The sequence below is a fragment of the Pseudonaja textilis genome, chromosome 3, assembly GCF_049901715.1.
Source record: "Pseudonaja textilis isolate UNSWEBS1 chromosome 3, rPseTex1.2, whole genome shotgun sequence".
NCBI classification, from domain to species: domain Eukaryota; kingdom Metazoa; phylum Chordata; class Lepidosauria; order Squamata; family Elapidae; genus Pseudonaja; species Pseudonaja textilis.
In genome coordinates this window covers 42824080-42968258 of record NC_141992.1, presented here as the reverse complement: position 1 = coordinate 42968258, position 144179 = coordinate 42824080, and the positions used below count along the sequence as shown (strand labels likewise).

The 144179-nt window shown below is 36.9% G+C and overlaps 2 protein-coding genes across 7 annotated transcripts; both read right to left on the bottom strand.

Annotated features, from left to right (window-relative positions):
• Positions 1-63817: 63817 nt before the first annotated feature.
• PIGR (polymeric immunoglobulin receptor) lies at positions 63818-96722 on the bottom strand. 4 transcript variants are annotated; one of them, XM_087929372.1, is made up of 12 exons: positions 96567-96695; positions 88907-89044; positions 81405-81492; positions 79151-79489; positions 76959-77288; positions 76522-76845; positions 73947-74261; positions 69077-69215; positions 67337-67455; positions 66670-66798; positions 66447-66505; positions 63818-65469 (listed from the first exon to the last, which is right to left on the bottom strand). In XM_087929372.1, the coding sequence occupies exons 3-12, from the start codon at positions 81460-81462 to the stop codon at positions 65371-65373; spliced, it is 1911 nt and encodes a 636-aa protein (XP_087785498.1). In that variant the 5' UTR covers positions 81463-81492; positions 88907-89044; positions 96567-96695; the 3' UTR covers positions 63818-65370. The 4 variants fall into 4 exon arrangements, with proteins under 4 accessions (XP_087785498.1, XP_026571338.2, XP_087785500.1 ...); XM_026715553.2 differs by lacking the exon at positions 88907-89044 and having other exon boundaries at positions 96567-96722; XM_087929374.1 differs by lacking the exon at positions 88907-89044 and having other exon boundaries at positions 81405-81833; positions 96567-96701.
• An 8862-nt stretch (positions 96723-105584) lies between these two features.
• Positions 105585-125675, bottom strand: FCAMR (Fc alpha and mu receptor). Of its 3 annotated transcripts, none has more exons than XM_087929369.1 (9): positions 125414-125612; positions 122366-122488; positions 121067-121402; positions 118482-118814; positions 115005-115110; positions 112620-112670; positions 109630-109745; positions 107394-107528; positions 105585-106304 (listed from the first exon to the last, which is right to left on the bottom strand). In XM_087929369.1, exons 2-9 carry the CDS (start codon positions 122400-122402, stop codon positions 106243-106245), a joined length of 1176 nt encoding a protein of 391 aa, XP_087785495.1. In that variant the 5' UTR covers positions 122403-122488; positions 125414-125612; the 3' UTR covers positions 105585-106242. The 3 variants fall into 3 exon arrangements, with proteins under 3 accessions (XP_087785495.1, XP_087785497.1, XP_087785496.1); XM_087929370.1 differs by having other exon boundaries at positions 105628-106304; positions 125437-125572; XM_087929371.1 differs by lacking the exon at positions 112620-112670 and having other exon boundaries at positions 105588-106304; positions 125414-125675.
• Between the last annotated feature and the right edge of the window lie 18504 nt (positions 125676-144179).

The following is a 144179-nucleotide window of genomic DNA, read 5'->3' as shown; positions in this document are numbered from 1 at the left end:
ATAATTTCACTCCAGAGTGTTTATATATCATAATTGAGGAAGCCACTCTTCAAATATTGGTATCCAAAGTCCTTTATTTGACTATCAGTATAGCTGAATGGCCTTGACTATACTGGGGCTGTTTAAAGCTGCCAAGAGTTGAAAAACTGTTTCCTTGAAACTATTCTTGGTTCCGAAGTCTACAGAAGAAAATATTCTTTATATTTTATTATTTATTTATTTGCATTCCACTTGTATTATTTTTACAGACAACTCAATGCGGTGAACATATCCAACACAGCTTTCCTGTCCTATTTTTCCCACAACCTTGTGAGGTGGGTTGGGCTAAGAGAAAGTGACTGGCCCAAAGTCACCCATCTAGCTCTCATGGCTAAACCACAACATGAACTCATGGTCTGCTGCTTTCTAGCCTGGTGCCTGAACCACTATCAAGAACACGTGAATGAGTAAGAGCAGCTTCCAGATTAGCTTGATTCCACATATGTATTCAAATTAAACACTGTCAACCAGTTGAAGGGATCGCCAGCATTTCCAGTAGCCAAATTACTAAGTGAAAACACATTTATCATGTGAAACTGATTTAGGACTTCTTCATATATTTGATTGACTTCATTCCTGCAAAGACATGTTTTGACGGTATCCTGGAGAGAAATAATGCATTAAGTAAATGATATTCAGAAATATTTTTTACAAGTTCCCATGAGAAGTTAAAAGTACTATCCTCATGTAATGCTCAAATGAATTAACAAAGCAAATGTTATTAGCAGCTTTGGTTGGGGTACTTCTAGAAGCTTCTAATTGCATAAATACCAATGGGGCATGGCAACACCTATTCAATTAAGCAAGAAAAAGCAGGAATGGAGAAGTAAATTAATATTTATTATAATTTATGTCCTGTAATTTATTATTATTATCTCATTAAATTATTGTGGACTCCTGCAAGTAGCTTATGAGAAAACTATGCCATTCAGAAGAGGAGGATGATAAAGTGGTAATGAGAACAAATATTAAAAGCCTACATATTGACCAGGAACAGAATTATAAAATTGTTGGACTCAGTTTTATATCACATGTCAGCATTCTAGTTTATTGAATTCTGTATGTATGTATGTATGGATGTATGTATGGATGGATGGATGGATGGATGTGCTGCCCATCTCTGGGTGGCTTACAAATAAAACCATTAAACATTAAAATGGATAAATTAATGAATAACAATAATAATCCCAAAACAACTAGAGCATGACTTGAACACTACCAATATTGACAAAAATCACTACCAGTCAATTACAAAAGGCAGCTTTGTTCAGAACAGCCTACATCTTACGATGATACCTTTAAGACCATAAACATCCACATCTGCCTATCCTAGGTCTTTGGGAAGGACTCAATAGGTGGATAAAAATGCCAAATCTAGTTTTAACCTCTAATTGTGCAGTGGACCATAATATATCATTAAAAGATAGGGACCAGAAAGGATCAAGAAGAGCAAGGGGTCTTCTCCTAATCTTATAGTCACCTCCAGAGTGATATCCCACCCCTGGCCAACTGACAGAGCCAGGTCTTAGGTCCTTGTGGAAGGTAAGGAGGTGGATCTTATCTTGTGGGGTATGATTTTCCAAAGGGCAGGAACCATACCCCCCAAAAGCTCTTCTCCTTAACTCTGGAAGTTGAAATTCCTTGATTGAAGGGGTTCATAGCATGCCCTTTCTGCTGGCATGAGTGGTGCAGGCCAAACCCATTGGGGTGAAATGGTTCCTGGACCCATGCCATGAAGGGATTTAAAGGTGACAATGGTGAATTGTACCTGGAAGCAAATGAGCTCACAGAAAAGGGTATAATGTGAGCCATCTAGGGACCTCAAAAACTGCTTGCACCACCGCATTCTGCACTAGTTATAGTTCTGAATACTCTTCAAGGATAGCTCCCATGTAGAGTGCATTGCAATAGTCCAGATATGAGATGACTAGGGCTTGAGTGACTGTGTGCAGGGACTCCTGATCTAGGAAGTTGGGATTTTATTTTCATACACAGTACTTTCAGACCATTATATTTTAATGAGATTATTCTAATATAATATATATTTTTATAGAAATTTGAGAAAAATTTACATTTTAGGTATAGTGTTATCCAACTCAAATTATAGGTCCTATATCAATTATAGGTCCTATATCCTATATCAGGGTACAAAAAAACTGGATGACCACTAGTCAATAGTTAGGGATTTTTGAAGATTTGAGAGCTTCATTCAACTTGATAGTATACTAGGCTGGCTAAAGATGTTGGACATACAAATGTCCAACATCTTTCACAGTAAGTCTGAACAAGAACTGATCACTGAGACTCTATTATTGTATATTATAGTTCTATTATATATGATACAATTATAGTTCTATTATATACAATAATAGACTTTCAGGACCACTGAAACTCTATTGCATATTATACTAGCAGAATCTTGGAAGTGACCAAACTTTTCCTTTACCCTTTCCTAAACTAAACAGAATTAAGTCAGGGTAAGTCAGTTTTTTTTCTCACGCTCTTTTTCTACCCAGGGCTAAGAAGGTATTTGCTTAATCATTTTTGCATTCCTTTTTCAAGATTGGTTCCATATTCTTCTACTTACCCCATCAGAATCTGTCTCCTCTCCCTCACACAAAGAAGACACTGGCAAGTTGCTTTGGGAATCAACCACAGACCACAACTACAATAAACTTCCTCCACCCTTGTTTGGAAGCTCTCCAAGATCACTAGACAAGTCTTGCCATGCAGAGTCAGATAGAACTGGAAAATCTCCCCTCCCTTCTTATATCACAGCAACCTGTGCTGGAGAGTCTATTGTGATCAGAAGCATAGAGTCCTCTTTAGCTTGGGATTCACTAGCTATTGATAGTGGTGACAGCAGTGGCAAATCAAAAGCAGTGGTCTTGTATGGGAATTTCATACGATATTGGCATACGCAGCATGAGATATGGACAACTGTTGTACTTTTCCATGACCTCTCAGATTCCAGTGAGTCAAATATTTGAAATATTACCTCCTGCATCTACAGCCAAGAATTTATTCCACTTCATATTCTCCTTCCTTGTCCACCAGTATGGGGAGTGTGTGGGGGGAACACTTTTAGAGTATAAGGGGCATGATGGCTCACCCCAGACTAGCAGTGTCCAATGGAACACTGGATGATTCTTCACAGAAACAAATGAATGGCCACTGGATTTTTATGATGATGATGCGGAAGCGGCTAACAAATCTTAAATCCAGATTTTAAGATGAGTAGGCAGAAAAAAAAAAAAACAGAAAGCCACACCATTTTTACCATAACAATCTTCACATTCTTTAGCTATGAACATCTGCAGACTACTTGTATGCTCTTCCTTAAGAAATGCAAGAAACCTGTCTCTTAGGTAGAAAATCCAAGATGTGAGGAACAGTGAATGGTCGAATAGCTTGTTTCCCAGAGTTGTGATACTCCGTTGCTGGAGGTCTTCACGAAAAGATTGGACAACCATTTGTCTGGGATACAATAAGCTCTCCTACCTTGAACAGGGGGATGTATTGGTAACATATTTTAAGTTTTAAAATCTTCTTGTTTTTACAGCCTTATAGCCATTCATTGAGTAACTATTCAAAATTACAACGGTGCTGAAAAAAAGTGACTTGTGACTATATTTCACATTTATGACCGTTGCAGCACCCCCGTGGTCACATGATCAAAATTTGACACATGACTAATTGATGACGCTCACATTGATGATGGTTGCAGTGTACTGAGGTCACATGATCACCTTTTGTGACCTTCTGACACGCCAAGTCCATGGGCAAGCTAGATTGTCTTAACAACCATTTAACTAACTTAACCACTACAGTGATTCACTTAACCATTGTGGCAAGAAAGGTTACAAAATAGGGCAAAATTCATTTGACAACTATCTAGTTAGCAACTAAATTTTGGGCACAATTGTGATCATAAGTATCACAATTGTATATGTACTTCCAGAAACAATGTGATGCTATTTATGTATCTGTTCAAAATGCCCCCTTTTTGCAGTGGGAAGGGAAATGCAGCCAATGATCAGAAAAGCCTGCTTGTATACACATTCCATCTATCTAGATTTATCTGTGAAAAATCTGTCAGTGACCTGGATGGCACAACAATGTGGGCTCCTGCTCCCCGACCTCCACTTCCAGCCTTGAGACCAGTGTGCTGCAAGGAACAGGTGACTGCGTTCTCAGCAATGGCTGTTCAAAAGTTATCACAATAATAATATCAACAACCATGAGAATAAATGCTAATTCATTTCAGAAACTTTATCTTACACAGTTAACAGATAACAGATAACCAGAGTTGGAAGATCATCTAGTCCAACCCCACCACCTAAGTGGGAGACCCTACACCATTTCTGACAAATGGCATTCCAATCTTGAAAGTCTCAAGTGATGTGGGGAAAATATGGTGTGTTGGAAATATTCAGCACTCTGAGTTATTTGTTAAAATAATAAAGGTGGGATGCAAATAAATAAATAAAATAAATGAAACAAATGGTTTTGTTATAAATTGCCAATTGTTACCCTAGGTTGACTGACAAAATAGGAAATATGTTGGGTTATCCTGCCATCTGGTGGTTAACACTCACAATGGCAGAAATATTTTTCATTGAATGTGGATCTTTGTTTTGTTTTTTTGTGGTATTATTTAGCAGGCTATCTAATGATACAATTCATACATACAGAATACAGATCTTGTACATTGAACTGAAAGCAATTGAACTATTTTCCCATTAATTTCAGAAGAATAATAAGTGTGGTTGTTTTTCTGCAGTCAAATGTAAATAATGCTTCTTAAACCTTTTCTTTCTTCTAAATCAAAATTACTAACTACAATTTGATTACAGCCAATATTTTTCTTAAGCAAATTTATAAAGTTCTTTTAGAAGTAAATGGTGAAAAAGTGTGATATTTGTTTCTATGCAAGTTTGGATAATCTCCTTCAATATCTTAACTTTTCAGACTCTGCTCTCTCCTCCTGAAGGACAGATAGATACCGTATTTATTGAATCCATGATCCCAACAAAAAAAAAAAGAGTCGGGCAACAAAATTGCATTTCAATAATGTAGCATAAGTAAAGTGATAGAAACCATAAGTAAAATTCTAATAACAAAACATGTGACATAATTTACCTTGAGGTATAGTATTTATTATTTGTTACCCCGGATCCAATTCTCTGGTCATTTTTTCACAGACTTTAATAGCCATAACACAAAATTTAGCTACCTTATAGGTAATGTTGGGTTTGATATCTAAAAAGAGGAAAGGAAGATTGTGGCATATGTTCCAACAAGGAACAGAGGAGACATTAATGTCTACCTTGATAATATGAGCAATACAACAAGATTCGTTGGGTGGTCAGGGACAGATTTACATGGAGAAAAGATTTTTGGCTGTTCTATCATTGAGAAGTGATTTTTGGTTGTAAAACTGGATTGCCTCTGAATAGGGAATGTAAGTATAAATTGTAAGTGTCCATATGATGTTGCAAATGCTTGTTACTAAAGCCCTAACCAGCTCCAAAAACTAAGAAGAATACATGGTTCTAAACACACTTCTAAGCAGATGTGTTTATTGCTTCTCACCTACAGACAGACATCTTGTCAAGCTAAAACAGACTACTTGTGCCATAAAACATATACTGTAGGAACTATTTGGGAGGAGCAGTCTTCACCCCTTTTTTCTCACAAAAACTGTGCTCTCTCTTGCTTCTCTGGAATGCACTCCCTCCTCCCTGGGGGAGGGAACAACATTCCATCACAAATAGATTCTGTATGTGAAATGTTCTCTTGTGAACACCTCTTCAGGGTGACATCATAATCTCAATGGTTTCACACCTCCATCTGGGCAATGTGATATTCATTTAGCAATGTGGTATTCATTTCCAACCTTGGAAAGCCCAAAGAACCCTCATATCCCAGACATAAACTGTTTCAACTCCTTCCCTCAAAACGACGCTATAGAGCACTGCACACCAGAACAACTAGACACAAGGACAGTTTTTCCCCAAATGCCATCACTCTGATAAACAAATAATTCCCTCAACACTGTCCAGCTACTATTACTATTAATCTTTTCATCACTCCTTATCACTCATCCCCTCCCACTTGTGACTGTATGACTGTAACTTTGTCACTTGTATCCTTACGATTTATATTGACTGTTTCCTAGTATGATTTGATTGTTTATTGTACCCTATGACTATTATTAAGCGTTGTACCTGATGATTCTTGACTCTTGCTGAATATCTTTTTTATATACACTGAGAGCATTTGCACCAAGACAAAGTCCTTGTGTGTCCAATCACATTTGGCCAATAAAGAATTCTATCTATAAAAAAATGGGAGGGGTTACTGGTTTTGCTTATATTAATCTTTAATCATTTCTCTCATGGTCAGGGAACAGACTCAAAGGCCTAGGAAGAATTTTCAGGCTTGTTAATGGATTCTTTTGGGCTGGAAACTCAGAAAGTGCCCAGACATGCTGATCAGGGATACTGGCCTTACCATTAGCTGTGAACAAGTGACAATATTGCCTGTATTCACTCTTTGATCCCTTTATTTACAAACTACACTGGCACATCACAATGAAAGTTTGCAGTATGTATATAAATTATTAAAAGACCTATTATAAAGTGGGTAATATGGATTGATTAAACCAGTGACACATATATTAGTGTTCTAGAAGGAATTGTTGAAAATGAGGACCTGTTAAAATGTAGAAAAATAAAGTGCAAGTTTAGATGGCATAAAGGAAGAAATAGAATGAAATAGAATGCTATGACTTGTTCAATAATTGTGTGAAGTCTGTATCACTCATTGTGACTAGAATTATACCTTTTATCTGCAAAAATCTGTTTGCAAAATTGTTTGGCTTAATTTTTGGCTGAAAGGGCACAAGAAGTGACTGTGAACAAAATCTGAGAAGTGCAGAGTGACTTTATATCCGCTAGGGGGCATGCAGACCAGATTTCTGTTCTTCAGCAATGAATGAATGCAAGAAACAATGAATTGAAGATTGGTTGCCAAATAAGATACGATCAGTGTATGATGGAAGTAAAATCTGCATATGAATAAACAGAATGCATAGCTCAGTATGGAACTGGGATTAAGGCAAGGATGTGTGGCATCCGTTTGGTTATTTATTGTATTATGAAGTACATTATGAAATACAAGGAGTGCTTATGGAGTTGTTAAGAGAAGGAGGGAGGAAGGAAAGATTTCTGATCCTCCTTGCCAGCTTCTCAATGAGGAAGTCAGAAATCATTCCTTCCCCCACTACGTTTTTGCCTACTTGTGTCATTTGATTTCTCTGTTTGTTTATTTATTATATTTTTATCCTATCTTTATTATTATAAATAACTCAAGGAGACAAACATACATAATACTCCTATTTTCCCTTCAACAACAATCCTGTGAGGTGAGTTTGAAGAACATATGAAGAACAGTTACAGGAACTGGGCATGGCTAGTCTGGTGAAGAGAAGGACCAGGGGAGACATGATAGCAATCTTCCAGTATTTGAGGGGCTGCCACACAGAGGAAGGGGTCAAACTATTTTCTAAAGCAACTGTAGGCCAGACAAGGAATAATGGATGGAAACTGAACAAGGAGAGATTCAACCTGGAAATAAGGAGAAACTTTCTGACAGTGAGAACAATCAACCAATGGAACACCCTTTGGGAGCGCCATCACTTGAGACGTTCAACAAGAGATTTGACTGCCATTTGTCAGAAATGGTGTAGGGGGTTGGAATAGATGACATACAAGGTCCCTTCCAACTCTGATTATCTGTTATCTGAGTTGGGTTTAGGGAGAGTGATTAGTCCAAAGTCACCCAGCTGGCTTTTCATGCCAAGGTAGGATTAGAACTCATCATCTTCTGATTTCTAGACAGCTGCCTTAACCACTAGACTCAACCAGCTCTCCTAGACCAATGTTGATGACCCAATGGGGCATGGGCTGTCTAATGTTTACTAGAAGTGAAAAGTGGGTGGAGCAATTTCCAGAGATAAAAATGCTGGTAAAACAAATAGTTGGATAGTTTGTTCAGTTGCAATGAATGAAAATTTGCCAGAAGAAGATAAAACATTTGAGTTTAAGAGAATGCTTTCTCCTGTTTTGTTATAGTAAAGGGTGAGTTCCTGGTAAATAATAAAAGCTGAATACATTGGGAATGGGTTATTTACTATAAGAAGTGTATGGATGGTGAAGAAGAAACAGGTTGAAAATTGAATGGGTACTGAATGAATGTGGCTAGAATGAAAAAGTACTGAGAATTAATGTGGTATGAATTCCAAAGCAAACCCATGAAGGGAGAGGAAATGGGTAGAGAGGATGAAGAAGAGCAAGAATATTATCACTGCCAGGAGTTGATTATATACTCAGAATGAAATAGGCCAAAGTTTAAGTAATAAAACAGTAACTGGATGTGATTGAAATGGGGGAGTGGGGATACGGGGAAATATAATGAATAGTGTTGGAATAAACTACTTTTAATAGTTTTTCTTGTCATTCTTATCTCTTGCTTTAATTTCTTTGACTATTTTTCACTCCTTTACTGTACTCTGATAAAGTTGCTTATCCTAACAGGAAATAATCAGTGAAGACCTGGTTGGATGAAGCAAAGCTGAAACTCCAGGCCTGCCTTGATTGCACTGATTGGAATGTTTTTGAAGATGCCTCTGCAGTCCTAGATGAGCTCACAGATACTGTAACATCGTATGTCAGCTTCTGCGAAGACTTATGTGTACCAGGCAGGAACCTGCAAATATATAGTAACAATAAACCTTGGTTCACAGCTAAACTTAAGCACCTATGTCATTCCAAAGAGGAAGCCTACAGAAAAGCTGATAGAATGCTATACAACCAGGCCAGAAATATATTAACAAGAGAGATCAGAGCAGCAAAAAGAAGCTACTCTGAAAAGTTAAAGAATCAATTCTCAACAAATGAACCAGCAAATATGTGGAAAACTCTTAAAAACATCACTGGCTTCAGCAAACCTCCTTCCCAGGCATAAGGAAATAAAAAACTAGCAGATGACCTGAATGTGTTTTACTGCAGGTTTGAAAAAAAACTACAGCCACCTATCTCCACAACTCACATCTCAAATACACCAACAACAGCCAAGCCTCCTACAATTGGCCCCAATCCATTGGGCTCACAACCTCTGGTGATCACAGAAAAAGAAGTGCAACATCTATTACATAGACAGAAGTCAAGAAAAGCACCAGGGCCAGACAAGATAACTCCTACTTGCTTAAAAGTCTGTGCTGACCAATTGGCCCCCATCTTCACCTGAATCTTCAATAGATCACCAGAGATGTGCTATTTTCCTTCCTGCTTCGAATGTTCTATCATCATCCCAGTGCCAAAGAAGCCGTCCATCAAGGAACCAAATGACTACAGACCACTTGCTCTAACATCTGTAGTTATGAAAATCTTTGAAAGGCTTGTGCTATCCCACCTGAAAACCATCACGGATCCACTGTTAGATCCCATGCAGTTTGCATACTGAGCAAATAGATCGACAGATGATGCTGTTAACATGGCTCTGCATTACATCCTACAACACCTTGAATCTCCAAATACCTATGTAAGGGTCCTCTTTCTAAACTTCAGTTCAGCATTAAATACCATCATTCCAGACACTCTTCTAAGTAAATTAAACCAACTAGCGGTACCTGAACACACTTGTAAGTGGATCATAAGCTTCCTAACAGACAGGAAGTAGCAGGTAAAGCTAGGTGGAATCACATCCAATACCTGTACAATCAGCACAAGGGCCCCCCAAGGCTGTGTGCTATCTCCACTTCTCTTCTCCCTATATACCAATGACTGCATCTCAAACGATCCATCTGTTAAAATACTGAAGTTTGCTGATGACACAACAGTGATTGGTCTCATTCGAGACAATGATGAATCTGCATACAGACAGGAGGTTATACAACTTGCCTCGTGGTATAACCGGAACAATCTGGAACTGAACACACTCAAAACTGTAGAAATGGTGGTAGACTTTAGAAGAAACCCTCCCATACTACCACCTCTTACAATACTAGACAACACAGTATCAACAGTAGAGACCTTCAAATTTCTAGGTTCTACTATATCACATGACCTAAAATGGACACCTAACATCAAAAACATCATCAAAAAAGCACAACAAAGAATGTTCTTTCTGCACTAACTCAGAAAGCTCAAACTGCCCAAGAAGATGCTGATACAGTTCTACAGAGGAATTATTGAGTCTATCATCTGCACCTCTATAACTGTCTGATTTGGTTCTGCAACCCAACAGGACAGACACAGACTTCAGAGGATAATTTGGACTGCAGAAAAAACAATTACTACCCACCTGCCTTCAATTGAGGACCTGTATACTGCACGAGTCAAAAAGAGGGCTGTGAAAATATTTACAGACCCCTCACCTCCCAAACATAAATTGTTTCAACTCCTTCCGTCAAAACGACGCCATAGAGCACTGCACACCAGAACAACTAGACACAAGAACATTTTTTCCCCGAAAGCCATCACTCTGCTAAACAAATAATTCCCTCAACACTGTTCAACTATTTACAAAGTCTACACTACTATTACTGTTAATCTTCTCATCACTCCTTATCACCCATCCCTTCCCACTTGTGATTGTAGGACTGTAACTTTGTTGCTTGTATCCTTACGATTTATATTGACTGTTTCCTAGTATGATTTGATTGTTGATTGTTCCCTATGACTATCATTAAGTGTTGTACGTTATGATTCTTGATTCTTAATGAATGTACCTTTTCTTTATGTATACTGAGAGTATTTACACCAAGACAAATTCCTTGTGTGTCCAATCACACTTGGCCAATAAAGTATTCTCCATTCTCCATTCTAGAGTGGTATGAAATGAGAAGACATACCTCTTTCTATTTCCAATTCAATATTCCTTTTTCACATTTTTGTCAAAACTTGAAGGTATGCACTTTCTAGCATTCCATGCTTTTCTTTTAGAAGGAATGCTTGTACTTGTTAGTGTCTTGGAATATGCAAAAAGGATCATGTCTATAAATTATGTCATCATGACTTTATCAGGAACAAGACAAGAGGGAAAAACCAAATGAAGAAAAGCAAAGAAATATCAGTGTTCAAATACAGGAAACATATGTTGTATGAAGCAGTTTCTTCTCATAAACACTGGTAATAATTTTGAATAATTTAAGTATTTGAAAACAAAACGTGAAAATATTGGAAAAATTCATAATATGCCATTAGAAAAAGAATTAATGCATTAGTGTGCTGGAAGCAGCTAGGCTAAAAATTGTACAAATTTACAGATGGAATAGGAAATGGAAAAGGAATGAGAAGAGATGAGCAATCTGAAGTTAACAGAGTTATGAATTATTTTACAAAAAGAGGAAATGAGAATCTCCATGTACTGAAATGATTTGGTAGTAATTATTGAGAAATCTATCACAGCCAAGATAAATTATATTAGCACTTATGAATAATTGTGTTGTATGAAACTGGGTAATATTTAATATTGAAACTGCTTTTTGCCTTTTGTGTTGATTATATCCTCGATAGCAAAATAACTTTTTTGCATTAAAAATATTGTTATCATGTTGGCAGTCTTCTGAGACAGTCCTCAATAGCCTTCACTAAAGATGGAGGAGCAGGATTATAGCCACTTGCTATGGTCTCCTATGACTGAGTATGGTCTCTTATGACTGATTCAGGGCAGAGAAGTCCATATATCAGATGGAGTTTCATCAGCATTTAGAAGATCTCTCCTTATATAATTAATAGGTGTGTACGAATCTTTGTCATATGTGCTAAACATTCAGATTATCTGGATAACAGCCATGTGCCCCTCAGGTAGAATGATATTTTAATGGATATAAAAAATTGTCTACAATTCTTTTGAATTATATCTAATCAGTGGCGGGATTCAAAGACTTTTACTGCCAATTATGTGGGCGTGGCTTGGTGGGCGTTGCAGGAAAAGGATACTCTAAAATCTCCAGTCAGAGGTGGTATTTGCTGGTTCTCCAAACTACTCAAAATTTCCACTACCAATTCTCCAGAACTGGTCAGAACTTGCTGAATACCACCTCTGCATCTAATGCTATACACCAATTCATAGATATGCTAGGTTCTTCCCATAGTCAAAATTATGGGAGCAAAATAACCTTAACTGTCCTTTATTATGGAGAGTCATGTAAAAATAAAGATATGCTGGAAGAAGATAAAGCAAAGCATATAAAGATAAAGCAAAACATACTGGTAGAAGGATACAAACTATTCAAAAAAAACCAAACCCCATAAAAGAGGAGGTGGAGTTGCACTGTATGTAAAGCACCACTATATTGCTACAGAAATGCATGAAACCAAAGATGAAAACCTCCTAGAATGCATATGAGTCAATATAAAAGAAAAAAAGAATGACTTGGCCATTATAGGCCACCCAATCAAGCAGAAAAAATAGATGTCCTTTTTGCCAGCCAACTAACAAACACATGCAGGAAACACACAACAATAGTAACGGGAGACTTCAATTATCCTGATATCAATTGGAAAAGTAATTCTGCACCAAGTGAGAATCAAATTCCTAACCAACATAGCTGACAACTTTGTTGTCCAAAAGGTAGAGGGTGAAACTAGAGGGACAGCCATACTGGACTTAATTCTTACAAACAGAGAAGAAGTGATAGAGGGAGTTGAAACTGCAGGAACCTTGGGTGAGAATAACTATGTCATACTAGAATTCAACATAACACAAACACAAGCAACAGAACATAATGACACCAGAGTCTTGGATTTTAAAAGAGCTGATTTCAATAAACTCAGAGAGAACTTGAGAAAGATTCCATGGATGAAAATCCTAAAGGGGAAAACAGCTCAAGAATCTTGGGAAACTCTAAACAGTATGATCATAGAAGACCAGACCAGCACAATACCAATGAGAAAGAAAAGCAAGAAATCCAAGAAGAAACCAGCATGGTTGCACAAAGATCTCTTTGGCAAATTGAAAGAAAAAAAGGACAAGTACAAAAAACGGAAAGAAGGACATACAACTAAGGCAGAATATCAGCAGATAGCCAGAATCTGCAAAGACGAAGTCAAGATAGCAAAGGTTCAGAACGAACAAACACTTGCAACAAAAGTCAAAGATAATAAAAAAAAGTTTCTTCCAACATATAAATAACAAGAAAAAAATCAAGGAAACAGTCCGCTAAAGAGAGAAGGCGGCAAGGAAGTAACAGGCAACAGAGAGAAAGCAGAACTGCTTAACTCATTCTTTGCATCGGTCTTCACGCAAAAAGAAACTATAGCTCAACCCACCAAAAACATAACTGTAAAAGACAGACCAGAAATAACAGTTAAAATAAGCAAAAAGAAAGAAAGAAAGAAAGAGAACAGTCTTGATGAAAACAAATCACCGGGGCCTGATGGATAACATCCCAGAGTTTTAAAGGAGCTGGCAGAGGTCATCTCAGAACCACTGCACCATATCTTTCAAAAATCCTGGAGCACTGGGGAACTACCAGAGGACTGGAAAAGAGCTGATATGATTCCCATCTTTAAAAAAAAAAAAAAAAACAGACCCAGGAAACTATACACCAATCAGTCTAACATCAATACCTGGGAAGATACTGGAAAAGATAATAAAAAAACAGATCTGCCAACATCTAGAAACAAGTAAAGTAATAACTAGCAGTCAGCACGGGTTTGTTAAGAACAGATCATGCCAAACCAATCTTATTTCATTCTTCAACACAGTGACTAAATTAGTAGACCAGCAAAATACTGAGGACATAATATATTTAGATTTCAGCAAGGCATTTGACAAAGTAGACCACAACCTACTTCTTAGTAAGCTAAAAAAAAGTGGAATAGATAGCACCACCACTAGATGGATTCGCAACTGGCTGGCAAACCATACTCAATGAGTAGACCTTAATGGGTCTAAGTCTACATGGAGGGAAGTAAGCAGTGGGGTGCCACAAGATTCTGTCTTAGGCCCAGTACTCTTCAATATCTTTATTAGCAACTTAGATGAGGGAATAGAAGGGGAACTTACCAAATTTGCAGATGATACTAAGCTGGCAGGAATAGCTAACACCCAAGAAGATAGGCTCAAGATCTAGATGAATCTTGACAGACTAGAACACTGGGCCATATCTAACAAAATGAAATTCAATATAGTAAAAAGTAAAGTCCTACACTTAGGCAAGAAAAACCAAAAGTACACATATAGACTGGGTGAAGCCAGGTTCAATAGCAGTAACTGTGAGAATGATCTGGTAGTCTTAGTGGAGAACCAGCTAAATATGAGCCAGCAGTGTGCAGCAGCCGCCAAAAAAGCTAATGCAATCCTAAGTTGTATTAACAGAGGGATACAATCAAAATCAAGGGAGGTACTAATACCACTCTATAAAGCCTTAGTAAGACCACACCTAGAGTACTGCATCCAGTTTTGGTCACCACATTGTAAAAAAAGATGTTGAGCCTCTAGAAAAAGTACAGAGAAGACCAACCAGAATGATTAGGGGACTGGAGGCTAAAACATACGATGAACTGTTTCAGGAACTTGGCTTGGCTAGTCTAGTAAAGAGAAGGACCAGGGAGACATGATAACAGTCTTCCAATATTTGAGGGGCCTGTAGGCCAGACAAGGAATAATGGATGGAAAGTGAACAAGGAGAGATTTAATCTGGAAATAAGGAGAAACTTTCTGACTGTGAGAACAATCAACCAATGGAACAGCTTGCCCTCGGAAGTTATGGAAGCACCATCACGTGAGACTTTCAAGATGAAATTGACTGCCATTTGTCAGAAATGGTGTAGGATTTTCCGCTTGAGCGGGGGTTGGACTATATGACCTACAAGGTCCCTTCCAACAATGATTATCTGTTATCTGTTATATATTAGGGGCATATACCATAATTGCACGGGTTTTAAAATGCACCGTTTAGTTTAGTTTACTTTATTGTCATTGCACTTCATACAACGAAATCAAACACCATCTTCAGTGCACATCATGACCATGAAAATAAACACAAACACACATCCTTCACCCTCCACACACTGAACCAAACCCCCCTGACACCGCACCAACACTGCACTATACAGCAGAATTCAAAAGAGCTACTACCCTGGGATAGAAGCTGTTTTTCAGCCTATTTGTCCTTGTTTTTATTATTCTGTACCATCTGCCAGATGGTAATAGTTCAAAAAAAGGGTTCCCAGGTTGAGATGGATCTTTGAGAATGTTTTGAACTTTCTTAAGGCAACGGGAGCAATAAAGCTCTTCCAAAGAGGGGAAAGGGAAACCAATGATCTTCTGGGCAATGATGTTAACCCTCTGGAGGGCTTTCCTATTTGCCACTGTGAAATTGGCAAACCATACAGAGGTGCAGTAAGTTAAGATACTCTCTATGGTGCAGCAGTAGAAAGTCACCAGCAGTTTTTCATTCAGTTGTTTTTTTTCTGAGAAGTCTCAGGTAGTATAATCTCTGCTGGGCCCTTTTGACCAGTGCTGCAGTGTGAGCACCCCAGATCAGTCCTCTTTTATGGTAACACCCAGAAACTTAAAACTGGCCACTTGCTCCACTCGATCTCCATTGATAAGAAAGGACTGGATATCTGATCTGTTCATCTATAAGCTCCTTGGTCTTATTGGTATTGAGGACCAAATTATTGTCTCCACACCACGAAAGCAACCAGTCCACCTCATCTCGGTAGGCAGACTCCCCCCGAGATGAGTCCCACCACTGTTTAGCAATAGTTTTACTAGCGTGAGTGGGAATGCAGCCATGCATATAAAGAGTATAGAGTAAGGGACTCAACATGCAACCCTGTGGTGTACCAGTGTTAAGAATAAGGGCTGAAGAGGTATGATTACCTAATCTGACCCTTTGTGAGTGGCCAGACAGGAAATCCATAATCCAAAAACAGATTGAATTGAAAAGTCTAAGGTTCAGAAGTTTAGACACTAGTCTATGTGGAAGAATTGTGTTACACTCAGAACTAAAATCCACAAAAAGAATCCTCATATAGCCCCCCCCCTCCATTCTAGATGAGTCAGAGCAGTGTGAAGAGTGATGGCTATAGCGTCCTCTGTAGATCTATCTTTTCTGTATGCAAACTGGTATTTATCAAATGTATATGGAAGACCAGAAATGATGTGCTGGCAGACCAATTTCTCAAAGCACTTCATGATGATCGGAATGAGTGCCACTGGTCTGTAATCACTGAGGTTATTGATAGGGAACTTCTTTGGCAGCAGAACAATGGTGGAAGCCTTCAGAAAAGATGGAATAGTGGACTGGGATAAAGACCGAATGAAGATCCTGGTAAAGACTCCAGCCAACTGATCAGCACAGTCTTTAAGCACTCAGCCAAAGATACCATCAGGACTGGCAGCCTTTCTTGGGTTCACAGCCCTCAGAATACTCCTCACCTCCTGTTCCTCCACAATAAGGTGGGGGCTACAATTGACTGGTTGTTGTATTTTACCTATCTCTGATGTCTCCACTTCAAAGTGAGCAAAGAAATGATTCAGTTCCTCGGCCAATGAAGCATCCCCCACAGCAGGGATGACATTGATTAGTTGATGGTTTGTAATTTGTTGAATCCCTTGCCACACCTGCCTCATGTTATTGCTATAAACATTATCCTCAATCTTCCTCTTATAATCAGTCTTCTGAATACCTTTCTTCAGATTAGCTCTGACAACACTGTATCTTGCCCCATCTCTGGATCTAAAGGCCTTGTTCCTGTCATGCAGGAGGTGCTGGACTTCCTTGGTCATCCAGGGTTTCTGATTGGGAGAGATCCTAATATGTTTATCCACAGTGATAGTATCTGTGCAGTGTTTGACACAGAACAGTTGCAGTGTGCTCCTCTAGATCAGGGTGGTAAAAGATGTTCCAATTAGTGCTCTCAAAACAATCCTGAAGTTGTTGGGAAGCATCTTCTGGCCAAGATTTCACTGTCTTTATTATAGGCAGAGCCCATCTCCCAAGGGGGATATACGCTGGTGTTAAAAACAGTGAAATATGGTCTGATTGTCCCAAATGTGGTAATTTTATAACCTTATAGCCATGTTCGATGTTGGTATATACTTTGTCCGATATGTTTGCTCCTCTAGTAGCACACTTAACATGCTGATAGAATTTAGGGAGCACTGCTTTTAAATCAGCTTGATTAAAGTCCCCTGCTATGATATGCACAGCATCAGGTTATTTATTCTGCTGATTCCTAACAATGTTATACAAGAATCCCAAAGCTATGGTAGTATTGGCATGAGGTGGGATATAGATTGCAGTAATCAAAACCATGCTGAATTCCTGTGGAAGATATATGGGTCTACATTTAAGAGTCATATATCCCAGATCCATGGAGCAGTGGCTGTCTACAGTCTTTGCATTGATACACCAGCTTTTGTTCACATAAAGGCTTAAGCCTCCCCCTTTGCTCTTGCTAGAATCTCTACTCCTGTCCTGCTGGTGAGCTATGTAGACTTCCAGCTCAAAAGCTGCATCTGGAATAAGTGAATGAAGCCAAGTTTCTGTGATTAGCAAAACACAGCAGTTCCTGATGAATTTAGTCTTTGCAATCTGTAGCCTTAATTCATCAATTTTGTTAGTCAGAGATCTTGCATTGGTAAGAAATATACTTGGAATTGAAGGCTTACTGAACCTAAAATGGAAACTTATTGAACCTAAAGAAAATCCCAGCACGGCATCCTTTCTTCCTCTTCCTGTTCCTTTTTCTCCGCCTCTTCCTCCTTCCTACAGGGATAGTGATCCATGGCTCCCCCAGGAGCCTAGCTGCCTCCTTCGGTATGTTATGAGAATGCATAAAATAATCCGTAATAGCCTTTTCACATTTCAGTCCAATTTGTAACAAGGCTTGCCGACTATAGATGCTCCTTGCCCCACAGGATTCAATCAAGGAAAGGATCCAAAACACACACAAAATCATACACACCATACACTGAAAGAAGGAGCGGTCAGCCGCAGCATCCATATGCGCAGCCATCCTGAAAACCGTTTGTTTTCAAAAACAGAAAGATTGATAGAATGAATTATCATTTAAATATAGGAGAGGAGTTGATTTAGTTTGGTTTTCATAACCATAGAAAGGTTTATTGATCTTTTCTAAGTAGGGCTATCACACTGGAAGAGACATTGTAGATCCATACAGATTGGAAGAATTCTTAAGATAGGTCTCATTTGGTTCTATGTAACACTGTTTTTTTTTATTTTGTACCTTCAGATTCTTATTAGGACTCTGTTCCAATTCAACAAGTATTTGAATCTGCCCAATTATCCAAGCTATTTAAAACCCTTTTTTTCCAAATTGATTAAGTTAACTTATTATTGCATTTTCTTCATTACAGCTATTTTGTTTTTATGTTGCATTATACACTATGTTTATGTCACAGCATCTTTACAGGATTAAATAATATGTTTTTAGTTCCTGGAAGTGATGTTGGGAGCTTTCTTGTGAGGGTAAAAGTGAGCTGAAGATATCCACACCTTAATGGACTGCTGAGTCAGCCTATAACTCCAGACTTCAACTAGTGCCAGAGGGGAAGTCAGGTGAAACAAAAGCATCAATTAAGTGGCCAAGGCAGGAACACATCAAGCATCTTGCACTGAATCAACAATGAGTCAAAAAGTTTCTGATTCCCTAAGTTGATCATGATGTCAGACATATTGGTTTAACAAAAGTATTTGAAAGAATCAATTAGTTAAACATTCTTTTAATCTCTGCCCATAGATTTTGTGGGATCAGTCCAAAGCACTTGGCTTGGGGCTGCCTTTGTTTAACAAGCTTCAACTGGTACAGAATGTAACTGTGTAAACAATTCTACGTGCTCCCGGGATGGCACTTGTTACACCTCTGTTCTGTGAGTTGTTTGACTGCTGCTAAATTTAAGCTGCTCGTTTTTATCTTTAAAGCCCAACATGGTATGGGGCCAGGCTATTTAAGGGGCCACCTCCTGCTGATCATATCTATCCCCATCAGGTACAGCAAGAGGATTGTGTTCCATGTCTGCCACAAAGTATTATCTGATCGGTCCAAATGGGCCTGCCTTTTCTACAGTGGCTCCCATTCTCCGTAACATCATCTCACTTAAGATGAGGTTAGCTGAGCCTTTTGGAAAGCCCTGAAAAGTGTTTTTTTAAAGCAACCTTGAGGATCCCAAAGGGAGCCAACATGATGGTCATATTGTGTACTCAAATTCAGCATTGTAAATGAATCTGCTCATTAGACTTGAACATTGGGCGCTATCTAACAAAATGAAATTCAATGGTGAAAAAAGTAAGGTTCTACATTTAGGCAAGAAAAACAAAATGCGCAGGTAGAATATATGTAGTACCTTGCTCAATATTAATAACTGTGAAAGGGATCTTGGAGTCCTAGTGGACGACCATTTAAATATGAGCCAGCAGTATGCAGCAGCTACCAAAAAAGCCAACACAGTTCTAGGCTGCATGAACAGAGGGATAGAGTCAGTGGTGGAATTCAAACATTTTTACTACTGGTTCTATGGGTGTGACTTGGTGGGCATGGTGTGGCTTGGTGGGCATGGCTTGGTGGCAGGGGTGGGATTTAAATTTGTAACAACCGGTTCTGTGGGCATGGCTTAGGTGGTGGGCGTGGCTTGGTGGTCATGTGACTGGGTGGACATGGCTTAGTGGTCATGTTATTGGCTGGGCATGGCCAACTCCTTGTTCTCTGATTTCAAATGTCAATTTGCTCATTTCAGCACAATCCAATATTTTCTTAATAATTTCTTCTTCTGATGGAATTTTCTCACTCTTCCAGTTCTTAGCAAATACAATCCTAGCCGCTGTTAATATATTTACAATCAGATACTTCAAATTTTTGGCATGGCCAACTCAATGTCACTCACATCGAGGCATGCATCTCCTCGCCTGGCCTTTCATGATTGTGGGGATGCTGCAACAGTTGTAAGTGTGAAAATTGGTCATAAGTCACTTTTTTCAGTGCCATTGTAACTTTGAATGGTCATTCCACACAAGCAAAGTACCAGCAAAAGAGGGGGGAAAAGCTCCAGAGAAGTTCCTGAGACAGGAAGTCTAATCCTGCCAAGAACGTAATAAGGGTTAACGGAGAGGCAGTTTCTGTAAGCAACACCAGAATGTTTCCTTCCTGTCTTCCTTACAGGATTAGGCCAGTAATTTCTTCTAACAACCGGTTCTCCGAACTGCTTAGAATGTTAACAACCAGTTCTAGCGAATAGGTGCGAACTGGTAGAATCCCACCCCTGCTTGGTGGGCATGGCAGAGGAAGGATACTGCAAAATCTCCATTCCCTCCCCATCCCACTAGCCTGCTTTCCAGCTATGTTCTCCTTTTCAGGGCAACAAAAGAAGACTCAACTGATCAGCTAGGACTCAGGAGGTAGAGAATAGATGGGGGCGGGGCCAGTCAGAGGTGGTATTCTGAACTACTCAAAATTTCTGCTAATGGTTCTCCAGAACTGGTCAGAACCTGCTAAATGCCACCTCTGAATAGAATCAAGATCATATGAAGTGTTAATACCACTTTCTATTGCCTTGGTAAGGCCACACTTGGAATACTGTATTCAGTTTTTGTTGCCACGGTGTAAAAAAGATGTTGAGACTCTAGAAAAAGTGCAGAGAAGAGCAATAAAGTTGATTAGGGGACTGAAGGCTAAAACATATGAAGAATGATTGAGGGACAGGGGGCTAAAACATATGAAAAACTAGGGGAGACATGAGAGCAGAGTTCTAATATCTCAGGGGCTGCCACAAAGAAGGGGGAAGAGGATAGAAAGAGAAAGTGTGCCGGTTTGGTGAGAAGTTTTTCTTTACTTTAACATTTAAAAGGACACCCTAAGGAAAAGAAAGAATCTGTAAAATTTCAGACAGAAGTAATTAAGCAGCGATTTTAAATGGGAAGTCAAATTAATTTTTTCTTTTTTTTGCTGGACTCTTTGTATATGATTTTTTACTTTGAACTGGACTGGTCTTTTTTTCTATCTTATTTTTCATTTTTGTTTCTTTTCCTTTTTGTCTTTACAATATTTTAGGCTAGAGATCTCCTTTTAGCCTTTTTTTTTTTCCCCTAAACCCTTTTTCCTTTTTAATTAATTTTTTTATAATAATCTGTTTGGAAAAGGAGGGGGAAAGTGAAAAGAGAGGAAACTTTGTAACACTGCCAACTAAAGGCTTAGAAATATTGTTTTTCTTTTTTTCTCTTTGGACCAGACAAAGCTGAAAAAAAATTCAGACTTCTTTTCAAGGACTTTGAGCCTGTCTGATAAGATAGAGGGAAGAGCATGGGACAGTGTTATTGGAGCTGCTCTTCTGGGTTTCTATCAGTAGCTGAAGTCTGGTGTTGAAGTATACAGAAAAAAGATAAGATTCTAGAGAAGAGAGCTATAACAATTAACAAAAGCTTGGATAACTAAGTAGGTGCAGTGTGTTCTCTTTCTCTTTTTTAAGTTGGGCTATTCCTCACACACCCCTCCTCCTATCAGCTTATTATTTGTAATAGTTATTTGGATCTCTGGACTTTTGGAACCTGCTTTTGTCTTTCTTTTTGCTTTTGTAGCCTAATTTTTACTTTTGCATTTTATTTTAAAGGAAAAATCTTAGTATTAATGTTTTCCTTCTTTTTTTTTAAGGGAGTAGGCTTTTTCTTTTTTTCTCTCTCCCTCCCCTGCATTTTTTATCTACCCTCCATATTTTTTTTTTTTGTGGCTTCTATTTTTTTGTATACTTTTTCATACCTGAGACTTTTTAATTGGATTAAGGTGCTGAAGAACCTGAAGAAATTCCTTCTTCTTTTTAGTTTTTTACTTTTTATTTTTCTGTCTTCCACAAGATTTAACAATTTTTTTCCTTTCTCTGTTTATGTTTTTTTCCCTTCCTTTTTTGAGCTTTTACTGCTATTTAACTAATTGGTTGGATTAAGGTATATAAGAACCTGAAGAAATCTTTTTTTAAATTATTTTTATCTTGCTTCTTTTTTTCCACTATTTTTACTTGGATTTACAATTGGCTATTTCACGAGTGGATTAGGAGAGAAGCAACGTAGAGCTAAGAAGAAATTTCCTGACAGTTAGAACAATCAATTGGTGGAACAATTTGCCTCCAGAAGTTGTGAATGCTCCAACACTGGAAGTTTTTAAGAAGAGATTGGATAACCATTTGTCTGAAGTGGTGTAGGGTTTCCTGCCTAAGCAGGGGTTGGACTAGAAGACCGCTCTTCCAACTCTGTTATTCTATTCTATTCCAATTAGAGTTATAAATCAGGATAGTCGTAAAGTGGACAATTATGTGACCAATGTTATGACTTTTTGCCAGCTGTCTTTAAGTGGTCATTAAGTGAATCCATTTGTTATGGGGCATTTTTGCCATAAATCGAAAGTAAACAGAAGTTTTTGGCAAAAAAAGTTGTAACTCATAGTCATGTTACTGCAGGATGCTGTAAATGGCCAGTTGGCCAGTTGCCAAATACCCAAAATACATCTGCTATCAGGACACTAACATGCACCCCCATTGAAATCATAAGTCTCTAGCTGCATCTCTCAGAGGAAAAAATAATGATTTATTAGGAGTTGACATGTTGGTGTTTCCCAGTTGCAGCCAACTCTGACACATCATTCATTTTCACCCTTGACCCTGATAATGGTAGCATGAGCAGTGTTGGAAAAACTTTTATTAATAGTACAAGATTCAATAGTTTAGGACCCCACTGGACTGAAATTACAGGAGGAAAATGTTTTGCTCTGTATCTGTGGAATTTAGTTCTTTACACTGATTCTTCCTTGACTCATTATCCTGTTTTGTTCTCATACATAAAAATGCTTAATGTCCTGTATGCTCAAGGTAAGAATGAATGGGACAAAGGACATGCCTGTTCATGTGTACAGTTGCTGGAAGTGACTGGTTGTGGTGCAATGGGAAAAGGTGTGTCCATGGAAAGTGTCTTAGAGGGACAGGAAGGTCAAAGTGGATCCTCTGGAATTTCCTGAAAGGTGGGAAAGAAAGAGAGACAGACAGATCTATTTCAGAAGTGATAGTCTTCTAAATGTGTCTATGTGTGTTTCTGTGTGTGTGCGCATGCAAATCCCTCTGGGTCAGTATTTGGGCTTCTGACAGCTATAGTTCCTGCAATTTTCTTGGGAAGGTTTTTCTAAAATGATTTGCTATTGCCTCCTTCCTAGGGCTGAGAGTGAGTCATCCAATTGACTTTGTGCCTAAGGCTGGCTTAGAACTCACTGTCTCCTGGTTTCTAACTGGTGCCTTAACCAACTGTAATGAAGTTATAATTCTACAAAAATAAAGATAGATGTTTTGAAATGACAGGTTTTTTAAAAAAGCAATTGCATTTTAAATTATAATTTTTAGATGTTTTTCCCAGAGGGAAATTTGCAACCTAGGATAAAATTCAATACAAACTCTGTTATTGTACGGTTTCTAGGACATGGTCCACACAGTTGGGTAGATTAATACCATCAGGATGAGCCATTTCTCCAATAGCCTGCATCCATTCCACAAAGGGCTTTAAAAGTGATACCTTGAATTGGATCTGGAAGCAAACTGGCAGCCAGTGCAGCTCACAGTAGAGTGGTATAATGTGGAGCACCCTAGAAGCCCCAAGAACTGTCCATGCAGCTGCATTTTGCACCAGCCGAAGCTTCTGGATACTTCTTTTTTTTAAAAAAAATATAGTTTATTAGTTTTTACAATTAAAACCAACCAACAATACATACACAAATAAACAAAAGAAAGGAAAAGGAGAAAGGAAAGAAAGGAAGGAAAAATTTAGAGGAAAGAAAGAAAAAGAAAAAAGGAAAAAAAGGGGGAAAAAAGAGAAGGTTAAAAGCATTCTTATTTTTACAGTTTGCAAGATCTTTTTTCATAACCTTAATTTATGTCATGTACACACCTGTTCTTTACTTATATTGCTACCTCATTATTATAGATTAATACTTTCCTCTTATGCCTTATGATATATAATTTATCTTTGGTCAATCCAATTATACCAACAATTCCAGCTATCATAATATAGTGAAGTGTCTTTGTTTTTTAGCGCCAAAGTCAGTTTGTCCATTTCTGCACATTTTGAAATTTTTTTGATAATCATTTCATCTGATGGAATTTGATGTTGTTTCCAGTGTTGAGCGAAAGCTAATCTGGCCACTGTTAGAATGTGTATTGTTATATATTTAGCTTTTTTGGAAATTTGTTTATCAAAAATCCCTAACAGGAAGGACTCTGGTTTGTATTCAATCTGCTCTTTTGTAATTTCTTCCAACCAAGTTTTGATTTTCTTCCAGTACTTTTGTGTTTCTGTACAAGACCACCACATATGGAAAAAGATTCCTTCTTTTTTCCTACACTTCCAGCAATACTGGATACTTCTTAAAGGTAGTCCCATGTAGAGCACATTGCAGTAGTCCAAGAATGAAATGACCAGGCTTGAGTGACTGAGTGCAAGCACTTCTGATTCAGAAAAAGACACAACTAGTGCACAACATGAAGTTGTACAAAAACTTTCCTAGTCACAACTGCTACCTGCTTATCAAACAGGAATCATGGGTCCAGGAGAACCCTCAGATTGTGCACAGTGCAACCTCCTCCAGAACTAAAAGTGTTAAAGTCCTGGAGCTGGAAACTCCATGCACTGTGTACATGTTAAAAAAGAAGTGTAGGAAGTTCTGAGCCCTGTGGAGTGGGCATGGATTGGACCTTTCACTCCCTAATAACACCAGTTGGGGCCTGCCTTAGAGAAGGGAGTGTAACCAATGCAAGATTGTGCTGCTCAGCCCCAAACCCCACAGCTGGTCCAAAAAGATACAATGGTTCATACAATGGTTCATCATTGAAAGCCACTGAGAGGATGGATGCACTACGCCCATCCCACTTTTGCTACAAGTGCACCAATGCTGTTTCCCTCTCATAATAAGCTAAAACAAGCTAAAATAATTGCAACAAGTTGCAGTTACATACTTCTTAAATAATTATTGCTTTCTCCATGCATCATTGTAAGAGATTTCTTCAAAGGAAGCCAGAACTGCAATTCATGGCATAGCTATAACCAAAATTGCTTGGATAAGCCACTCAACAAGACTATGGTGAATTGCTAAAAAGGCCAATATTATTTTGAGGTGTATTAAGCCAGAATCACCAAAAATAACTGTCTCACTCTAATGCCACAGCTGAAATATTGGGTTCAGTCTTGGCCACCACATTCACAAATTGGTATGAGTTCAAACAAAGGTTATTAAACTGGGGAAGAGATTGGAAATCAAACTCTGAAACAACATGAGATATTCACCTGGATTTTATATAGCAACACTTACAGAGTTAAGATATAAAGGAATGAGTAGACTTATTCTTTCTTGCCCCAGTGGAAAAGATCAGAGCCTTGTATAATCTGAAACTACTGTACACAAAAATAGATTCTGATTAGATATTAGGATAAGGCTGTCAGCCATAGGAATCTGCTCCCTTATGAAGTTGTTTCCATTCCCCAAGCAGCTTCAAACAGGCTGAATAATTGTTAGCCCAAATGTTTTAATAGAACTCACATTAAATAGACGTTTAAGCCATATGAACCTTCTGAATCTCTGATCTTATAATCAAGATGATTAGATCAACTATATAACATGACAAAGTAGCAGTAATGGTGTATCGGAATATTGCAAGAAATACTACGTGCCTGTAATCAAGAAGTAGCAGGACCATAATACAAACAAACAATAGGAAATTAAGAAGCTTGGTGTTGTGGAATTTTAGAATTCAAACAAACATCTGCCACATAACATTCTAAATTTAACAATTGTTGATAAGAAAGACAAAAAAAGTCTGGGTTGTTTTTTAAAAGCATTAAACCAGTTTCATTCAGCATCTCCACATCATTTGCTGAAGTGCCACTTGCCCCTTCAGTGTGGCTCGCCTCAAGCTTTGGGAAGCTGCAACAACAAACATGATTTTTCTGCCTTCTCTGACATATTATTATCAAAGAATCAGCATAGAGCTGGAAGGGACCTTGGAGGTTTCCTAGTCCAGCCCTCTGCTCAAGCAGGAGATCCTATTCCATTTCAGACAAGTGGCTGTCCAGTCTCTTCTTAGAAACCTCCAGTGATGAAGCACCTACAACCTTTGAAGACAAACTTATATTTAAAATATTTATTTACACAACAGTGCTTTCAAGGTATTTGGTATCTGAAAAAGAATTTTCAAACCCTCATTCTGTTTTTTCATAGTGGCATGTGCAACAAAAGCCATGCAACTAGAATCAGGTCAGGTGTCCTGGATCCAAAGCCTACCTGGTCATGAAGTGATGTAAGTTTAAAGAAACTAAAACAACGTTATTTTTCCTGAATCATTTTACTTTTTTCTTTTTATTTAATGTTTGGTTAAAATTGATTAGTTTATAATTTTTTGATTTTTTTTTAAAAAAATCTAAATTGTAAAGTGGGTGGGAAAGCTTAGCATTCTAAAAAATCATAAATTAAATTCAAAACCTACACCAATTTTTATAGGAGTCTGTCTCCAAACCACAGAAGAGAATTGTTCTCAATTACTTGTTTGTGTATTTCTTTTACGTTCCATTTGCACCCTTCCAAATTGCTGTTTAAGATAGGATATATGTATTTCCGAACCACCACATTTAACCTCACAATCCTGTATGGTAGATTAGATATTGAAGAAGAACAACATGGCTGATTTGAAGCTGAGTCCAGCCAGTTTTAATTGAATCATTATGTGATAGTGGCTCTCTACCGAAATTGAAATATTCCAGCATTGCATCAGAGAATACTTTTTTCCTGAAGCATTTTGTGCTTCCCATCATATCAGAATTATGATGTAAATGAAAGCTGGAAAATTCAGTGATGAAGGGAATTTTTGATACTAGAACTAAACATCCTTCCTCAAAGAACAAATCCACCTTAACTGTCTCTGAACGGAGGTAGGATGAAATGTGATGTAATATGCAAGGAAAAACTAATGCAACACTTAATCTCAAACTACATTGGCTAAGGAGGCAGAGATTGCACAGAACATTGTTCTTACATCATCCTTTGCATTTGATGGACTTTCACTGATAGGACAATATAAGTGTCAAGCCTAGGAAGGAAGCTGTGTAATAAATTGAATATTCTTATCCTTCCTCACTTAGGAAAACAGGATGTAGAAATCAAGTATCATGCTGATTCAGCAGAAATGGCAACTACACAATAGCAGAATCAAATTCATGTACTGTATGCTTTGTGTACATTTCAGAATCACATTTAGATCAGGGCTGTCAAACTGGCGGCCCATGGGCCGGATGTGTCACCTACTGCCCATGCCCATGCCCAGTTTAGCAAAGGGGGAAATAGTCATGATACGTCATGTGACAACACCATGACAACGTGAGTTTGACAGCACTGCCTAGATGGATGCTCTACCTTCTATATCAATTGTTACATTCATCAATCAGCATGTTAGTAGGCTGTCTGTTTAAATGTTTCATTCTGAACTGAGTTCTTCTCAAATATGAACATAAATACATGAATACCACCAAATCTGTCAATACTAAACATCTTTTTGCAGGGTTCTTATACATGAAGCCAAATGGTTTGGGGTTATTTTAAAATGATTGTTGTTGGAATTGAATAAATTTAACTGGTGGCAGGAAAGTGGCAGGTAAAGTGGTAGTGTTGAATGACCACAATATCCCAGGGTATATTGGCCAACCTTGGAATATGCTGGCTGGGTTGAGAGAGGTTCCAAAGCAGACCAAAACAAATCAAACCAGGGCCTCTATTTCTTCATAAAATTGCTTCAGAAGGATACAATCATCCCAAGAGAAAAATCTTCCAGATGCCCCAAACTATACGGCCTCCCAAAAATACACAAAGAAGGCATACCTCTCAGACCCATAGTCAGCTCCAGAGGAGCACCACTACAAAACCTAGCTAAACACTTAGCAAAGCAGCTACATCCCCATGCTGAAGCAGCAGCTTCACATATACAGAACTCATACCACTTCTTGGAAATGATCAAAGATCTACACGTGGAACAAGAAGACCTGCTTATAAGTTTTGACTTAGTTTCACTATTCACTCAAGTCCCAATAAAAGAAATTCTTGAAATCATCAAAAATAAATACCAACCAGCTAGACATCTCATGGAACTAGCAGAACACTGCTTAACCAACACATATTTCATATACAAAGGACAAAGATACAAGCAAATTGAAGGAGCCCCTATGGGATCATCACTGTCACCCGTCATTGCAAACCTGTTCATGGAAGAATTCGAATCCAGAGCCCTAGCTAATGCCACCCACAAACCCAAACTATGGTTAAGATACGTCGATGACACATTTGTGATTTGGCCCCATGGAAAAGAAAAGAAAACTTAAACAATTTCCTAACACACCTAAACAGCACACACCCCAAAATCAAGTTCGCCATTGTAACGGAAACAAACAAACAACTACCATTCCTAGATGTACTAATCTACAAAACAACTGATGGCACACTAGGATACACCATATACCAGAAGAACACACACACCAACCGCTACCTCAATGCCCAATCCCACCATCACCCAGCACAGATAAACTCCATGGCCAAAACACTAATCACCAGAACCAAATGCCTGGCAGACAAGACACACATAAAGACTGAACTATGAACCCTGACTAAAGTACTGACAGCTAACGGCTTCCACAAAAGCAAAATCACTGGCTTGATCCACAAAAACACATTGAGACATAATGGAGACCTAGAAGATGAACAGACCTATGGAACAGCTGTCCTGCCCTACATAAGAGGCACTACAGACAAAATCAGTAAGATACTACACAGGCATCACAGCGTCACATCAAGACTGCCTTCAAAACAGACAGAAAAATAGCAGCCATCCTAAGAAACTCCAAAGGTAAAATTGACCTGAAAAACCAAGGCATACATGAAGTCCCCTGTGCATCATGTCCTGTCACATACACTGGACAGACCAATAGAAGAATAAGTACCTGCCTGGATGAACACAAAAATGCAGTAAAAAAGCTGGAACACACTTCCTCACTAGTCCAACACATGAAAGCCACTGGTCATAGCATCGACTTCAATGGCACCAAAACCCTAGCCACTATAGAAAACCCCAGCCACAGAATTATCAGAGAAGCCATAGAGATTGAAAAAAGACCTGAAAGCATGAATAGAAGAGATGATTCCACCAGACTGTCAATTATTTGGAAGCCTGCACTCACAAACAAAAAAATTTCCACACCACAAGCCAGGCAAACACCTGGGCACAAACAGATCTGCCTGATACCTCCAGCTCAAACACACCCCAACCAGGCACCCAGATGAAACCTAGCTTCCTAACAAACGATAGCCGTCCATTTACTTGGAGCCAAGCTGCACTAAAAGCCTCCAATACAGGAACACAATGTTGCCAGCCAATCAAGACAAAAAAAGCCACAAAACAGACAGAAGATATTAGAAACACCAATCAAGCAGAATACAGCAAATTCCAAGACCAATAAACACAGACCAAGACTCCCAACCAATCAGGATGAAGAAAAAACCATTCTGGCACAGTAGTAGGCTAACCCCAAATTTAAAACTGAAATGGCTGTGAAAGTCTGACTCACAGACGAACACAATACAGAAGCCTGATGATGGCAGATGAGATTCTGCCGAAATGTTGCTACAACTTTAAAAGCACAACTATCAAGGGGAAAATGGATAAAGATAAAATGGCAATGTCTTACAACTGTAACACTAAAAAAAAGAAATTGAAAACTTAATTTTGTTTGTGGAAGAATAACCTATTTGAACTAATTCACAAGATCAAAATTGAAAAATCAATTATTCAAACTGCTGATTGTGTAAAGAAACAGAAGAAATAATAATAGAGCATTAGCTCATGCAAAAATATAGCACAAACTGATTATAAACAGTGACATAAGTCACAAAAAGGATTCATTGGAATATCTATAAAAATTACTACATGCCACTAATGAAAAAGTGGTGGGAACATAGAATCGGGAAAAAAAACATTTTAAAATGAGCAAGTTAAAATATTGTCGAATTTTTGAAAACAGACTGATAACACACCTTCTACAACTATCATTAAAGAGTAAAATGTGAATAATTTTTCTGGACAATAAATTGAAGAAGATCACAAAGTATCAGGATCTGAAAATCTAAACTGAAGGATTTGGGTTAGGGTTAGAGTCAAACATGCCATGGTGGTTCCAGTGGTTATCAGCACACTGGGTGCCATACCAAAGTATCTTGGATAGCACTTATAAAATCTGCATAGTGACAAAATTACCAGTTGTCAATTCCAAAATTAACTACTAGGATTCACACATATATTGTACCAATACATTACAAGTTCCTAAATTCTTGGGGAAAGTTTGATGCATATGAAGGTCACTACCAGCTAAAGAACTAGCAGCTGTGAGTTCACATTGTTAGAAATAGAATTATTAATAATATATTATGACACCCTGGGAAAATCTCAGTGTGTATGAAGATCAGGTGTGTTTGAAAACGTGTAGGAAGCTATGTAGGAAGATCAGAAAAATAATAGCAATGAATCATGCCCTTCATCCACACAGCAATACTGACAGACTCCATTTACCAAGGAAATTAGATGGGTATGAAATCCTGTAAGTACACCAGACAGTTGAAAAAGCAAAAGGACATTGGAAAAATATCTGAAACACAGTGAAGAAGTTGCACTAAAGTTGGTACACCAAATAAACCAAGCTAGCTTACAATGCCAACTGAAGAATATAAAAGAGACCTGGCAGGGCAAAGTATTACATGGCCTGCACCTAAAAAAAATAGCAATATCTGAAAAGAAGCCGAAGAAACATTGGACCATATAGCTAGCTGATGAGATGACAAGACTGATTACATGCAATGGCACGACACAGTAGCAACTAAGGTGCATTGGAATATTGCAAGAAATGCCACTTACTTGCCAAGCAAAAAATGGTGGGACCACAAAATAGATTAAGCGTTAGAAAATGAAGGAGCTAAAGGGCTTTGGGACTTTAGAATTCATATTGAGAAGCACCTGCCACATAACATTCCAGACTTAACAATTGTTAATAAGAAAAACAAAAAAGTCTGGATAGTGGATGCTGCAATAAATAGAGATAGTAGAATAGAAGAAAAAGAGTTTAACAAAAATACAAAATATAAAGGTCTACAAATAGAAGTAGAATCACTGTGGTAAAAGAAAGCGAAGATAGTGCCAATACTAATAGGTGCCACATTTTTTGGCATTGACAAAAAATCATCATCAATCAATTGCAAAAGACAGCTTTCTTTGAAATAGTTTAGATTGTATGATGATACCTTTAACACCATCAAACAACAATATCTGCCTATCCCAGACCCTTGGGAAGAACTTAAGAGGTGGACAAAAATCCATCTCCAGTTTAAACATCTGGATAACTAGGCAACCAATCATAATCATTGTAATAGTATTCTGATGTCTGAAGGGATCTAAAAATAACCATCGCATTTGTCTGCTGGATCAGTCCTATATATGTTAAACCTGATTCAGAAGGATTATGAAATTGAAAGCCTGGTTATTTGGAAGTGCTCTAGGGTCTTTTGGAGCAGGTGACCTTAATAGATTTCATAAAATGATATAATAATGATGAGGCTTTCATAATACACTATTCTGAAATATGTGCTGAGGCAAATATTTAATAGGAGAGTGCTTCAAATATATAAGGGTTATTTTAAAATGTAAACCAAATCTCCTGAGTACACAATTAACAAACCTTTAGATACTGGGGATTTAAAATAGCTAAGTTTCTTCACTTTTAGTGATGAGAAAGATAAGAGGAGTTGTTTTGACAAATTAGAAGTTAGGAAAGAAAAGTGATGAAACAGTTTCAGTGAATCATATCACCAATGGTCAGATATATATATATATTTGTTTTCTGAGGTTCTCATGGGGTATTTGTATGTGGATCTTTGGTTGTTCGGGTTTTCTCCGCGTAAGATTCAAGTATCTAGGCAACGTTTCGATGAAGTCTCATTCATCATCTTCAGGCTTCTGTCTCCGGCTCTGTGCTTCTCAGAGTAATGTGAGATTGCAGCTGCTTCCTCCTTTTAACTGCCAGTGGGGTGGGACTTGATTGGGTGGGGGCTTGGCTGTGTTCTGATTGGGTGGGGTGTGTTCTCATTGGTAGAGGGTTTGGCTGTGTTCTGATTGGTTGGGGGTTAGCCGTGTTCTGATTGGTTGGAGGCGTGTTCTGTTCAGGTGGGGCTTGGTTGTGCTCAGGTTAGTCTTAGTTGCTGGGGATTTGAGCTGGTGAGTTGTGATCTTGCTGTTTGGCTTCTAGTACGTGGTCCTGCTGCATCTTCATAGTGGGTGTCGGTTTGCTCTGAGCCATACATGAAGCAAACCGAACAACCAAAGATCCATATATATGTGTGTGTGTGTGTGTGTGTGTGTGTGTGTGTGTGTGTGTATGTATATTTGGTTATTCGGGTTTTCTCCCACGTAAAATTGGAAGTAACTTGGTGATATTTTGACGAAGTCTCATTCGTCAACTTCAGGCTTGTGTCTTCGGCTTTGTGCTTCTCAGAGTAGCAGAAAAGTAGGAGAAAACCTGAATAACCAAAGATCCACATACAAATACCCACAAAAACCTCAGAAAATATTTAAATATTTATATTTGTTTATACACACACACACACACACACACACACATATATATATATATATATATACATATATATACATATATACATACATACATACATACATACATACATACATACAGATATACAGATACAGATATATATGGTATTCAGCTTTGTTCGGGTATTTTCTGGCATTGTTGTAGTTTCCTGAGTTTGTTGGTGTGTGTGTCTGTCTTGAGGGTGGTCTGTGTTTCGGCTCTCCAGACAGCGAGTTGTTTGGATTTGTCCCAAAGTAGAGGGTGAATCTTGTTGCTGAGTCTGAGGTGGAGTGTGAGGAGATCTTTGTTGATTTGGTCTAGGAGAAACCTTTTCATGTGAAGTTCATTTCTAATTAGGGCCAGTTCTGTTCTTTTAAGGATGCGTTTGGTGGCTGCTGCCAAGCCCCCACCCAATCAAGTCCCACCCCCACTGGCAGTTAAAAGGAAGAAGCAGCTGCAATCTCACATTACTCTGAGAAGCACAGAGCCGGAGACAGAAGCCTGAAGATGATGAATGAGACTTCATCGAAACGTTGCCTAGATACTTCGAATCTTACGCGGGAGAAAACCCGAACAACCAAAGATCCATATATATATGGATTCACCCTCTACTTTGGGACAAATCCAAACAACTTGCTGTCTGGAGAGCCGAAACACAGACCACCCTCAAGACAGATACTCACACCAACAAACTCAGGAAACTACAACAATGCCAGAAACCAACTCCCCCTCCCCACAGCCACACATGAAACAAACATTGCACAACATCTCAGACAAGATCCTCACTGAAGCTGAAACCAAGGTCCTTTCAAAAGGATTCAACTTTGCTGTCGCTCCCAAACACATCCCCACAGAAACCATCATATGTGGAGTTGAAACCAGCCTGACCAAAACCAACCCTGATGATGCTAACAAAATCAGACTCGAAATCACCAACATCCTCTGCACTAGCAAACCACCCAAAAGCAACTTATCCAAAGAAGAACAAACTGCACTACTTAACCTGAAAGAAGACACCAGCATAATAATCCTACCAGCAGACAAGGGCAATGCGACAGTGGTTATGAACACATCTGACTACCAAACCAAGCTAACCAACCTACTCCAAGACCCCACATACAAACCCCTAAAGACAGACCCACCACCTACCTAGAAAAAACTACCAAATCCAAAATAAAAGCCTCCCCATCAGTGAAGAAATCCAGCAACGAATCATACCCAGAGAAAAATCATCCAGATGCCCCAAGCTTTATGGTCTCCCCAAAATACACAAAGAAGGAACCCCACTCAGACCAATAGTCAGCTCCATAGGCTCACCTCTACAAAACCTAGCCAAATTTCTTGCCAAACAACTACAACCTTATGCAGAATCCATCAACTCACACGTGAAGAAACTCATTCCAGTTCATCGAGATCATAAAGAAACAAAACTTACAACCCAGCGACCTACTAGTAAGCTTCGATGTCATATCCCTCTTCACCCAAGTGCCAATAAAAGAAGCCTTGACAGCCATCCAAAACAAATACAACCCCCAAGCACATCCTAGATCTAACCAACCACTGCCTATCCAATACATACTTCACCTACAATGGACAAAAATACAAACAAATAGAAGGAGCACCCATGGGATCACCCCTCTCACCTGTCATCGCTAACCTCTACATGGAACACTTTGAAACACAAGCTCTAGAAAAATACGACCACAAACCCAAACTCTGGCTCAGATACGTAGATGACACCTTCATAATCTGGCCACATGGGAAAGAAAAACTGAACAACTTCCTCACACACCTCAACAGCCTACACCCCAAAATACAATTCACCATGGAAACAGAAGCCAACAACCAACTTCCCTTCCTAGATGTCTTGGTATACAAAAGATCCAATGGCTCCCTAGGACACACCATCTACCAGAAGAAAACACACACTAACCGCTATCTACATGCACTCTCACACCACCACCCAGCACAGATCAATTCCGTAGCCAAGACACTCATCTCCAGAACAAAATGCTTAGCGATGAACAACACCAAAAAACCGAACTACACACTCTCACCAATGTACTTACAGCCAATGGATTCCAAAGAAAGAAGATTACCCACCTAATCCAAAAAGAAACCCCAACCAAAATCCAAGACAGAGAACAAGAAAACGGCAAAGCCCTCCTCCCATATATAAAGGCACTACAGACAAAATCAGCAAGATCCTCCAAAAACACAACATCAAAACAGCATTCTGCACAAACAGAAAAATATCCACCATCCTAAGAAACCCCAAAGACAAAATCGATTAGAAAACCAAGGAGTATACGAAATCCCTGCACTGCCTGCCCTACCACATACATTGGACAAACTAACAGAAGAATAAATGCACGCATTGAAGAACATAAGAACTCAATCAAAAAGAAGAAACGCGACCTCTTCCCTGGTCCAACACCTCAAAGCCACAGGACATGAAATTGATTTTAAAAACACCAGAACTATCGCAAAACCGAACACTTCAACAGCAGAATAATCAGAGAAGCCATAGAGATAGAAAAACGCCCACACAGCATGAACAAACGAGATGACACTTCCCGCCTTCCAGCCATTTGGAAACCTGCCCTCATGAACAGACGAGTACCTAACATGAAGAAGGACACCAGACCCACACCCATGAGAGCCACACAAGATGCCACCACCACACTTCCATGTAGAAAACAGACTCTCACCCACTCAGAAGATGAGACACGACCATGGATCAGAAGCTGCACTACAGCTGCATCACTACCCACTTCAAACCCCTCCGAGCCATACATGAAAGCAAACCGACACCCACTATGAAGATGCAACAGGACCACGAACTAGAAGCCAAACAGCAAGATCACAACTCACCAGCTCAAATCCCCCAGCAACTAAGACTAACCGAGCACAGCCAAGCCCCACCTGAACAGAACACGCCTCCAACCAATCAGAACACGGCTAACCCCCAACCAATCAGAACACAACCAAACCCCTACCAATGAGAACACACCCCCACCCAATCAGAACACAGCCAAGCCCCCACCCAATCAAGTCCCACCCCCACTGGCAGTTAAAAGGAGGAAGCAGCTGCAATCTCACATTACTCTGAAAAGCACAGAGCCGGAGACAGAAGCCTGAAGATGATGAATGAGACTTCATCGAAACGTTGCCTAGATACTTGGAATCTTACGCGGGAGAAAACCCGAACAACCAAAGATCCACATATAAATACCATGAGAACCTCAGAAATATATATATATATATATATATATATATATATATATATATATGTGTGTGTGTGTGTGTGTGTGTGTGTGTGTGTGTGATGTATATATATGTGTGTATATGTGTATATGTGTATATGTATATGTATGGTATTCAGCTTTGTTCGGGTATTTCCCCACGTCATTATAGTTGTGCTTTTAAAGTTGTAGCAACGTTTTGGCAGAATCTCATCTGCCATCATCAGGCTTCTGTATTGTGTTCGTCTTCAGAATAGAACTGTATTGTGTTCGTCTTCAGAATAGAATTGTATTGTGTTCGTCTTCAATACAGAAGCCTGATGACGGCAGATGAGATTCTGCTGAAACGTTGCTACAACTTTAAAAGCACAACTATAATGACGTGGGAAAATACCCGAACAAAGCTGAATACCATACATGTAAGTACCCACGAAAACTTAAGAATATATATATATAGATAGATAGATATAGATATAGATACATACATACATACACATACATACATACATACATACATACATATATTTGTTTTCTTAAGTTTTCACGGGTACTTACATGTATGGTATTCAGCTTTGTTCGGGTATTTTCCCATGTCATTATAGTTGTGCTTTTAAAGTTGTAGCAACGTTTATAAGTACCTGCCTGGATGAACACAAAAATGCAGTAAAAAAGCTGGAACACACTTCCTTTCCTGTGTTGGACTACAACACATGAAAGCAACAGGTCAAAAATCCCCTTGATCTTTTGTAGAAATTGATTAGGCAATGCTTTTCCTTGCCAACATTCTGTTAGGGTTTTTATTACATTATTTTGATATTCACTTTTTATTTCCTATACATTTAGTAAGTTCCAATTACACCAAGGCTTGTTCCTTGCTGTCTTTTACATAATCAGCCAATGCACACAACAATTAGTTTGACTTGAAGTAAACCTTTGCCTCTATTTCTGTGAAGCAGGTGTAATATATTAATATCATTCTCTTTTTATGACCCTGTAATCCCTTAATTTAGTTATAATGCATATTAAATAGCAATCAGTTTTTTTGATTTTCAGTCTTGTATCCAGTTGATAATTCCAACAATGTCACAGGTATGTCCAGGAATTTATAGCTTTGATGGTGTTCCTACTGTATCTTTAATGTCTTCACTTTTGGAGTGTATTCTTTACTAATCATATTTTAACTTGTCCATGCTTGATACTACCAACCATAAAATGTCCTTTAGGCTATATTCTGATAGTTCCTGATGGTTTGGCAATTCTGCAATTCAACATCACTGACTTTGCAATACATTTAAAATTAATTACAAGTACAAGCTGGTTATGACATCATGTGATACAAGGGGCCACACATAAGTATCAGATTGTTCATTTTGCTAAAAATCTTGATCTTATCATCTGGATATATATGAGTTTGTATCATGGTTTAATAATTCTTCGTAGATCAAACCCTAAAACCCCCCACAATTCTTCCAGAAATGAACTAGAGAAGTGAAAATATGAAGATATGAGAACATATGTTATTGCAAGATCCAATCTGGGTCAGACACTGGTACCAGAGGTTTAGTCCTCTTTGGACTCATACTGAAGCCCATCCTCAGGGAACTTCTCTCTAGAAGTTCCCTGAGGATGGCTCCAGCATGAATCCGAAAGCTTTGAAAATTAAACCTCTGGTCCCAGTGACTGACCCAGATTGGATATTACAACATTATCCTGCGTCACATATTTTTACCTTCATTTGTGACATTTGTTATTTTTTTAAAATATGTATAAATTATTATAAAAGAGAACAACTGAAGTGTTCTTATAAAACTACACTGGAAACTTTAAGAAAATGCTGAAAGTGGCCATGTTTTGCTATTTTTATTTATTCTCTACTTTGAATAGTTCAAATCTATTCAAATTTTGTTCCCCATAGATGTTTATAACATCACTACTCAGTGCTGACTGGCACCTAAGGTTTTTCAAGATGAGTACATTTCAACTTCAAATTTTGAAGTACACCAAATTCAGAAATATATTATAAAAAATAAATCTTCTGTGAATATTTTACCTAATTTGTCTCCCATGTGTTCATTTAAAAAACAAAATTTAAAGCAGTCCAAATCATAAAATCAAATGGTAATTTAGCTCTAAAAGAATCCAGCATAAAACAGTAACAAAATAAATGTTAAAAATCCATCCATAACGTAAATATTTTCAGATATTCTATCAAAAGGAAATGATGGCTTGACAGATTTGTACATCAAGAAGAATATTTGTAATCAATGGTTGAAATGAAGAATCTTTGGTGCTCTCTGAGATTGGTTGCTTCCTTGAAAACATTTAATTACCCAAACTAGGTAACATAATCAGTTTCCAGACGGTACCAAGGACTTCTCAGATCTATGCATATTTTTCTCAATCCTCATAGCAGCCTTAAGAATATAAGTAGCCAAGAGGAGAAAAGCCTTGCCTTATTACTACCACTGATATATTCTCTTCACCTTAAATGACCATAAACTGTTTTTGATGTATGTGTTGTTTAGAAATACTATCAGGAAACAGGATGAAAATGTATGTCAGAAACAAGATCCCCTTAAATCCTCTTCTGCATACATGAAGATTAACTTGATCATAGTCTTCATTCAACTACAGAAATAGTTACTTATTTTCTAATTGATGCAGAGCTTCCCTGGAGTTTGTGGTTTAGCACAACAGAATTGCAGCTACAAGGGGAAAAGAGACGTAGGCTCTCGGATAAAGAACAGGACCAGGAATGTTAGCCACCTCATGAGTTGTACATTTGAGCCAGACTGCAAGATTACATGCTAAACTAATTCAGATTCCAGGCTACATAAGATTAATTAGTTTCTGTTTAAATCAATGTCTCTACCTTTAATGGGGTTCCCATAGTAGAGTAGTGGTAGAAACTCAGTAGATCGTAAGATGACAGCGCACTACTTGATTTTCATGATGTAAATTGATGTCACAATCTTACAACCTACCTTTAGAAAGGGAGGTATTGTAATAATTTTAATATATGTAATAGGAACTTTACATATATTAAAGGAAGGAGGAAGTTCCTAGAATTCAAATTATTAAATGAAATGAAACAATGGGGTGGGTCTGGGATCTAAAAGATGTTCAGGCCAGATTTATTAATTTCACGTGTCAAGGAAGTCTAGGAAATGGATATTTATCGGAAAGCTGCTTTAAACTTCCATAGTCAAAATTTATTTTTTCTTCATTTCATGTGGTTAAATTTTAACATGGAAATAACAGGAATTCTGCAAATAAAATATTCAAAAGAACAGAACAGAACAGAATAGAATAGAATAGTTGGAAGGGACCTTGGAGGTCTTCTAGTCCAACCCCCTGCCTAGGCAGGAAACCCTACACCACTTCAGACAAATGGTTATCCAACTGCTTTTTAAAAACTTCCAGTGTTGGAGCATTCACAATTTCTGGAGGCAAGTTGTTCCACTGATTAATTGTTCTAACTCTCTGGAAATTTCTCCTTAGTTTTCCTTAGAACAGGGAACAAGTTTTGATTCTGAGAAAACAAACACAAATATAACTTCCATAAGTACTAAATGGCTAAGATAAAACCCAATAAAGATATAGGGATAAATCCCACTAACTGAACCGCTCTCAATGCCAGCTATCCATGAACATAAATCAACTAAGCAGAACCGCATTCCACTGATAAGGATCACATTTAATAAGAAATCTTGGCATATAATATATGTAATGTTATTTTTAAAAGTTTAGTTATTCTGTTAATAGATAGAATAGTTGTCAGGAAGCAAACCAAATAGGATTCTGTGGGTTTTGCAACTAGGCTGTCAATCATATCAGAAAGGATGTGCATCCTTTCATTTGTATGATGTCATATATGTTTTTCCATAAGGAAGCTCTAGGATACAGCAGCTGTTTAGAGATATACTAAGATATATATTTTTCTTTATTATGAATTGCTCTTCTTTTCTTTACATAAATTTTTACAGATATCTTTATTATCTATTTTCTAATTAACTATAAAGATCTAATAATGTGACAGACCTATCAGACGTGTTTATATCATGAAAGTTTCTAATATATTTTCTAACAGAGTTCTCAACCATTCCCTTATAATTAGTTGTATGGGTGGGGGTGGGGACAATTATGCTGTACTATTAGTAAAATTCCCTGGCTTCTGATATGTTTTAATCTTATATCTATCAATAAAAAGCCTCTCATTTTTTGTTTCCACTTTGATATATACTATATACCATTAATCATGTGAGAAATACACCAAAGACACGGTTCAAATTGATTTAATTAATTTTTAGTTTTACTATTGGCTTTATATTATTTTTTTATCTCCACATTTTTGCTATATTCTGATAGTCCATCAGGTCCATATTTTAGCATCTTTTTGAAACAAAGATGCAATTAAAAGGTTTTTCTTTGACTGTACCAGATTTTTATAGTGATTACATGAGATGTTAATTAATTTCAATAATCTTTAAATAAAAACTTAGTTATCAGATGGGGTAGATATATGTAGTTTTATGTGATGACAAATATGTATAATGGCTCCCACTGTTTATTTGCAGATATAAATATTTTAAAATGGAAGGTATTCCTTCTTTTTATTCTTAATAACTTTCTTAATATTTTTTTAAATATAAGAAGACAAATTATTTAAAGGAGAATGAGTTGTTCCCCGCATGCCTAATGTACAATGTTTAGATTATGGTACATATTTTTAAAATCCTTAATACACTTCAATACAAATTTTGAGAAGCAAAAGAGTAAAAGAAAAAAAATAGAAACAAAGAAAAAGAAACACCAGTACCACTTTCATCACCATAATTTACCTTATGATGTCATCTGCTACTTACTCATGACTAGCATTTTTTTGGATTTTGCTTTAGGGAAACACTTTTGGAAATATGCAAATGAAACACCACAGAGAAATTGAGCATAGAGCTTTAAACTCCACCCACAGTCAGGTAAAGAAAATTTCCTGTAAAGCCTTTCATATATATATAAAGGACTAAGACAGATAGATAGAATTATACATCACTGCAAGTCAGAGCAAATAGGTCCCTAAGGTAAGCATTACAATTAAGGTCTTAAATTATTATAAAATATACAGAAATTATATTTCATAGTATTGATATTATTAATCATAAACTGAGTAACTGAGTTTTGAGAGGCAAATAAATAGTCATTTATATGTATTTTTGTAAAAGGAATAAATCAAGAAAGGAAGAAATGTATATTCATATTAACTGGACAAAATGCGCAACTCACTGCATCAAGGTGGAAATGATACCCTAACCTAACCTGATGGGAGATCAAGGATGTATAGAAATAAATGTATATGTATCTTAAAGTACAAGCAAAGCATTCTGATATTAAATACTGCTCTTGAATTAACAGAATGGGGAAATTTATGAAATTCCACAAGTTAAAAAAAAATAGAAAATAAATTTTGTTTAGGATATGCTGTAATTCTCTCTCTCTATAAATTTATCTTCAAATTCCATCAAGTTTAATGGATCAATTTATATGAATGCATTGTAAACGCATTAGAGAATATTTCTAATTTTTCAGAGTAGCATTTGGGTAGCAGATATTGGGGATAAATTATACAATTCCTTCTAAGGTTTTTTTTTGTGTGTAGAATTGTTAAAAATTACACTAAGTACACTACTTATACTTAGACCATTGAACAACTTGTGTCTTTTTTACAGCATCATTTGCAATTGTCAAACAAGGATGGATGTCAGGCCATTAGTCTGTCTTGTTCTTTCATTTCTTTTTGTTGAGCCCATGACCCCAGAAGGCAGAACCCTCAGCTTTGGCCAATGTGAAGTAAATGGGGTATCTTTCCGGGAATTAAGAGACCACTTTGGTGCAATTAAAGATGATGTTGTAAGTATCATTCTAAATTAGTATTTTGTTGATGTAATTTTTTTCTTGTATTTTTGTTATGCTAATCAATGAAAAAATGATGGGAAGAAAAACTGCAGGAGCACTATTGTTTAACTGAAGTGAGGGATATTCAACCTTTTTGAAGTTGAAGGCCATATTGCTTAGATAGAATATAGTTGACACTAGAATATAGTGTTTCCTGAAGAAGTAAATCCAAGAGGTGGATGAAAACATTTTTCTTCACTTTTCCAAATTCATCACTCATTTTCTGCCTTTCTTATACATCAACTTCACATGCATAGTATCCATAGTAAGCATAAACAGCCAATGATTTTTTCTTTGATTTTTCTCTATCACAAATGTAAACCTATCCATTCATATACACATAAACCCTATATTCCCATATCTCCTCTAATACCTCCAGTGTCCCTCAGCTTCTCACTACCATTTAGAAGATCCTGCTTGACTAAATTCCTAAGTTCAGGCTCTCATATTAGCAGGAAAAATAATATCTAATAGAGGAAAGTCTTCTTTTTTGATAAATTTGAACCTGCAGGTAGTGTTTTGACTATATTTTCAGCCAATCATCTTAGAGTCATTTTCTTTTCAGTTGCAATGTACTTTCTGCCAGTTCTTTATCACATCAAAGTATCCAATAAATGCTAAGGAACATTGCTATCCTGGCCTTATGTGTCTTTAACTTTATTTATTACTACAGTTAATGAAGTGGTTTGTTTCAATAATCCAATTAACCACATTTCCAAGTTCAGTTATTTCTTCAATGATTTATCCACCCCCCAACCTAGTTTATTGACTAATATTATTGGTCAGAAAAGGAGTGGGATACTTAAAGAGGCCAAATCATAAAGAATAGGACTTTGAATCTTTCTCTATAAAAATCTTCACTTTAGAGTTTACTTCTCATAAAATCATATCAGAAAATCCATTGACCATGTTTGTTTAGATAATCCAGAATGTACAAGGTTGACGACATACTTTGGGAAAGGCTACCTTATTGACTTCTGATAAAAACTACTTATAATCATTCAAGGGCATGGAACACTTTGCAAGGATACTTGCAAGAATATAAACTAGACATAAAAGAAAGTACCTCTACAATGTATGGGTTATCATCACTTAAATCAATGTTACTAATCAATCACCTACTAAATGCTTTCTTTGTTGTTGTCATTTTACTACTATTCAACACCTCCTGAAATGTAGTACTTTTTATGGTAGTAAAACTTCTGTAATAAAACAGTCAGCTTCTATTATAACATTAAAATGAATTGTCATGAATTTTAATGAATTGTCTTGATTTTTTTTTTTTGCTATCCCCTTCCTCTCCATCTTTATTGCTATCTCAATCATAATACAAAGAACTGCAGACTAAGGCTCTATAAATCATGGACTGAGGGTGACTCAAGTGATAACCCTACTGACTTGGGATAAAAAAAATGCCAGGTCAATCCAAAGCATTATAAGTATCAAATATTTTAGGTCATCTGAGCAGCAACAATCCTAAACTTGACCATAGTAGAACCAGGAGGAAGTATGTGAGGATTCTATGGTTCATTTCCTCCCCAAAATAATAAGACTTGTATTTCATACTTCTGTTTCCATTCATACTGATTTATTTTCTAAATGATTTTTTCATTTATTCACCTAATTTATCTTCTTTCAATTGTAGCAATCCCAAGATAAGAGAACAGATATTAAATTGCTGAAGGAAAGTGTCCTGCTGAATGTCTCGGTAAGAATACCTTTTTTAGAATGCAAGAGTACTCTTGATTGTTTTAATGAAAGTCAAGAATACATGACAAGGCCAGTGTAGCTAATGCAATGTACAAGTGTAGAAGGTGACTAGCTAATTGCATTTCTCTCATTTAGCTATCCTTTTATTTTAGATAATTTCATACAATAGGCATTTGTCCAGATATGTCTTTCATTTCTTCAGTTTTCGCATGCATCATTAGTAAGAATAGGCAGTCCTGTTTAGCAATAACCTTCTTCCATACGTAGCTCATGATGCTTGCGATGTTATAGTCTAAACTGTCCGTTTATTAAAGATTAAAAGATAGAAAAAAATTGGTATTAGCTTTTATATTCTGTTGCATATGAATCTATGTCAGCTCAATAGCTGCTATAGAATCTATACTAAGGATATGTGGTCGACTTACCAAACAGCAAATATAGTTAGTAGCTGATATAGATATACAGGTAGATTAATGAAAGCAGTTGGTGGCCTGCCTCAATTCATAACTCAGTACCCTTATGCAAGTCATAATGTAGACTGCTGGACTTCACGCAACTGAATAAACTGAAGGTTTATAAAGAATTATACCTTTGTTAATGGAGACAGCTGACCACATCAGCAGAAAGATACCAGTGGTTAGTGCTGTACATTTCCATGGGAGTTTGAATCAGTGAAGGGCCTAAACTTTGTTGTAAACTTACCCTTGGGGGGAAAAGTAAATGGCTCTAATGGAATTCTAATTGCTTTTATTCTTGTTTTAGACTTCAGAAAGTTGCTGCTTGGTCCGCCATCTGCTGAGGTTTTATGTTGAAAACATATTCAAGAACTACAATGCAACAAGTAACACACTTAGAAGGAAAAGCAGCATTTTAGCTAATGCTTTCCTCAGCATTAAGACAAAGCTGAAACAATGTGTAAGTATGACATAAAACTCTGGTTTTCTGTGCTATTGGGAGCCATGCAAATGATTTATGCAAATACATATTTAATAGTTATACAAATACATATACACACATACATATATATATATATATACATATACATAGTTTTTGTCTAATCATTGCTTCTTTTCTCTTTATATTTTTCTAAAATCAGCATGATCAAAACAGATGTTCCTGTGGGCAAGAATCACATAAGAGATACAAGTTATTATTGGAGGAATATGGCAAGGTAAATGGGGTGGGTTTTTCTTTTCCTTAAAGATCCTGTTACTATTTTAGAAAAGGACATGGATAGCAAGATTAAGGAATTTCAGCTCACTGTTTTATGTGCATTCGATCCTGCTTACTTAGAATTTGAGCTCTTTCTGATCTCTGATCCATCTGGATTGCAGATGGTTGTACAGAAGAAAAGAATCTAGATAATTTAGAGTAAATCAACAAGAAATTGCAGCTTTGATATTTAAACAACAGAGACCACAAAATGTCCTTCCCAAAATCAACTAATAAACTACACCCCCCAAAAACCAAACAGAACAAAAGATAGACCCCAAATAAAATAAAAATAAAATCATGAAAAAGAATATTAGATTTGTGGTGTGTGTGTGTATATATATATACCGTGTTTCTCATATAATAAGGCCGGGTCTCATTTTTTTTGAGCCCCGAAAAAATGGCTAGGCTGTCTTTTCGGGGGTGACTTAATTCCCCCCCATCTTTGGGTGGGCGGGCAGTGGCGGCTTGGATGTTGACCTTGGTGTTGGTGGGGCACTTCGTATTGGGGTCAATGCAGGCAGCACCATATCTGGGTGTGCAACAAAAGTACTTCCTAATGGCAAGCCCCCCCCTCCACCATTCCCTCCCATTTCACATGTTTTAATATAGGCCTTAATTTGGGGGGAGGGGCTTAATTTCATTTCATGCCTATAAAACACGCTGGGACTTCCTATTGGGGGAGGCCATATTGTTGGAGAAACAGGGTAGGTAGTCCTTGACTTATGCCTAGTTTTTTTTTTACTATGTTTTAGAAATGTGAATGGGTGCTCTACACTTTGTAAAGCAGTTCTGGATCTTGCAAATGTTGCTCTCCCTTTCTGCCCCCCCCCTTGGTCACAGGACCATTTAGGGTGCCTGGCAACCAGCTTGCATTTATTACTGGTTCCAATGTCCCATGTTACATGACTGTGATTTGTGATATCTTTTGCTGGTTTCAGGCAAAAAAAAATGTCCATTCAGAATAACGGGTTAGTTTATGATCATGGTGATTTGCTCAACAACCACTGTGAATGGTGGAAACCACTTTTCCTACAATGGTTCAAATGTAGGAAAAATGAGTCCAGTCACATGGTTGCCTCAACTTTTAATTGCAATGACTTATAACTGCATTTCTGAGTTTAACTGTGATTGTTAGCCAAGACCTACCTGTAGCTGTAATGAGTAGAAATGACTGGTTTAAAGAAATTACCTCATAGATGATTTAGTACATAATTTTAGTACTTAATTTTTTATTGTCCCATTGAATATAGAGTGTTAAAAAATTATAGAAAAAAAACCATTAAGTCCTGGCAACCCCTGTCCACCTTTTATATGTACACTAAGCAAAAGTTTCTTGCTGTATCATTAATCATCATTTGAACATTTCCTCCCTGCAGCTTGATAGGAATGAAGCAACATGCAAAGCTCTGGGAGAAATGGACCTTCTCTTTGCCTGGATGGAGCGCTTTTAAACCTGACCACAGACAGAGAAAGAAAGAGTCTTCAAACTTTCATTAGAGAAAACTATTTTCAATTTCAATAATTTAAAATATTTATAATTATTTATAGTTATTTATTTTGCATTATTTTATAATAAAGATGTCCAAATCCTTCACTGATGAAGCACTAAGGCTACAAGGTCAAGGTTAGTTTGTCAGATTTATGGCAAACAAGAACCTGATACTTGGCTATATAGTATTTCCTATTCAGGGACTCTTGGAAATGCATTTGTTTTTGACATGTCCAATCAGAGAGCATGAGTCATGAGCTCAGCTGATTGCTGAAAGCAATAATTGGATATTTCAGAGGCTTCTGCAATTCTGAGCAACAATTTTGTACTTGCTTTATTGCTTGGAATTCAGTAACTTTAAAATTTCTTAAAGTGTTAATCTTTCAAAATGAAGAGAGCATTTTGATCTATTTTGATCTATTTATTAATTGACCATAAAATTAAATATTTGAAAAATGTAATGCTATTTATAAATAATTATATATTATCATGTTATTTAATCTATTTAAATATATTTAATTCATTGAAATTTTTAAACTGTATTGTATTTATTGTTAATAGGATTATTTTAATTTAAATTATTTTAATTTAAAAGACATTTTAGTTCATGTATGACAAACTCTGAATGCCTTATTTTATATAATGTCAACATTTTTATTTTACCTTAATAAAAATAGAATATTTTTACAACATTTTAGAGATCTTGCTCTGTCTCACACACAACATACACATTTTATTTAAGATACATTTTTTCTGCTTAGCTTTTTATCACGTAAAAGATAAGGAGAGAAATACAACAGTAATTAATACAGTAATGTTTTGATCTAATACTTTGCTCAGTCAAACATAATAATTTGCAATAAATATACAGCAGTCTAAAGCTCTGTAAATTTATGACAAAATCCTAAACCTTATTTTTGATGGGTGGAATAAATTGGAAATGGAATGGAAGTAGACTTGTTAAACCCAAGCAATATCAAAATTAGGATGAGCGACCGCAATAAATTAAATGGGAGGTTATATCTTTCTTCCAAGAAAGAACAAACTTTTCAGCTAGGACTAAGTGGGCCAAAAATCTTTCTATGGGGCTAATTTTAGATGGTACTTTAATGAACTTTTTGTAGAAGGAGGGCCAGATTCCAAATATAAGAAACATATGACATATTTGATGCTTGGCCTATTATAGTTCTATGTCTTCCAAGCTGTACTGTAGATGATAGAAGAAAACACCTATATATTTAAAATATGTTACTTGTTTAATACTGATACTGCGTATATGCTAATTGTGAAATCAGCTATCATACAAAGAAAATAGCTGTTATTTTGGAATTATTGATGGTCAGTGATAAAATATCATCAGCTCAGAGGAAATATATTGGGTAAAATTCACTTTGAGATAGAAGTTGAATAGCAGAATTGATAAGGACAATTTAAAAAGCTAGATAATGGAATTGATGTAAAGTTCAGTGGGTTGAGATTCTGATCTTAAGATTTTACTTCATTAGCAGATATAACAGAGAAAAAAGGGGGATGGGTGCCAGAAAAGCAAGAAAAGAGATTGCTTTTATATATGCATATTGCCATTACAAAATATCTCAAAGCAGCATTGACTTGCAGTAGGTAGCAAAATATCTCACATCAGCATTGAGCTATACCTCCCTAAGATGGCTGTGCTATAACTTGTGTCCTTTTTAGTAAGGTTTTCTTATCCTTATCTGATACACATAACAGCAAAAATCATAGATAGTGGTGTCAGAAATGGAGCAAAGTGCTTTAGCAGAAGTCTCCAGAAAGTAAAATTCCTGAGATCTGACATCATTTAAAGTTAATTTAAATTCATCTCACTTTTTTTAGAGTTGTTGATCATAGAAATGAATAGGGCATTTAGGTTGCTGAATCCAACCCACTGCTTAGTGCAGGAGGAAGAAAAAAAATGCAGAATTCCTAAAAGAGAGCACAACTAACGAAAGGGAGTCTACCTCTCTAGTTGTGTCTAGTAGTACCACTCTTACTATCTGGAAGTTTCTTCTAACATTCAATTGTAATCTACTTTTGGCTAATCTACATTCATAATTGTGCATCTTGTACTCTGGAGTTAGACAGTTCAGCTCTTTCATGCCATATGAGATCTATTCAGAAATTTGAAGAGGGATATTGTGTCATATTCCCATTTAGTCTTTTCTCAAGGCTAAATATACCCACCTCCTTCAATCTTTTTTTTTTTTTTGGCAGGGCTTAGTTCTAGTCCTATGGTAATCCTCATTGTCAGTTTTTGTATCTGATCCAATTTTTCTGAATTCTACAAGTGAACATTGTACCCATGCTGTGCACTGATCAATGGAACAATAAATTATTGTGATGTTCAAATTGTTTTTGAATACTATTCAGAAATTGCATCTGGTCCAAAATACATTAGGCAACTGTATGCAGGCCAGATCTAATTCAGCAGAATATATCTAACCAAACAATAATGTTCATTATTTGTACATCCATTTATCGGGTCCTTAATTTCTATGGGACAAGCTCCTCCAATTAACATATTTTAGTATATAAGATTGATTTAGGAAAATATGCTGTGATTCCCTCTGCCTGAGTGTTCTGGGGGAATGAGAAAAAGGAAGTTGCCTTTTTTCTCATGGCTCTTCCCAGCCCTTTGGAATATTTATTTATTTATTTGGTTTGTCAGTTGCTTACAAGATAATAGGTATAAGTAAAAACATGGTTATGAATACATGGATACATATAAGAAAAATTAAAAAAAAGAAAAGAAACAACAGGACAGGGACAGTAGGCACGTTGGTGCGCTTATGCATGCCCCCTACAGACCTCTTAGGAAAGGGGTGAGGTCAATAGTAGATAGTCTAAGGTTGAAGTATTTGGGGTTTGGGGAGGAAACCACAGAGTCAGGTAGAGTATTCCAGACATTGATCACTCTGTTGCTGAGGTCGTATTTCCTGCAATCAAGTTTGGTGCGATTAACCTTGAGTTTGTATCTATTGTTTGCTCTTGTATTGTTATGGTTGAAGCTGAAGTATTCATTGATAGATAGGACATTGCAATGTATGATTTTATAAATTATATTTAGATCGGACCGAAGGTGGTGTAGTTCTAGTTTTCTAGGTCTAGAATTTCAAGTCTGGTGGCGTAAGGTATTTTGCAACGAGTAGAGGAGTGGAGAACTCTTCTTGTGAAATATTTCTGGACTTTCTCAACTGTGTTAATATCAGATACGTAATGTGGGTTCCAGATTGATGAGCTGTATTTGAGTATTGGTCTAGCAAATGTTTTGTATGTTCTAGTTAGTAGTGTAATATTACCAGAGAAAAAGCGACATAAGATTAGGTTAACAAGTCTTAACACATTTTTGGCTATGTAGTTACAGTGGGCTCTAGCACTTAGATCATTAGAGATGAGTACTCCAAGATCTTTGATGGAGTTTGGATCATCAACAAGGTCTTGACTATTCAGCCTGTATTTTATTTTCTGATTTGTTTTTGCCAATATGTAAGACAGAGCATTTATTTGTTGAGATTTGACAATTCTGATACATAGTCGAGGTCTTTTTGAAGGGTAGCAGTATTGTCTGTGATGTTGAATAGCTTTACATCATCAGCAAAGAGAACGCAGTTGCTCTTAATATGATCACAGAGGTCATTTATGTAGAGTATTGAAAGAGTTGGTCCTAGAACACTGCCTTGGGGGACACCACTGTTGACAGATACAGAATTTGATAGGACGCTTCCAATTTTGACCATTTGTTATCTGTTTGACAGGAAGGCTTCTATCCAGTTATGCAGGTGTCCAGAGATACCGTAAGATTTTAGTTTTAGGAGTAGTTTGTTGTGTATCACTGAATCAAAGGCTTTACAGAAGTATATGTAGATTGCGTCTATTGCTTTGCCCTGATCGAGTTGTGTAGTCCATATGTTTTTGCAGTGTAAGAGTTGCAGATTACATGATAGTTTTTTTCTGAAACCAAATTGTTTATTAGAGAGTAGGTTGTTTGTCTCTAAGTGGAGGATGATGGATTGGTTAATAAGGTGACTCAGCATAAAGAGATTGGTCTGCAATTTTCAACTAGGCTGGGGTGTCCCTTTTTGAAGATGGGGATGACCATGGCTTGTGACCATAGTTTTGGCAAGGGGATGGTCCTGAAATATTTTTCAAAGATTATGCTTAGAGGTTCGGCTATGGCAGTGGGTATCTTTTTTAAGAAGTAGGCACATATTCTGTCTGGTCCAATAGACAGAGATGGTTTTATATTGCGTAGTGCTTTTTCAATATTGTCTTCTGCAAAATCAATATGTATTAGATCATTGTAGTTGTTTGTGGTTTGACTAGGAAATACTGGGCATGACCCATTGCTGTTTACAAATACTGAGCCAAAGAATGTGTTAAAGAGGTGTCGTCATTGCAGTCTTTACCATTAGGTTCTTTCAGGGGTGGGATGGACCTTGAGTCTTTTAGTTTGTTGTTTACAAAATTATAGAAAGTGCGGGTGGAATTGGTGCGTGGAAGGTTTTCCTCTTCTTTAATGTGATAATTGGTGCATTCAGTCTTTATCTGGTGGCATAAATTTTTGTATCGGCTTTTGAAGTTGGCAACATGACCAGATTTGTTTTTCCCCCAAAGTGATTTATTTTTGGATTGAAGCTTCCTTATTGTTATGGGTAATTTATTTTATCTTGTTTTATATGTTTTCACTAAAGTCATGCTAACTCCCTCATTGCTTCAGTTTGGAAACCCCCCTCCCCCCATTGTTGGATGGGTTTTCATAGTATAGGGCTATAGGAATGTTAGACCATGTTTGGTGGTTATTTTAATGTTGATTGACACATTATTTTATTTTTAATATTGTTTAATTCATGATATTTGTAATATTTCATGTTTTACTATTATGAATTGTGAAGGGTTTTGCAAAGTAGACAGCATACTAATATTGAGATGATAGAGATAGAGGTAGAGATGATAGATAGAGGTAGAGGTAGGGAGGGAGGGAGAGAGAGAGATGATAGAGAGAGAGATAGGTAGAGAGAGAGATGGGATAGATAGATGTTTAGTAGATGCAGTCTAAAACTACATATGTCTTTTAGGCAGCAGCACTGCTGATTCACATTGAGCACAATTAATAACTATTCCAAGATCTTTTGCACAAGATCTGAACATTATGTAGTTGTCTATTCTATACCTATACAATTACATCTGTAATTGTACTAATAGAAGTACTTTGAATCTATTTTTGTTAAATTAAAATCATTTTAATTACCCATCATGGAGAATTATCTATGTTCCTGAATATTACTCATCTGCCCCAATTTGTGTCATCTGTATGTTTGATAAGGAATCAATACACTTGTTCAACTAAACAATAAAACATTGACAAGTAGAGGACTCAACTTTGGGACATCCATTTCATTACCTGTTTCCAGTTTGATTAGAAAACATTTTTGAGTATCCTCTGACTGTGGGTGATAATTAAAATGTCACAGGATATGTCATAAAAATTGTTAATTACAATGTCATAGGATTCCCCCACTTTTCTTGCAATTTCTCATAGTCCCTTTTCCATGAATGTTGATATGGCAAGTCTTCAATAATGCTGCTTTGACCAACATGACCTTTACAATTACTCCTGCAAAAGTTATTATGATTTCTACCAAAGTGACTTTTTCATTTTCCCTATGGATAGTACTAAGATAATTTTACATTTTACTATTTTAATTATTTTATTGTGCTGGGGGCTGGGGATAGTGTGTTTCATTGCTTTTCTGTTTCTGCAACTACCAATTTTCTGTTTTATTACTAGATTGTTGTAATTTCATAATTCATCCTTTTAGCCTATTATGTTTTGTTATAATAGCCAAAGGGCGGTGGGGGGGTGGGGGTGAAATCACCTGGCAGAGACTCAAGTTTAATGTGCAGAGAGATTTTGGGCATGTCTTTTAAAAATATTTCTTTCTGCATATGGTTCAGAAGTACTGATAGTTAAATACATGAGTCACATCATAGATGATGTTCCTTGTAATGCCTGAAGCAATTTTAACATACCTCTATATCTTTGACTGTGTCTTAATGTAGGATGGTTCAAAATAGCACTACTATAAACCAAAATAATCTTAGATTAGGTAACACCTATGCTAGAGGGAATTTATAACCAGAATGCAGGTCTTAAAAAGTTGAGCAGAGTCGTTCCAAGTTTCCAATAATTGATTTATTGCTTTGCAAATTTTATCAAGGCTGAATGCTTTGTGCACGTAGAGGTTTTTTAAAGTGTGATATTCAATCTAAGTTGACACTCATTACAGATATCTGTATGAAGCTTATATAACTTATATTATAAGTGCTTGGAGGCCACGGTGGCTCCCATGGTAAGACTCTGGGCTTGCTCACCACCAAGGCTGGCAGTTTGTCAGCTTGATTCCCATGAGTGAACAAACTGCGGAGGACAAGAAAGGAGCCTCCTCTGACTGCCTACCAGTCAGGCATCCCGCGGATAAAAATAAAACTGCCTGTAAAAATTCCTTTCACAGAGGCACCCAGCCAACTCAGTGATGCCTGGCTGACATGTGCCATGTGCTAAATAAATAAATAAATTATAGGTGCTACCTTGTATGTTTCTAGTATTTTAGTAGTTAAAACTGAACGTGGCATGGCTGTTAAATACTTGAGGAAGTGGCACCAATCGATCAAATGTATCTGCTCAATGTATAAACTTGGAGATGCTGATGTCTCTCAGATATGAAATTGGTAGGAGCCCATAGGTTGTTTTCTTTGTGATGGTCCTATCCTTATAGAATAACTTCTATTCAGAGCTTAGATTACCACCCTTTTGTCAAGCTATCCAAACACAGCTGTTCTGTGAGTATTGGGAAGTTAAGGTTTCAGTGGTCTCCAAGTATTATGTAGAAGATGATCAGGCTGAGTCAAGACCAGCTATGCTCCCACAAGAAACCTACATCCAGCCCCTACTTTTGTAGTACTTTTGAACTCTATTCCAACTCCTGATTTCTTACACCTGACATGTTGTAGATCAATGTTTTGTAAGTCTCAGGGGATTGATGATATTTTATCTAGCTCTAGCATTGCATTTAATTTATCCTGTTATGTATCAGATGGTTGCATTTTTAATATTAATTCCTATATCATTTTAAATAATTGTTCGTGTATATTTATTGTTTTATTTTAATGGTTGTATTTCATGGAATATGAGCAGCCATATAAATTTATTAAAAAAAAATATCAGTATGATGAAGGCATATGCTTTTTTCACTTTTAGTTTTATTGCAAGGAAGTTTAAGGTATTAAACATGTAAATTATAAAAGTCAGGAAGTAATTTTTAAAGTTTAAAGTGATTGTAAATGGCATACTACAGTATATATGCATACATGTGAACCAACTAAAGGTATTAGCAAAAGCTGTGTAAGTATGAAAGCACAGCACTGGAAAATGACAATGTAGTGAATCTGAGAAAGAGAATAGTAAGGTTTAGTTAAGAAATTAAACTCAAGAGGAGTAGGTAATGACCTCATAGACACACCTATAGAGTTTCCTTTGTCATAATATGGAAGTGACTTTCCTTACCTTCATATGGGATTTTTTTAAAAATCTGCTTTACTTTGAACAGCTTTTGTATTTTCTGTTAGTCTCTCATCCAAATATTAACCAAATCTAATCCGCTTAATTTGTAAATTCAGTCAAATTAGACAGCAAAATAAGAGGGGCTAATTCAGAATGATAGAGGCAGAGATTAAAAATGAGAGGAGGCAGAAACTAATGATGTCAGAGAAGAAACAAGGAAGAGAAACTTGCACAGGGAGGTTGGATATTCTCAATTTCACCCCTGCAATCAGCTGTGACTCTAGTTTCAGAATCAAGAGACAAGAGGCGATTCGAAGCCTAATTCTAAGCTTAATGACCAGAAGCCTTCTCAAAGGAATCTTAGAACCTCCTTTCACCTTTCAATCTGGGTGACTTCTTGGATTCATTGCTCCTGCTTGAAGACAAGGTAGCAAATATGACTAGGAAGGCCTTTATACTATTTCATCTAGGGTGCCACTTATGCCCTTTCCTAGATCGGGGGTTCAGACAATCATTTGTACCCTGGTCATATGCAGCTTGACTACTCAACACATGGTACAGTGAAATGCCCTTAAAGACAATCCAGAAACTTTAACTGCTCTAGTACACTGCAGGTGTACCTGCAGGTGTACCTGCAGTGGTACCTGCCTTGGTATGCCCATGTAATAGCTTTGCTTCACAAGATGCACAGCAGTAGGTTGGGTTCAAAAACTTTTACTACCAGTTCTGTGGGCATGGCTTGGTGGGCGGTGGCCATGTGACTAGGTGAGCGTGGCTTTCTTTGCAGCCCCCACCCATTTTGGGGAGCTTCCTAACCACAGAGGAGCCTCTGGGGGGGTGTTTTTGCTCCCCTAAGGCTCCTCTGTGGCTCTGGAAGAAAAGGAACAGAGCATGGGAGGGGCGTGCAGCACCCCTCCAAGCTCCATTTTGGGAGCTTCCTAGCCTCAGAGAAGCCTCTGGGGGTCGTTCTTGCTCCCCTAAGGGTTCTCTGGGGCTCTGGAAGGCAAAAAATGGAGGGGGACCTGAGCTCCTCCTGCCATATTTTGCCTTCTTGGGCCTCAGCAAGGGGAATCCCAACACAGCTGATCTTATCTACAGCTGATTGTCAGGAGGAAAAAAAGAAAGAAATACCTTAGGCGAATGTCAGGCAGGCGGGCAGGGTGAGCGAGCATCGGGTGGGAGGGCGACCAGGTGGGGGGCTGTGGCCAGCCAGAACTTACTACCAGTTTGGCAACCCATGCCAAATTCTTGCTATGGTGCAAACCGGCTGAATACCATCACTGATGCACAAGTTGACAGTTTGATTCTGGGTGCAATTCAATGTGTTGGTCATTACTGCACCTATAAAACCTTATATGGCAAAGATCTAGTTAGCTGAGGTACTGCTTGCCTTGCATAGTATTTATCTGCCAGTTTGAGCTGGCAGAGTTGGCATGCCCCAAATTACTTCAGTTGAACAATGTCATCTATCAGGACCCTGAAATGTATCTTCTCTATAGACATGCTTTTATTTACTTTAAAAATGGTTTAGATTACTCAGATGCTTGATTAGGAAAAAAAAAGAAAAAGAAAAAAGCTCAGATTTCTCAGGCACTAATTTAGGAATAAACCTTATATTCAATGGATTTGTTTTTTAGGAAATATATGAAGACTTATATTATCCAGAAAGCATTTGTGGCTCATATCAAGTTTAAATCTTTATAAAACGCTTTAGATTATGATTATGTATTGAACAGGAGCTCCAGTTATGTCATGACAAACTTGCTTGTGTTTTTGCCAGTGCCATTGTCAAAAAACTCTTGATTAAGACAAAATGATTCCATAATGATGATTCAAACAAGGACAAACCTATTCCTAGTATAAAGAGGCATGTGAAAGAAGGAAAATGTAAAAAGCCAATATCTCTTTCCTTCTCCATCTCTGTCAGTAACCTGGGTTGCTAGAAAAGATTACCTAACATGCCAGCAGGCAAAATATTTCTTTGGTTTGCATCACTATTTTTGAAATGACATGCCCCTGCTAGAAAGATGTCTAATTCAAAACGGAAGAATCATCTGGTAGTATAAACTCTTACCGGGAAAAATCAGTGCTTCTCACTAAGCAAGCTTGTATTTCCCATAGGACGTATTTCCTGCTCCTCCTTCTAAACATCACTACCTGGATATGAGGTTGTGGTGGGTGGGGATGACAGCAGGAAAGGAAATCAAGGCATACGTTATGGCTTGTCAATACCAATTTGCACAGACTACTGGAAAATACTAAGCTGGAAACCCTACTGGGGGTGGGGACCCCTAGAGCTCCTAGTAAAGAAGACACTTTGACTGAAGAACAGATCCAGATCTGAATTGGTTTCTGCCAAATAGCTTTTGCTAGCCTTCTCCTGCTAGCCTTCCCCTCCACAAGGCATATCCAGTAAAGGGTAACAACCATAATACTTCAGTGGGTATTGAAAAAGAATCTTAATATACATTACTCCCATTACTCCAATGTTGCAATTGGAGGCTCTCAGATTACCACTATTGCACTACTCATCTGGGTACTATAGGAATGGAAGGGGACATGGAAATTTCTACTGTCATTTCCTGTAGTCCTCTAGCTGACACAGCTCTCTTTTATTTTTCATTTTTTTTAACAGAAATTAAACATTTCGCAAAGCAGCTGATTTTGAATGGATGTAGTTTTCAAATTTGGAAAGGCTTGCCAATATATTTAACATTTATTAAAAGGGGAAAGGTATTCCACTAGAGTACATTTATTGTTTCTAGACATTTTCAGGTGGATTTGTGTATTGTTGCTGGATGTAGGATTTCAAAAAATGGTAATCTATTTTTATTTGATAAGCCATTTATGTGAGTGGTATTAAAAATTGACACTAGCTTGATTGGCTTGACTTAATTGAATTCTGTAGAAACAGAAAACGTTGCAGATACTACTAGGTAAGAAAGTTGCCTATAGACAAGATGGAATGGAATGGCACAACTTACCATGGCCTACTTGTTGCAGCCAACTCACTACTGCCAATTTGTCCTCGTGAACTCGCCATGGCCAGCTTGCCATGGCCAATTCATTGTGGCCAATTCACCGCAAAAAACTCATTGCAGAACAATTCAATAATTTTATTTAACTATTTTTTTTTAAAATGACATTCACCTTTCATTTTGTCTCTCTTTTTGCATCCTTTCTTTAATGATTCTATTTTACTATTTCTTTGATATTATGTGACTTTTGTCTCACAGCAAATTGTCCTGCAACAAACTGGTCATGAGTTGGCTGTGGTGAATTGTCATAAATAAATAAAGTAAATAAGTAAGTTGCTAAATTGCATAAGGGATAATATGTGGTTTGGCATTGTCATTAACAAGAAAGTACAACTTCAGCAACAGAGTGGTCAATGCCTGGAATGCACTACCTGACTCTGTTGTTACATCCTCAAACTCCCACTCCTTTACACTTAAACTATCCACTATTGACCTTCCCCCATTTCCAAGAGGTCTGTAAAGGGCATGCATAAGTGCACAATCATGCCTACCACCCTGTCCTATTGTCACCATTTATTTGTACCTATTTCCTGTATTCATATTCATGTTTATTCTTATATCTATTATCTTGTAAGCGATTGACAAATAAAAATAAATAAATGAATAAAAATAAATAGATTGAGGAGTTCCTTACCATTTGATAATAATATGTTTTGGAATTATAATCTCATATTTGTACCACATCCATGGTTTGGGTTTCTTTAAAGCTTGTAATTTTAATATAATTTGATAAAATTGGTAAACTTCATAACTTAAACCATTTTTAAAAACTTGGTTCCCAGTTTAAAATTTGAGCGATACTATTTATAATGATTACAGTCATTATTGCAAAATAATCTAATTTAAATGCTAATTTATCTTTGCAGTGACAACAGATTTTAAACTGGTAAAAAATATTCCAATATGCAGATTGATTTTATTTTATTGAATTTTTTTAAAGCTACCTTTAAAATATGGTTGTCATTCACATTTCAATCTATTTCTTTTATTTTCTAGGTGTTTTTTTCTTGTATCTACACACATACACACACACAAATAACAAAAGGGTCTATATCACTTGTCAATAACATTATAGGTTATAGAATTATTTATTTATTTATCTATTAATTATCAAATCTGTACACCTCCCATATCGCCAAAGGAGATTCTATTATACATAATGTATTCTACAAATATACTTACTAAGACTAAAATAAAAATTATTTGTGGCTATTTTATCTTGCACAAAAGTGAAGGTGTGTAAAAAGAAAAAAAATCACTTGTATGGCATGTTGCACATACATAAGAAGCAAAGAGATCCACACAATATACAGACATGTAAGTGTATAATAATATATTTAATGTGTATATTTATATTCCTGAAAATAATTTAGAATTATAGGGTAGAACATATTGTGGCAGCAAAATGTTTTTTGAATGTCTTTGTTACTATCCACTGGTTCTCAGGTTTTTGCACCCCAAATCTAATGTGAACTTTAACAAAAAATATCACATGGACTGGATTCACATATTATCACAAATCATTGTTTAACTATGGTTTGTTACACAAACCACGGTTGCTTGAATTCAAATAGCACAAGAAGATAAGATTAAGATTAACTTTATTGTCATTGTGTGTATGTGTGTGTGTATGTGTGTAGATACAAGAATATATATACATAATATATACATAGAACAAAATTCACATTATGTAAGGTTTGGAAACTGAGAGGTTGGTTTCACAGAATGTATTAAGTTAAATCAAGAAATCATATTATGCTTTAGCATGTGAAATGAACCTAATCATACAAATGCATTATTAATAATCCAAAAAGAGTCATGATCTTATTCAAAGTTTGAGATAGAGAATGTTAATTAATGTTAAAGAAATACCTGAAACCTAATAATAGTGAATAAGCAAAAAATAACTTTCCACCCAATTGGGTTAATGATTTGTGTTACTTCTGGCTTGTGTTTTTATGTGTTGCTTCCTAACTATAGCCAAATCCCGATATTAATATTTGAATTAAAATTTGGGACTTTGCGAAAACAGATTTTATTGTAAATGGTCAACAGGTGAAATATGATTTTTCTTTGCAATTTTTCTGAAGTTGGTCCCAATGCCAACAACAAAGTGATTGTTGATTTACCACAAAAGGCCCTGAAAAATAAGAATTAGTCAATAGTATATGGCATGGATGTCAAACTCAATCAGGTCATGTGATGTCACGTGACATATCACAACATTTTATGCCTTTGTGGAGGTGGGATGGGCATGGCCTGGGTGTGATGCATCAAGCCCATAGGCCACTAGTGTCACACCCATTGTATATGGGGGATATTTTTGCTGAAGAAGGGAATACTTCTGACCTTGCTAGTGTTAGGAATGTCTTTAGCTCAGAAGCTGGTCTTTGCCCAGCCCTGTAATTACCAGAGGAAAAAACACTATTTGTGAGTTCCCAATCTGTCTGGATGCTGTGGAAAAAGAATGACAAATTAGTTGGAGTTTACATCTGATTCATCAGAACTTTGGTGATGTTCTTCACTTACTGTAAGTCTAGAAATCACCTGTCATGCAGGAGTTAGATATGATTGCACAACCCTAAACTTTTGTTCACTTTGGGAGGGTCCCAAACAAGTTGCATTTCCTCATAATTGGCTCTTGCCTTGAGGCTGCTACATTTCAAGCCTAAAGATTGATGTCTTCTTTTCAAAACACATGTGGATGACTTTTGCTCCAGAAAGACTGAAGACTGTCATCATCACCACTAGCCTCATTCTTTCAAATAGCGATAGAACTTTGTGCTACAGCTGCACCTGTGGCATTTCTACCAACTGAAGTAGAGTTGCAGAGGGTGGTCTTTTTTCATTTTTGCATATTTGCTTCTCCAACTTTCATGAGTTAATATTATACTCATCATAGCAACAATTACATATTTCTTAACTAGTGCAGTTTTTGCCTTCATTCTATTACTTTGTTGTTTCATACATTAGTTGCCCTAATACAGGGGTGTCAACCTCAAGGCCCGGGGGGCAGATCTGGCCCTTGGGGTGCTTAAATCAGGCCCATGCGGCTGCCCTGGAAACAGCAAAGGACTGGCCTGTGGTGCCTTGGCCCAGCCCAGGCTGACCGGGTGCTGATTTATAACCTCCTGGTGGCCATTTTCATTGGCACAGTGCCGCAGGAGGCTGTTGCAGCTGAAAATGGAACTCAGAAGGGGTGTGCATGGTGCTCCAAAGCTCTGTTTTCGTTGGCAGAGTGCTAGTAAAACAAACTTGCTTGCCCTCTGCTGCCTAAGGCACCCCTGCCCTAATACATAAACCTGAGATGTTGTAGGAAATACAGCACTGTAACATTATTATATGATTTCCCTCCTCAGTGCATCTTCAGTTATCTAAGAATTTTTGTTTGTAAATAGAAAAATGTTTCTTGTTTTAAGGTTATGTCTGTGCATGGCATCTTAATTTTTTTCTAATCATGATGAATTTATATCAATGATGTAATGATATATTGAGAATGCAAATATATAACCTATACAAGATAATTCTTAGTAGCCACAGGAAATAGTGTTTCCTCTCTACAATCCAAGGACATCTGACACTTCCTGGTCTTTCAGACAAGTTTGGGAAATCCCAGTCTTGAAAAAAAACCAGAGAGGGAACATGTCAGGTGGAAATTAAAATATGCCAGGTCTTTCATATGATCACAAAACTGGAAAAAATTCAGAGGAGAAAAGGGGTAAGACTGCAAATATTTGAAATAAAACTTTGAGTAGATTCAGTACATTGCATTGAATTCAATCCTTGTGAATCAGTTTGGAATTCAATAGATTTCTGCATATTACTCACAAATCTATATGCGGCTGCCCTTCCACTGGCGCAGAATGTAGTATGGTTAGTAAATGGTGTCAGATAGCTGATACATGTAACATCAATGCTATGTGAGCTGGATGCATTTCAGGTACTGGTTGTCACCTTTAAAGCCTTCCATGGCTTGGCACCAGGCTACCTAAAGGATCCTCTTTTCTCAGTCATTTCTTACCCATCCAATTTGGTCTGTCAGGTTGGACATGTTACGAGTCCCATCAGCCAAAGAATGTCAATTGGCAGATTCAAGGAGCCATGCTTTCTCTTGCTTAAACCTTGCCTCTGGAATATTTTCTCTTGAGAAACTGAGATGACCTCCTCCCACTTTTTTGTAAGACTGTGAAGTTCTGGTTATGTGCCTCACATCTTATTGGATGGAGGCATTCAAAGTCCATAAGATCAAAGCAGGTCATTACTGAACACAATAACACAAATGGTAAGCCAGTCAAATATAACTCATTAGATACGTATAGTGGCTTGTTTTTGCCGCCTGTCTTTATTGAAACTTTAAATGAAGCAATACTGGAGAGAAACAGAGAGATCACCACACCTGTTGGGAAACTTTCCATCCAAGAAGATGGTTCGGTTTCTCTCAGGCGTCTGGCAGATCAGGTACTAGAGAATAACACTAATTACCCTTGACAGATGTATTTAAGTGAAAGAAAAGGCTAAAGGTTAGGGAAGGTAGAAAGTCCTTAAAGCACTTCTATTTATAAACCTTGTACACTGTTCACCCACTCAAAATTTCTCCCATGGAGTGAATCTCAGGAAATGACTTCAGCTGTAATTTAAAACTGTAGGTGGTGGAGGTGTTTTTTTTCTTTTTGGCTCCTTGTGGTCCAGAGTCTCTTCAGGCCATAAAGGACTGACTCATTTCACTGTTTTTACATATGGAAACTGTTTTAATTTGTGAAATCAAATCATAACATAGAATAAGTTCTGGTTCCTGAAAGATAAAGACTATTAGACGAAGACAGGTGTGTGTGTGTGTGTGTGTGTGTGTGTGTGTGTGTGTGATATAAAAATCATGGTTAAGCTAAAAACTACTTTTATAAAGTTCTGGAAACCTTTATGGCAGTAGTGAGATTCAAACTTTTTTTACTACTGGTTCTGTGGGCGTGTCTTGGTGGGCGTGGCAGGGGAAGGATATTGTAAAATCTCCAGTCAGAGGTGATATTTGCTGGTTCTCTGAACTACTCAAAATTTCCACTACCGGGTCTCCAGAACTGGTCAGAACCTGCTGAATACCACCTCTGCTTTATGGCTACATGGACAGAAATAACGATTTTTGGGTTTATGATTGGATAAATTCAGTGTTATGGGAAGAAGTAAATTGTGTTTAACTGCATAAGAGGTGGGAAAGTATTAATTTGCCTGTACTTATTGCAAGGAAGACCAAGAGTCACTTCTTAAAATATTCTTTTTCTATTTTTTCTAATGTTCTAACATTTGAAGAGAGTATGGATTTATTCCCAGATCACCCAAAGGTAGCGTAAGAATGAATGATTGGAAACTTTACAAAAAGGAGATCCAAATTTTAAATAATTGTATGTGCTACTAAGCAGAGGAACAGTATACCTTCTGGAGCCATGTCTGTATTATAGTTTTATAAAAAAAAAAAATTGGGATGGCATGCAAATTTCTGTCTTGAACAAGAGGCTGAACTAGAAGATCTTCAAAATCTCTTTCAAGCCTATAAATCTATAAACCAGTATATCTAGTTGACCTATTATTTCCAATTCTATCTGCAGTTTGTAGATCCAGTTATATAATTTGATTCTGGCTCTTTTGTAAACAAATCTTATAGAAGGAAAGAGATTTAGACAGATTTTCCAGGTTCTGAATTGTGTACAGCCAGGGCTGCAATTCAACCAGTATAACAACTGGTTCAATGAGCATGCACTTCACGCTCACACATGCCAAATGTGCACTCTGCATGTGTGCTCAGCATTTTAAAAAGCTATTACTTACCTTCAACTGCAGCTGAAGAAAACAGCTGAGGCATGGCAAACCGCTCTGCCGCGTGAATCAGCTGTGCTCTAACAAAAAGACATAAAGCACAGGAAATAGCGGGGGTGGGCCCACTTGCTCATTGGACCGAACCAGTTCGGAGCCAGCTGATCATTGGAACAAGGGGTTCGCCTGAACCAGTCTGAACTGGGAGAACCCCACCCCTGTATACAGCCTAATATAACAACTAAAACTATAAAGAGTATAGTTAATTGTGTTGCAACTTGCCACAGGAAAATTGGTTTTTGAAGGGTGACTCACAATTTTTTAAAAAATAGCATAAATATGCTGTCTGGTTTACAGAATATAGTACATTCTATATTCCAAATTGTATCTTCTTAGATCCCCCTTCTTAGATCTTAGACACAAACATTGTTTCCCTTTACTGCCACTTTAGCACTTACCAATGTCAGTAACAAGACTAAAAATCAATCCAATTGTATAACTCAATCAGAAAATTGCAGAGTTGAAATGATCATCTAGAATGATGAAATCAAGGACTTCCAGAGGAAGAAATGTCAGACTAAAGATGGCTTTGTGAAAAGTGGAATTGATGACTGCAGTGAAGAAGAAATAACTGATGAATTAACCAGCTCTTTGGAATCTCTCTTAAGAAAAGATGGGAAGTCATCAACATGTGCTCCAAACAGTTGCTCCTATGAGGTCATTACATGTCAGGAGTTCCTGGTGGCTTTGGGCACTGAGAGTCATCTTGCTCAGAACCACAGTCAATGCTTTTTAAAGGACATTAAGTTTGCAAACTTCTTTTCCTAAACGTACAATTAATTACTATGACTCTACAAACTAAAGAAAACAAATGGTCTCCATGTCTTTAAAATCCTATAACCTGCTATATTCTTCCCTCTTTCTCTTCCTGATGTGAGAAACATGAAGGGGACTTATGGCATTTGAAATTATGCTTCAAAGCCAGTAATAAAGATAAACCCAACAATCACACTCAAATGCTTAATCAAATATTTATTTATGAAAACATAACACAATAAACATTTTATGTGTCTTCAAATCGTTGATTCCATAATGATCGGATAAAATCATTAGCATTTCAAAAGATGGTTAAAAAATTTTAAAAAAAATATTTTTTCAAAAGCACATCAATAGCTAAATTCATTCAGGACTCAGGGATCGTAATCGGCATCAAATGCTTTTGCCTTCAGTTTTGACTTTAAAATATCTGTATGAGGATGATGATTCTACATGGTTTAAATCAGATTCATTGTAGTGAATACAGAACATTTTAGTATACCCAGTTAACAATTTATTAAGCCACATGGGGATGGTTGCAAAACAGTAGAGGGTCTGCAGACTACCCAGCTGACATCCTGCAGTTATCATGGAAATACTCAGACTGTTAATTTGCACAATAAAACACACAAAACAAAAATATTTTTAAATTTATTCTTATTGCACTTTGATGCTTGGGCTTTTTCTGTTTTTCAGATGTAACAGTGAGTTTAATTCATTCAATTCTTGTGATTTGGTTTAAAGTAAAAGATTTAATTCTGCCTGCTACTCAGAGTTTTTTCGAGGTTGTCCCATTCTTCAATATATTGACATTTAAAGCATTCTAACATTTGGTATCAGTGGAGTTTTTAAGTGTATTGTAGCCTGAGTCTTTGTAAAATTGTAAAAGCCCCAAGGAGAGGGCAGTCATTGGAGATCCCTATATAACCATATTATTATTGTATTATAGGTATAATCGTTGCTGTGAATGCCACTATCAATGGTTCAAAAAAAGAAAAATATATTGTAAAACCCTAAAAGTGCAACTAATTTGGGATTGAATTTTAATTGATCTATTTTACTGCCTTGAATTAAAAGATCAATGGTTCAGACGGGGTCCTCTCCTTATGTGAAGCCCAGAGCCATTGCTTTTATTGTCTTCTCTTCTCCCAGATGAAGGTCCAGGGTGCACAAGACTTAGGGTGGGGTGATGAAAATCCCTGTCCAGTCCTGAAACATATTTAGACCACTAGCCATTATTGGTCAGCCTAAAGACATCAGAATAAGGTTGTCAAAAGAACAAGAAGAAAAAGGATAATCATTCTAATGCATCCTCCCTGAGCTCTCCAGAGAGAATACAGTATGCTTAATTTTGGGTTAGACTAATGGGGGGGAAATCCTTCCATGCCCCCTTACTAAATAACCCAGTATTTTATGAAAACACATTGCCATTAGGATCTATAGAATTTCTGCCTTTTATAGGAAGACAACCAAATCACATATGCAAAATTTCTGAATATCATTTCAAAACACAGTTGGTTATGTTTATAAGATTAAGAAGTTTATGGTTCAATTTGAATAAAGCTGTTTAACTCTTTAAACCAATATATCAGATGCAGAAGTCTATAATTGGATAAGTTGTGATGACACTGAAATTATCTGAGAAATTATCAAAATGAGTATAAGAATATGTTCGCTGATTCCAGTCATGATCTGTCTTCAATCATTAAGGCATAATTGGTTTTCATTGATCTTCAGAGCTGCCCCAAATGATATTATTCAGCTGATTGGTCTGAGGAGGATACTTTAGAAGAAATGTTTTCTGACTGAAGCAGGAATGTTGTGTAAGCCATTTCAGCTTCCTCTTTAGAGCCCTAAAACAAATAGAAATCCCAGCATTATTTTAATGGAGCCTGAGGATAATATGATGAGGTATTTAACCAAATTTGCCACCTGCATTTTAAAACAGTCATCCCCAAAGTGGATATTCTACAGGTATGTAATCTCAGCTCCCCCAATTTTCCAGTTATAAATTTCCAATCCAAATTTGCCTTAAATACTAATAAATGTATTACAACATAAACTTTAATACTACAATTTCATGCTAGTATTCATTATACTTCATCCCATATGCAATTAATCCCTACAATATTAGGAATCTAGACTGCATGAGATCATTGCTTTATTTAACCCATTATTGACATTAATGAGAAACAACTTTCAAAGTTTCAAATCCAATTTTTTCCCTCAACCAGCAAGAAACAGAACCGAACCAGGAACTGTTGCAGGATTCTAAGCTATGTATCTTCCAGTCTACAATACAGGTACAATATTTCAAACAATATGGCTTATAAAAGATTTGGGGGAACATTTTAGAATATCAAATAAATAAGATGTTAACTTAAAATTATAATGTCAAATTACATATGAAAAGAAAATAACATGACAATCTTTTTTAAATGGTCCTACATCCATTGCCTTTTTTACGCTGCTTAGAGTCCCTTCTGGATGAGTAGTTATGTAAATTTGATTAATAAATAACTAAATCCAACTTCCAAAACCATCACTATGATGTGATAAAATAGTACTATGAAACAAGAAAACATTTATTTCCCTCAAAATGGAATGGAAAGATAGCCAACTTTACTCCAAAGTACAGAAAATTCTGCAGTTAGGGACAATCGTGAGAAAGCTTGTGCTTGACAAAATACTGCTAAAAGAGACTAAGATATGAAATACAGTGATAGAGAAAAGTCCCTGCATACCATGTTAAACTCTAAAAGTAAATAAATATACATATAAATAATATTAGTCCATTATAGCCCTCTCAAAAAATACAATTTGCCCTCACCCTCTTTGGTTTCTTTGATTTTCCATCCTCCTTGGGACTGCCAGAAGTGCATGAATATTCTGAAAAGAATACAAGATAAGATTGAACGTGAAAAAAGATAACTTCATGTATCCATCAATTCTATAATTGGCAAAATAATGTAACTTCATTGCTGAAGAAGTGACAATTGTACTTGGCTGATCAGCATCAAGCCATAATTAGAATACATTTTGAATAGCATTACCATCCTTCTTTCCCATTTGGGTCTCATGAAACTCTTCCAGGTGTGCATTGTCCTTTGCCCCATACTGTCTCACATTCTCAAACTCTGTCATGCTGATATTTGTCCTGTAGCTTCCAACTGATACAAGATCTATAAAAAGGAAAAGAACATTTCACTACAGTTTGTTCCACTTTAGATTCTATGTACATATTGTATTAATTCTAGGAGAGAAAAGCTGATGTAGATTGTAGACTTATTGCTGAAATCTTATTGTGTAAAGCAGAAGTATTATTTGAAGGGGCTACCCCAGATCCAGCTTGGATCAGAAAAGCTCACAATATGGTACTTGCATTGTTCTATTAATTATTGGTCCATAATTCACAGGTGTGATAGAGAAGGTTTTAGGACTAAATCTAAGGTCTTCTTTCCCCTAATATTGCCCTAAAAAAACCTATAAATGGTGACAGCCCTAAAACAGATAACTTTAATTCATTCCTTCTGGATTTTTTAAATTATTCAGCCACAGTACATTTATAATCCAGACAGTAAAGTTTCTAATTTTTATCTTGTAATTTTATCTCTATATGTAAAAGTTTTCTTTATTCTATTTGATGCACAAAAAATGCTAAAGCTATCAGTATACAAATTAAAATGGTTTCCAAGGAGGTTATATTTAGTATAGGCTCACCAGAATTTCCAAATATTCTGAACTTCTTTATGGTAAAGACAGTGATGAGAAGTAGAAACACAATTCCAAAAGGTATCAAAGTGGCAAGAAGAACAACAGAGTTCTTATTTTCATCATGGCTGGAAAAGAAGAAGAATTGGCATAGCAAATATACAGTATTAGTACAGTCTTAATAATATTTTTCAGAAAGACAGTGAAGAAGTTCCAGAACTTAATGCTGTAGGAAAGAACATGATTCCATCAAGGCTCTCTTATTTTAATATTTCCATCTTGGCTATAATGAAGAGATGGGAAACATTAGCTTTTAATTTCTGTTTGATTGTAGTTTTCTGTGTTTGCAGAAAAAAAGTCTACAATATCCACATATGACCACAGTGATGTACAGAAAAGAACATATTGTATAGACCTGGAGAAGGCACTATTCTCAGTAGTAGTCAAGTATACGAGGGAATTCTTGGTGTATATGGGCCATGTGCCTGTAGAATATCCTGTTGAGCAAGCTTAACCATCATGATACAAACTTGGTAGGGATGGGCTTCAAATTTTTTAGCAAGGGGCTCTCTGCCCTAATGACTGGCTGGCTGGGCGGTCCTGTGGTTGGGTGGACATGGCTAGGTGGTCATGTGACTGGCTGGATGTGGCCAACGATGTCACTTCTTTGCCCTAATTACCTAAAAAAAGATAATATACCAAAAAGTTGTTTATTATTTCGTGCATTTAATACTTAAATAAAAGACTGGGTGAAACCAGCCAGGCTTAATAGCAGTGACTATGAGAGGGATCTTGGCGTCCTAGTGGAGTTTCTGGTGAATTACATGCAGGGGTAGGATTCCAATTTTGTAACAACTGGTTCTGTGGGCATGGCTAGATGGGTGTGGCTAGGTAAGCATGGCCATGGGACTGGTTGGGCATGGCTTCTTTTTTTGCAGCAACCCCCCCCCCCCATCTTTTGGGGCCTTCTGGGCCTCAAGGAAGCCTCCTGGGGGGATTTTTGCTCCCAGAAGGCTTCCCTGGGACTCAGGAAGGAAAAAAAATGGATCATGGGGGGGGGGCACACAGCAACCCTCTACACTCCATTTTGGGGCCTCCTGGGCCTCAGGGAAGCCTCCTGGGGGGCATTTTTGCTCCCAGGAACTGGTAGAATCCCACCCCTGGTTACGTCATTCTTATTATTTGGAAATTAATCCCCTCAGAGGCTAGAGGTTATATTATCTGGTTTTCTCAATGGCACTCCCTCCAGCAAGCGCTTTATCTAACTTGACACTTTTATGAGGTGTGAAATGCTCTTGGCTGAAGGCCAAGAAAGGAAAAAAAAAACCTTGAAAAGGTGTTGATTTATTATTCTAGTCTTTCTGAGGTTATTGGGGGCTCTCCAAGCCCTGCAGAGTCTTAGCTAGGGGCTCTCCTGACCCCCTGCGAGCCCCCAGCAGCCCACCCCTGAAACTTCGATTGACTTTAAAAATCTGATTAAGACTGAGATTGCCTGAAACTTGTTATATTTCTCTTATAGAAATAAGATGAATTCCTGAGCTGTGTTTCTGTGCAATTGCACAGAACTTAAAACACACCAAGCTGCCACTCCTTGCATCATCTCTGGCTCTCCAGAATTGCAAATTAATTTTGCTATTGTTTAATATTATTTAAACCAATAATTATATGCGGATTCTGTTCCCCTTAAATAGTTTTGCTTCTCTGTATACATGCATTCATAAATCATTAACAATTTTCAAAGTTGTTTACCTGCCTGCTGAACTTTCACTTTCAGCTGCCTGATTAGCTTTCTCTAAGGGAGAATTCCTATTAACAGGATTTATTCCAGGAATGGCAATCTTACTGAGATCTTCATTGATTCTGGATGCTTCTTCCAAATTTAGAAGTACTATTTAGAAGTATTTGGGGAGTTGGTAACCCAGAAGCAAAGAGAACATAGAAGGCAAGAAAAAAAAAATCAGCAAAAAATCGATAAGATCATACTTAAGTTATACTCTTCTACATAAGTCAGCTAATGAAGACAATTATACCATAGACAAGTATACAAATTCAATCAATGATGAAATATTCTTGGTTAATTTTTTAATCACAATTTCCTATTTGCTTTTTTTTCCCCTTTGGGTATACTTCTTGCAAAAACCTAATGCATCCTACTAACTTTACTAAAGGACCCATAAGGAAAACTGTCTTATCCAGCAATATGGAAAGTAATTTCTAGTGAATGTTCAGGAACCCAAACCTTTTGTAAGGAGAGCCTAAACATATATGTTAGACATTAAGTTGATTTCATATGACTAAAATAGTAATAAATTACTGTGTCTACTTAAAGACTAAGGAAACACATGGTATATATTTTCATGGGTGAGAGACCACTTCATTATGTGCATCTGAATGAATGGCAAACTGAGAAATCTTATATTAAATGATGTGTTAATATTTTACATGCAGGCAGAAATAAGAGGCTTATCTAGTCATGAACTAGATAAATAAATTCTTCTCAATAAATTCACTCACAAAGAGCAACAACAACCATAAGAACCTTCGTTCTCACCCTGATCTAACCTTACAGCAACGTGTACGATCCCAGGAACTATGTTCTGAGCTCAAAAGATTACATGAATTAGGTAATACTAATCTATACATTGACTACCATGCAGATTATATCAAAAGCAAGAGCCACAACCCATGTCACAATAACCATCATTCAAACATCCAACATTAGGGATGCACGCCCCTTACTTTCTCCAGACCCACTACTTCATATCTTAAATGCAAACTACTCAATGCAAGAAGCCTTGCAAATAAAATGCATTAATGCTCATCTTACTAAGCACAACCACATTCAACATTATATTTGTCTGTGAGATGTGGTTGAATGCATCTTTCCCAGACTCCATTAGCACTGTAAGAGAATATCAAGTTTATCAGTCTGATCACGAAATCCGTAGAGGAGGTGGAGTTGCTGTATTCTATAAAAAGTCTCCAAATCTAAAAAAAAAATAATTCAAATTATACAAGAGCTTGCTCTTCCTGAGACCATCGTATATGAACTATGCTTAAATACTTCAAACCACTTCTTACTTTGCTATCAAGCCCCTGCCTATGTTAGCTTGTTCATGCAAACAAGCTAACTTCACTACTGACATAGGCTGCCTCTTGCCCACACCCTCTTATTTTTCTTGGTGACCTCAACTTACCTCTTATAAATTGGACACTAAATGAATGTACATCTGTATAACCCATTCATACAACCCTGTACAATGCCATTACCACACTGGGACTGGATCAATTAGTATATAACAACACTAGACTCAACAACTGCCTTGACCTCATCTTCTGCAACAGCTCAAACTCAATTTATGGCCTAAAAATACAGGAACCATTTTCAAACAGTGATCATAGCATGATTGACTTTTGTCTAAATTTACACCCTCTCAAATAGGATCATAACCAGAGGTGGTATTCAGCAGGTTCTGACCAGTTCTTGAGAACCAGTAGCAGACATTTTGAGTAGTTTGGAATACCACATCTGACTGGCCCCGCCCCATCTATTCTCTGCCTCCCAAGTCCCAGCTGATTGGCTAGGTCTTCTTTTGTTGCCCTGCACAGGAGAACAGAGCTGGAAAGCAAGTTAGTTGGGTGGGGAGGGAATGGGATTTTGCAGTATCCTTCCCCTGTAGTGGGGTGCAAGTGGAGATTTTACAGTATCCTTCCCCTGCCATGTCAACCAAGCCACGCCCACCAAGCCATGACCACCAAGCCAAGCCACACCCACAGAACCAGTAGTAAAAAAAATTTGAATCCCACCACTCCAACTGGTTTAAAAAAACCAGTTATGAACTCATAGCTGCCGACTTATCATCTCTTGATTGGCACATTCTGTTCTCTGGCTGTAACACTACAGAAGAACATTATAAGACCTTCTTGTTTGAACTTGAAAGAGCCATTAAACTATATGTTCCATTAGTAACCCCCAAAAACAGAAACAAAAATTCACCCCAAATAATAAGAAAACTTCAATCTTAAAAAAAATCTTTCTGGCGTAGAAACAAAACCAAATATGTAGCTAACTTTAAAAAACAATACCTTATGCCAACAGATAAAGGCAGAATGTATCAAGCAAGAGGAAAATCTATGCATGAAATCCACCCATGCCTTCTATAACTTTGTAAACACCAAACTTAAAGACTTAAAGATTCAAAAACCATCCCACCCCTAAAAGGTCCTAATGGGAAAGACTATAGGGATGAAGCCATGAAGGCAAACCTCTTCAACACGTTCTTCAGGTCAGTATTTGTAAACAGTAATGGCTCATGCCCCACATTTCCTAATCATACAACAACTAACTGCAACGATTTACAAATTGACTTTATTGAAGATAATGTAGAAAATGCACTACGCCACCTAAAACCATCCTTATCTATTGGCCCTGATGGCTTATGTGCATTCTTCTTAAAAAAGCTCCCCACTACCATAGCAGAAACCTTAAGCATAATATATGAGATATCATTCAGAACCATCTCCTTACTTTTATGGTCTTTAACAATGGTTATCCCTATTTTCAAAAAAGGAGACCCCTGTCTGGTTGAAAACTACAGACCAATCTCATTGTGTTGTGTCACTTGCAAAGTTATGGAATCAATTATTAATCAATGCATTACCTTCCATCTAGAGTCAAACAACTTACTCTCCAATAAACAATTTCGTTTTAGAAAAAAATTGACCTGCAATTTGCAACTTCTACACTGCAAAAACATATGGACCACACTACTTGACCAGGGTAAAGCAATAGATGTAATTTACATTGACTTCTGCAAAGCCTTTGACTCAGTGATACTTGACAAACTACTATTAAAATTAAATTCTTACGGCATTTCCAGATCCCTTCACAAGTGGATTACTGCATTTCTGTCAAACAGACAATAAATAGTAAAAGTAGGAAATGCCCTATCAAACCCTGCACCAGTTATCAGTGGTGTCCCCCAAGGGAGTGTTCTAGGACCCACACTCTTTACACTCTTTATAAATGACCTTTGTGATTACCTTATTAGCAACTGTGTCCTCTTCGCTGATGATATAAAACTATTCAACACCACCGTCAATGCTACTGTCCTTCAAAAAGACCTTGATTATGTGTCTGAATGGTCTAACTGTTGGCAACTCCAAATCTCGACCAACAAATGCTCTGTCCTACACATTGGTAAAAAACATCTATATACCAAATAGAAGCTAGGTGGATATGACCTTGTTGATGACCCTCACTCTGTCAAGGACCTTGGAGTTCTCATATCGAATGACCTAAATGCCAAAGCTCACTGCAACAGTATTGCCAAAAAGGCTTTAAGAGTTGTAAATTTAATTTTACAAAGCTTCTCCTTTGGTAATACGGATTTGCAAACTAGGGCATTCAAAACCTTTGCTAGATCAATACTTGAATTCAGCTCTGCTGTCTGGAATCTGCACTGTATATCGGACATAAATACAATTGAGCGAGTCCAGAAGTATTTTACCAGAAGAGTACTACATTCATCTGTTCATAACAGAATATCCTACACCACCAGACTTGAGCTTCTAGGCTTAGACAATCTTGTACTACACCAGCTAAGATTGGACTTAAGCATAGTACATAAAATCACATGTTACAACGTCTTACCAATTAGTGAATATTTCAGCTTTAACCACAACACCACAAGAGCAAACAACAGATATAAAGTTAATGTAACCACCCCAAACTTGATTGCAGGAAGTACGATTTCAGCAACAGAATGGTCAATGTCAGGAATTCACTACCTGATTCTGTTGTTACCTGTTCAAACCCCCATTCCTTTATCCTCAAACTAAACTCTATTAATCTCACCCCATTCCTAAGAGATCTGTAAGGGGTGTTCATAAGAGCACAATCGTGCCTACCATCCCTGTCCTATTGTCCCCAATTATTAGTTCCTATTTCTTACATTTACACTTATGTTTATTCTTATTTCTATTGTATTATAAGCTTTTGACAAAATAAATAAATAAAAATAGATAGATCCAACCCTTGTTCCATTATTTTAGGGGCACACCTCACTGATCTAATGGCTTTTGCTGACACATACAAACATATCTAGCTCTTGATAAATCATTTTCTATAATAACTCCCTATATTTCAGTATAAGACAAACAAGGAATTTTTGATGCAAAAACATAACTATACTTGAAATATCCAGTATTTTTCTTATAACCACACAGAATGTCAAATTCAGACACTAATTGTAGTCATAAGTTGTAGTAAGAGTTTTTGTAAAACTTTATGCTAATTCAATAATTGTCTTGGGAATCATCAAGTACTGTAGTGTCATAAGATGACTAAGGTTTAGCAGACGATCAATTTTAAACCAGCCTGGTTAGATGGCAGCACCAGATAACTTTGGTCAATTAAGTAGACTTGGCCTTGGTTAATACTTAGATGGACCCCACCAGGTCTACAGCTAGACTGGGAAGATGAGAAAATCATCCTCAAAGAAGTAACAGTTCTATGCTGGTGAAAGAAATAACTTCCAATACTTTGACATGTCTTGGATTAAGTGTAGCTGAAAATTGGAAATATAGGGAAATTTGGTTCCCTATTAATTAGACCCACCTCCTTGTACTTGCAGATGCAATGCAACTGTTTCTCCATATTGCTGTCCATGTTTGACACCACACCAATACCATCCTTGGTCCATGGGTGTCACCTGGTCAAAGTTCAAAGATAAAGTTCTACTATCTTTGTCACAGTTAACTACCAAGCCGGTCTGGTTTTGTTCAGATGAGATGAGAGGTTTACATTCAGTGTTCTTCCATTTGCACCAATATTTCTGTTTTCTAAAATATTTGCATGGATAAGAGCATGATATAGTCAGAGAGGAGCCAGCAACAGCGCGAACTTGTTTCTTTGTTAGTAATGAAGGTTGCCCTGTGTCAGGAGAAAGGAAAAAAAGTGTAATAACGCCTATCTGGTCTACATAATACATCTTATTTCACCACTAAATCTACATAGCTATAATGCAAGCAGAAATCTAGCCAGCCTTTCCTTGGCACATAATCAAATGGGTAACTATCACACTTGAATTAGGCAATTAACTAATTTAAGAGAGATAGTTCCCATGAATCTTTCATATGAAAACATTCATTATTAATGTGGACAACCACATACACACATTGCATCGTGATATAGTAGTTAAAGTGTTGTGAAATCTTGATTTAAATCTCCAGTTAGCCAGTTAAATATCTGCTTGAAAAAGTTTTTTTTCCAAACAAAGATGTTACACAAGAAGATATGCAACAATTTATATGATGAAAATAAATTATTCAGGAATGATATTTTGAATAAAAATTTGTCACCAGATATGAAGAGGAAACAGAATGAGGTTTTAAAAATTAAAAAGGAAATAAAAATGATAATCCTAGAAAAACACTGGAATAATTTCCGTTTGCTGCATTTATAAATGAGACTATTTAAAATAGTAAGAAATTTGTAATAAAAATCAGAGATCATCTGAATGGATTAGAAAGACTGTCATTTATAGAAGGAAGAAGGACTATTAAGTCAGTTAATTTTGTCAGAGATAAAATAGAATATATTGTTACTTTGGATGGTTCCTTTTGGATTTACTGATATCGTAATTAGAAAATGTGCTTACATTTGACATGATGTAGAAGTCTTTTTCCTTTATGTACTTCTTTTTGAAGTAATTTTATTAAGACTTTTGGAAAGAACAATAAAAGATAATATGAAATCAAAGAAAAAGCTGCAAATTTCTGAAATGTGGATGTGCTAATGTGTTAGAGTAGACACATAAAATATATATTTGAACAGAATAAGTTGGTATTTGGAAAGTTGTATATTGGAGGTTGCTTTTTGGAGAAATGATCTTTCTTTATCACATTAAATTGGAATAGTTTTTTAGTTTGTTTATATTAAGAGATTGGGACCACTTTATGTCTTTAAAATAGGATTTATTCATGCCTAAGAGTTGAGATGTGTATTGTGGAGTATTATATAAGTTAATTAAAGCTTTGATTGGATCTTTTGCTGATAATTGGATTGAAAAATAACTACATATTTGATTTGCTTATTGTTAAGTTATGGGTTATGAGATGAAAAGTTTTACATGTGTTAGCTAAATGGAAGTGAAGATTGTGGAATTGTTTATACTTGCCATGATGAGGGTGGGAGGTACTTTCAGAGGGGGAGTAGTGGGGCTCCATTTATACTTTTTAAATTTAAAAATAAATAAAAATGGGGAAAATATTTGAGTTATGGTTGCATCCTGATCAAACATGTAGAAATTTAAAGATGAAAATTATTCAGATGACACTGAGATGTACTGTCTATCCTTCTTCAGACTCAAGCAATAACTTAGAAATTTATTTATGGACATCTATAATTCCAAAATTCTGTAAATTCTGTACCTGGTGGACAAATTGCGATATAGATATAAAGACTGCTGTCTGTTAGTACCCACTATTTCAACAGCAAATTAAATTTCTGTTTCTATATTCCTCTCCTACCAAAATAAATCAGAATTTAAAAGTACTGCAAGCTAGATAAATTATTTATATATGTGTATGTGTGTTTGATTAAATAAATTTATATTTATTTTTAATTTATTACAAAAATCTTGAAATGCTTTTAACTGAACAGTTTTAAATTAATAAAAATCATGAACAGTGGGAAATGATACTTTCAAAGCAAAGAGCAGCTAGTAGAATTTTTTGCTTGGATATCAGCGAGGGAGACAAGAATTACTTCCCCTTCTTATTTAACTTCCTAGTTAACATATCCATATTTTTTCTATTATTCTATTCTATATTATTTATTCTGACTTTCCTTCTGGGCTTGGAACAGCACTCCCCAAAGATTCAGGTGGGCCAAGCCAGCCTGCCTTTCAAAAGGACTTAAGGACATGTTCTTCTGCAAGCCCATTTTAGTTGTCTGAATATGTGAACTGTCTTTGGTTCAATGAGTTTTAATTTGCTGAGTTTTTTTAAAAATTATTTAGCTATCTGAGCAGTTGGTCTATATGCTGAATATTAAGCATGTGGAATAGCATTTTTCTGTAAATATATCTTATTTAAAACCAAGAGAATGGTTGGGACGGCTTAGGTTCATTTTTCCAGGACTCATTAAATAGGCAAAGGACGTTTCTGAGATACATTACATCAAGCAGTACCTTCTACAATCTTCACCTCTACTGAGGACTTCCTTTCCCCTTTTCCATTAGTCATACACCAATAATAGCCTATGTCATCCTTTTCCAGTTGGTTCAGTATGATAGTGAATGTGCCATTTTCTGGATCATCATGCATCACAAGTCTTCCCTCATAGGAATCCATCACAAAGCCATTACTGTTTATTAATTCAGTACATCCACGTTGTTTCCACTTGCACCAGTATTTCAGTGTATCATTCTCTTTTGGTTTATAATGACATTCAACAGTGACAGAACCACCTTGGACTCCATTTAACACTGGCTGTTGTTCAGGTGCCAATCCATCTACAGATAGAAACATAGAGCATAAAATTCTAAAAAATGTTATTATAATTGTTTTCTTGATTAGTTATGTATTTGTAGAGACAGATTTGGAATCCAAAAGCTCTTTCACTTACCTTCATAGACATGTAGATCTAGCTTTTTGGATTCTCCATCTGCTCCATAATTCCCAACTCCACAAAGATATAAACCCGAATCTTCTTTTTTTAATTGGCTTATAATGACACTGAAAGATCCAGGTGTACCAAGATTGGTCAACAGAATTCTTCCTAAGTAGGATGGTTCCACATTTCCATATGTATCAATCACAGTGTAACAATTGGTCTTTGTCATCTTGCACAGGTACTTTCTGTAACTTGCATACTGAATACCAAAGTCACAAGTCATGCTCACTGTTTTTTGATGCTCAGCATAATAAAGTTGTGCTTCCTCAGGTAGTACTTGATCTGCATTAAGGTAATGACAAGTCTTTAGATGCATTTATTCTCCCTTCCCTTATGCTGTCTTCTTGCAATATCACACAACGGTTTATATTAGCATTTTGACTAGTAGTAATTTATTTTATGTTAGCATTCTAGCTACAACTACAACAGATAAGTAGTATCAAAAGTAGCTTGATAAACCATAAGCTTGATCAAAACTCTGGTGATCCTGGTAAACTGTGCCTAGTTTGGCACCCTACAAATTGTGCTCATTCTCTTAGCATGAGAGAGCTGCTTGTGGATCTTCGTCACGAAAAGTGCTGTTCCAAAAGCAAAGTGTTTGTCTACTTTTCTCTCTGGCCAGCTGATCAACATGGACTGTTGTTTTCCTATTGCAATTAATGACACAAAACAAAACAATCTAGTTTCCTACATTGTAAGTGATGAAAGCACAATATGACTAATTGTTAGGGGTGGGGGAGAAAGAACAAGAATGCTTTTTTATTAGTACCGTGAGTATATGGATATGGTATGCTGTGCATGTAAATGAGTATATGAAGGAACAAATGTATGCATGCAATTCTTAACCCTGGTTTGCCACTCTGTTCTGATTTCAGATCCTATGTCCTATAATGTCATTATACTATCTTATACCACAATAATAAATAAATAAATAAAATACACTCTTGGAGTAAAAAACAAATTATTTTTGTTAATATATTTTAACATGGTATTTCAGACTATATTAACATTTTGTGTTTTTTCCCCTAATGCCCAATTGTGGTATGGAAATAAATCACTGAAAGACACTTCAAATTTCAATGTCTATTTTTTAGCATAACTAAATGCAGCAAACAACTGGAAACCTGAAGACATTTTTACTCCCTACCCACTAAAGTTTATACTGAGCTGTAATCCTTTCCCCGTACACCAATTTTGTCAGGTAGCTCTTTCAGAGAATGTCTTCTTAGAATTAAACTATAAATGCATAGATTTTTATTAAAGGGGGAAACATAATACAGATAAATTGTCTTCACAAAGTGTACTTATATTAAGAAATTCTAAGCTGTGCATTTATTTTTAAAAAGTGTATGTATGTATGTATGTATGTATGTATGTATGTGTATGTATGTGCTTTGCCACGAAACTATGTGGTCGAGCTTAGTTCTTGGGGAGGAAAATAAGGGGAAACAATTCTGCCTCTGCCTACCAGCATCCATCAGTATTCGTCTGGCTAGCGTCCTGTCAGTGGAGAGTTGAGGGCTGTTTGGAAACTGAACAGTATTTGCTGTATGAGCAAGAAGGAGACAGCAAGTAGTTTGGCCATGGCTTAGCTCAACTGTTCTGCACTAAAGCTGATTGGTGCTGTGAAACCAAAATTCCTCTCCTCTGCTTGTGTTTTGCATTTGGAACAGATTTCTTTTCAAGTGGGGATTGGGGTAGAACTCCTTAGCATCAGAGTGTGTTAACAATAATATATGAAATACTAATGCTCTGATGGTCATTTTGAAAAATCCTTTCTTAGAAGCCAAGAGGAACATACGGGCCAAATTTCAAGTTTGTAAGCTTTACGGTTCTGGAGATTTTGTAATGATGTGTGAGTGGTATTTCACATATATATATATTATATAGTTTCAATCTCTAATACAATTCATGAAATATTAAATAACAATGCAATAAAGATATAACAGTGAACTACCAGATAAAAATACAATTATTTAAATGCTTTGGAAAATTATGTAGGAATGAGACCACAGAAAAGGTCCTTTCATTTATAATATCTCATATATTTCTCTTAGAGATGGGTAAAATAAACCTAATACATTTTTCTTAGGGAAGATCCACATTTAGCAATCTTAATATATTAGACAATTAGAAAACAGTACCTTGAGTAACTTCCAGCTTGATTTTAAAAGACAATCCATAGTCATTTAAACCAATGCCACATCTGTATAGACCCACATCTTTCAATTTCAGGTCTGATATTTCTATGATGAACATGCCATTCTCTGGAAAGTCAGTTATGGAGGCTCTATCTTTGTAATCTTTGACCATAAAACCATTAGATGAAATAAAGGTGTAACAACGTCTTGTTGATTCCTTGCACCAGTACTTCCTGGAATGAATATTCACACTTGTAGGAGGATAGAAGCATTTGATACTCACAGAACCGTCCATCAATCCAGTTACCTGATTTGGCCCAAAGAGGACATTTGAGGCTGAAACTGAGAAAATAAAATAATATGGGAACATGTAAGTATATGTATACTTATATAATACTCAATATATCTGACAAATGTGTTTTTCCTGACAAAAAGAAAAATAAGCCTTATTTTCATCACTGACATTCAAGTGGAACTTCAAGCAATTTCTCATTATTAGTTTAGTTTAGTTTGTTGTCATTGCACCTCATACACTGAAATCAAACACCATCTTCAGTGCACATTATGACCATGAAAATAAACACAAACAAACATCCTTCACACTCCACACATTGAACCGAAAACCCGCAACACTGCACCAACACTGCACTATACAGCAGAATTCAAAAGGGCTACTGCCCTGGGATAGAAGTTGTTTTTCAACCTATTTGTGCTTGTTTTTAAGATTTTGTACCATCTGCCAGATGGTAATAAAAGGGTTCCCAGGATGAGATAGATCTTTGAGAATGTTTTGAACTGTCTTAAGGCAGCGGGAGCTATAAAGCTCTTCCAAAGAGGAGAGAGGGCAACCAATGATCTTCTGGGTAATGATGTTAACCCTCTGGACTCTGGAGTGCTTTCCTATCTGCCACTGTGCAATTGGCAAATCATACAGAGGTACTGTAAGTTAAGATACACTCTATGGTGCAGCAGTAGAAGGTCACCAGCAGTTTTTCATTCAGTTGTTGTTTTCTGAGAAGTCTCTGCTGGGCCCTTTTGACTAGTGCTGCAGTATGAGCACCCCAGGTCAGGTCCTCTTTTATGGTAACACCCAGAAACTTAAAACTGGCCACTTGCTCCACTCGGTCTCCATTGATAAACAAGGCCTTGATATCTGATCTGTTCCTTCTATAGTCCACTATAAGCTCCTTGGTCTTATTTGTGTTGAGGACCGAGTTATTGTCTCCACACCACACCACACCACAAAAACAACCAGTCCACCACTGTTGTATCATCTGCAAATTTAGCAATAGTATTACTAGCGTTAGTGAAAATGCAGTCATGCACATAAAGAGTTATTTCAGTTTTCTGAATAAAGCAACTAAACCCAAATTTTCTAACTTTTTATTGTCAAGAAATTCAGCATAATAGGAATATTGGAGACTTTTTCCTCCCTTCTGGAGTGGAAGCTGAACTGATTAATTTGAGGGATTCATTGTCTCAATTTTCTAGGGCAACTGAAGCTGTCAGCATTATGGGATCATGTCAGTCTGTCTGTCTGTCTGTCTGTCTGTCTGACTGACTGACTTATTATTGTTCATTTAATGACAGTTCAAAAGTTCAAAGGCATTAGAAAAAGTGACTTATGACCTATCCTTAGAATACAGAACAGAGAATCATAGGGAAGGAAAGACCTCAGAGGTTTTCTAGTCCAACCCACTGTTTGAAGTTAGGAGTGTCACACCACCTCTGCAGTCAGATGTTTGCTATTTGGGTATTTGGCAACTGGCTCACATTTACGACAGTTGCTGTGTCTTGTGATCACATGATTGTGACTTGAAAACTTGCCAGCCAACTTCCAACAAGCAAAGTCTAGGGAAGCCAGATTTGTTCAACCACCGCATACTTTTTTTTTTGTACATTTTACTCCTTTCTATTCTTTTTTCCTTTAAGTTTTGTTTGTATTAGATTTTACTATTATAGTATTTTTAATAAATATATATACATGGAAAGAATCAAAGCTGAACTATTTAAACTCAAATGTTTTAAATTCTTCTGTACTATGACTAAAATATTTATTTGATTTAATTAGATTTGTTTTAATTCATTATGATATATGAACTATATATGCAGTAAGTCTGCCTTGATTGTTACTTGTGTATTTGCTCTGTCATAGGTGTCTGTGGGTTGAAAGCCAACAATGTGTGCTAAAGGGACAAACTACACCTACATTTTGTTTAAAGTAGTTGATCTTTTTAATGCTTATTTGAATACTCACCGCTTTCAAATTCAGCCTGGATAAAAGTTAAGACCAAGACAAAGAACAGGAGAGCCATTTCAAAAGATAGTCCTGAAACCCAAGGTTCCTTGAAGAAAAAATATTTTTTTAAATAAATTAAATAGCCTTGTAAGTATAATGTATCTTAGATGTAGGCATAGATTCAATCAAGTAAATAACTCAGAAGAACCATGGGTATATAACATCATGAGAATCTACATCACTAATATGAAGATTGTATGGACTGGAGCTTTCTTCAAGGTACAAGCAATACCAGGTGGACTTAAAGGGAAAGGGCATTTTATCTTCCATTACTACCGAGCTTTCAGCATCTACGTGGTTGCATTTCAAGATTATCGGTATTTCCCAGGTCACTAATTTTGTATCATAGGACTTCAGTCCTGCACTCTCTTACTTGAAAGAGTAGCCCTGTGAAAATAATGAGATATGTCTCAATATTCAAATACTGTGCTGCTGTCAATCACTATCTACATAAACATATAGTCAAACCTGGTAGCTATGTGCAATAAAAGCACACACGCCTGCTTCCAAACTAATCTGTATTATGTGCTAATAACATTGTCGTAGGCATTAAAAAGGAAAGCAATTATACAACTTAACTTTGCATTAATCAAAGAGCATTTATGACTTTTGAACTTTGTCACCATGCAAACAAAAGACACCTTTAGTCAGCAGAAGCAAATAAATATCCAAGGTATATGTTTCTGGATGAAATGGAAGTCAATTTAATTGATTGGCAGCCACCCAGAGTTTGATATATGATGAGGGACTATAATAATTGTTTTAAATAAACAAATAAATTGCACAGTTCTTAGGAAAAAGTAAACTGATGGGTGAATATTTGTACCTAGAACAGTCAGATAAAGTAGATAAATCACTACATGTAAGAAACCAGATAAACATTATGTGGAAGAAATGTATTATAGCTACTACACATGGTCACAGTGATTGGTTTGCAGAACTTGCCATGACTAAAATGCAGAATCTGGAGTTCCAGGTTGCACTAATCTTCCACCCACAAACACAACCCACTCCCAAATTGTGATATAGAAGGGGAAGATTATTATGAGAATGAATGAAACTATCTATAAATTCAACAGTAAATGTAATCACATGTATTCTCTTGTCCTGGCCAGGGATATCTGGGGAGTTAGAAAAGTTAAGAGGGCAGCTATGATGATATATGTGTATGTGCTACACGTATAAAACATAGTTAGACCTTCAATCACGCAGCCAACAAATTGACTTTGTTTAAATAGCTGCATCCAACAAACAATGATAAAATCTCAAAACCCATATTGCATTTGCCAATGATGAGTATCAGGGTTCACGTAACATAAGCAAGTCATTACATGTTGTAGTAGCCCATTTTCATTATCATACTGTAGAAGGCATGTTCCAAGCATATAGCCCTAAATCATATTTTATGCCCTTATCATAATTTGACTCATATACTTTTCCTAACTAGACAATACACTTTTATTTATTTTTCACAAATAACTCAAGGCAGCAAACATATCCAACATATCTTCTTCCTCATATTTGAAATTTAATTTAATTTGAAATTGTAGTTAATTATTTAATTTGAGATTGTTTCTTCAAAACTAGTATTATACAAAATAAATAATTTTTGGTACTAAACATTCATAAAACAATTTAGCATTTAATACTATATTCATACTTTGCTGGCTAATCAGTTAATTGATTTAAAAAAGTAAATGACCTTTAATAGTTTTATTTCTTCAATAGCCACAAGAGGGCATAGTTGTCTTCACCTACAGTCTCCACATAACTTTTTTCTTCCTTCCTTCCTGGGCTAATCAATCACTTTATTGCAATACAGAGAAGAAAATATAAATGTAAATAAAGACTTCTTCCATTGTTTACCCTTTTCAACTATTTTCATTTGATTGGCTAAGGGAGTATGTTATTAACTTTCTCAGCCTAACAACCTTCAGACTACAACTTTAACTTCAATGCAGGGGAGTTTTTTTTCTGATTTTAGTTACATGTGTAACTTAGGTTCTTATAGTCTGAAAAGAGTGAATGAATGAAGAAATAAATAAAGCAAAAGAAAGAAAGAAAGAAAGAAAGAAAGAAAGAAAGAAAGAAAGAAAGAAAGAAAGAAAGAATAGAAACTTTTGCAATTTTGTAGCATTAAAAGTGGCTAGCCCATGCCTCATTGGTTAATCTCAGAGACACTCCAGTTCTTTGCCAAACTGAAAGTTTTCTAGGAATATCATTCCAATGATATGCATTTCAAATGTGAAAATTTATCCTAATATCAAAAGTAATGTGACTCTTTAATTGTAGGATTACCCTTAGAATTTTAACTTTTTTTCATAGGCATTATATCCTCATCCCTTTGTTTCTCATGGTTTCTCTTCTGGTATTTACCATCATTGGATCAGTATCATTTATTATGCAACTTCTATTAAGTTTTCTTAAAAAGAAATGAAAGTTTCAAAAAATTGACTGATTCTGAGATATTACATTTGGAATAGATACTTCTAGCATACTTGCTGGCTCTGAATATTGGAGACCTATCTTTCGGCAGATTTTTTTTCTTCCTAGCAGTTGCTTGTTCCTAACTGACTGTGACAGGCATATTTACAGTTTCCCTTGTATGTTTATGAGAAGATCTTATTTCATCAAACCTCATTTGCGGTCTTACAGAAGCTTTCCTAACCAGTCCATTTCTTCAGTGTTTTTAAGTATTTCTCCTTAATAGAAATCAACCATCCTCTGAAACCTGTAGACAAGACTTTTTCTCTCTGGTCTCTAACTCTTCATATTTACCTTTATCATCCCCCTAAATGTTGTACTAATATTGAGACAGAATTTTTTTAAAAATAGACAGATAACTATTTCATGGAATCAGTGTCCAAACCAAGTCAGAGATCAACTAATTTTATAATGGACAGAATAAAAGTCAGTTTTTATTTTCAAAACGGTAGATTTTTAAAGGTTATTTGGAATCCAGATCCACACCAAAGAACTTTAATCATTAGATTCCAATTTAGAAACTAACCCAGGTGCTTTCTCTACCTTTCCTCTTTCAGGGATTATACCAAAGTGAAATTTGATGCCTCTGCCCACCGTCTGGTATAGGCAATTTTGATAAGGTGCTACAAAACAAAACTCTCTACAACTTTACCCCATTACTGTGTTTTGCTACCTACCTTTTTTCTTCCCCTATTTTTTTCCTGGCATTCTCCTTGCAGTCTTTTACACAAGTGGTCATCAAAGAAGAAAAAGAGAGTCCTAGGCTCCTGATGGGTTGCCAAAACCACTCCTTAAAATTCTAAGTTTACATCAGATTTGATCTTTGTTCCTTGTCTACTTTGAAGGAGAAAAATGAAGTTTACAAGATAAATGTTTGTGTTTTCAGTCATAGTTTACTCTGAGCAAACCAAATCAAAATCCTCACAGGGGCTTAATAACTTAAATTATTCTAAGCCACCTGCTAAAATAGGGTTACTTTGCAAAATGGCGATAGGGTAGTGGTCATCGGTACTTTGGTGAAGGGATGGAGTTCATAGAATGGGCGATGCACCTGGGAAGGCCTATTAACAGGTCCACACTCCGTGTACTACTCAAGGGGTTGTAGAGAGACATACAGTACAAATGGTCATTCATTGATGAACATATGACTAATTTAGAGACTTACTGTGTTAGATATGCCATGCATCAGGGCCCATATCTCTTGCTGCTTTAGGAAAGTTGCATTTACATTTTAAAAAATACACATGCAATTATTTTTGTACTTCATACTTGTTTTGCTGTGATTTTACTTTTGTGTGGCATTTTTGTGTACTGAACTTAAGAAAATTATTGGAAATCATTCCAAGTAAATGGTATGAAGATACAGGAATTTGGCAGAAGCTATGATAATGTCACAATGATACTGCATTACAAAATCTGAGGCATTTGCAGAACATGAAGATGCATGCAATGTCACTTCCCTCCATAGTAGACACTTGTGCCTGAAAAGTAGAATAGAACTGTGGGTATGATTATTAGGAAAGTGAAATTTTGATCCAACTTCCTTATTTGTTAACAAGAACAAATGGGTATTCGTGTAAATGTCCAGGGAGTGATGTTTTCATCTGTTATATTTTCAGAGGCTGTTTTAAATTACCCAAAGGATTTATTTTCTGGCCTTCAAGTATGGACTTTGTTGTAAAGGGTATTTCCCAGCAACAAAAATCTTTTATTTCCTCCTTTGGTTAAATAATCTTTTATTGAGTTTCTTCCTCTTGCTAAGATATTGCTCAATGACTAAATGCTTCAGGCTGTTGATTAACTGCTAAGCAGTTAAGTTGTTTAAAATTTAGAGCCCAAAGTAACTTTCAATACACATCCTAGCTACCGGCTTCATTAAAATAAACATATGTGAACCTGAGGGAACTTATCTGAGGTGGAATTTAACGTTCTCTTTCTGTTGACTGACTTTTTTCTTCTATTAGAAGCCTTACAAGGGGTTAAAAAATCTCTTCTAGAAGTTTGGAGAAATCTCCCAGAACAGATTTGGAAGAAGATTGTGTCACATGAATTCATTTCAGAGTTCTTCATCAGGATGGGAGGACCATTTCTCTTATAATCTAATCATGTATCTTGGCAACACTTAATAACCATCCAATATTATATACTTCTGGATTATCTCATATTAGTTAACTTCTACATAAATCTGTTGTACAACTCACTCTGGAGTGAGGTCTCATTCAATATGCTGATAACACTCAGTTATATACTGTTATCCCAGGATGGTCTGGAGATGCTAAGAAAAATTTGAACTAATTCCTGGAGGTTATATGAGATTGGATGGGGAGAACCAAGCCCAGAATAAAGCCAAGCAAGACAGCATTCTATGTACCTATACACAAAATGGCTTTGTGATAACTTCAACCTGGTAATTGCTCTTGATATGGTCATGCTCTTCCTAAAGAGCTGATCCATGACTTGCATTCAATGTTGCTGATTGAACAGAAGGTGGAGACTGCAGCCTTGATGATTGGAGTGTTCATACTATAGCTTTGCTAGACTTTGGTTGGTGTGCCAGTTATGGCCCTACTTGTTAGGCCCAGCCCAAGAACAACATAGGACATTCCAGCCAAAGTTCAGTTCTTTATTTGCTCATATTATAGTATATAGTATCTATAGACAGAATCTTGCCATACTAAACCTGTATTACTCTAATCCTAACAGATATATTTTGAAAGATTCTAGGGAATAGCTATCCAAAATATCTTCTTCTTTCTCCAGTCAGGCTCCAGATTATGCTGTCCCTTGTCTCGCTTCCCTTGGAATATGCTCCCTTCTTCCTGGGAAATTCTGCTTCACTACTATCCATTGCATCACCTCCCCCTTCGTAGATACAATCCATCATATTACCTTATGTTGGATTATTTCAAAGCACTCTACCTGATTAAAAAATAATGTGGAGGATGCAATTGGTTTGGACTGTGGTAACCAAATTGCTAGCTAGGAAATCTATTATTGCAGAGCTCTGGCCATCTTGAGGTTACCACATTGATTCCCAGTAGACTTCTGGGCTCATTAAATGGGATGGTTACATGAAGGGCCAGGATAGCTTCACCATACATGATTGTTCTCTCCAGCCATCTCTTTTCCAGCCCAACCATCTAGGAAAGCTCAACTTAGATTACCTCTTCATAAAAGTCAACAGGAGAATATACAAGAGATAGGCCTTATCTATGGTAACCCCCATATTACAGAATATTCTGGCCCCAGATGTAAGCTTGGCTTCAACTATACTTGCATTTAGAACATTTCTTTTTCAATGCACTTTTGTCCCTTTAGCTTTTGCTAAAACCTTCTCTACACATTCCTAGAAAAATCAGAGTTAGTGCTTCCAAATTTCCACAATATGCAGCTTTTTTGTTTGGTACACATCTATCAACCTGTCTGTCTATTATCTGTGAGTTTGTCCGTCTATCTATCTATCAATCATCTGTGTGCATCTGTGTGTCTTTGTATGTATACAATACGTAAATCTACCTTAGAATTTAGCCATTATTAAAATAAAGCTAGGACATGAGATTGCGTGGTCTGAAATATTCAACAGGCACCATGAAAGAAAACTAAAGACAGCATCTCAACATTGCTGCTCATTGCTTACCACAACAAGGAAAAAGTGAATCATCCAGTACAAAGAGAAATTTGACTAACTAATATAAATCACGGATGTGTATCAAACTATAGGAACTTGTGGTATAATCAGACTTAATCTGAACAAGTAAATTTGCATGTTTGCTCTTTTACCACCTGGCTACGCAGTGGTTTAGAGTATTTTTAAAACTCTTATTATTCATGTAATGATTTATGAGAAAAATATGTAATGCTGTTCCCAGCCTTACTTCTGCTATTACTAAATATTTAACAGAGTTGATAGAGCATTAGACCTATTTGAAACTGATAATGTAACCAATTTCTTCCTAGCTGATCTTAATTTCTGCAAAAGGAGATATTTTCAGTAGTATCTCATTTGCCATACTACTATTATGCAAAACTCTGTATTTACATCTAAAAGGTAATTCTGAGGTGTGTGCGGATGTGAGTGTAACTTTCTTAAAAAATCAAATCTTTAAAGTTGCATAGCCCCATCCCTTTAAGAAATGTCATTATAAACACACTGAAAACATATAAATGTAAACGTCACCGTAATTTCTTAGCAGAACTTTGGAAGAAGGCTGGCAGCTTTCTAAAAAGATTTTATTCATGTAACTATTTATTCTAATGCCGAAAATTACCAAATTGCATTGCAGGTTGAAGATTTTTTCCAACTTCTATGATATTACAAAAAGTGCAACACTTTCTATTGTCGCTATCAGAAAGTAATGAAATCAGAGGTTTAATCAAACCTAGAGGAATTTTGACAATTTTCTCTAGGCGTCACAACCTTTGCCTATTATAATTTTTTTAATGATCCATACGTTTTACAACATAAAGCTCTCTTGGCCCCTGAACTCAATTGCATAATTATTTGTATTCTGGTTAATGGAAGCTCATTCTGAAGTGTTTGTGTTAATTCATGTTTCCAGGGTGCCTGCTCCAAGCATCCCCTTGGAAACTAAAGCAGACTCTAACAATTATATATACAATATATACATACATACATACATACATACATACATACATACATACACTGCCAAGGAAAGGAGGATTTATTGGATGCAAAATTCTTTACTTATGCTGTATAATTCACTTTTTCATTCTAAATTATATTTTAATCCTAGATTATGTTACTGTATGTCTTATTGCCAGAAAGTGAATCCACAATATTCAAATACATATTGGTTTTTGAAAACTCTTAAAAACAATCAAGATAGATATTTTAAGCATAATATTTAAGCATATCCATATTCCCTGTGATTTTTTTTTTAAAATTAAAATTTTGAATTCCTATGTGTCGCAGCTGAATATCAGTGTACTGCCACTCTTCGTAAGTTGAAGCTTACCTGTAAATTATTATTCTACATCAGGAACCTCTCTTAGATGACCTTGGTTTGCCTCAGGATATGCAATTATATTCATTTATTACATTTTTATGCTACCAGTCTCATTGGGCTCCCATCCTCACTCCAGCTCCTGCCAACCTAGCAGTTCAAAATCATGCAAATGGGAGTAGATAAATAATAAATAAACCACTTTGGTGGGAAAGTAACAGTGCTCCATGATGTCATGCTGGACACATGACTGCAGAAATGTCTTTGGACAGAACTGCCTCAATGGCCTTGAAACTAAAAAGAGCATCACCCCCTATAGTTGGCAACGACTAGCGGAGTAAGACCTCAGGGATTCCTTCTTAGTCTCACTGGACATGTAGAAGAAGAAATAGCCAAATCTGGGGGTGGAGTGAAAAGGGGATCAGCCAAAATCCCTGCATAACCACAAATGAAGTAAGTCCAATCTTCCATGAGTGCCATTTACCCTTTTCTAACTATAATCAGGTGTGGTTAGTTGAGAAGGCTTTTCCATGCATGGGCTTTTAGCAATATGTCAATTTAATTGAAACTTCATGTGTGGACCTAGTTTTTCATGTCTGACAGGATGGCTTATAATATTACACAATGATCATGATGGTAGACAATGTGAAAATTCTAAAACTTTAGATTAGATTGGAAGTTTGAAAAAAAAAACATGTCAGAAGAAGACACTGGTAAACCACTTGCTTAAACATACCATAAAAACAATCTGGACATGTCCAAGTATTTACTAGGAGTCAAACTTATTTTTATCATCTTACATGTGGTTAAGCATCAAATATAATTTATAATAAATAGATAGGGAGCCACTTTTTTCATTCCATTTGAGACTGCTATTATATCTTTTATTTGTGATAACATTGTACCTACAATTTGAATTAGAATATTGCAGCCTTGGAACTAGAGGGCCAAAGTTTGATCTAGTACTGTGTTTCCCCCAAAATACAATCTACCTCAAAAGTAAGTAAGTAAGTTTTAAATGCTGATATTCTGATTGTAGTTTGATGGATGAAAAATATTTTAGTTGTCTTATATCAGTTTTCTGCAACCTGGGTGACCTACAAATATATTACATTACAATTAGGGGTGCATTCCCAATGGCCATGCTATATGGGAATCTGTAACACAACATATGCAAAAAGAGAAAATTGAAAAGGTTATATTGATTTTGATAAAAAAAAAAGTTTTTTGAATTAGGAAATTATGAGTCTGTATAAGTACTCCTTGTTCCTGCATTCAACTGTATTCAGGAAAGATTTCCTGGGGTGATTAGAGAAGGAAAAGTTAACAGACCTGAAACTTTTTTTTAAATCAGTCAGCCTATTTTATTAATTATTGTATTGCAAGTCTTAAGCAAAACAACTGACCAAATAGAACTTCAACATATAGGTGATTATTTAAATCCAGCTATAGAGCTGAGAATCAAGTATGGTTGTTCAGTGGGATTTTTACCATTGTAAGTATTATCCAGAAGCACTTCTTTCACTCCCATGACAATTATTTGCAATTACTGTAATTAGATTTCCAGACAGAATGATCAAATTTTTGGTGGCCAGTGACTGTACAAGAACTTAACCAAAAAAATCTACTTAATATTGTACAAGATGATAAATCCTTTTTTTTAAAAAAATGCTATTTTTAATGAGGTGTTTGAGGAGATATTTATCAGGTACTAAGCCTTTCAAATGACTTTTAGTAGACCTTACTTCTTCATTTTTTTTTCCACTGGAAAATAGCAGGAAATTATATTACCAATATTTAGTGATTTACCTTGAAAGGAATGGTAAAAATGTTTTGGTGCTTCATCTCTGACAAATGTCTGAGGCCCATTAATTTCAGTGCACTTTTTCTGATAAGTTTATTATTGTTGGAAAACAGGTCATCTAGTTTGTGTAATATGTCGCACACACACTGTAGTGTGCATTTTTTTATTTATGCTGTGCGACTGTCAATTATATCAGCAGGGCTCACACCATAATTAATTAGACCAGAAGCCAGAGGGGTGTTTCAAGATCAATAAGCCATTCACATTGGGGTTTGGACAAAAAAAGTTAAGATGCTGGAAACAAGGTACACATTAAAAGGAGTAGGGCTTCAACTGCCTATATGCAGCTACTATCTTGACATTTTTAATCCTTCCTCTGTCACTTCTGTATACAATTTGTCATAAAATCAAAAGTCCCTGTCATAGGTTAAGAAAGCATGGCTAAGTCAACATAGATGTTACTCTGACAATGTGAGTAGCTTATTTACTCATTATAAATCAATAGCAGTTTCCTTGCTATTGTTTATCTAACAGGCAGTTAGCTTCTCATTCTTTTCAGACACTTTGGAAACATAGACACTTGACTTTATTTCTGTGTTTTGCAAAGAATGGATCCCGCTCCCCCCCCCCCCCCCCACACACACACCAAGAGACGGTTAGTTCTAGTTCCATCTTAACCATGAAAGCTGGCTGAGTAATTTTCGGCCAATCACTTTCTCTCAGCCCAACCCATCTTTCAGGTTGTAGTTGTGGGGAAAATAGGAGGAAGGAAGGAATATTAGGTATGCTCATCACTTTGAGTTACTTGTAAAAAATAATACACTTGGGATAACAAAAATAAGAGTTGTAAAATAATTAACCCAAACAATAAATGAATTTTAAGCGGCACCATTTATTTTTTTAAAAAACAACACTTTATTTAACTTTGTTGCATTTAGTTTTATTTCATGGCTTCTAAGATTAAATTTAAAGAAAAACCACTCCTGAGCATGAAATAAATTGGTCTGAAGCTGTGTTTTACACTGAAAAAGTATTTCTTTTCTAGCATGGCACTATGAAATATATTTAAATGATTCATGTGAGTTAAACATTATTTTATTTTAAGATCTCCAAAGCCCAAAGAAAGAAATACATCCAAATAATGAAAGAATTAACTAAACAACAGGAGTGAATGCTAGACTCAAAACATCATGTTTTTGAAAATTAAAGAACATATTTATGTATTTGAGAGATTCAGGGAGAAGGATTCTTTCTTTCTTGGATAGCTGAGATTCTCATATGTCCATAACAATATCATTCTGAACAGAATTAAATATTCATCCTATTTTTTTTAAGTTCTAAAGTCTTGTACATGGAACTGGAATTAGAATGTTTATTTTCTCTGAATTACAAGTTGTCCTTGACTCATGACCATTTGTTTAATCACTATTCAGAGTTACCATGGCACTAAAAAAAGTTTTGTTTATGACTGATGTTTGTATTTATGACCATTGCAGCATTCCTATGATCACATGATCAAGAACTGGGTGCTTGGCAATTAGCATGTATTTATGATGGTTGCAATGTTCCATGGACCTTATGATTGATTTTCAATCTTCTTGGCCACCTCAAATGTGGGAAGCAGGATTTGCTTAACAACCATGGCAAAAAAGGTTATAAAATTGGGTGTAGTCACAGGATGACTCACTTAACAACCTCAGTGCTTGGTAACAAAGGTTCCAGTCTCAACTGGGGCCTGGAAATTAATGTACAGTCTTGGATGTAAGTCATTTCTAGTCACTCCACTACAAATTCAGCCGAATACAAAACTATGTGAAAACTAAATTGCCTTAAAATGCTAATAGAGATATTAATGCATTTAATATTTATTACTTTGTCACAAAATTGAAAGCCGATCTCTGGAGAGGCATTAAAAATCAGTCACTCATTTGCTCTGATGACTTGCAATGGGGAGGTTGAAGGGATCCTTCCTATAGCCATAATGTGGAGGTCAAGAATAATATTGGACTGTAGTTCTTGTTATATATTACTTCTTATGCTATTTACTAAATCTGGTGAGATCCGTGTATCTGGAGGGCCATAAATCAACACCTCAGTGCACATTTTGTAGCCCAGGGCAGCACAGAATTTGGCTATACCCCCATTTTTCCAAATTCTGGTTATACTTGAAATGTATGCAAATATAGTACTTGCATCAAAATTCCTCTACAACTGATAACTTTGCTACTCCTTCATAAATGTTGTCTGATGCAAAACGGTTAAATACAAAATGCTGAAAATAATTATAGAATATAAGCATAAGTGTAATTTCAGCTATGAAATAGTAAAGAAGCATTACTCACTATCAAGGCTTAGCCGACCAGAATAAATTAGTGATCCAAATCCTCTTTTTTCAGTCCTTCTATTTAAAAAAATCAATAAATCTTGAAACACTTCTCTTTTTGTGTTTCCTCTACACACAATATTGGAAAGATGAAGAAACACCACAAGATGAAGAAATAATTAAGAAGATACTAGACTGTGCAGAGATGGATAGACTTACATTGAAAATCAAACAGAAAGAAGACAAAAAATATTATCAGACATGGCACTTATTTTACCAGTGGTTGGAAAAAAGCGGTGGAGACAGTGGTGGGATTCAATCTTTTTTAGTACTGGTTCTGTGGGCCTGGCTTGGTGGGCCTGGCAGGGGAAGGAGGCTGTAAAATCTCCAGTCAGAGGTGGGATTGGCCAGTTTTCCAAACTATTCAAAATGTCCACTACCGGTTCTGCAGAACTGGTCAAAACCTGCTGAATCCCACCTCTGGGTGGAGAGTAAGAATGGAATCTGTACGGTTAAGCAAATTTAATACCCAGACAACACAATGTTTATCAAGCACTAAGAAATGTAATTAATAGAAAATTAATAAAATTATTTTTAAAAAATGCTGAGCTGATCAGAATAAATTAGTGATCGAAATCCTCTTCTTTTCAATTCTTCTATGTTTTAAAAAATCTTGAAACACTTCCCTTTTTGTGTTCCCTCTACTCGCTAACAGCTGGTGCAATACTGAATTTCTTAAGAGCTGAATGTCTAAAGATCTCTTCTTAACTCCAGCTTTGCACATCCATCCACCTGTTAAGATTCTTAAAGAATTATTAACCTCCAAAATGCACATAGCAATAGAGCTATTGTGCATATAATTGTGCAAACACCTATATATAGGAGATATGATTTGTAGTCTGCACAATGTTATTATACTATTTTTGTAGTCTGCACAATGCTATTATGCTGTGATCTATAACTTATGTGTTAATGCACTACCAATAGCTTCATAATGCCAATGAGGAATATTAATGAACAAAGAGAGAAAGAAAGCACAACTCCTCTGAATAGTATTTGCCAATTCCATAAAACAAATGTGGATAGCAGAATCAAGGCAGGACATGACTCCAGGGTCTTTTTATTCAGCAGAATTATTAGGAGGCACCTTATTTGTGAACTGGATTGATGTTTCATCAGATGAAATTTGAACTGCAATTTCAACTCTATTTAAACCAAAACTTCTTGATGCTCTTGTTTTGCTAATACATGGGAATGTATTATAAACCAAAAAATGACAAATCAGGAGCTTGAATAATATCAAGCTGATTGATTTAGAGTCAATTATGGCCATTTACACTAGTTGCTCTCCAGAAACAAAAGTTTCAGGAAGACCACAGCATTGGGTCTGCTTACAAGTATGTAATGTACATACAAGTATGTAATGCATGCATATATTTATTTATTTATTTACAGCAAATTTATATGGCTGCCTATGTCAGAAAAAGTGACTGTAAGCAATATATAATAATAAATAAACACTAATCCTAAAAATACAGTTACTATTAAATATATAAACAATTGCAAGATACATAAGAGAACAGATGGTAGTTCCATCTAGGCTAATAAGAAACTAGGTATGTTTAGCCTAATGAAGAGGATGACATGTTAACAGTTTTCCTGTATTTGAAGGGATGTCACACAGGGAATCGATGTATTCTCCAAAGCAGGACAACAAGCAATGGGTGAAACCTCATCAGAAGGAGATTCAACCAGGAAATGACAAGGAATTTCCTGAGGGTGAGAATGATTAATCAATGGAACAGCTTGCTTCCTGGGGTTATAGGTGCTCCATTGCTGGATATTTTCAAAACAAAGATTGGACAACCACTTGTTGTCCAATCACAACAAGATGGTATAAGGATTCCTGCTTTGGGCAAGGAGGTTAAAGTAGAAGACCTCCGATGTCTTTTCCAGCATTATGATTTTAGGTTTTTATATCCAGAAGGGATGATCAAGTCACCATCAAAGAGTAATACACGGAGAAAGGCTAGATTTTAGAGAAGAGCTCATCAAATGTCACTTCCAAGTCTCATAGCTGAGGCACAGTGAGACTGCAGCGGTCTAGCCCAAAAACGTGATTTATTGTTTATAATTTGTCTCACTGCCTGTTTAGTTCTGGGTTTTAGAACTACAATAGTTCTGCATTGTGCTTCATGTCTCCTAATTATGGCAAAAGTTCTGACCTGGTTACATTTATTTTTTTAATATAGTATGAACAATTATGCAGAACTAGGATTACTTTTGGATCTAGATTTAGATTTTAGTTTTGGCACTAGGAAGTTTAACAAAATAAAAATATGTAGAACTTGTTAAATTCCCTGCAACTCTACACTTCTATTGCATTCTACTTATATCATAAGTTGAATGGCATTTGGAATTTCCAGCTTGAACAAAATTCTTTCAAAGAAATTTCAAAGAGTTTCCAATAAATCTTTAGGCATGGTTTTTCAGTCTAAGCAGCCTAAGATTTCTTCTTTCTGAGTGATAAATTGCTACAGAAAGTAGTTAATGAAAGATTCACAGTGCCTGCTTCCGAAGGTCTTGGCAACATTTGAATGGCATAGTGGGGACCTCACTGTAAGAGGGATAGGACAAAAACTAAAATACTGAATTGATTTTAACCCACTTGTAGTGATCTAGATCCCAATGCAGTACAATTGAAACATGCCTTTAATCCACATTAAAAACACATGAGTAAAACAGTAAAATATGTCATGCACGTCCAGAATTTGAGCAAATATCCAAACCCTTTTTAGCCGCATGCCGACATGAACTGCAAAATGTGCACTTAGGAGTTGACTTATGACCCTCCAGATACATTGATCCCCAGTTCTCAGCAGATCTAGTGAATAGCATCAGAAATAAAATATTACAGGAAGTGCAGTCCAATAACATTTGGAAAATTACTTGCTGACTCCTGTGTTATGGCTATAGCAGGGACCACTTCATCCTCATCACTGCAAGTCAAAAGAACAGTGATATGAGAATGAGTGATATTTTAGGCCTCTTCAGACACAAGGTTTCAGATTGTTACAGAGTAATAAATACTAAATACATTAAGATTCTATAAAAAAATCTCTATCGGATCTATAAAGCAAATATTGTTTAAACACAAGTTTATTTATTCACTTAGGCTGAAATCCTAAGTGGAGCTACTAGAAGTGAGCTCCTTGTAGGCTTACCTCAGGAAAGTATAGTTAAAATGTATGCAAATACTTGCATGAAAATTCCTCTTACAATTGTTGAGTTGCTACTCCCTCATAATTTTTTCTTCTACAGAGTATATACAACTAATAATAATTAGATTGATAACTGAATGTTAAATATTTTAATATACAGTACATACAGGCTGATAGAAATTATTGAATATGAGCAATAAGCCTTTAGCACTTCTTAAAAATCTGTTTTGTTTTCTAATTTGGGATTTTGTTGTTGCTTTTTTAGAACCATTATTAGTTATCTATATAATTTCAGGTATGGAATAGTAAAAAAGCATTACTCACTGTCCAGGTTTAGCTGAGCAGATTAAGTTACTGATCCAAATCCTCCTTTTTCAATTCTCCTACTATGTTTTTTTAAAAACACTTCTCTCTTTGTTGCTCTTTGTCCCTGGACTAAGTAAGTACTACTGGTGCAATACTCAAGAACTGAAAGTATTTAAAGACCTCCTCTTAACTCCAGCCCTGCACATCCATCTACCTGTTGAGGTTCTTAAAGGAATATCAGCCTCCCAAATGCACACAGCATATAATTTTGCAGGCACTTGCATGAAGAAAATATGATTTGTAGCCTGCACAATGTTTCCAATGGTTTCATAATGGCAATAGGGAATATTAGCAAACTTTGGAAGAAAGAAAATACAAGTTTTCTGGATAATATTTGTCAATTCGGTAGAAGAAATGTGGACACGGGAATAGAGTCAACCCACATGAACTCCACAATTTTTGATATCTTTATTTTAATTATATAACAAATGTATATGGCTGTCCATGTCATGAAAAGTGACACCGGGCAGTGTACAGCAATTAATAAAACAATAAATATATTAAAAAAGTCATTATTAAAAATGTAAAAAAATCACAAGGAAAAAGTAAGAATACATGTTAAATTCCAGTCAAATTGATATCCAGAGAAATTTTGATACAGAGCAGTGGTGGGATTCAATTTTTTTGACTACTGGTTCTGTGGGCGTGGCTTGGTGAGCATGGGAGGCGAATGATATTGTAAAATCTCCATTCCCTCCATATTCCTGGGGGAAGGTTACTGCAAAATCCCATTAACCTGATTTTCAGCTTTGTTCTCTTGCACAGGGCAACAAAAGAAGACCCAGCCGATCAGCTGGGACTCAGGAGGCAGAGAATAGAGGGGGGCAAGGCCAATCAGAAGTGATATTTGCCGGTTCTCTGAACTACTCAAAATTTCCACTACTGGTTCTCCAGAACTGGTCAGAACCTGCTGAATACCACCTCTGACACGGAGCTAAGGAATGCAAATGCCTTAGAGTCCTCAAAGCAGAATAGACACATAATTCTAGGTTTTAGAGAAGGGCTCCTTGCTTGTAATGTAATTACAAATCTCATTGCTGAGGCCTAGTAAGACTGCGGCAGTCGAGTACTAAAGTATGATTTGTTACTTCTAATTTGGCTCCCTGCCAGTTAGTTCCAGCTCCCAGGATTACTATAATTCTGCATTGTAATTCCTGTCCCCCCAACTATGTCTTAGGTTCTGACCTGGTTAATTTACTTTTTATACAGTGCGAACAATTGTGCTTGACTTCTGGATTGCTTTTTGATCACATTCCACTGAACTACTTTGTCTTTCAAACCAAGGCAGGGCCAAGATGCTAAAAAAGCTTGAATGGATGCATGGATATATAGCATTATAGAAATGGGAAAGTACAATCTCAAAGAACGTATCCATTCTGTAAAGGCAGCCTTAGCTTGAGACTTCAGTGCCCAAACAAATATCACATCAATAAATTGAGAAATATATGAAAATAATGGTTTTGTTATTGCAAATAAAGAAAGTATTAGATTAAAAAAACACTTAATTTTCAAAATTTTCAAATTATGTTAATTTTCTTTTCTAAAGCTTTTTACATTAAATCTGTGATTCTATGAATCTTATTATGCGAAGGAGGGTTATAGTTATTCTCTCTCTCTCTCTCTCTCTCTCACACACACACACACACACACAAAACTTAAGATCATTGATGGACGACTATTTTGAATTTTCAGAGAATTCTGAACCACAAAGCCACATCACATTATAAAAATTGCTGAAATGTTAATATCCTATGAAACTAAGTACAACCATTAGTCATACCAGGAATGCTACCACAAAAACAAAGCTAAAGAAATGTCCAGTGGTTTTTAACCAGAGGTGACAGCAGAGGGGTGGCTTTAAAAAAATCAGTATGGCTGCTAAAACCATGAGGTTGAAGCCCTGTCCTTTTTTTATATGTGTTATGATTTGTACAAAATAGGGGTGGGGCTTCAATTGTGTGATTGGCCGCCATCTTTAACTTTTTTTTAATCTTCTTTTGTCTCTAAAGCTATTTTTCAGATTGGGAAATGAAATGTTGGACAAATAATGGTCTAACACAGGGGTCTCAAGCTTGATATCATTGAGAGCTGCATCAGGGTTGTGTTTGACCTTGGGGGCCCTGGGGGGCATGGCCAGCATGACATCACTCATGTCGGGGGCACCTGTGGAGGCCAGAGCACTCTGCCAGTGAAAATGGGTTCCCGAGCTCCATTTTTAACTGTAGTGGCTTCCTGCAACCCTCTGCTAGCTAAAACAGAACTTGGGGGGACCATTTGCAGCCCCCACAAGCTCCATTTTTGCTGGCAGAAGCACTGTGGGCCAGTCTTTTGTTGTTTCCAGGGTGGCCCCATGGGCAATATCTAAGCACCCCATGGGGCGGATCCAGCCCCCAGTCCTGAGTTTGACATCCCTGGTCTAACATAACATATTGCAACAAAAAAGATTCATAAGGTGCTTTGTCTAAAGTGGCTGAGACATGGACTTCAGACTCTTCTGTTATTTGGCTTTACAAGAAAGAAAAAGAACCGGACGGACAAGGATTTTTCTGAAAGAGAAACTTATTACCTGTTTCTCATCACAAGAATGAACAAGAGAAAGATAGTTTCGCTTTACCATAAATCACACGTCCTGTACCTTAAGTTTAAAAAGAACTATAATAATAATAGATCAGGTTTTATGTTTGGGTTTAAGATTGTGATCATACATTCTCACTGCAATAGAAAGTATTTTAGTTTTAAATATCCTTTAATTCAGCTGACCTTATGCAGACATTCATTTACTTTTTCTAACTCTCAAAACTATAAAATAAGGAAAGGCAAGTGAAATCCAAACTTATGATTGCTATTCTATTTATTAGCTTTTGTGTACATATTATTTCTTTTATGAAAATGACTACTGCAGTTAAAAGAAAGTAAGTTTTAATTCCAAACCAATATGTATTACTTATTAATAGCATTCTGGCTTTTAGTCTTAATGGGCATTCGGTCAAGTGACTAACAATAAGACAATAGTCACATTATTTGCATTTGCCCTGCTATTATTTATAAGTGTAGATAATCCTTGATTTATGATCACATGTGGGACCAGAATTTCCATTGCAAGGCAGTTGTCAAGTGTATTACACCTTATTTTACAAACTTCATTATTATACTTGTTAAGTAAGTCACTGCAGTTAAGTGAATCACGTAGTCATTAGACGAATCTGGCTCCCTGCATTGACTCTGCTTGTTGGAAGCTAACTGGGGAGGTCACAAATCATGATCACATGACTCCAGGACCCTTCAGCTGTCTTAAATACGGTATATGCCAGTTGCCAAGTGCCCAAATTTTGATCATATAACTGAGAAAATGTTGCAATTAATGTAAAATGCAAAACTGGTCATAAATCATTTTTAAGTATCATTGTAAATTCAAGTGATTGTTAATTGATTGTAAGTCGAGAACTACCTGTACTACATAATTTATCATAAAAGGAACAGATGTTGAGCAAATTAAAACTGTGCAGGAGTTCTCAAAACTATTTGCAGTAAGGGTATTTTCCAATGTAAGGGGAGAAATAGATTCACATATTTTTGTTCAATTGATTTTGAAAATATATCTTTCCAAAAAAGAATTAAATGATTATAGTTTTAAAAAACTGAATGTGGGGAGGGGGAAAGATTGCTTTATTGCTATTTGCATTCCCCCCCCCCCAATTTTTTGTTATCACAGGTCAATTTTACAATATTGATTTTATTTTTTGAGTGTTGATATTTTTCAACTTGGAGCACATTTTTCTTCAGCCAGTTCTCATCAATTTGCCTTTTAACAAAATTAGTATTTGATGAACATTTCAAACAGATGAAGCCATCTGCCCCCCACTTTTAAAAACACCTTACTAAATAGTATATATATAATGATTAAGGTGTTGGCCTAGAAAGCAGGAGATTGCATTCTAGGCCTCCCTTAAATATGAAAGCCAGTTGAGTGACGGGGTTTTCACTCTCCCTCAGCCCAACCCACTTCCCAGAGTTGATGTTGGAAAATAATAGGCAGGAATAGGTATGTTTTCTGCCTTGAGTAATAGATATACAAGTGTGGGGTAAAAAAAGGATGGGGTTAAAAAAATAATAAACCTCCAGCGAAGCACATAGTTGTTGGCCTTGTGTGCTCTGAGGAAGATGAGAGCTATGCCAGAGGTTCAACGATACGGACAGGTCTCAACAGAGGATCCAGATGAAACGTATCTTTCCTATAAACAATATGGATACAACTTACAGAAACTTATACTGGATCAGTCCTTGCTTGGGTCAACAAGGACTTTGGTCAGTGTTGGAGTTCTTGGACATCTGGTGACAAGAGAGCTATAGGACTCAGGACTATTAGCTGAGCAATCAGGATCAACAGCAGCAGGATGAATGGAAGAAGAGTTGCTTACCTATTGCAATATATGAAGACTGAAAACAAAGAAATATTGATTTGCTATTACAAATCAATACCAGTGAGAAGAGGATATTCAAAAAGAATGCACCAGTTCTAGACGGAACAATATCCAGTAATAACAGGGAGGAGACGAGCAGATCAATGTCAGTTTGTAATATGAAATAAAGTATTTACAAAGATAGAATTAGAAGAACTGCAAAGATCTACTCAAGGTAAAAAAAAAACCCAAAGTCTTGCCAGAAGTAGTTCAGACAGAAGAGAAAAACTGGAAGGAATTGGTAATAGAGAAAGCCAGCATTGCTAATGAATTTGGGAATTCTCACTCCCAAACCAAGCACCTTTTGCTCTACCTTCTCCTCAGAAAGAACAAAGTCCTACAATTGAAAAACAAGAGGAACTGAAATGAAAAATAACTGAGCATCAAGAACAGCACAAAAATAATAGAATGACATAGTCTGCTTTGAACAAAACCAACCAACCAAATAAAAAAAACAGCTGGCCAAAGTATTAAAAGATGCCAATATTGTAATATCAAATATAAGCACTAGCTCACTGCATGAAACAAACCAACTGATGTACAACATAGCTGCATTTATAACTGAAGATTTTGGATACAAAAGCAATCAATGAGCAAGAGATAAGCTAAACTGCACACCACCAAAATGGAAGATAGGGTAAGACAATAAGGCCAGTATGTTAAAATCAGATGCAATCAAGCTACAGCCAATGAAAAAAAAGCTGAAAAAGAATATCTGATCCAGAAATAACACCTAAAGACAAGCCCTGGAAAATTTAAAGCAGGAAATAACAACAGTAGCCAAGAAAATCAGCAGGTACAAAGTTTGAACTGTACCTTACAGCCAGAGTCTCCAATTTCAGCCTAATCAGAAAGGTTTCTACCAATTAATCAATAGAGAGAGTGCAATAAACCAGCCAACATCTTACAAGAAAAAACTGCAGTTCTGGGCACAACTATGGAACAATAAAACAGAATGCAGCTTGGATAAAGGAAGTGGAGAAGTGGGAAAGGTTGAAATGGAAGAACTTGTAAAAACAGCAAAAATGGTTTAGAAAAGAGCAAGGAAGACAAGTTGAAGATGAACTGCATAATATTTGGTTGAATCATCTGACCACTCTGCACCCACAGATTTCCAAACAGTTTAACAATATACAGCAAGGAGCTGAAATTGAATATTGAATAATGGGGGTTCATTCTCTGAGCTTGTTGGTTGGTTTCCAAATGTTTTGTTACCAGACTAGGTAACATCTTCAGTGGATTAGATCAGTGGTGGATTTCAATTTTTTTTTACTACTGGTTCTGTGGGCGTGGCTTGGTGGGCATGGCAAGGGAAGGATACTGTAAAATCTCCAGTCAGAGGTGATATTTGCCGGTTCTCTGAACTACGCAAGTGTTCACTAACCGTTCTCCAGAACTGGTCAGAACCTGCTGAATACCACCTCTAGATTAATTCCCCTCTGGATTACTTCCGCTGAAGATGTTACTTAGCCTGGTAATGAAACATTCAGAAACCAACCCATAAGCTCAGAGAATGAAGCTCCAACCTTCATCCTCCACTTGAGCTACAGATATTCACCACCTTTGCAAACATTGATTAATATCTGGCCAAACCTACCTGTTAATGAAAGATTCAACAAAAGTTAATGAAAGATTCAACTAAATTGGCAGTTACTGGCCAATTACCTAATTACCAACAACATTAAAGTTGCTAACTGGTATGGTAGCAGATGCAGTTCAACAGCATCCACTTGAAAACATGTTATTTTCCACCAAAGCAGAAAAAAACAGCAGAGGAAAAAGAAGATCAGTTCCTAATTGACAAGACGATTTTGGAAAACTGTAAAAGAAGGAAGACCAACTTGACCGTAGCTTGGATTGATTACAAGAAGGCATCTGACTCCTTGCCACATAACTAGATAATCAAGTGCCTAAAAATAATAGGAGTCAGTAAAAAGATCTGAAGCTTTGTGAAAAGATCAATGGTATAATGGAAGACACGGTTGCTGGTCAATGGTGATATATATTGGGAGCAGTGGTGGGATTCAATTTTTTTTACTATTGGTTCTGTGGGTGTGGCTTGAGGGGCGTGACAAGGGAAGGATACTGTAAAATCTCCAGTCAGAGGTAATATTTTCTGGTTCTCTGAACTACTCAAAATTTCCACTACCTGTTCTCCAGAACTGGTCAGAACCTGCTATATACCACCTCTGATTGGGAGAGATTAATATCAAGAGAGAATCTTTCAAAGAAATTCACTATCACCACTACTGTTTCTCATAGCACTGATTCCTCTGTCAATACTACAAAACAAGTCAGACATGAATACCAAACATCAAAAACATCGGCCAGCCCCTTTATATGGATGACCTGAATGTTTATGGAAAAGACCATCTGAAATGGAATCACCACTTAACATTGTCCAAATATATAGCCAATATTTGGACTGGAGTTTAGATTGGCAAGTAAGAACTGGTGGGACCATAAACAGACAAAATAATAGAAAATGAAGAAGCTAATCTGCTCTGGGACTTTAAAACAAACAAGCATCTGCTATACAACACCCAGACATAATCACTGTTGATAAGGGAAAAAAAGTCTGGATCATGGATATTGCAATACCTGGAGATAGCAAAACAACAACAAACAAACAAAAATGGGAAAGAACTGGGGAAAATCACAAAATACAAAGACATGCAAATAGAACTAGAACAGCCATGGCAAAAGAAAGCGAACATAGAACCCATAGTGATAGGTATCTTGGAGCATCTGGAGCATTGTATAAATACTATTGGCATTGACAAAATCACCATCAGTCTGCAAAGGCAGTTTGACTTAGGTTACTTCCTGTGACAATATCTTTAATATTATTAAATAATTATTAACACCTGCCTATTCCAGATCTTCAAGAAGGACTTAATAAGTGGATAAAAATGCCAATCCAGTTTAAACATTTGGCTGATTCTGCAACCAACCATAATAAGGTTAGTACTGTAGTAATTTATATCAAAAATTCTAGGAGACAAAAATTCAAGTGGGTGGAACTATCTGGTTACATTTCTGATTTTTCTCATTATATGTACACCGTACAATGAATTGCTTGTTTAAACTCCTTCCAGGTTTAGGGTTATGACATATATAACCTCTACTATTTACCACACAAAAAAGGCCAAAGTCCCCTGGATTGCATAACCACAATTGCAGAATTATTTGACTTTTTGCCATTAAATATTATCAGAAGAATTCTGCCCAAGGCTTCACTTGACTAAAGTGCCACTGTAATCTTCCTGAATTATTTAGTTTAGTTCTTTAGATTGGACACTATGTGGCAACTTGAAGAGAAAAACGTTGACTTATTGCTTGGCAGCTGATTTATGGTGAGTTGTATACTAATTATGAGTTCTTATCATTTTAAATGAGGGCTAAGAATTCATTTCAGATTTCAATAACTGCTGTTACTCTTTGAAACTGAATTGCTAGGAAATGAAACTTTGAGACTAAAACTAGTAGCAATGAAGAACTGCCTATCTTTCTTTGAAATTTTTTTGGCTTACGTTACCACTGAATTAAACACACTTCTGATGTGTTTAATTTACACAGAGAGCGGGAAGGAGGGAGGGAGGGAGAGGGAGGGAGGGAAGTAAGAAGTAGGGAGGGAGAGGCAAAGACAGAGAGAGTGGGAGGGAGGGAGAGGGAGTGGGAGGGAAGTAGGGATGGAGAGACAAAGACAGAGAGAGAGAGGGAGAGGGAGGGAAGTAGGGAGGGAGAGACAAAGACAAAAAGAGGAAGGAAGGGAGAGGGAGGGAGGAAGAGGGAGGGAAGAGGGAGGGAGAACAAAGACAGAGAGAGGGAGAAGGAGGGAGGGAGGGAAAGGGAGCCCTCACATGCATGCAGTGTTAGACATCTCTTAGAAGCCTCAAAAATCATTTTTAAAAATCAATTATTGTTTTTATTATTATTACTATTTAATATGGTTGCCATCATTACAAAATTCCATGTCAGTTTAAGTATGGTGGGTTTTATATATTTCTACAGAAGCGCACGTTACATTGGTGACTTGGGCTTTTATGGCTTGAATTAATAATTTACCATTATATATGTGTATTTAATAATTTTATTTTAAATACATATTTGCACATAGGCAAATGTATTACAGCAGAGCTTGATAGCTTAATCTACTCTCTACAATTGTACTATTTCTAAAAGATACTAAGAGATGGAAATTAGGAAAAAGGTAATTTTAATTATGAATCTAAAATCTTCTAAAATCTTCAAACTGGTCAAGAACATAAAGAACACTGTTGTATAAAATAGCTACAGGGTGTTATATCCAAATGAGCTTTTAGGACAGCAAGTTCTCACTGTGAAAACTTATTTAATTATTATTATTAAATATCTGTAGAACTTCACCTCAAGGGGTAAAATATCTCTTAAATGGTAAAATACAACCGTCACAGCTATCGTTCACTGAACAAACTTGAGAGGCCACATATTTAAGATTAAATCTGGTGTGAAGCATCAAAAGTGGGAGAAAGTTGTATCATATATAGAATAAGGATTTTTATTCAACAAACACGTTTCAAAGTATTAGCCCTTCATTTTGAATGAGCAAGATATATGGATATCTTACTCATGAGGCAACATAATAAGAAAAGAAAATGAGTAAGTTTAGCCCTGGGAACACTGGGGTAGTTATAACCATCACTTCCTCTACTGTCAGCTGCTGCACTGGAACAGCCTATATCAGATATCCAAATGCTCCTTAATAAAAATAAGATGGCGTTCAGTAAATGCTGATCTGCAATATCTGTAATTTGTGGGACTGAATTTGTACCACCTGGTGACCATTTGAATTTTTAGTGAACCAAACTGGTTGTCTGTCTAATGCATCATGACATTGTCACACAAATGATCTGATTATGTAATTTGCATCATTCTCATTTTGAGAATGCGATTAAGAGAGTCACATTATTGTAATACATGATGGCTATGTATTCTGCCATTACCCCCAGATTCCAAAGCTTACTGCTAAATCTTAGCAAATTTCATTCCAGTAAAATAGGCATGGGATGAGATTACATTACAAAATAAAGTGGGGAAAGAAGCTAATGCAAAATGGTAATCATATCTGTATAATCTAACAGGTATCTCCATAGGTTCTCTGTATAATATGAACAAAGTTATTTTGAAGGCGATCAGTCATTTTTACTTGAGTCTTCAGGATTGACTAAACAATAGATAGTAACTGTGGCATTTGCTAAAAGAGAATAAAAAAGAGAGGAATTAATTTGATATCCTATGGATTTAAGCACATAAGTATTTTAGAATAATTGTGTTTATACAAAATTGACAGAAAGGAAGCTTGATAGTGGAAATTCCTATCTAATGTAATATTTTAGATATTTTTTATTTATAATAATTTATTATTTTCTGAAGCTTTACATTTCAATTATATAATTTACTGTCTTAGCTGATAAATATGCACTTACTAGCTTTTAAAAAATGTAAACTATAGCATCTTAAAGTCCCACATAAATTGTTTTTTTTTTCACTTTGAACTTAATATGAGGAGTCCTTGGTGTTCTTTGAGTTTGCTTATTTTCTTGCACTAGCACTAATGATGTTACCTAGTTTGGGTAATGAAATGTCTGCAAGAAAACAATCAAGCTCAGAGAACACCAAAGACTGCTTTCAGTTCTGAGCTATAAATATTCTCTTTTATTGGAAATTTATATAAACAGAAGATAAGGCCAGGGCTCTGCTATAGGATCCATTCATCATAAAAATTTTGGATTGACTACAAGAGAGTGATATTATTGCAAAATATTATTTAAGGGAGGGTAAATACAAAAACACAATAATTATTGAGAAGAAAAATATTATCATCTATTCATAACAATATAAATTCACAGCTGTTGGTTCTTTAGCTGGTGTTTACTTTCATATGCATCAAGTTCTTCTCAAGAACCTAGATAACTTTCCAAATGTCTTTTTTAAATAATAAATGATGACAATTTGGTGCCCTTCAGATGCCTCATCTTTTATTAGTTCCCACAACATAGCAAAATAATGTGTAATTTTTGTCCAGAATAGCTGGTAGGCATCAGAGTGCTTGATTTTGACAAGTTGCTGCAGCCTAAATTCACTTGTATCCAAAGACAAGCATACCATATCTCGTAAACTCCAGATGACAAAAACAATGTTTTCAAATAGTTTTTAATTATTATTAAATATTTTAATATTTGTTTCCAAATAGGCCAGATTTTGCAACCCAGCTAAAGTAGGTCTATTAGTAAGGAATGAAAAGTTGAAGGGAATTTGAGTCACAGATGTGAAAATATTGTACCTTCATCAGAATTTAGAACACCCTCATCTTCTTCTGCTGAATTTGTATTATCATTTTGGGTATGTTCCTCCGAATGCTTTTGACTAGTTGATAGCATTTCTCCTTCAGGACTTTTTGAAGTAATGTTAAGCAATGCTTTAAAAAAGAAAACAGATCCTTACATTTTTATCCATTAACCATTGATATAACATAATAGAATTACTGTACCCTGATTTTTCTTGAAATATGGGAACAAACCAGTGGTGGGATTCAAATTTTTTTACTACCGGTTCTTTGGGCGTGGCTTGGTGGGCGTGGCAGGGAAAGGATACTGTAAAATCTCCAGTCAGAGGTAGTATTTGCCAGTTCTCTGAACTACTCAAAATTTCCACTACCGGTTCTCCAGAATTGGTCAAAACCTGCTGATTACCACCTCTGGAACATACCATACATATACATATATACACATTCACACATGTACCAAGACCCATATGTCTGTGCACAGACATACATATATGAATACTCTTTGAAAATATCAATTTTTGCCAAACTTGGCTGCAAAAATATATCAAATAAGGCAGTAGCTAAATATGTATGTGCTTGCAAATGTAGCTTTTGTTCTAAACTGCCATTCATTTTATCAGGTGTCTGTAATTAAACAGGACCATCTAGAAAGGGGTGGGATTCTACCAATTTGGCCTGGTTTGGGTGAACTGTTAGCTCCAAGAATCAGCTGTGAGTCAACCGTTCTCTCCAATGATCAGCTGTTGAGCCTATCCGCCTGCCCGGACTCTAGTCTGTGCTTTATATCCTGGTTTTCAAGCTCAGCTGATTTGCACAGCACAGTGGCTTGCCATGCATCCGCTGTTTAACATAGAGATCGCTGGAGAAGATCAGTAGCAAATGCTCTGCATGCGTGCAAAGTGTGTGTTCACTGAACCAATTCTTACACCAGTTGAATCACACCCCTGCATCTAGGCCTGTATATATGCAGGCTTGTATGTATGTAGGCCTGTATATATGCAATGTGCATTACAGACAGAGTAATCTGAATAATCTGGCGAGATAAAGTAGTTCCATGTTTTTGGCCATCCAGGTCTAGATAATATTCTATCTTTGACTCTGCACAGGGTGGCATTTCCCCAAACTGAGCAGGTGCACAACTCGGGGATGCTTCTGGACTCCCGGCTCCTATTCAAGGAGCAGGTGGCAATGGTGGCTAGGGAAGCTTTTATATAGATTCATCTAGTGTGCCAATTGTGCCCTTTTCTGGACTAGGAGGCCTTGCTTATGGTCACTCGTGCCTTGGTCATCTTTACATAATTCAGACTGTAATCCTTTGGTCAGTGAGAAGATTCTAAGATTTATGGTGGAAATAAAAAAGCAAGGTCTGATTTCAGAGCTACAGTTATGATTGGTCCATCAAATCTTTATACCACCAATTTCATTAACTAAACATATAGACTTATAAGCAGCTTTCCTGACTGTTTTAACAATATTGGCACCCCATTATTTTCAAATTCTGCAAGAAAACAAAATGATTTAAGGAGTGGCATCTGTGGGATTATCAATAATCTTGGTTACAACTGTGCCCAAAATACAAAATTCCATAAATGTAATTAGAAGTTTGAAGAGTCCCTTCTGTTATTCTCAGTAGCAGAAAAATTGGGCTCAGTTATTTAATATGAGCCTAGCTGAGTTACGGTTTGTTCAAGACATCTCATGTTATATATCCCCATGTAGAAAGGTAACATTGTAAAGTTAATATTTCATTATTACTTGGAAGAAATGAAATAAATATATCATAGCAAAAACAATATTTTGAACGCTGCCAATTCAAAAGCTCTCAGCACTTATTAAAAATGTAGTGAAACCAATTCTTAAATATTTACTTCATATAAAAGAGAAGAAATACTTCACATATCTTCGACTGAGTATTTAACAGTGAAAATTAATTCAAAATATTTCCCTCTGTCTTGTAGAGAGCTTCAAAATTATTTAGAACTCTTCTAAGTAAAAGACAATATTTACTCTGGTGTTATACAGTAGACTTGACAAACACGGATGTAGGTGCTCTGGCTATCCAACTATGAACCTGATTTGCCTAGAATATTGTATGGATGCAGTTACTAGGAATAATCTATCTTCTCCCTTCCCCTCATCTCTTCTCTCCTCCTCTTTCCTCACCTCACCTCTCCTCTTTTCTTTTTCTTTGATTAAGAGGCCTGCTGTTTGGGGATTATATGATTTTACTTACCAGTCTTCCTTTGCCTTATTTTAACAAGAACCAAAATAACCATGACAGCAAAAAGTAGAAGCAGAACAGGAACTGGTATTACAATTGCCAATAGATTTTGCTCAGTGTATGAAGATCTGAAATTAGATATAGCATAAATGTCCACAAGATCCTTTACTAGAGTTTGGAGTTTATTTATTCATAGTCCATCCATAAAAATGCATCAATCCCCTCAGACAAGGAATTTTTCGCTGGTGGGGTCCAGGAGAAGAACCTTCTCTACTGTGGTTCCTGCCCTTTGGAACATCTTACCCCACCCCTTACATGAGATCTGCCCCCATCTTCCTGACCTGGTCCTGAAAACCTCAATCTGACAATTGGCTTGGGGCCCCAGTAGTGGGTTTCATGCTAGAGGTGGTTGGTGGACTAATGGCAGATCCCACCTTACACCCTGCATACCTTTTCCTTCCCTTCCCATCTTTTTACCTTAACTTATAATTTTATTGAAATATAGATTTGTATTGTTTACTGCTTTTAACTTTGTAAGCTACCACAGTTGCCCTGAGGTGATATGGGCAGCAAATAAATTTAATAAATAAATAGTCCAGTTTAATGCCTATAAAAATAATCAAAAGTTAGAAGAAAAATTTGAATAGTTAATAATGCAAGGAAGAAACTAAATCATTTCTATAAGCTATATCTATTGATAAGTATTTTGCAACCTTTTTGAAGTACAGGTAGTCCTTGACTTACAACCATAAATGAGCCCACAATTCATGTTGCTAAGTGAGAAATTTGTTGAGTTTTGCCCCGTTTTATGACTTTTCTTGCCACATTTGTTTAAATGAATCCCTGTGGTTGTTAAAATAGTAGCACGGTCGTTAAGTGAATCCAGCTTCCCCGTTGACTTTGCTTGTCAGAAGGTCACAAAAGGGGATCACATCACTCTGGGATATTGCAACCATCATAAATATGAACCAGTTATCAAGCATTCAAATGTAAATCACATGACCACAGGGATGCTCCAACAGTCATAAGTGTAAAAAATGGTCATAGTGAACAGTGACTAAATGAACTGTTGTAAGTTGAGGACTACCTGTATCTGGAAATTGGTTAAATTAAAGAGAAGAATCATCATCTGGATCATCAAAACACTTAAATACAGATTAGAAATTTATCACATATGCTGTTAAAATGCCTATTGTACATTTAGTGTAATACCAACCATCAGGAAATGTAATTGTTCCCATGATGAAGAGGACTCTTTATCAGTCATAATGATTCTACCTAATACTGAGGAAAATTGTAGATAATAACATTGAATGTTCTGGCTTTTAAGAAACTAACTCTTCATTCTATTTTGGGGGGAAGGGGTGTAGATTTGGTTACCTCTTCGAGCAAGTGAGTAGGAATTATAACTGATGCGTTAAGACCATCTGGAAACCTCTGGAAACTTCAACTGCTCCAGAATGCAGCAGTGTAAACAGTGATAGGCACGTGACACCCCTGTTAAATGAACTACATTGGTTGTTACTTTGCTTTTGAGTGTGATTTGAGGTGCTTATCATAATTTGTGAGGCTTTATTTCACCTGGTTTTCTTGATGGGCCTTTCTTGTAGTGTTGGTCTTGATCCAACAGGATTGGCACACCTTTGATTAATCAGTGCCATCTATAGGGACCTTGGAAGTGTGCCTTTTGTGGCAAGATGCCAGCCATCTGAAATATGGTAAACCCTCCCCAGTTTATTCAATTGGAAGACTAGTTACTTTTATCTCAGTTGATGCCCCTGATGGCATTCTGGAGGACTTTAAATGCCTTACTCAGTTTCAGCTTTGGGCTAATCCTCAATTTATAACTATAATTGAGTTGGATTTATGGTTGCAAGTCGAGGGACCCATGTGATCAGAAGTAATTTTATGACCTTTTCAGAGCACTCATTAAGTAAATGCTGCAGTTGTCAGGCAAACCTATTCATTTGAATGGCTGTTTTTTGCTGGAAACCAACAAAAAACACCAAAAACCTCCAAAAAAAGTTGCATATTATGGCCATTGCTATACATCTGCCAGAATTGATTGGATTTGGGTCACATAACAACTGGGTCTCAGTTTCAAACACCTTGCATGGTTTTAATTAGTGAGTGCTCTCCTCAGTATTGTACAATAAACAATATCATGGTCTAAGAATTAGGAGACTCACATTTACATCGTATTATAGAAAGTCTCCTCAGCTTAATGCCATACTGAGGAAGTTGGTGCCAATGTCCAACCACTAGATTTTTGTACTAAATCGGGAAAGGTAAAATTAAAACAAGTTGATGCCGTCAATCTGAAACAAACATAAGACAGAAATAGAGAGTTCAGATGAAAGGACAGGTTGAATCACTGTAAAGATCTGACTGCTCTCCTATGCTTTGAGTCAGGGTGACTAAAGCCCCTTTTGTTGGATGTGGAAAGTTATTGGGTGTCTGCAAGGTTTATCTTCTCTCCCTCCCTCTCTCTCTCTCTCTCTCTCTTCCTCCCTCCCTCCCTCTGTTCTGTTCTGTTCTAGTTTGGTTTTGTTACTTGTTGCCTCGTATTAAACTATTTTCACATTGTATGATGTTTTGTGAGCCATCTGGAGTCAGGTGGCACCAAATCAAACAACCAGAAATATGTAAGAATAAAATTAGGAATCAGCAGAGATCATTAAGAGTTGCTCCACTGGCATCTGTCTTGTGCTTGATGGAAAACTTTTTCCTTTTTTTTAAACTCATGTTTAACATGCAAAACTTAATTAATCAAAAATTACCTTTAAATCATATGGAAACTGCAAATTTGTTTGGTCATAGGAAGGTATAGCACTTTAGTTTTAGAATATTTAATTACTGCAGGGATGTGTTTGTTGCCCTACATGTTGAATACGTAATTATTGCATTGAGATTGCTCAGGCATGCAGAGAAAGATCTGAGGAGTGAAGCTTCAAGGAAGAAGATGACTGGAAATAAATGCCAAGATATTTAAAAGCATTTACCTGCTCAGTTCAGTTGCTGTTGATCTTCCAGCTGTGGGGGTGATTAGGGTGCTGCAATGTGAATATACCTTTGTTTGTGCATGATTAATTTCTAGTATTTTAGGTTGCAAAGGGAAGTTATTGTGTGAAGCCTGGGTTGCAACTCTATTTGAGATATAGACAAGATTATTCATCATTACCATAAAGCAGATGGGAGGTGGTTTTTCTAGCCAAGAAATGGGGGTGGAATTCTGCTTTACTAAGAGCCTAAACAATGAATACCACTGATATAAAAATTAAATAATGGGAGTGGGCAAGTCCTTTTTGACTCTCTTAGAATTTGGAATAAGGGGCGTCGATTTTTCACTATTTGAGTATTGGATCTTGGCTTTGTAGTACCTTTGTACAACATCATAAATTGCCCAAACATGCATCAGTAGAGGAAGCTGCTAATTTTTTGCACAACCACTCATGAGGAATTGAATCAAATTCTGCATTTGGAGTGATAAAAGCAACAAAAGAAATAGTCTATTTCACAAGAAGGGGTGCAAAGTAATGCATTGTTCCTTAGAAGAAAAACCTGTTCTGAAGTTGGCATGTTTTACTGTTAAAGGTCGTTCTTGAACCATTCAATCAAAAAGTTTATGATTAAGAAGTTTTGTGTATACTTATTAGGCAAAATAGACTGATTGGATGGTAAGACGACAACACAAATTATCTGCTTTTTGCTTATCTTGTAGCAGAAACCACATCTTGTTTTCTAACTGAAATGTACACATCTCTACCAGTTTAATAAACCATAAGAAAGGAGTGCCATCTACTGGCTTATCTTTAATTAATTGATAAATTAATTCATTGCAACCCAAGAATTATTTCCAATTTTTTCTTAGATATGATATGAACAAGTATAGTTTTTGGTTAAGTTGTTAACAATCTAGTATTCTTCAGTAATGCTACTGCATTCCAGTAATGCTAGTATATTTATCCGTCTGGTATATTCCAGTAATATACTAGAAAATACTAGTATTTAATATTAAGGCCATCCGTGGGAAATCCAACTTTCAAATTATGTGTGTGTGTGTGTGTGTGGTATTCAGCTTTGTTCGGGTATTTTCCCATGTCATTATAGTTGGTCTGTCCAATGTATATGGCAGGGCATGAAACCTATAAATCGAACAGACGAATAGAAGAATAAGTACCTGCCTAGATGAACACAAAAATGGGCACAAAAACAGATCTCCCCTGATACCTCCAGCTCAAACACACCCCAACCAGGCACCCAGATGAAACCTAGCTTCCTAATAAATGATAGCCATCCGTTTACTCGGAGCCAAGCCACACTAAAAGCCTCCAATACAGGAAACACAATGTTGCCAGCCAATCAAGACAAAAAAAAGCTACAAAACAGACAGAAGATACTAGAAACACCAATCAAGCAGAACACAGCAAACTCCAAGACCAATAAACACAGACCAAGACTCCAAGACCAATCAGGATGAAGAAAAAACCATTCTGGCACAGCAGTAGGCTAGCACCAAATTTAAAACAGAAATGGCTATGAAAGTCTGACTCACAGATGAACACAATACAGAAGCCTGATGATGGCAGATGCCATCATCAGGCTTCTGTATTGTGTTCATCTGTGAGTCAGACTAGTGCTATAACTTTAAAAGCACAACTATAATGACATGGGAAAATACCCAAACAAAGCTGAATACCATACATATAAATACCTGTGAAAACTTAAGAAAACAAATATATATATAAGAAAACAAATATATATACCACCCACATTTTAATGATATTTTTGATTTAAAAAATTGAACTTATTTGCAGGTATATATGGGAAATATGGGTACTTTAAAGCAAGTATTACAGTATATAGTTGAGGACAAGACCATCCATGGGATAAGTTGACTCTCTTTTTTGAGGTAAATTTTGGCACCTAAAATTCTTAGCTTATTCATGAGTATACCTGGTATACATTTCAGGAGAAAACTGAAATATACTAGACAGTTCACCGTTGTTGATTATGAAGCTGAATTCTAAAAATACCACAAACTAAACCTCAGCATTTTGGACAGTATTCAGACTTAGCCATGTTCTAAACAGACCTATTTGAAAAAATAGAAATACATTCAGTCTGAATCCAACTATTTGGTTAGTCCAGTACGTGCAGCACTTAAATACTCTCTGTTTATAGGCTATTCAATACAATTCCTTTTATTTTCAATCCAGTTTCTTATTCTTTCCTGTGTCTTAGTTTTCAAAGGATTCAAGTTAGGGATGGCTACTTTAGAGACAAGTTGTAATAAAATGTTTGAAGCTTACGTTTCAGAAAAAATCTTATCACTAATGAATGGAAAAATGTTTTAATTAGAAACCATCTGTGTTCATTAACTATACCTTTCTTGGTAGACTTCATCTGCAGATGTCACATTCCAGTACGAAGGTACAGTCTGTGATTCATATGTAGTTTGGGTATCATTTAAGATAGTAGAGAAAACTGATTCTGTTTAAAAAATAGAATAAAATAATGTTATAGCTTGAAATTCAAAGTGTTTCTAAATCAAGATAAAACTTCCTGTTTTTATATGTTAAAAATCAGCCTTCCGTCTGAGTAGCATTATTTGGAATTGTCAGAAACATATCAGAATTGTAGCCGACAGGCTTAAATGTTGGAAACTGAAATCTAAGAGGCCTTCCAATTCTTATATTTTTTTCTAGAAAAAGCAGTGGAAGAATAAGGCAAACACTATGCAAAGGCCATTTGCAGGTCTGTCATATCTCCCATTGTCTTTGCTTGTTCCACCAGATCCAGCAAGGAAAGTGTGATCCAGGTCCCTTACATTAAAAAACATGATCTTGTTGGGTCCCAAAGTCATGACTTCTCTGTGGTAGCATGTACTCTCTGGAGATTAAAATAGCCATGATCTGGTTAGCCTCTAACTTCTTGCCTACAAAGCATGTGCTTTACCAGTGATTTTCAGCTCTTCCTTTTATAAACATTCTGGACTGCCCACCAGCTGTTCAAAAATTAATGTTAGTTAAACAGCATTAGCAAGACTGCAAGTAGAATCTCACATAATTGGATGTTTTGCCATATTTACAGACAAAGGATATTTGTAGAAAAATAATTCTAATAACTATATTTATACTGTATATAGAGAGATTTTTTCTCTTGGAAATTTTATTTTGAAAGTTTTCTTTTTTCCTATTTTTTAAAAAATGCAAAATTACCTGAGAAAAAAAGGTCAAATTCAATAGTTTTGTCATTTCTGAATTTTAGATGGGCCTTTAATATAAGGAAAGCTAAATGTCCTGACAAGTTATACTATGCTGAATTTGATAATCCCCTCAGGCAGATGATAGTCAGAAGGGATTTTGGTAAATTAGTATTAAGTCTACACATTTTCAAGGAATTACAGTCTTTTTGTGAACAGACTTTTTTCAAATTTGCATATGATTCCATCTGCATATATTTTGGGAAGCAGCTTAGTGGAATTTGTGTAAATTATGAATAAGAGAAAAAACATTATTGCAAGTACAAACCCTTGACTGTCTTGAGCTAACAGACAGTTTGAACAAAAGAAAATGACTTGATACCATTTTGATATATTACGTAGAGACAAATAGAACTACAGAATATTTAGGCTTCTTAATGTTAATTTAAATCAAGTATAGACAGTTCTGTGCTGATATATATGTATTACTACCAGCTCTAACAGCTCCTCTGTTCAGCTACCAAACAGCTGATTGGCCTTTTTAGGAGTTGTGGCTCAGCTCTTCTTTCAACTAGCTCACAAAACTGCAGGAAATTTAACAATTGCCTCTCAGGAGCTGAAATCTACCAAATGAAAGATGAAAGAAATATAGAATGCAAAACAGTTGAGATGAGAGATGGTAGATAGTGAGAACTGTAGGGGGAAGGTGAGACAGAAAAAGTCAAGAAGAGCAAAGATATTGGTAGGAAGATTTATCCAGTGAGAAGAGTCAACCCCTTTAACTCGGGGGTGGGATTCAGTTTTTTTTAACAACTGGTTCTGTGAGCATGGCTTAGTTGATGGCTGTGGCTTGGTGGTCATGTGACTGGGTGGGCATGGCTAACTCGACATCACTCATGTCAAGGGGCGCTTCTCCTCGCCTGGCCTCTCATGACAGTGGGGATGCTGCAATGGTCATAAGTGTGAAAAATGGTCATAAGTCACATTTTTCAGTGCCATTGTAACTTTGAATGGTCACTAAATAAAGTGTTGTAAGTCAAGGATTACCTGTACAAAAGTACAAAAAGCTCTTTGCTTGCAAAAAGCTGCTCTAAATACCAATCATTAGATTAAAAATACCTGCAAGCCAGAGTTACAAATCAGACAGGGTGCCAGAGCACCTTGAGGAATGAAAATAGTTAAAATGCAGTGATAACTATCAAGCAACCAACTCTTGCTCATAAAGTGAAACCCTTTAGCAGAGAGGTCATTTAAGCTCTCCAGAAAAAGCACATCCAGAAAAAGCAATCCTTAGATCCATTTGCACCACTTAAAAATACCAGCTGGTCTCACTCACCTCACAAGATACCCTAAGGAAATCATCCAGATTTAAGGAAAGGTCACATGCCCGCCAGAAAGACAGTAAAAAAAAATCAGTGGCAAGCTTGCATCCTGCCTCTTGGAAGTATACTGCAAAAGGACAGTGCCAGATAGTACTAAAGCAGTGAAGGAAGACCCCCCCCTCCCCAGATAGAAAAAGAAACCATGGGGCAAGAAAAAATTCAAACACAATACAAATAATTAAATCACAACAGTAGCTGTTGCTTGTTGAAGCTGAATAGGGAAAATTATCCCATCAATAAACACAGGATTAAACATCACCAAGCACAGAATTAACCTGCACAAAAAAACAGTTTCAGTCCAAAACTCAGAAAGGGTATGTAAACTCACATTTGAATGTCAATCCTTCTAGCTAGCCAAGAAGCCTTGCTGAATGTCACTCATCTTGGTTCCCTGTCACTAAAAGCTTTGCTTCATTATTCAATTATTTCTTCAGAGTGCTGATTGTCCAGGGAAGTATTTCCTCACAACAGCAGTGTAAAAATCTTAAAACAACCCTTCCCCTTTAAGAAAGTCAAGCCCTAAAAGCTCCGGAGACAGTAAGTCTAGGCTGTCTGCCAAAAATGTAATAAGGGTGGAAAAAAACAAAAGAAGATTGCTTCTAACTACCAGTTCTCCGAACTGCTTAGAAAGTTAACAAGGGGTTCTATAGAACCGGATAGAAGCGGTAGAATCCCACCCCTGCTTTAACTCCCTTCCAAAGAATGAGATGAACTACTGTTTAAGAAAAATCATCATGGGAAACATGCCAGCTGAAGGTCTACTTCAAAGAAAGAGCAAGAAGAAGCACATTTTGGCTCCAAAAGCCATCATAGGAGTTGGAGAGCTGATCTTGCAGACTGAAACAAAGGTGCTTTTTCAAGAGGCAACGGGACTTCCTGGTTTTTCTTTGAAAATGTTTTGCTTCTCATCCAAGAAACTTCTTCAGAGCTGAAGAAACTTCTTGGATGAGAAGTGAAACGCCTTCAAAGAAAACCAGAAAAGTCCAATTGCCTCTTGAAAAAGCACCTTTGGGACAACCATGACCTGCATGATTGAGTATCTCCATAGACATGATGTTGCAGACTTTATGCCTCAGGTGCACCTTCAATTTAAGCCAATAGGTGATTACTACAGTAGCATATTTGCCTTGAGTCAATAGCACAGAGTCAGAAAACTGAATAAGTTTAAGGGATTATACAATGAGGAATCTGTTCCATCTCGGTTTTTCCTCTTCCCCTGTACAGTTTTCTTTTGTGGGACTACAGTTACCTTCTATCATTTTTCTGTTAATGCTTACCTTCCACTACTTGCAGCTGTATAGTTTTCACACTTGCATTCTTGTCCAATATTCTTGTCCCACACACATAGACTCCAGAGTCTTGTCTTTTCAAATCATTTATAGTAACACTGAAAGTTCCTGAGCTATCTCCATTGGTCATAATAATTCGGTGACTTTGCTTTCTATTCTTGCTTTTTTTCACTATGGGAGAACAATCAGTATGGATCATCTTGCACAATATTTTGTCCATTTCCAGCCTGGGAGTTTCTGATGGACATTGGAGCTCCACTGACCCAGTCAGCTTACCCCAAACAATTTGAGGGGATTTGGGTAAATACCGATCTTTTTCAACTAAAAAAAAAATAGTCAAAGACTTGATAAATTGATCATCTGATAGCAATGAAACATTATTCAATTCTAGTTATACATTCCAAATGCACAGCAAGAGGAACAAATAAATTAGTATGGCTAGCAATTGTAATCATTCACTGAAATACTTTTTACATATTTTTCAGACTGGGCTTACAACAGATACCATTAATTTAAATTATTCTAAAAAGTTGTTGCACTTTGGGAACGAGAGCTAAACTGCTCCAGCCACAACCATTCCAGATAGTTTGGATTATCATTTCAATCATTTCCAGATGACTCAAATTGGAATATCCAAAAGGCGTAAGCTTGGAAATGGATGAACAATGTTCATTTAAAATCAGTCAAATAAGATAACACCAAAGCAACAGCTCTTATTTGTTGGTTGGTTGGTTGGCTGGTTTTTTCCCATTTGTTTATTTATGTGGTCAATAGTTCACAAAGTACATTGATTATTTTTTCTACCAGAATATTGTTGGGAACTAAATCAAACATTACAGAAAATTATCTCAATACTGTTTGAGGGGTTTTTCCCCCAGACTAAAATATTTGATCCCATTCAGCCCTAGTTTGTTCAAAACACAGCCCTAAAGACAAATCTATCTATTCTCTAATAAATCACATGGCAACTTCCCAATCTTGCAGTTATAACTTATTTGTTATCAGTGATTCTAATCAATCAGGTAACTCATTAATAATGACTTAATACATTTAAACATTGAGCTAATAAATTCAAATAAATAAATAAAATTAACACATTTTCTTTGTGATCAGATTTCATGCCCAGTATTACTAGACTATGATAACCTCAATATATCTTTTTAATAATTTTATTAGTAACATACTGTCACATTTAATTTTACAGTTTTAAGGACTGTCTCATCCCAGTCATTTCTGCCCATCCTACCCAACCTGGCGGTATTGGGTGTGGGGGCCAAGCAGGAAGCCTTTTCTGCCATGGTGTCGCTTTGCAGAATATCATTCCTCTGGAGATTAGATTGCCTCTTCCATTGGCTTTCTATAAGGACTTGGAATCTTGGCTCTGTGCTTGACCCTGGAGATGGACTCCTTTTGGTAGTTGTGTCAAGTTTGTCATTTTTCCTGGCTGCTCTGTATTTTTACTGTTTTTGTATATGTATCATTGTTGGATGCCCGGAGTCATGTATTTGGGATAGGCATACACATCTAATAAATAATACGTATGTTGTACACCAGACACAACCCTCTGGGAAATAACTTTCAGATCTGAGGTGCCACCAAAGAGAATTCTCCCCTCCAGGCAGCAACCACTGTGGCCAGAGCTATGCTGTGCGCTTAAATTGGGCTTGCCCTGTGTCCAAATTAGGCTGAGTTTAATCCTAAGAAACAATGTGCAAAGTATCCAGACCAAACTGCCAGTTACCACATCTTCAAAATTCCTCTACTTCTGGGCCCTATTAAAAAGGAAGTGGGAATTGCTTTCTATTGGTTGGTCATACTGGAGATAAATAACATTACATGTATATGTGTATCATATATAAAACTTGCTTACAAAGTTAAACTCATATGTATAAACATAAAACATCAAAATGTACATATATGCATGTACAACAAGATCTTTAAAATAATTTTTTTCTTGTATTTTCCCTGTTTTTCCTCATTTTCCTACACACCTACAGTATTACAGCAGTCTCTTCTCACCATTACAGTGGTTATAACACTTGCCTGTCACATAGAATGTGTTTCATTTGTAACACAACAAGAAATGTGTTCTATGTGTTTTAGTTACTACGTTTCTCTGCCTGAATTGCTTATTTTTATGCTTTTTCTAAAAGAAAAATGTCCCTTGAAGCATTGTGGACTGTACTTACAATAATACAATGATACACATACATGCAGGCCAAATGTGTAACTTTACCATTGTAATCAGTATGGTTATAATAATATAATAAAATAAAATAAGCATGATTAAATATGGATGTCACTAGGTGCAAAGAGATTAAAGGAATTTGTATAAAATAATTTCCTAAAATGCAATCAGTATTACTAGTATTGCTTATTTTATATAAAATTGTTTGTTCCTTTCCCTTCTTTGAATCAAGTGATATGCATATGTATCCAAAATCAAGTTGATTACATACAAAATAATAGGATTAGTATTGGTAGTACTAACTCTGTTATTACTACTTGATTTTGTAATATTTTAGTATAAGTCATCATACTTGGAGAAGAATGCATCTATAATATTTACTTACCTTCTAAAATTGTTAAATTCACCCTAGCATACAAACCATTATATATTTTGCCAATACCACATCTGTAATAACTGGAATCTGTCTTTTTCAGCTCTCTTATTGTCACTTGTAAAATCCCTTGTTGAGGGTTGTTGTACATTGACACTCTTTCTTTGTAATTTTGATCAATGAAAGCACGGCTAGAAATGATAGTTTGACAGCTTTTATGTGGCAATTCCTTGCACAAAAATTTTCTGTCATGCCTATTCACTGACGTGGGTGCATAATAGCATTTGATTGTCACTGATCCACCAACATGACTTATCAGTAGCCTTGGTCCATATAATGTGCTTGAAACTATTTTGAAGAAAAAGAAGGAATTGAGTCATCGTATTATTCCCCCCAAAAAGGAGAGAAAGATAAATACAACATTTTCTTTCAAATACAAGTATTTGAAAGAAAATTAATAATCTTAACCCAGATCTAATTAAACCAGATAAAAACCTTAATAATCATGAATTGCTAGAACATATTTTGTTTATTACAGTTATTGCCATATAATCTCATTTGACAATAAGTGCGGGAGTATTACTGGAGTCAGTGGGATTATTTTATATTATTGCAACACTTCTTTCATTCTATCAGCAGGGCAAGAAATTATAGTAATATGCATATTTATTTAAATATTAATAATTAATACATTAAAAGATAATCAACTGACAAATATTTAATTATTTGAAAATATTCAAGAGAAAAAACATATAGTTTGCTAAATCTTGCTTTATTTACAGATTCTTTACACTTCTGGAAAAATCTAAGAGCCATTTTATTCAATATTAAAATAAATAGTCAAACTTATAGGAACTGTTTAAGAAGAATAAAAACTAAAGTAGAGGCTAGAAATAGTAGCAATGTATTAGCTATATTGATTAAGAAACCATTTAGTCCATAAATTAGCCAGTCTAGTGATTAAGGCACCAGGCTAGAAAGTAGGAGACTGTGAATTCTAGTCCCAATTTAGTCATAAAAACCAGCTAGGCAACCATGGGCAGACCCTCTTTCTCAGCCCAACCTACCTCATATGTATGGTTCTTGTTGTGGGGAAAATAGGAGTTGCTGCTCTTGAGTTATTTACAAAAATAATAAAGGTGAGACATAAATAATAAATAAATACATAAATAAAAAAAAGAATGAGTGGTTGATATACATAGGTAAACTACAAAAAATGAACCCCAAAATTAGTCTGGGAGTTGCTTCACACACACAATTGTGTATTGCTGTTTTAAGGATGCTAACAAGATAAAAGTTCTGGCTACTCACCACGTATCACAGTGAACAAAATAAAGATAATCAGCATCCTGCTTGAGTTCAGAAATATTCAAGAGGAAAAATATCTGAATTGAATGGCAGAAACAGAATAGATTCCAAGCTGTCTTGAAATGCCTGATAGAGATATAAAAACCATTTCACATATTAGAGATCAAAAAGAAAAGAAGTGGTATCCCATTCTGAAGATCTGTAGTCCAATTTTCTCCATCCCTAGAAACCCCTGATTTTTGCTTCCACTTTTAATTAGAAACCATATGAAAACGACAGTATACCAAAATAAGCTTAATACTACTTTCAAAAACAAAGAATTCCACCCAAATTAGAAAAAAAAAGAGAAAATATTGGTCTGTATGGCATTGTCACCCATCATTTTGCATCATTAGATTACCCACTGTGCCTTTTACTCCCATTGACATCATTAACTCCAGGAGAGAGAGGGGAGACAGGGAGAGGGAGGATGGATGGAGGGAGGGAGGGAGGGAGGGGGGAGAGAGAGAAAGAGAGGGAGGAAGGGAGGGAGGGAGGGGGGAGAGAGACAGAGAAACTGAGTTCCAGTGAAATTCAGTATTTAACATTCATGAGCAGCAATGGGACATTTAATTAAATGCTTTCTGCAGAAATAAGCAGCTTTCCCAAAGGGTTTATTTCCTTCCAAAACTTCTCCAAATTCATTTGTAAGATCATCTTCTTTTCCCTATTTTTTCTGTTGCTAGAACTTCTAAATAACATTGCCAGCAGAGGAATGAAAACAATATTTATGTTCAACATGTTATCCTCAGGACTCCATCTGAATTAAACATTTTAATTGCTATTGAAGAACATCTAAAACACAGGTGTCAAACTTGCGGCATCACGTTGCCATCATAATTATTAATTTTTCCCCTTCACGGAGCTGCACATGATCTGGCCAGTTTGGTACCCTTGATCTAACAGTATAATGAATCCTACCTGGAATCCTACCGGGAATCCTACCTGGAATGTGCAGTCAAGCACTGATTATTCTAATCAATGCTTGGCTGCACATTATCTAGAGCATTTAACCATACCGTCAGTTTTTATCTACTGAATTCAGAGCTATTTAAACAAATGAGCTTACTCATGTCTGAGTCCTTTGGTAGCTTCTCTTTTGGTGATTAAATTGGGTGCAGTTAATACTTTACATTTCAGCCACAGTCAAGTCAAGTCAAAATCAAATCCTATGTGTCAAATCCTAATCTCACTAACTTTTACTATGCTCCATCTCCAAACTCTTTTCTCTAAATGTAAATAATAATTCATACCAAAAGTTCAAATTTGATCAGGTTAGCACATATTAACACCCAGCCTATATAGTGCAATTAGGTCTGAAGCTCTCTGCCACATAAATTAATCTCTCCCCATTTGCCTTAAGGCCTAATCTTCCTGTAAAAAGGAATTAAGAAATCTTTAATGTTTCTATATACCCTTGCCTCATATGCAAAGGCCAACCATTTAGCATTACTCCCATTATTCTTCTTCTCTAAGGAAAAGAAACATTATTTAGGGGGAGGTTGTAAGCAGTGATGGTAACCCCTCAAATCCCTCAAACAGGATTATTACAAACTCCCATCTCTTGCCAAGTAGAGTAATTCATGTTCAGCTTCATTCTTTCCATTCTCCACTATCCAATCAGAGCTAAAGAAGTGTCTTGGATGAGAAGTGAAGCATCTTCAAAGTAAAACCAGAAAGTCCAGTTGAAAAAGCACCTTTGGGACGTGTTTAGTTCCAGTTTTTTTATGCAAGCAGTCTGTCAGGCCAGAAATCTGTCTAGCATAGCCCTGTCTTCTATGGATAGCATGGCCATTTAAAATGAGGAAGCAAGAGCCATGGCAGTCTACTGAGAATTTACAGAATACATACATGAATCATCTTGATACAACCTTTGCTACTATTATAAGATAAATTGTATTCATGAAAATGTCATCATTATTTCTAAATCTATGTCTGTATGTATTATGTCAATCTAATGCAAATCTGCATTCTATTTTTTCTCCTTTTTTGATAATGCAGAAATGAGTCATGTAATTTACAGCACACACTAAGACTCTGTGGATCACATCCTAATGCAGCAAGTATGCAGGGCAAATTTATTTTATTTAGTCATCTTCCAAAAATTATGTCTTCCAAAACTTATGTCTTCCAAAAATTATGCACAGGGGTGCCAGTCAATCTCCCATTTTTAAATGGAGAGTGTTATATAAATACTTTGATAACATTATAAAATAGCCTTGATAAAATTGGGTCTTTGGTTTTTGCTTTTATTAAATTGATCAATTTGAATTGAAACAGGAGAAGAATTAGCTTGTTTCCTATGCCAAACAGGGGGACCCTGCAATCCCAGGGCCATTGGAGGCCCCAAGTCCCCTTTTAGTGGTCTTTGGAATTATCTCTGACCATGACTGCTGAAAATTGACAGCAGTTTTGTGCCTTGTTGAAAAAAAATGAGACTGGCAATATAAATCCTCAAACAGGATTATTACAAACTCCCTTCTCTAAAACAAGCCTCATTCTTTATGTCTGGAATAACCTCATTCACTTTGCTGGCATTGGTCTCCAAGAAACAATTTTGCTCTTTGCCCATCAAAACTTGCTTGTTCATAACTAACATTATTGTTGTAGTTAAGATTCCACTTCCCAAAGCTGCTATGTAAGATTCACTTTTATACTTTTAATAAAGTAATACTTAGTAACATCAGCATAATAGTTAGTTAAGAGTTTTGTTAGTCAATGTGATCTCACGCATGTTTACTTAAAATAAATGTCCTTGTGATCAAGAAGTCTAAGACACGCTTATGTTGCAATCCTGCTCAAGTGACCACAGGAGTAAGATTCATTGTATTCATTATGCCATGCTGCCAACATGCTACTAGTTTCAGGAAAAACTTGTTTTTATAAAATACAATGTACACTTTAAATATAATTTACCATATGCCACTTTGCAGTAATTTCAACATGATGTTATTCAGAAAAAAATATTTGTTTGATATTTCCTTTCCATGTAGAAGCTTGCCTTTCACTTACCTAATGATGACTACTTCACATACCTCTATTTTCCAGATAGTATCTTTGACGGTTGCATCACTGACCTAGAAGTCCACAAAATACAGATTATAAAATTTTTGTTGCATTCCAAAATATATCCTTACTATAGCTAATTCATTTCAGTCCACCATTCAAAAACGTTGGTTTTAGGCTATATCTTCTTCAGCAATTAGGCTACAAAGGAAAACAGTTGCGTATTTAAGAGGAAGCCACAACTTTGGCTTTATATATCTCAATTACCACCGTCTGTAGTATAATGAAGTTCTTGATTCAAAGAAGAGGAAGGACCTGAGGTCATAATGAAACAAAATCCCCTGAAGATGGACAAGCTGCAGAATTTATTTTTTAAAATCTAACTTTAGTGTGATATATTGGCACTTATTTCACAAGTCAGCAACTTAGTTCATAAGGTCATTTCTCTTGCTCCTCCCCACATATTCTGTGTCTGACTTTACATTTTAGATTCTTATAATTTTTAAAAATGATTTTAAATTCTTTTGATTCAAAACAAACAAGCTAAACCTGGGAATGTAGGAAGCTGCAAAAGCCCTTCTGCATTATCATTATTTCTAAAAAGGTTTCTGGGCTTCCTGTAGACTACTGGGGTATTCCTAGACAAGAAAAAGGATGAGGAGATGCTGCCTGCTACTTTAGGAAAATACCTACTTAGTCACAAAAAGGGCAGACAAAGGAGAGGTGATAGAGAGAATTCTTGAAATGAGAGGAAGTAGTAGAAACCGAGCAACCTTTCCAATTGGCTATTAACTAAATTGGTGCTTTATGGCTGACCATATCACTATGACAGCCATTTGGTGTATATGTAAAATCCTGCATGTGGCCCTTTTGTGAGAGTGTTCCTGTTATGTCTCAACTTTGTAAATGTGTCTCCAGGTCCCCAAATTTGCCTACATTTTACATACATCATAAGTCTTCTATTAAAATTATTCAAGAGGTTTTTTTTAAAAAAAAGCTTAAGAGTGTTTCAATAGTTTTCTTTTTATCCAGGTAGAAAAAATTGTAGTACTATTTGAAAGTAAAAAATGAGTATGAGTAACTAAAAGAAAAGACACGGAAGAAATGTCTATTTTCTTTATCAGATGATTGCAGGACACCCAATTAAAAATGCAGAGTTTAGAAATAGTGTTTTCTTACATGTGGTCTGACCCTGGGGTTCCCCCAATAATCTGACAAAGGTCTACAAAATCAAAATTATTTGCCAGCCTATGGTAAATACAATATTAAAATCCCAACAAACAGTTAGAAGAAGTGGTAATGGCAGCAAATTCATCTATTTTTAATATGATAAATGTGAATAAGTATAACTTGAACAAAAGCTCTTTTGGAGTCTTCCATAATTTTTAAAAGTAGGAAGCTGTCTCTAGAGGAAAAAAAACATTTAAGCAACATTGCACTTGAACATTTATAAGTTCCTTTTTTTAATCATATCTCTTTATGATCTACAGATAGGAGGATTCTACTGGGGCTTTGGTATTATTTTCAGCTAAATACACTGATACTGTCCAGATTTCAGTGTGTGAGTGAGGGGGAAGCCAGGTGAAATGATGATGGGAGAATTTCCTTGGTATCTTAAATTGTTGTAGCAAGATAAAAATCTCACAAACACTTGACAGGACCAATAAGCCTTTGGAAAGCAAAACAATAGACAATGAGAAAAGTATAGGATATATTTTTTATTCTGTATACATTGGATATAATAATTATTGCATTTCAGGCCTTAAATAGAAATAATAGATGTACTGGCAAATACCACTTTAGACATTTGATGAAAAAGGAAACTTCAGTTTTATATACTCATAAAATAAATCAAAGACAGCTCCACATATGATTGTGTATTATTTTTAATGTATAGGCAAACAAAATAATTTCCAACATATGTAACCCTAGCTTGCCAGCCATTGATTGCTGATACCATTATAAACTGTATTCCTTTTGCATAATCAAAATTGTCCGAGTCTCTTATACAAGCAACAACAGCCATTTTAGGTATATTTAGGGATATTCCAACTTGCACAAGACTTCCCCACCCCCCAATCATTTGATTCAGTCAATGAATTACTGGAAGAAGTATCAAAATACAATGCTCTCTATGGCACAAAAACAACAGAGAACTTAAAATGAATGATGTGGCTTTAAAACTAGGAAGATGGAAAAGTCACCAAAAGAGGTATCTGGTTTCAAACAGAGGGGTTTTTTTTTTACCTCAATTGCTTATTCTCAATATAAATACAATTTTTTTAATTTTTCAGTATGATTGCTCAAAAAAAATTGGAGTAGATAATTCACTTTGGAGTGAATTGGGGATATTCAACACTTCAAAATCTTTTCAATGTCTTCCTTTCATTCACAACAGAATGAAGGAGGTTATAGAAGCACTGGAGGAGGCAATAGAGGAGATTTTCGAGGTTTCTCTATGACAGTAAATAAAATTTATAATATTTTTATTTTAAAAAAATATATTGGGATTATGGGACTTTTCAGTGCACGTGATTTCTAAAAGGAGATGACTCCCATGAATGAAAAAGGTCCTGTTATTTTCATTTCAAAGGATAATTTCTTTCAAGAGGACACTGGGCATGTTCCCAAGTTCCCTAATCTCTGGTATGCAGATAAGGAGCTCCTTGCTAGCTCACAAACACCTGCTAATTGAAGGATTTCTCCAGTCTTTGCTATCCCCTTCCCCAAGAACCTTTAAGGAGGGTGGTTCTATTCCTTGGTAGAGAGGAGGCAGAAAGAGAAATAAATAAATTTGATCTGGGGAAGTGCCTGTTTGATAATATTGCCTGCCCTTGATTGAATTAATACTTTAAAGTAGCATAGAGATAGTAACTGGCTTCTTTAGCAGCTGGCTTTATGTTTGGATCCCCAAGTAATAGATTATAACCAAGACCTTCTTTTATCTCGCTATATTTGACACTATCCTTTTATAACACATGCTTATATTTGTATGTGTACCTTTCAGTCAATTTTTCCCAACAGTTCCTGTTGGCAAAATTTCAGCCATTGTTTGCCATTGTTTCCTTTATATGTCAGAGAGGGAGGGAGGGAGGGAGAGAATGTCCAACTGACGATAATTTTCATTCTCTTCTGGTTTTTATACTGATGCTTTAAATGGCTCCCTGCACCATTCAATAGCATCCATTTAAGTGCAAACTATAACAAAAAGTTATGCAAGACAATCAGTTTGGTGTGCTGGTTTGGTTACAACCCCAGGCTAGGAACCAGGAGATCGTGAACTGCGGCTTTGCTCCGCATTAGGAGGGCTTCTCATTGAGTCCAATGCATCAAGAAAGAGATCAAGCCGGTTCAGTCTTGGATGAGCAGCCCCGAACACGCGCTCAGGGAAGCTCTTTTATTGAACACACATTGTTAAACGTCACAAAAGAGAAAGTTCAGTCTACTTTACATGTTAAAAGAGTGGGGGGTCTCAGTGGATACCTTGTAGCACCCAATCACAGTGCTTAAGGGATACAAAGTAATCAATGCGTGCCTGAAGTCCAGCCAGTAGCCCAAGGTGGGCAGCATCCTTTTGTTCCTGATACCTGCTTTCAGCCTACGTGAGGTCTTGCAGGTATCGAAACTCCTTTGCCTACGTGAGGCTTGGCATATGCCCAGGCTGTTAGATGTGGATTCGCTGCTGCATCTCCTCTGTTTTAGTTTTACACAGAGGGATTTCTTCTGGTTCTTCGCTATAGCCCATACAGAAGCCCGTGCGCATGTTCTCATCGGGGTCCTCTGAGGGTATAGCTTTGTACAGAGATTCTTTTTCCCAGAGGGCATTGACCTGTGCAATGGCGCGTTTTTCTGCTAGCAGTGACAGACTATTGGAGATGGTGCGAACAAAGATTGGTAATATACATGGAAGAATGACACACCCAGCAGCAATAATACCTATGAGCGTTACTATAGCTTGTAATCCTGGCAGTTTTGAGAGCCAGGAGCCAAAGATATTTTTGAGGTCCATACCTCGCCATACTTGATCCGGATTGTGGGTTAATTGTCGCATCTCAGTAGTTAACTGTGCTACGACTTTGCCAACCTTGTCAATTTGAAGACAGCAATTTGTGAGATTAAACCTTCCACATACCCCCCCCTTCCTTGGCTAATAAATAATCTAAAGCCAAGCGATTTTGGTAGACAGCTGTGCATAATTTGTCTGTAGCAGTTGCAAGAGTGTTTAGAGCCTTATCTATTCGTTGACCTGCTAAATCTAAGACAGCTTGCAAACAAATGATTCTATTAAGCATATATATGGGGGTCCTGTACCCATAAGACCCATCTTGGGCCCAAGTAGCCATGCCATAGGTGCAGATGATTCTTTCTGAGGTCCAGGTGTCCCCTGTGTATTCTGATTGGCAGGGGAAGCCTGCAAAAGCATTGTCGGCTTCCCTTTTTTTGTGAGACAACATGTCATTAACAGGGATGCCTAGTTCCTGCTTCACTGAGATTGGAAGGAGGAAGAAGAAAGGTCTTATCCATCCCAATACACATGACCCTTGCCAACCTGCTGGGAGGGATGGGTAGGCTAGGTTGCCGCAGATCCAATACATGTCATTGGGTGTAGTCCAGTTCTGGGAGGATGAAGTGTCCCTGAGATAAGGGAGGAGGGTTGTGTTGAATTTTGTGGGTGTGGTAGTAGCATTATCAGGTGCTGTCCAATTCCGGTAGGAGATGTCCCACGTACCTAAACAAAGGAGATGTCCTACCGGAATGGACCCATTTCGGGAGAAGCAGTTTCTACCGATTAGATTGGTAGTAATTGTCCAGATAAGGGGGTCGGGGGCAGTTCTGGCTGTTATGTTTCCTATAGAAGATATGTTGTTGAACAGTGATGGCGAGGCTTCTAAGGCTTGCCATGGCCACTGTTCTCCTGTGGTGGTTCCCCCACAGACAAAGCAATTGGTTATTGCAAGTTGTTTTGCAATTTTTTCTGCCATGTCCATGAATAGGTTTTTTGCTATTATGCTGATATCAGGGGCTTTATCTAACTTTCTTAAATTATTATACACCGACCAGCCTAATGATGTTTCCTTACCCTCATATATCACTTCTGTTTTTATAGTAATGTAGGTGTTTGGGTCTGTTCCTATGCCATTGATCCCTATACCATAGGTATCCATGGCGGGGTGTTGTCTGGAGATAGTGATCTCTACCTTGTTGTCCTTGGTAGACCCTGATACTCGTTTAAAATGTGACAGATGATTGCAGCCTGAGTACCCTCCCCCAGTGTAATCACAGACACAAGACCAACCCGAGCATTCAATGGAGCCACCGCAAGGGATCCAATGATTAGGGTTTCCTACGGCCCAATTGATGGGCGTGGGACACAAATACTTATGATCATGAGCATATTTGGTTTTCCAATCATCTGACCCACAAGGATATCCCCCTGGTTTGGAACAAGCAATGCAAACATCAAAAGTTAAGACAATTGGTTCAGTACCATCCTTAAGCACAGTGGTGTGATTGAGGTAGTAAAGTTTTCCCTCCCCTTCAGGATCGGCTCTGCCAGAGGCTTTTGGAAGTCCGGCCCACAAAGTAACATTGAGGCGAACAGCCTTCTTGGGGTCATACCAAATAGTTTTTGAGTTCATTTTGCATAACTGATACATAATCCCGTTATTCTGGCAAGTTTTCCCAGTAGAAAGGCATCTCTGTGGTTGCTGGGTATGGTAAATGAGAGTCAGTCGAGTGAAGCCTGTTTGTGTGGTTTTGGTCAAGCAGGGGGTGCAGTCATCTGGTTTGGTGGGTTTTTGTGATCTTTTAATCCTATGCAGCAAAGGGGGGTTCTGAATATGAGTGTCAGGCTGATTCACGAATTGTCTGTGATGATGATGAGGTGAGCGAGGTCTGAGGATTGTCCAGGAGCTGTAGGTGTTGCGCGTAGAATCATGGAGGTGTCGACCTGAGCAATAGTAGGTGGTTGCAGTAGGATGGGATATGAGGAGTGTAGCTCGAGGGGGTTGTTCAAAGGTCTTGACCCGGAAAGAGGCGTTGCTGGAGATGTAGGACCATGGCCGAGGAAGCGTTGACCATCTGAGATAAGGGGGGAAAATGTCCCAGGATGCAGTGCAGGTCAGCAGGAGGGGGGTATCTGGTGTGAAGTATGTTACTCTGGATGGAATGGAAACTTTGGAGGCGTGTGCAGCAAGGAGGAAGAGGAGGAGGAGGAGGGTCAGCGAAGCAGCAGGGCAGATCATGTTGATATGTCGGCAGCTGGTGGTTTTGCTAACTTGGGGTGGTATGGTCTGACGTGCCGTCCAGGAACCCACAGGACACGATCTGGAAGCTGGATAGCTGCGTAGCCGCGACCCCAGGTGAGGAGATCAGCAGGACCCTTCCAAGCAGGGTCTGGCAGTTGGCGGTAGTATACCTGTGGTTTGGGAGAATCAGGAGAGGGGGGGGAGGAAAAGTGTCACTCCGCTGCTGTCGTAGCAGGGGTGCCAGAGAGATTGAGGAAATTAAGCGTATAAAGGCAAAGATTAAGGGTGTTTTGCATCGCCGGGAGGCCAAGGGGTTTTTTCCCTTTGGTCAGATGTCGTTCTAGTGCTGTCTTTAAAGTTAAATTGGCTCTCTCTGCCAGGGCTTGTCCCTGGCTGTTGTAAGGGATCCCAAATTTGTGGGTGACCTGCCACTTGGAGCAAAATTCTGACATACCCGCACTAGTGTATGCAGGACCATTGTCTGTTTTTATTTCGTTTGGGCGTCCCAACGATGCAAAGGTGCGAATGCAGTGGTTGATGACATGTTTAGAGGCTTCTCCTCTCTGCGGGGTTGCCATTATGAACCCTGAATAAGTATAAATTGTGACATGCAGGTACTTCCAGGGGGCAAATGGAGGAAACTGAGTAACGTCCATTTGCCATATTTCACAGGCTTTCAACCCGCGGGGATTTACTCCTAAGGGGATGGAATTGGCTTGCTGACTGCAGGTGGGGCATTGCTGTCTGATGGCTGAGGCTTCTGCCATGGTAAGGTTAAAATGTTTCATGAGGGCTTTGGCATTTTGATGAAAGTAAGAATGGCTTTCCCAGGGAGTTAGGGTGTGTGTGGTCATAATACCTGCAGACGCTTGATCAGCCACGTCATTGCCTTCCTGGAGAATTCCTGGGAAAGGCTGGTGGCTGTGAATGTGGGCTACAAAGAGAGGTTGTTGTCGTTGCGCAACAAGCTGTTGCAGTGTAACAAAAAGAGAGAGAAGGTTCTTGTCAATAGCGGGAGAGAGGTAAGAGTCGTGGATGGTAGAGACTATTTGGGTAACATACAGGCTGTCCAAGATCAAGTTGAGGGGTTCGCTGAAATTTTGGAGGACTAGTATGGTTGCAGCAAGCTCAGCCCTTTGTGGTGAAGTCTGCACAGGGGTGGTTTTGGTGCGCCATGCTCCATTCTTTTGCCAAGCGCATGCCCCTCGTTCCCTGCTGCCATCAGCAAATATAGTCAGGGCACTGACCAAAGGTTGTTTGCTGATGGGAGAGGAGAAGGAGATGGGTATGGTTCGAATGATCTGAAAATGTGGGTCAGCGGGTGGGTGGCAGGAGACTAGCCCAGGCCAGTCGGATAAGGCCAACTGAAGCTCCTGGGAGTTTTGGAATAGAGGTTCCCAAATTTGCAGCGAGAAGGGGATAAAAAGTGTGGAGACATCTATCCCCATGAGTGCTTTTGTGCGGCTCCTGCCCTTTACGATTAATTGAGCCAATTGAGCTGGTTTGGAAGTGATGGAGCATCGGGGCGTGTGGGAGAGATGGATCCACTCTAAGATGTGGAGCTTTTGGTCCTTTTGGGTCACTGCCGCGGTCATGAGCCTTGGGGTGGCTAGAATGACCATATCTAGAGGAGTATTGGCAGCGGCCCTATTCACCCATATTCTACGTATGTTCTCTTCTATATGGGTCAGCACTTGAAGCTGAGGTTGCTGCAAGGATATTTTGTCAGCGGGTCCTTTTCCCCAAGTAAGGGCTTCGAACAGCGGAGAAAGAGTGTCAGTGGTTAGTGACAGGAAAGGTCGGGCCCAATTAATGGTGCCCAGATATTGTTGAAGCTGAACCAGGGTAGGTTGAGGAGGCAGAGAGAGTGAGGGGAGTGAAGGATAGGCAGTAGTTGAGAGCATTTTATAGCCTAGATATGCATAGGGAGTCAGCACTTGTACCTTTTCAGGCGCTATGTGCAAGCTTCCCTTTGTGAGGATGGCTTTCAGGAAAGAGAACGAAGCAAACACTGTACCTGGGGGTCCAGGAGCAGCAACAAGGATGTCATCCATGTAATGATACACCAGAAATTGTGGATAGGCAGAACGATAGGGTAACAGGACCTTATTTACATAGTGCTGACACATGGTGGGGCTGTTGAGCATGCCCTGAGTAGGACTTTCCATTGAAAGCGAGAGGAGGGAGAGGAGTTATTCAAGCGAGGCAGAGTAAAGGCAAACAAGGCGCGGTCAAGTTCATGCAGTGGGATAGAAAAAAAACAATCCTTTAGGTCAACAACCATGAGATCAAATTTTTCAGGGATGATATTGGGATTTGGCAGACCACATTGTAACGCCCCCATTGGTTTTATAATCATGTTCAAGGCCCTCAAATCCTGTAAGAGCCTCCATTTCCCTGATTTTTTACTTTACAGCAAAAATGGGGGTGTTGTATGGGCTGACAGATGGTTCAACATGCCCTTTGACAATTTGGTCCTGGACAAGTGATTGCAAGGCTTCTAATTTGTCTATAGTGAGGGGCCACTGATCCACCCAAACAGGCTCTGTGGTTTTTAGTTGCAGCCGCAGTGGGGTTTCAGTGGAGGATGCCATTAGTCTATGATGAGTTTTGCATTAAGTTGAGACATGAGATCACGGCCCCACAGGTTAGTGTGTAGTGGAAGCACCAAGGGTTGGAGGTAGGCAGTGCGAGAGACGTCAGATGAACTCACCGGTAGCCAGTGTTTGCTACGGTGGGCATGCTGAACTCCTCCCACTCCCCGAACGGCTGGGGCAGTTTCCAGGGGCCAATCATCCGGCCACTCAGCCGTTCGGATGACACTAACATCAGCTCCAGTATCTAAGAGACCCGAAAAGACCTTATCATTGATTGTGAATTGTAATACAGGCCTGGCTCGTTCCATAGATTGATGGACAGCGAATGCCCAGGCATCTTCAGTTTTAACAGGTACTGGAACAGCAGTTGCCACTAGTTCTCCCTTGCTAAATTTTGTGGGAATATTTCCAATTACCACTATGGCAACTGAGGAAAGGTCATCGGAATCTCTCAGAAATGGAGATGCAATCATTCCTTTTGCCATGAGGTCCCGGATGGGATAAATTATGAGGGGTGTCATGGCAGGAGGGATGGTTTTCAGACACGTGGGGAGAAAGTACACAGTGCCTGGGATGTCAATTTCCATATCTTCAGAAGCAACTAATTGGAAAGATATGGTGTCAGCCTTTGGAGTGGGGCTGGCTGACTGCCCCCCCCTAGTTTCCCTGCGGTTGGGGGGTGCTGCTGCAACACTGGTTTGCCCAGTGGTACCCTTTTTTGCACCTTGGGCAAATTGTCTTTGGCTTGTTGTTGTTTTGTGGATTGTCCCTAGCCCTACATTGTGCTTTGAAGTGGCCCGGTTTCCCACAATTGAAGCAATTCCCAGCTGGCCTGTTTTGAGAATTTGCTTGCTGCAGGGCCATTGCCAGGTGTTCCATATTGTAGGAAACAGTCCCCACGATTCTGCAAGCCTTTAGATAGTCCGAGAGGGAAGCCCCCCCCCAGGCAGCCAGAGGCTGCAGAATCCTTTTGCAATCCTCATTTGCATTCTCAAAGGCTAATTTCAGCAGAAGCTCTCTGCGGGCCTCTCCATTTGAAATTTGCCTCTGGACAGCCTTTTGGAGCTCCTCTATGAATTCAGCATAAGGCTGATGTGATCCCTGGGTAATTTTGGAAAAGGAGCCTATGGCCCCAGAGGCAGGATCATCGACCTTATCAAGGGCTTTGATAGCAATGATACTGACAAGGGTGAGAACTCGCTGTGGGATCGTTGTTTGGGATGTTAAGTCAGCGAATCGGCCCATGCCAAAAATTTGATCTGCTTTTGAGCCATGATCGTGAGCAACTTTCTCAACTTCAGCACGAAAGTCTGATTCCCACACAACGTACTATGGTCCTGTCAGTATCATTCAGAAGAGGTCTTTCCAATCTTGGGGTAGCATAAAAAAGGAGGTGCTGATTATGTTAATGAGACCTCTGACATACGGTGCCTGAATGCCATACATGGCCACAGCTTGTTTTAAATCTCTAATTAATTTCATGGATAAGGGTTCAAGCCTAGGCACCATATTCCCAGCTCCATCCCCCACATATACTATGGGGCAGAGGGAGAGCTCCTCTAGGGTAAGAGAGCCCTCCTTGCGCCCCTGTGCCATGGCTTGTGCAACTGCTCCCATGGGTGTCTTGATCCCCCGCGGGATTTAATTTAGGAGGAACCGAGGGCTCAGGAGCTGTGGGGGAAGAGGCTTCCAGTGGGAGAGCGTCTTTGGTTTTGGTCTCAGCAGCATAGGGAGGGGGACCTCCCGCAGGGGGGGATGCCAGCGTTAGTCAGCGCTGAGCTGTGAACTTTTAAACATTTCATAATTATCTGCCAGGTGGTTAAAATCTTTGGCGGAGCATATGCCCAGGCTGTTAGATGTGGATTCGCTGCTGCAGTGAACTCTAGTTTTATTTTAGGCATGAAACCAGTTGAGTGATTTTGGACCAGTCACTCTCTATCAAACCAATTCTGAAACCAGTTAAAATGTCTTGCCAAGAAAACCATAGAGATTTGCTAGGCAGTCACCAGGTGTCAAGACTGAATGGAAGATTTTTTTTAAAAAAAAAGTTATGCAAACACAATAGCAAGCCAAAAATCTATGTAAAAGGTATGAAAAATGAGGCATGACATTTTGCAGCAAGTTATTTCACACAGACATGTATCAATATTCTCTTGAGAGGTAAGAAACAGCATGCAAAATAACAATAAAAAGAAAATGAAAAAATGTAAATCATGTGGTAAGAAAAAGGAAATGTTCTTATATCTGATTTTCATCAACATTATTCGTTTCTATTCTCACAAAACATCCTTGTTTCTACCATGTCCATATACTCATTTATATGTTGCCATTTATTCTTTAAGCTTTTCATGTTTTTCTTTCTGAGAATGAATATGATTCAACTTTCTCTTCTTCCTTCTGGTAAACCATTCACTCTTACTTCATACATTTGTTTCTAACACAGTTGATTTTCTCTGTAAGATCAAATCAGCACAATATACCTTTTTCATAGTGGTCATTCATTTTGTATTAAACAAATACTCATTCACCATCTATTCATTCTTGACTCTTCTTGATCCTGCTTTACCACATAGACTCCATAAGTACTTCTTTGCCACTGCATTCAACTTATATAACACTCACTTTCATATAACAAAGTAGTCAGAAGGGTGTTCTTACACAAATCAATTTTTGCTTCTTTTGACAAACTTACATTTTATCCTACAGGCAACATACTATCTACGGGCGGTCCTTGCTTAATAATCACTCATTCAGTGACAGTTCAAACTTGTGATGGTGTTGGAAAAATGCTACTTACAGAATACAGAATAACAAGAGTTGGAAGGGACCTTGGAGGTCTTCTAGTCCAACCCCTTGCTTGAGCAGGAGATCTTATACCATGATGGACACTTTTATTTTCATTTCATTCTCTGCAAAACTTCTTGTTTAGCAGTTTTTAGCTATTTCCAAATAGTGTTATATTTTCATAAAACTATCCCTAAATTTTCTCTGCCTCTTTTAGATTTAATTGATTATATGACTTTGTTTATTATATCACTTATTCTTTGTACATAACAAGATATCATTGCAGTTTCTTGCAACTAGTAATACAGTCCAGCATTTCCAGTATTGAGTGATATTTGTATCCTATTGGTTTGGAGGGCCGATTCTATCACACTGTAAGAAATTGCTGCCATCATATGGCCATTGGAAGATCTTCTTTATAAATATCAAATTTGCTGTTGTATATACCTACAGCTTTTTCTTACGCTAGAAGAGCAGACTATAGGTCATCAAATTTTGTTCTTCCCAGATCAAAATCCTTTGCATATTTTTATATTAACATGATGTTTTTTGTCTTCCAACTCAAATGGTTTTTTAAAAAATACCATATATTTGTATACATCAGCTCGAGGTTGACTCAGATTTCCATCTTTCCAAGTTTGGTAAAATGAGGACCCAGATTGTCGGGGGGCAATATGCTGACACTGTAAACTGCTTAGAGAGCGCTGTAAAGCATTGCAAAGCAGTATGGAAGTCTAAGTGCTATTGTTATATCCTTGAAGTTATTTTCTATGTCCAGAGACTACAGTATAATGAACCCTTTCAATGATATATATTCTTCATTCAAAATATGAAATTATTGATATTTGTGCCCAAAATGCTTTAACACAGGATAATAAAACCTCTCAAAAGAAAGTCGTGAACAAACAGATATGATAGTCTATACTTTAATAGAAATTAAGTCTACTTGCCATGTAGAATCTTTTGTAGGACTTTCATTCCTCAGCTCAAAACTCTGGGCAAACATTAGATAACAATAGCATCTAAAATCTATTTTGTTGTTGACATTTAGAGGGAATTATAAATATTTGCAGCCCAGCTGTATAGTTCTAATGTTTGTGTGCCCAAAATTTTGCAACATGGTTTGCTGCTGCATTTGGACAGACAACTATTTCATTAAAATCTTATATACATTTGTTTTATTTAGTTCACCTGACAGCACTTTTTTGTTTTTAAATTGTGGTTGTAGTTTTCCAACTATAGCATACATGAAGTAGTACTGCCATCATGTGGCTGTTTGAAAGTATTGATCTGCATAATAGGGTATTTTGCAAAAGTGTAACTGTAAAAAAATCTGCAGCAATCTGGACTCAAAGAACAAAAAGAGCATCATCAGGCAGAGAGTTAAAAAATATCAGGATGGAGGCTGTAACTGTAACTCATGAGAAAGAAGTTTGCTTGTTCAGTTGCTGCTGCCTTCTTAATTTTTCTGAACTTCTCCCCTTCAAATGCCTCTGAGGACAATATGGGATTCTGAGTATGCATGACAGAGCGGTCATGAATATCTCAACCAGAGTGGTTTTGCCTAGGATCACGTGTTAGCTGCAGAACTGGTGTAATAGGATAAATCTGTTTTCTATATTAATTAAGCTTTGAAAATGACCTTTTCCTGAAAAGCTGTTTTCATTGGAAGGTCCTTTTTAATATGATTTCTGGTGGATTTGGAAACAGCCAAATTTTCAGTGGATCTTTTATGAAAAGTAGCTTTAAAATGCTCCAGAAGACACCCGGAAGTTTATTTTAGCTTCATTTAATTACAAACAAGTCTCACTTGGTTATGATTAACCATTTAGTGTAGGCATTTCCAAAGCTAATAAACTGCTTAAATATGAATTTAATGTTTTCCTTGTTGGTTTCTGACCATTTTTACCACTGGTCTCCTAACCACACAGAATTACATTGCAGAGATACCCTGACATAAATATTTATTTTTATTAGCACAAAACTGTCACCATTTGATGGGACTTCTGACTGACATGAAGTAATTTATTTTTCCCATTGTAACATTGAAGTTGCTTCAGCAGTCACACCATGGTGATTGCACAGGTATTTTCCATTGAAATAATACTACACTGGAATGATGGATGCTGATACTATAAAAATAATTGGCCCAGCATAATTTAATTGATCACTCACCTAGCAGGGAATAATTATGGATAAGTCATTTTCATGGTCATTAGGAAAATATCCATAGAAATGTCTCCTAACCAAAGTCTTCTCCAACTATGTGTCTGCCACATATAACAAAACTTTCATTATTTGGAGTTCTGGTTTGCAGGGCTTCGGCGACAGGCAGGAATCCGCGATCGTGTGTGGTTTCTGCCTGGGCTCGCCGCTGGAGCGTCCTGAACCACTCAGCTTCGGGACTAAGCCACCCCATAGAGGTGTGCAAAGAGTGGGGAGATCCCAGCAGGGTCGAGGGAAGCTGCATCTTTCCTCCCCAGCTCCCTTTCCCGAAGGCGGTAAGAGCGGCGGTCAGAAATGGCCGCCTCAAAGAAGCACTCAGCCAGAAAAGAAAGTGCAGAAGGAAGTTAAGAAGTGAAAGTGTTGGCTGACCAGGATAAGAAGCAACAACTGAGATACCCTGGAATTTAAATCTTATAAAAGATACATTGCTCCCAAAGAAGATTTGGAAGCAGCGAATGAAAGTGAAAAGGGAAAGGTTTTTTTTCTCACTCTCCTTCCTTACATTGACAGCAGATGAATGAGAAATCAGAAAAATCCGCTTTGGCACCAAAAGGTAATTAAGCTGGATTAAATGCCAAGAGGACAATAAAGATTTCTGAACACTTAAAAAACTTTTTTTTTTTTTTTGCTGTAAGTGGGAAGGGAGAGGAAAAGAATAAGAGCAAGATTTGGCTGGAGGAGACTTTGGAATTTAAAAGAATCTAAAGTTAAATCGTAACAAGACTTCTAAAAGATACATTTTAACTGGAACTTTGTAACTAAATAGTAACCCCAGGAAGAGAAAGTGAAAAAGGAAGAAAGTGTTAAATGAAACAACTTGTGTGTATTTGGATTGTTTGGTGACTTTGGGACTTCTGGAAATTATATTTGAATGATTAAAAACAATTGGGTGGTTGCTTAAAATTTTTTTTACAATGGCATAACTTGTGGATGAACTGAAAATGGAATTTAAAAAATGTAAAGAGGAACAAGAAGGAAAGGGCTCTTTCGGCTCTGTTTTTCCTTTCTTAGAAGTGGCGATCTGTACCTATGAGAAACTACAGGAAAAGACTACGCAGCAAGAAGATTGGGACAAAGAAGAAGCCATTTTTGATGAACAAGTAACTTTATCTGGGGAAGAAAGGGGAAAGGGGGGGAAAGAGAATGGAGAATTTAAGACCTAAAAAAAAATCAAAAGAGGGAAAAATAAGGTGAAAAGTGGATATAATGTCAGAAAGCAACAGAAAAGGGGAACACAGAAGAGGGAATTAGAGGTGGAGAGACAAGGGGGTAAAAAAGGTAGAGGGAAGAAACAAGGGAGGAAGGAAGGGAAGAGAAGTTACAAAGATTTGGAGCAAGATGTAAAGAAACAGGACTTATTTAGAGATAATGGGTAAAAATATAATTGAAAATGAGATTCTGCAAAGGTACATAAGATTGTATTGTTATACTTGTATTAGAAATAATGTTAGAAAAGTGGAACAATATATGATTAAAAAATGGGATAAAATACTCAGTGCAATTTAGTGAAACTTTTTTGAACAAAATAAATGAAATGAAACAAATGAGAGAATTGAATTAGGAAGGAATGGGAACATTTTAATTACACAATGTTTTAAAATATAAGTGAAATGGGGGGGAAGTAACTACACAAAATTTATAAGTGTTCCCATAGAAACATGATACTTATATGAAAAGTAATGTGTAAAATGTTTAAGATTTAAATGAATATTAATTTTAACAATAGAGTTGGACTGGCATGGATTGTTGTTTTAATTATATTATACATCTATAATTTCTTTTTTTCTTAAAATATAGTGTGTAGCTTTAGAATGTACTAAGCAGAATCTGAATGAAAGTTATGTATTATGTTAAGTGTTATAAATTTAGGGGAAAGATACAAAGGTGTCATACTCCAATCAGTGATTACAGGAGAAATTTTGTTTTAATGAGAAAAAATAATAGACAGCTGAAACAGGACAAAGGATATAAGTATAATGATTTAAATTGAGATGAAATAAATAAAATAGAATTAAGAGAGTTAAAAGAGGGGAGAAGCTATATAGAAAATGTGGAATGGTAATAAGATATGGAACGGTATATAAAAATGAGCATGAACTTGAATTTGTGTCTGTATGAAGAGATGTAACCCAGGATCAAGCTGCTTTCAAAAAAGATGTTTTATGTTTTCATGTTTTGTGTTTTGTTTGTTTATGTCTGTTTTTTAAAAATTAATAAAATTTTTGGAAAAAAAACTTTCATTATTTATGATTAGCATATACTAAATATATTGGCTGTGGATTATTGGATTTCTAGTCTAACCCATCTGGATCACATCAGATATAGGAAGGAGGCATTAGGTCATTTTTGGAACAAATCAGCTGGAGAATTCTGATCCTAACAGTTGAATATTGTCTCTATAGAATTGTAAAAAAAAAAAACCAAACTCAGTGAAAGGTGGTGGTTTTATTGGGACAATTATAGGACAAATAAAATAAGAATATGACTTTGCAAAAGGAAAGCCTTTTCTCTGCATCAGGATAAAGCTATAGGGTCAGAGAGCTAACCACAGCTAATCATTAGATTAGTTTGAAATGAGTTATCTTTTTATTTATTTATTTATTTTATTTGTCAATTGCTTACAAGTTAATAGGTATAAGTAAAAACATAGTTATGAATACATGGATACATATAAGAAAAAGAAAAAAGAAAAAATAGGACAGGGATGGTAGGCACGTTGGTGCGCTTATGCATGCTCCCTACAGACCTCTTAGGAAAGGGGTGAGGTCAATAGTAGACAGTTTAAGGTTGAAGTTTTAGGGGTTTGGGGAAAAAAACACAGAGTCAGGTAGAGTATTCCAGACATTGACCACTCTGTTGCTGAAGTCGTATTTTCTGCAGTCAAGTTTGTTTAGGTTAACCTTGAGTTTGTATCTATTGTGTGCTCTTGTATTGTTATGGTTGAAGCTGAAGTATTCATTGACTGGTAGGACATTGCAATGTATGATTTTATATACTATATTTAGATCAGACCAAAGGCGGCATAGTTCTAGGTTTTCTAGGTCTAGAATTTCAAGTCTGGTGGTATAAGGTATTCTGCAATGAGTAGAGGAGTGGAGAACTCTTCTTGTGAAATATTTCTGGACTTTCTCAACTGTGTTAATATCAGATACATAATGTGGGTTCCAGACTAATGAGCAGTATTCGAGTATTGGTCTAGCAAATGTTTTGTATGCTCTAGTTATTAGTGTAATATTACCAGAGAAAAAGCTATGTAAGATTAGGTTAACAACTCTTAACACCTTTTTGGTTATGTAATTATAGTGGGCTCTAGCACAAGATCCTTGACAGAGTTTGGATCATCAATAAGGTCTTGACTATTCAGCCTGTATTTTATTTTGTGATTTTTTTTTTTGCCAATATGGAGGACAGAGCATTTATTTGTTGAGATTTGAAGTTGCCATTTGTTTGATCTTTCTGATACATAGTCGAAGGTCTTTTTGAAGGGTAGCAGTATTGTCTGTGGTGTTGAATAGCTTTACATCATCAGCGAAGAGAACAGAGTTGCTCTTGATATGATCACAGAGGTCATTTATGTAGAGTATGAAGAGAGCTAGTCCTAGAACACTGCCTTGGAGGACCCCACTGTTGACAGTACATAATTTGATAGGACGCTCCCAATTTTGATTATTTGTTGTCTGTTTGACAGGAATGCTTCTATCCAGTTATGCAGGTGTCCAGAGATACCGTAAGATTTTAGTTTTAGGAGTAGTTTGTCGTGTACCACTGAATCAAAGTCTTTACAAAAGTCTATGTAGGCTATGTAGGCTTTACAGAAGTCTATGTAGATCTTACTCTCTAATCATGAAAACAATATCTGTGCTAAAGTGGCTAAGACCATGAAGCATGAAATTCTGGCAGTTGAAGCCCACGTATCTTAAAATTGCTGAGGTTGAGAAACACTGATTTAAGTACATAGATATAATTCCTGTGGTATTCCTGTGACTTCTATTGGCCACTATAAATGTTGCATTTTAATCAAAGAATTGGTGTCATTGTTGTTAGATCAGGTACAAATGAGACGCGAGACCAGTGCACTTCAACCTCTTTATTTTATATTAAGATCTGTACAAGATCTTGGAGCCGTGGCAGCCCTTCATATAGGGATTGCTCGTGGCTCATCGGCCAACGACAGCACTTTGAATCTCCCTCAATCGACTCGGCCAATTGTGGTTGATTCTAAGTAAATCAATCACAGTTGTTGAGTCGGCCAATCAGATTGCAGTTCATGTGGACCAAACAGAATTTACCTTTTGGAGTATGTTAATACAGAACAATTGTGTTCACTGCGTCCAATCCCTGCACAAAGCAGGAATCTGCCTAGCATAAATACCATTATCCCTCCATTCTGGCACTATTTATTTTGTTCTATTATGCCACCTTTTAAGATATTTGAAGAATACTGTTTTCTCAGTTTATTAATCTCCAGATTAAGCCTGGCCAGATTGTTCACATTCTCTCACTCTAGCTCTCTGTTCATGTTTGCTCTTCACCCCTTCTTCAGAATTATTCAAAGAATAAACTTTGGTTAGTGCCTTCAATACTCTCAGATGTAGTTCAAGTAGACCTGCATCCTAGAATACTTCATGGTGTATAGATATTTCCTGATCATGTTAGTTTGAAAATCCTCATTCTGTTCTTCCCAATTTCCAAGTGGAACATGTATTTTCTCATTGAAGAAGACTGAATCAAAATAGGCCTTAAGAAGCTCTGCTTTTCCTTTTTCCATTTTTGTTGAAATTTTATTTAATTTTGGAATCATTGCTCTGAATTTACCAAAAAATACTTTTGTGAAAGGTTGATCTTTTTGTGTCTTTCTCTACCATCTGAAGGAAAAATGAGTATTTTTAAACTCTATATATAAATAGGCTGGATTAA

Coding starts and splice junctions, on each gene's coding strand:
- PIGR (XM_026715553.2), bottom strand. CDS start 81,462: ATGGCTCTCCTGTTCTTTGTCTTGGTCTTAACTTTTATCCAGGCTGAA. Junction 79,490..81,404: donor CCAGGCTGAATTTGAAAGCG/GTGAGTATTCAA, acceptor TTATTTTCTCAG/TTTCAGCCTCAAATGTCCTC. Junction 65,470..66,446: donor AATCAAAGAAACCAAAGAGG/GTGAGGGCAAAT, acceptor TATTTGTTTTAG/GGCTCTAAAGAGGAAGCTGA.
- FCAMR (XM_087929369.1), bottom strand. CDS start 122,402: ATGCTGATTATCTTTATTTTGTTCACTGTGATACGTG. Junction 118,815..121,066: donor GAATTTAACAATTTTAGAAG/GTAAGTAAATAT, acceptor TTTTTTTTTTAG/TTGAAAAAGATCGGTATTTA. Junction 115,111..118,481: donor ACAGCTGCAAGTAGTGGAAG/GTAAGCATTAAC, acceptor TTTTTTAAACAG/AATCAGTTTTCTCTACTATC.